This window comes from Seriola dumerili, unplaced genomic scaffold, assembly GCF_002260705.1.
Source record: "Seriola dumerili isolate Sdu_G_001 unplaced genomic scaffold, Sdu_1.0 BDQW01000800.1, whole genome shotgun sequence".
Classification (NCBI taxonomy): domain Eukaryota; kingdom Metazoa; phylum Chordata; class Actinopteri; order Carangiformes; family Carangidae; genus Seriola; species Seriola dumerili.
The window spans coordinates 201079-342364 of record NW_019175055.1 but is presented as its reverse complement, the minus strand read 5'-3'; the positions used below and the strand labels follow the sequence as shown (position 1 = coordinate 342364).

The 141286-nt window shown below is 41.5% G+C and overlaps 11 protein-coding genes across 22 annotated transcripts; 9 read left to right on the top strand and 2 right to left on the bottom strand.

The window, feature by feature from the left end:
* The first annotated feature begins 40012 nt into the window (after positions 1–40012).
* On the top strand, positions 40013–51959 carry LOC111237018 (TBC1 domain family member 22B-like). Of its 3 annotated transcripts, XM_022765961.1 has the most exons (14): positions 40013–40313; positions 43969–44025; positions 44343–44532; positions 44631–44808; positions 45659–45826; positions 46108–46178; positions 46458–46586; positions 46727–46792; positions 47564–47678; positions 47865–47971; positions 48055–48130; positions 48219–48346; positions 48467–48562; positions 49355–51959. In XM_022765961.1, the coding sequence occupies exons 1-14, from the start codon at positions 40258–40260 to the stop codon at positions 49481–49483; spliced, it is 1566 nt and encodes a 521-aa protein (XP_022621682.1). In that variant the 5' UTR covers positions 40013–40257; the 3' UTR covers positions 49484–51959. The 3 variants fall into 3 exon arrangements, with proteins under 3 accessions (XP_022621682.1, XP_022621681.1, XP_022621680.1); XM_022765960.1 differs by lacking the exon at positions 43969–44025 and having other exon boundaries at positions 44634–44808; XM_022765959.1 differs by lacking the exon at positions 43969–44025.
* Positions 51960–54488: 2529 nt separating this feature from the next.
* Positions 54489–58870, top strand: LOC111237025 (zinc finger protein 616-like). 4 transcript variants are annotated; one of them, XM_022765972.1, is made up of 2 exons: positions 54489–54656; positions 55074–58870. In XM_022765972.1, exon 2 carries the CDS (start codon positions 55099–55101, stop codon positions 56692–56694), a length of 1596 nt encoding a protein of 531 aa, XP_022621693.1. In that variant the 5' UTR covers positions 54489–54656; positions 55074–55098; the 3' UTR covers positions 56695–58870. The 4 variants fall into 4 exon arrangements, with proteins under 4 accessions (XP_022621693.1, XP_022621691.1, XP_022621692.1 ...); XM_022765970.1 differs by having other exon boundaries at positions 55071–58870; XM_022765971.1 differs by lacking the exon at positions 54489–54656 and adding an exon at positions 54662–54750 and having other exon boundaries at positions 55040–58870.
* Positions 58871–59261: 391 nt separating this feature from the next.
* Positions 59262–61497, top strand: snrpg (small nuclear ribonucleoprotein polypeptide G). The gene is made up of 4 exons (XM_022765937.1): positions 59262–59396; positions 59591–59613; positions 60605–60729; positions 61243–61497. Exons 1-4 carry the CDS (start codon positions 59365–59367, stop codon positions 61291–61293), a joined length of 231 nt encoding a protein of 76 aa, XP_022621658.1. The 5' UTR covers positions 59262–59364; the 3' UTR covers positions 61294–61497.
* Positions 61498–62640: 1143 nt separating this feature from the next.
* plpbp (pyridoxal phosphate binding protein) lies at positions 62641–66561 on the top strand. Its single transcript, XM_022765927.1, has 8 exons — positions 62641–62780; positions 63470–63577; positions 63669–63704; positions 63788–63863; positions 63940–64080; positions 64195–64337; positions 64812–64910; positions 65379–66561. The coding sequence occupies exons 1-8, from the start codon at positions 62691–62693 to the stop codon at positions 65568–65570; spliced, it is 885 nt and encodes a 294-aa protein (XP_022621648.1). The 5' UTR covers positions 62641–62690; the 3' UTR covers positions 65571–66561.
* Positions 66562–67180: 619 nt separating this feature from the next.
* On the bottom strand, positions 67181–71918 carry LOC111236984 (transmembrane emp24 domain-containing protein 4-like). Its single transcript, XM_022765912.1, has 5 exons — positions 71725–71918; positions 70151–70251; positions 69940–70065; positions 69392–69538; positions 67181–69281 (listed from the first exon to the last, which is right to left on the bottom strand). The coding sequence occupies exons 1-5, from the start codon at positions 71858–71860 to the stop codon at positions 69132–69134; spliced, it is 660 nt and encodes a 219-aa protein (XP_022621633.1). The 5' UTR covers positions 71861–71918; the 3' UTR covers positions 67181–69131.
* A 679-nt stretch (positions 71919–72597) lies between these two features.
* On the top strand, positions 72598–84390 carry ikbkg (inhibitor of nuclear factor kappa B kinase subunit gamma). 4 transcript variants are annotated; one of them, XM_022765908.1, is made up of 16 exons: positions 72598–72942; positions 73533–73673; positions 75029–75294; positions 76373–76447; positions 76531–76632; positions 77177–77362; positions 78311–78372; positions 78617–78664; positions 79986–80088; positions 80218–80333; positions 80442–80594; positions 80925–80997; positions 81100–81234; positions 82121–82257; positions 82689–82765; positions 83153–84390. In XM_022765908.1, exons 1-16 carry the CDS (start codon positions 72891–72893, stop codon positions 83341–83343), a joined length of 1917 nt encoding a protein of 638 aa, XP_022621629.1. In that variant the 5' UTR covers positions 72598–72890; the 3' UTR covers positions 83344–84390. The 4 variants fall into 4 exon arrangements, with proteins under 4 accessions (XP_022621629.1, XP_022621631.1, XP_022621630.1 ...); XM_022765910.1 differs by lacking the exon at positions 76531–76632; XM_022765909.1 differs by lacking the exon at positions 78617–78664.
* A 529-nt stretch (positions 84391–84919) lies between these two features.
* LOC111236978 (selenide, water dikinase 1-like) lies at positions 84920–91188 on the top strand. Of its 2 annotated transcripts, XM_022765901.1 has the most exons (9): positions 84920–85312; positions 86045–86148; positions 87828–87935; positions 88095–88249; positions 88710–88800; positions 88920–89019; positions 89206–89418; positions 90010–90287; positions 90326–91188. In XM_022765901.1, the coding sequence occupies exons 1-8, from the start codon at positions 85036–85038 to the stop codon at positions 90258–90260; spliced, it is 1299 nt and encodes a 432-aa protein (XP_022621622.1). In that variant the 5' UTR covers positions 84920–85035; the 3' UTR covers positions 90261–90287; positions 90326–91188. The 2 variants fall into 2 exon arrangements, with proteins under 2 accessions (XP_022621622.1, XP_022621621.1); XM_022765900.1 differs by having other exon boundaries at positions 84921–85312; positions 90010–91188.
* Positions 91189–91284: 96 nt separating this feature from the next.
* ap4b1 (adaptor related protein complex 4 beta 1 subunit) lies at positions 91285–110543 on the top strand. The gene is made up of 14 exons (XM_022765899.1): positions 91285–92306; positions 92985–93120; positions 94029–94253; positions 94395–94525; positions 94673–94820; positions 96084–96369; positions 97384–97482; positions 98073–98184; positions 98620–98703; positions 99143–99246; positions 104220–104427; positions 104512–104826; positions 108263–108415; positions 109475–110543. The coding sequence occupies exons 2-14, from the start codon at positions 93008–93010 to the stop codon at positions 109960–109962; spliced, it is 2466 nt and encodes an 821-aa protein (XP_022621620.1). The 5' UTR covers positions 91285–92306; positions 92985–93007; the 3' UTR covers positions 109963–110543.
* Positions 110544–110712: 169 nt separating this feature from the next.
* LOC111237016 (alpha-1,3-mannosyl-glycoprotein 4-beta-N-acetylglucosaminyltransferase C-like) lies at positions 110713–118187 on the top strand. Of its 2 annotated transcripts, none has more exons than XM_022765954.1 (5): positions 110713–110930; positions 113096–113191; positions 113362–113512; positions 115604–115858; positions 115964–118187. In XM_022765954.1, exons 2-5 carry the CDS (start codon positions 113096–113098, stop codon positions 116866–116868), a joined length of 1407 nt encoding a protein of 468 aa, XP_022621675.1. In that variant the 5' UTR covers positions 110713–110930; the 3' UTR covers positions 116869–118187. The 2 variants fall into 2 exon arrangements, with proteins under 2 accessions (XP_022621675.1, XP_022621674.1); XM_022765953.1 differs by having other exon boundaries at positions 113093–113191.
* Positions 118188–118204: 17 nt separating this feature from the next.
* Positions 118205–120770, bottom strand: cfap126 (cilia and flagella associated protein 126). 2 transcript variants are annotated; one of them, XM_022765955.1, is made up of 5 exons: positions 120700–120770; positions 120530–120592; positions 120082–120156; positions 119778–119978; positions 118224–118701 (listed from the first exon to the last, which is right to left on the bottom strand). In XM_022765955.1, exons 1-5 carry the CDS (start codon positions 120751–120753, stop codon positions 118336–118338), a joined length of 759 nt encoding a protein of 252 aa, XP_022621676.1. In that variant the 5' UTR covers positions 120754–120770; the 3' UTR covers positions 118224–118335. The 2 variants fall into 2 exon arrangements, with proteins under 2 accessions (XP_022621677.1, XP_022621676.1); XM_022765956.1 differs by lacking the exon at positions 119778–119978 and having other exon boundaries at positions 118205–118701.
* A 934-nt stretch (positions 120771–121704) lies between these two features.
* ccnq (cyclin Q) lies at positions 121705–129798 on the top strand. Its single transcript, XM_022765938.1, has 5 exons — positions 121705–122077; positions 123380–123563; positions 124016–124148; positions 124547–124765; positions 128360–129798. The coding sequence occupies exons 1-5, from the start codon at positions 121933–121935 to the stop codon at positions 128447–128449; spliced, it is 771 nt and encodes a 256-aa protein (XP_022621659.1). The 5' UTR covers positions 121705–121932; the 3' UTR covers positions 128450–129798.
* Positions 129799–141286: the final 11488 nt, after the last annotated feature.

The following is a 141286-nucleotide window of genomic DNA, read 5'->3' as shown; positions in this document are numbered from 1 at the left end:
AAGCTCTGTAACTCCTATTTAGCCAGAGTCCATGAATAACATTCTCCTTTCTCCAGCATAGAGTGGACAATACATCATGACATGTTTCACAGATTCAAGGACTGCAAAGTTTTCACAGTTGCCGTCTCTCTGCTTTCCCACTAGCACCAAACCACTCAGTCTTGTCAACTTAACTTCATCTTTCCGTAGGCATTCTCACTCTGTTGCCAGGTTTTACTGACGGCTGTATAGTTTCCTTCCTCTACTCCCTGCGTCCCACTCTTGCTGCCATAGATGATTAAGTTTTTCACTGATGATGCTACGGCACTCCATCCTGCCAAATTGTACGTGGACATCTACACTATCTCTGCCTAAACTAGCCCTGGCTACCCTATCCACCACTTCATTACCCTCAACAAACTAACTTTATTTATAACACATGGAGGATAAATACTCCTTTCCTAACCACAAAAACAAAGCAAACAGGATTGAAATGTTGAAATAAGATAACATGAAAGGAGTATACAAATAGAAAAAGCTATGTCGGTAAAGTGATAATTAAATAGAAATAAGGAACTGAGCAAGAGATCAGAATAAATCCTACTAAGGCATACAGTAAGTACATAGTTTCTTGTCGTAGGCGCTTTTGACATTTCTATACAATTGTTAACTAGAGAAAATTCATTTTTAGTGCTTTACACAATGGGAGGGGATTTAGCGCAACAACATTTATGTATCGGCTACAGAAATTCAACATGCTTGTTCTTCATGATGACTCCTAACTGGACAGACTTAAAAGAGAATAAAGGCTTCAGTCAATCAGACAAGGATTTCTATAAGTTCTGGATCCATGTCTATTTATCTAGATTTATTCATTTATTTATTTATTTAACTAATGTATATGAAATTAATTAATCAATGATTGCAATAGGCCTTTGTCATGGAAGACATTTTCACATGCTTAGTAGGAAACGTACAGGTGTCTATATACAAACGAATGATGGCTGAATTCCATTTATTGTCAGGGTCCTTGTATTGTTCATGCTGTGTCAAGTCAAAATTAGCTTAGCTTAGCATAAAGACTGAAAGCTGTCCAAAGTTCCTCTTAAGCTCACTTAATAATGTTACATCTTTTTTTAATATCTAGTTGTTTATGCATATTCTATAAACTTTAGAAAGAGCCAGGCTACCTGTCTTCTTCCACTTTCAGTCTTTATGCTAGATTTAGCTAATTGTCTTACTTAACACTCAGGCACGAGACTGGTCTCTATCTTCCTATCTCATTGTCTTTTGTATAATGCAAGGCAGATTTTCTGCTGTGGGTTAATTGTTAACCAGTTTTTTAAATGTTCAGTAACTGTTTCTGATTTATACAGGTACTTGCCAATGATGTCACTGACTGTAGACGGCCACCAGGTGATATATGTATATTTATGGCTGTGTCTGAACATTGTGTTGAACTTGCCTTGATAAAGACCAAGTGTGGCTGAAACATCAGTAACACAGTAAAAATCACTGGCAATTCTCTTCAAGTTTATTATGATAACCACCATATAAACTTATATAAAGGATAAGTAACTGTTAAAAACTTAAGACACTTTCAGGAAGGCAGTAAGTGATACATAATTGTTTTTCCAGACATTTTGGGTCAAACTGAAGAAAATGAGTAGTTAGAAGTCACAATCTCCACTGGTGAGCAGACAGAGAACAGAGAAGTACAATGACATCATATTGCTTATGACGCTGCTTGAGAAATGATTTCTGGGAAGATCTGCAGTATTAAGTGCTTCGCGGCAAAGATGTCACCACAGTAAAAAAAAACAAAAAAACCCCAAAAAAACCAAAACAAATAAAAGTAATGACCACATCAAGACAAAGTGGTCCTCTCACTGGTGAGTAAGCAGCACCCTGCTGGGAATCTGATGGTAAGCGTGTGTCTGTAGTATCTTCCTCTATTTTAAAGGAAATGTGAAACATGTATGAGCTTTTAGAGTAGCTCGTCCCTGCCGGTGTCACATACTGTTGGATATAGACTGGTGTGTGGTGATAATGTGTCACAGCAGTATATCATACTACCTTAAAGCTTCTTTGTCCCCCAAGCCTCCTCCACTCACGCCCACACTCCCCCATGTCCAGGCCCATTATCCCAGGCAGCTGGTTTTGGGGCCGGCTGGCTGGAGAGGAAGCTGAAAGTAGAGTCTAATTCACTTATTGATTTCTGTCCTGTGTTGCAGGATACTTCACAGCTTTAATCAGTGGGTTGTTTGGGGCTGAGGACGGGGGTGAAAATAAGGGTATGGGGCCGCCAGATGCAGTGTTTGCAGGTGGGTCAAAACGAGTTTGCATTGTTTTCTCTGAGCCCTGTGCTGTAAGTACTCACTTTTTGTGTTTCATGCTGCAGTGTTTCAAAGACGTTACTAAACTGGATCAGCTGCTTATGTATTTTATTAAATCAAGAGGTAGTAATTATATGTGGGTGAAGAGAAAAAAATGCTCAGGGTTAGAAAATGAGAAAATGTTGCAAGATGTTTCAGAGTAAAGGGATAGCTCAGTGCAAGTGATGTAACAAATTTCAAGAAAAGTTAAAAGGACAAGTCTGGTGTTTTTCTTTTTTTCAACCATGTGTTTAGGTATCGGTCACACCAGCATTTAACACAAAAAAAGATGTGGCAAAATGTATTCATTGATTAATAGATCAATGGATTCTCCAGCTAGCTGAAGAAGTAGCGCTGCTCAGAGAGCGTATCATAACCTCTTGCCTTGTAAAAGCAACAGTGGCTGAAGCTCTTGGGAAGACAGGTAAATAAACAGCTGTTAATGCTAACGTTGGCTATGTAGCAATAGCAGAACTTATTTAATTAATATCTCCTTTAAACAGGAGGAAATAGTGCATTAGCAGGGGACTATTTTCAACCACAGATTTATACACACCAGTGACTAATTACAGCGGCAGGATGGTGTGTGAGGGGCTGAATCAAAATAAACTACAGTGTATGTCTGTTCATGTTAATGAAGGAACATGTCAGTGTTCAACAGTGAGGCTCAATGATGTGTTTTTAATAGTGTTTGGACAACGATGGAGCTCTATGGCACAGAGGGACAAGATACATCACTAATAATAAAAACAACAGCATATCACCAGATGTATTCACATCAGGCCCAGGTTACAGTCCACTGATGTGGATGGTAGACTGAGACCAGTGTCAGAGATTACAAGTCAGTGCTGAATAACCTAGCTAAGCTATTTACTATTCACTCGGTGCAGGACTCGTGGTTCTATTAATCTTCAATTACAATGCTGAGAGGATGACAGAGAAAAAGAAGAGCAGGAAACAGAGAGGAACAAGCTGTGCAGCTACTGGATGAGAGGCACAGCTGGGGAAATCACCTGGGAACATCGACACGACACTGCCGTATGATTTTTCACCATGTCACACTCCAGATTCAAAGGCTAAGTGATGTGCTCTCTAATCGCAGCGCTGAGATCAGAGAGGAGCCAAAACCTAGATCTCTACTTTTTTTTTTTTTTTATTCATATTTGATCCAACTTTACCCACAGGTTTCTGACTATATAATGCTGCTTTAAAATGAGCAGGTTAGGGTGTTGGGTTAGGTTATTAACACCAGTGAAAATAAACACACAAATCCACATTCATCAGAAGAGGAAGAAGGAAAAACAAACTCCCTGCTCACACACCCTCCCCGGCTTCTCTTCACTGACTTCAGTCTATTCCCACTTGGAGTGTTTCACCCTTACTGTGTTTAACATGCAGAATACATATATGTTCTCTGTTCTTCTGTGCACCATGTCACGTTTCCATGTTTGTAGACAGGTTTTCGTGGTTGGGATTCTCTCATTTATATTGTGCAGTAAAATAAATGTTCCTCTAGGGATCTATAAAGTTTTCAACTGTGGCAAGAAGTACATTGATGGAACTGTGACGACTCCAAGAACTGAAATTTAAAAAAAACGACAAACGAAATTCTACACACAGAGAGGCATAAGAGCCAAAACGCTATTTGTCTAGACTGGGAACAAATGAGATTTACTCCTACTTAGTAACATGATCTCAGATTAGGTGACCCCACACCACACACCCACTATTTGATGACTGTAATGATACTGTCTGTCTGTGTGGAGGCTTTAAATAAAGGTAGGTCGGCTTCACAGCAGGACGAGGTCACGGCCTGGACACTCAGCACTCACACATACACACACACCTCGTGACCTCTGAACCTTGTGATCTCTCACCCCCAGAGTCCAACCTTTCAACAGTCACTAGGTTATTGATCAAACATGTGGCGAAAAGTCAGATTAACAGGAAGAGAATGGAAAAGGATTGATTAGAATAGAAATTGTATTTGTTGCTGCTGTGTTTAATTCTGTTTTGTGTGTTTGATGTCTTCTGGACAGAAGAGAAGAGAAGAGAAGAGAAGAGAAGAGAAGAGAAGAGAAGAGAAGAGAAGAGAAGAGAAGAGAAGAGAAGAGAAGAGAAGAGAAGAGAAAATTAACACTGAAGTTGTGTCTGCACATCTGCACAAACACACACAGAGGAAAGTGGCACAACATATTCATATACATGAAAATCATGATGCAGATCCTCCCCAGCAACACAACAATGTCCCGTGCCCCATGCCCCCGCTCCCCTCCCCTCCCCTCCCTCTTTAGTTTTTTTGCATTGTAAACTATTTTGACTGCAGCTCAATCTTCACACCACTCCAACTGGCTCTCATTGATTTCCATGGTGTGTGAGATGGAGCGGCAGGGCCTGTGTGGGCCAATGAGAAGAAGGTGCGCATGTGAAAGACTCGTTATGGCAAAGATTATCTCCCCGTGACACGCAGACACACACCGTCCAACACAGCTGGAGAGAAGCTCCGGCAATAACGGCACCTGAATCCATATGTGGATATACACACATTAAGACGGCAAATGTACACCTGTGTGTCTCTGTAATAATTCCACTTCTCACAAGCTCCACCCATCAACACACACACTCTCTCACACACACACACACACACACACACACACAAACAAGTATGCAATCAGGGAAATGCAAATCTGATCATGTGAAAGCTAACAGCTATATGCAGGTGCACAAATACCATCATATACTTGACAAACAGTGACTCGCACACTCACACTGGAGTACAGCTCTACACACACTCACAACACACACTCACAACACACACTCACAACACACACCAGCTACTAAACTAGGTTATAGCTTGCCCCGTGCATCTCAGTAAGAGTGTTATTTTATCGCCTCTTTTCATCCTCTCCCCTCCCATTCTGCTCGGTGACAGGGGGGATATGTGCACCCTACTTTGTTGCCATGGATACCACAAACACCCCACATAGAAAATTCTACACAGAATAATAAGTGGCCAATTGCGTCTGTTTGCTCTCCAACAAACCTCAGGATTAGAGGCATTTTCTTGTCAGAGGCATAAACTATTTTTATGTTTGCAGGGGAAAAAGAAGGAGGGGGAGGAAAGGAGAGGAAAAAGAGGAAAAGGGGGGGGGGGCAAAGATATGAAAAGAGCATACTAATGCTGTGGTGACAGGTTTCTCCCTGCTCGGTGAGATGAGAGAGCTCGAGAACAGAGGAAGGAGAAAAAAGGAGGAGAAAAGAGATGCTCTTAAAAAGAAACTCGGGTGCTCAGGGCACCCTTAACAAATGAAGGAGAACATGACAGAGAGAGACAGAAAAAGAGGGGGGGGCAGATCATTTCAAGTCCAGTTAACTGGGAGCGCTGACATTTGTAACAGCCGAGCGGGCGAGGTGAAAAGCAGGTTGGCGTTCAGTAGGGCAAACTGGAGCTAAATGTTTTGAAAATCTCTCTGGGTTTTTTCTCTTTTTGTGTCTCTTTCAGATTAATTGACAAACACTCATCTGATGCCTCCTCCTAATTTCTTCCTCCTGCTCCGAGCCTCAGAGAACATAACCCCAGTGTGCAATGATGTCATTATGATACCATCTGTTTGCTGCAATGGCAGATGCAACGTACACACACGTTTGCACACACGCCCACACACACACACACACACACATATGCACAAGATAGCCGTGGATCAGATAACACGTAGAGGGAGAGAACCTATGACATTTGCACAGTGCACTGTATATTCGCCGTACACACGTCCGATTCCTGCTGCATGTTTAATGTGGGCTTATTGTAAAGAGGAAAGGTGACTGTTGACACACTACAGGCAGCTTTGTATCTCAGATCCAAGTGGAGGATGAGTCCAGACTCCTGCTGTCTGTGTCTGTGCAGTCAGAGGACAGAGCAGCTTCCTTTGACTACAGGCTGTAACTACCATACCATAATACCACGCCTGTCAAGGTCACAAGGGGAGATGCTTGATGCGGATGTCTGTCAATCCCATCCCCCATCCAGACAAGGACACTGCCTCCCCCCTACTACAATTTTTACACCTTTATCATTTATTGTTGAGGCCAGCTTGGGATTGATCCAATATATGACGGAGGGGAATGAAAGCTAAAACCAGTCAGCTAAGATTAGTGGACGTGGCCTGTGCTCAGTTTACAGCAACACAATACAGTTTCACACAAGGCCACAGGTTTGGTTTAAACACTGGTAAGACATTTGTCTTTCCATGCCATAAGCACAAAGGTGCAGACACACAAAACAGCTGCTTCATATGTTTGTGCTTATATGCAGTGGTGGAAGAAGTATTCAGATCTTTTACATATGTAAAAGTAATAATAATAATAATAAACTTTATTTGTAAAGCACCTTTCATACAAGAAATGCAGCTCAAAGTGCTTTACAACAAATAAATTACATGCACCAACAAGTGTGAAAAAGACATAAAAACAGGTCTCATATTTTACACTTTTGCTGTGTTTTATTTGAAGTGAGGATATAAGAAGTTGTTTTAAGAACAAAAAACCATCTCAGTGTAGTTTTACATCTCCTCTCTCAGGCTTCGCTCGCTCTGAAGCTCTAGTGACAGCAGGTCGGTGCACCATCAAATAAAATATGGCAGATTTCTGATAAAAACTCAGAGAAACCAAATCCTGCAAGGTTGCATAGTGGGTCCGGGTGGGGTGGGCCTGGGGCATGGCTTAGGGCTTTCTTGTGACATCACAAAGTTACAGAGGTCCTGACAGCTTGTTTTAAGGCTGAGTGTCTGAATACAGGCTGTGTGCATTTCTCTGTGGACTGAGGCTCTGATACTTTCACAGTATTAATATAAAACCAAGACCTGCTTTATGATCAAAAAAGAGATGGAAATCTCATTTGATACAATATGGGACTTTTAATGTAAAATAAAACCTACTTGACAACAGCATAAGACAAAGATAAGAAATTGAATAATAATTAAATAAAGATTAAAATAAGAAATAAATTAGAAAAACTTAAAATGGAATACGTAGGATACATAAAATATGTATGTAAGTATGAAACCTTTTTTTTTTTTTACATAAAAAACTTTAGCTTTTTCGCCCTAGTGTAAACTCTTCTGCTAAATGGCGCCTCGGCTCTGAGGCAAACAGCACAACACAACCTGTTTTCCAGATAGACACAAATACACCACAGGATTTCAGCCTCTTTCTGCTGCCCCAGAACATTTTCCCTACAGGTACCATCTCTGTCTTTCTCTGTCTGGGGGGAACGTCTGCTTAAAGTAAAAGCTAAGTATTTTGGGAATTTTTTTTTTCTTGCCAAGAGTTAGATGCAGAGCTTTATACCACTCTCATGTGGTATGTACGCTAAATATGAAGATCCAGCAGCCTGCTAATTTAGCTTAGCACAAAGACTGGAAACAGGGGGAAACAGTTAGCCTGGCTCTGTCCTGGTTCATTAATTAACACACTGTATCAGATTTGTTAAATCTGTACAAGAAAACAAGTGTCAATTCATGGGGTGTTACGTAGTGGGCTATTTCTTGGTCAATAACTTCCTGTTGTCTCTGTTGGTTGCTGAACAACTGGTCAGGACCAAGAAATAGTCCTGTACATAATGTAAGTCTTCACAATAATAGCCCACTTTTTTACTGGGAAACAACTCTGCATTAACCCCATGTAATGGGACAGTAATATTGGTATATTCCTACTGCCTGTACACAAAGCATTACTATGGAAACCACAAAACAAACAAACAAAAATCTATGTGCAAGTAACATATATGAACTGTACATACAGGCCAAACACAAGTAATCCAGTTGCTGGTTTAAATAATGCTCAACCTTATAAGCTTATAAGTGTAATTTTACGCGTATTTCTGTTGCTACCCGTGTCAAACTAACCGTTTTGGCTTATGCATTGGATGTTGACTAACAGCAGGTACAAGTAAAGCCACATGGGCAGAGTGGTGTGCGGTGCATGCATGAGCAGGCAGAACCGACGTAGCAAATGAATTTGGAGGGGCGTAATGAGAGACGGCGCTGGGCTCCGGCCCGATTTCACAGCCACATCATTAGGGTGAGGCGGCCCCAGTCCCTGAATGAACACACACTCATACACACACCGCTCAGCGGCCTCAGGAAAGACAAACAAGGTCAGTCGCCATGCCGCAGTCTAATGAGAGGTGACAGGTGAGAAGAGACACTCCAGACTTTACCCATTAAACTTACATTTTTAGGGAGAGTTTGTGTGTTTCTGTGTGTGTACACACGTGTTTCTGAATCATAACCAAATACAAACATAACAGATACTGTATGGACACACACACACACACACACTCTCTCTCTCTCTCTCTCTCTCTCTCTCTCTCTCTCTCTCTCTCTCACACACACACACACACACACACACACACACACACACACACAAAATACCCTCCCTGTGACCTTCATGTACTTCCTGGCAGGCAGGTGTTAAGGCTGTAGGGGCTGAGTTGAGTGGCCAACAGGAGATGGTGCTGCGTTATTTATCAGCATGTCCAGGCGTGATGAATGACTCTGTTCACTGCAGGTAACTGAGCACACACACTGTTGCAGCTTTTGCTGTGTTTCCAGAACGGCTCGTTGGAGTATGTGCCATGTGTTCGGATCAGTCATTCAATCAAGTCCAACTGTGTCTAAATGTATTAATAGTCTTACATTATTGAATGGAAGGAACAATGATTTGTGGGGAAATATCAGAGATGTTTGTTTTCTACTTTCTAGCTGTACATGGATGTAGTGACGTGGTGTGTGTTTGACTGACAGCTGACAGGTTGACCCCATGGTGAGAGAATGGAGAAACAAAGTAGCTTGCAAGCTGACATTAACAGCTCACTTTATCCTGGTAAATGTTTCTTTTGGTGACTCATTGAACAAGCTAAGGCGCCGGCCGCGACGTGTGTTCGTGTTTGTAAGTCAGATAAGAAGGAGACTTCAGCAGGAAAGCTAATGCGCCTGGCTGATCGTCAGTGTGACAGAATGCTGGTGAAAGATGGTCAATGGTCGATGGTTGAAGCCGAGTCGTTGTAAGGCCAAAAAGGACTTCAATAATGTGCGTTCGATTCATGTGCAGGTAGTGGGTTGGCTCCAATGCACAATGTGCTATGCGTCAAAAACGCAGACTCTCTCTCGAAGAAGCTTTTCAGCGTTTGCAGCCAGTGAGAAGCTGTCACTGAAGAGAATGAGGTTCCATCTTGGAACATAACACTCTGTTCTCCAGTTCATCCAGTTCTCTTACTCTACCCACTCATTAACTAGGTAAAAACGGCAGATTTCCACCTGATGTTAAAGATGTTATGGATTTCAAAATTCTTGGACCCAAAACGAGTCGCAGTGCATTTATGGTGGGCTAGGATGAGAGGCAAGGCGAGAGACCTCAGATACTTCAATGAGCTTCAAGTGATTATTTTTTTCTTTGGCTTCCCAGCTGAATATGTTTAAGGATCCCTGGGTGGATGAACAGGACTTTGAGCAGATGCTTTTGGAAGTTAATACAGTAGCTGATATCTGAATGTTGGTCTTCTGTCAGCTGAGTCGGTTGATCTCATCTCTGGTTGATGATGGCGAGTCGTCCGACACTCACGCTGGTGCAGGAGCAGGCGCAGCGACTCGGTCTCTGTCCAGATGGCTAACCTTAAAGACAGCCCTCCACAGCTGGCTCTCCGCCGTAACTCTCTTGATGACTAGTAACACAGGACGCGTCTGACATTTCTGGTGACAGCCTGGAGCTTGACGAAGACGCGGAGACGCTTGATAATCGCCACGGTGACACCATTAAGGCGACGTTTAGGGACCTCCCTCAGACGTATATCTGGAGATGAAAGCGATGAGTGAAAACCCACACCATCGTTTCATCTCGGCAGCTAACTGTCATCGTAAAGCCGTCTTCCTCGCGGTCACTGACAGCGCGCTGGTAACAGTAACAGCACTGTCTTCCCAAACATAACACTGAGTAACACTTGTGATTGTCATTGTGAGCCATCTCTTTTCTCTGCACAGCATTCTTGAGTGACTTCATCCTCTCCTTTACTCATATCTTTACTCACTTCAGATGTTTCCCTTCACCCACAAAGCATCATCCCTGAATAGACTTATTGTGGATGCATGCTTCATAAGTCTCTCAAGAGCTGTTGTTATGTGACATACTCACTTTCAAAACTCTAAAAAAAACACAATCCCAGAATAATGATACAGTATGCAATGTCCTTGAGGCTCCATCAGCTATGTGAGCTGAAATCTTGCACAAAAAATTTTTTTTTCTCCCTCCATCATTCTTACCTTCCTCTTTTATAGGCAGTCTAGTAAAGCAGGAATGCCATAAAAATAATCTTTTAAAAAATAATGAGAAATCATATGGAGGCTTTTTAAAAAAGGAAAGAGCGAGGCAATAATATAACTCATTTTTTACCAGAGGTGCCCCTGAGTGACTTTCTTATCCTGTTAGTCACTGTTGTAACATCATGTTCCCTTACTAAATGAAATTAAATCAATCACAACATGATCATCGGTTGCCTTAGTGTTTTCAGCCGTCCACTTTTCTATTTCCAACTGAGACCCAAACTATATTAATAACTTATTAAATCGGATAATTACATTACGGGCATGCGTGCATTTATATATGTGAGCACATCATCTTCTCTCCGATGCATTTGCCCTGCAAATCAAGTTAATCACAGCATTGAAAGCAATAATGAGTGTGGCATGCTACTCAACAAACTAACAAACCCATTAGCTAGTCTGCCTGTCTCCAAATCCAAAACCTTACATTCATTAGACAGTAATTCAGAGCAGAAAATGAGATTGAGATCCTTGATGCTACAGAAAAACACATCCCCACCCACCCACCCCCCAAAAAAAAACACAACAACGCTGCGATCGCCGAGACAAGATTGAAAAACAAATTTCTAATTTTGTCCATGAAGTGAAAGAGGAGATGTTACAGACGCACGGAGCAGAATCATTTTTTAATCCATTCCTCCACCCGTCCAATTTAACGCGGCTGCCGGGGCCTATAGTGCTGAGCGGTACTGTATGTGCTTATGTAACTCCAGGAAGCACGGGTGTGAAAAATGGTGTCGTGAATCCATTTTGCAGGTTTCTACACTTTGCTTTGGGGATTTAGGGCACTGCTCCACAGTGTAGTACATCATGACGATCCAGTTCATCCAGGTTCCTCCAGGTGCGTGTGACAAAGGACGCCATCTTAGAGTCACAACCGGTGTCAGGAGTCTCTATAAATCTGTCCTTCTATAAATGTTGTTCGGAAGGACGCCTATACTCGCGCTGTGACATGTGCTCCGATAGCCTTTCCTCCTCTCCCTCCTCACAAACGTTGACAACCGGTGGCGCTCCAGACGTCCATGGAAATCAACAACCACCATCTCATCTCGCCACTCCATCACTGACTCCATGGCCGACCCTCCCCAGCCCCACCCCACCCCCTCTCCAATATCTCCTCTATCTCTCACTCTATCATTTTAACTGTCAATCCTTCTCTCCATCAACCCACCTCTCTCTATCTCCATCAGTCTGTATCTCCATCAGAGAACCTTTCAAGCCATCTTGAGCCCCCCTCAGTTGTCCCTCTGCTGCGGTCAGCAGGGGCAGTTATAGAAGCTGGAGGAGGAGATGGTTGGGGTTGAGAAAAGGGTAAGAGGGCTCAAAGAGGAAATGGCGTGGTGTCACGGTGGCGGTAGAGGAGGTTTAACATCCCCAAACCTCTCCGAGTGCCATTTCACCAAACTGTAATAACTGTAAATGGCCGTGGGTTATGGTAATTTTTCAATTAATCCAAATGAAATGTGGGTAATGTTATAGGAGCTGTGTGGGCTTATATGGCGAGGAGCTCACTGGACTTATAAAGGGGAATGAATCGGATAGATAAATCAGATATAAATAACAGTAATGGTGATAATCATCAGCTTTAATTTCAGCGTAATCAGTATCATCCTCACTGCCATCCAATTATCTCCAGTTATTAGGTATTTTGATGGAAAGCTGGAATGTAATTTTAACATATTTAACCATTATTGCAGGCACCGCACACCTTTCAATCTAACATTTTTGTCTTTTCAGTGTGAATGAAACTAAGCAGAGCCGCGGCACCTCCAGTTCCCACCTCTCTCTTACTGAAGCAAAGAAATGCCTTAATAATTCTGAAATCTAACCACTGAATTTATAGCTTCGAAAAACATTCAGTGGCCACTTAAGAGGTTTATATTGTTCAGCTTTTCTTGATATTGTTGGAAAATATTTATCGCTCAGGTCAGTTAGTGGACTACATTATCAGTACTACATCTCAGTCATTTATTTGTGGCAGCCCGCCACAATATCGACAGCCACATATTGATTTTCTATTTCTGTTTTACTATTCAAAATGGGCAAAATCTTTTTTCATTGAGTTCGTTCAGCCCCTCCTTGCCCCACTCTCTCTCTCTCTCTCTGTCTCTCTCTCTCCCACAAACACACTAGCCAGCCGAAAAGTCAACAACATTTCAATTTTGTGAAATATATCTTTGTTGAACAGTCTGAAAAACCACCTCATGCGAGAGTATAAATACGCTTGGGGAAATTTGAGAGTTTTTTTGAGATTTGCGTGTTTCCATTATTCGTTTTTTAAGTTTGCAATTTCAAATTGCGTATTAAGCAGCTTAACAGAAACGCACATGTCAGTCATAGAAACATGCAAAACTATGTAAAAAAAAATACTCTGCTATGGTTATTTTGTTTAACATGGTTTTGCCGTGTAAAAAAAGAAAAAAAGAAAAAGGTAAAACGTTTACTTCCTCATTGAGAAAGCGGAAAGCAGGTTGTGCTAATGCAAACTCTCGGACTCTCTGATTTTCATCGAACAGGGTCTTTGAAAAAGCCCCCTATAGTGTCAGTTAGGGATTACTCAGTAGTATTTAATTTCTAACATTAAGTAGACAGTGATAGTAGGCACACAGTTGCTTATAAGAATCCTAATCATTGTGGCCTTTCTGTGCTTCCATTTACTTTTCCCTTCCTCCAGTGCGCTCTTCGGTCAGAAGAAGCTCCATCTTTATTGTACATTCACACTCTGCCATCACTCTGACATTCTGTTTGACATTCAGGTAGCATAGCAACATGACAACATGCCCCTACAGCCTAGTGTGAGAATATAGATGCTTTTTGAAAAGGTTGACAAGAGAGAGAGAGAGAGAGAGAGAGCGAGAGAGAGAGAGAGAAAGGGAGAGTGAGAGAGAGAGAGAGATGAAGAAGAGAGGAGGAGGAGGAGGGGTGGAGAGTGGAGCGAAGCCCTCCACAGATTTGCTTCTTCTCCTTTTCAACCCCACTCTAGAATCCCATTTGAAATTTAAAGCACCTTTTTTGTGTCTGAAAATACCTTTACACGCGCTGCCATAAATACTGCCCAGAGGTAGAGGGCCCCCCCAGTTCCCCCCGCCGACTTGCATGATTCAACAGGGATGAGCAACTATAATGTTAGACATACATGTGCATACATAGTGTATGTGTGCACACTCAGTATATAACAACGCATACAAATTATATAGAGGAAATTCCATTCACAGCCCATATATATAAATGTATAAATCAATCATACAGGCAAGTTTTTGCATTCACTGTACCGTATATATGAATGCATATATATAACAGTCATCGTGCACACCTTTATGCATTGTATTGATTCTCTATGCATAAGGAGAGAAATTTAAATGAACGCTTGAAAAATGATTTCTGTTGTAAAATGTAGTGAAGACAGGGATTTTAAAAATAATAATAAAAAAAAGCACACATAAAACATGAAATACTGGTCAGAGGGGTTATGTAAATGCATTGCTTTTTTTCGACCACAGAATTCAATTCATAATTCATAAAGATTAAAGATGAATTTCATATGAGGCTGCGCTTCATTCGATTGGCCCTTCTCCCCATTAGAAATGCTATAGCCCAAAGAGCTCTCCTTTCTCAATGATTAGAGGGAGACCAGATCCTCTCCCTCCTGACCAAATCAATACATCTCCTGATCTGATCCTGCCTCTTAGCCTCCAGTTGCTCAGAGGAGAGTCAGCAAAGGATGGAATATCACCATCTTCAACGCCACTCATCTTCACTATTCATTTGTAAGGGCCCCCACCCCCCCCCCACCAACAATTACTATTTCATTTTCAGAAGATAGAGGATACTTTACATCAAGTATTCATCATCATTTTTATAATACTGTATATCACAGTAGCTATGTGATATCCTGTGGTAACACAGATTGTTGCTCTCATTGGTTTCAGAAAAGTGTGTTCCCAAGCTACATTTAATGTTGAAATGTTATCTACTGCTGTATACTGTATTTATGTTTTGTAAAAAAAAAAATCATGTTAATTGATATCCCCTTAGTGTTGATCCATAAGAAGATATATTTGTGGTTTTAAGAACCAAAAACCATCTCATGTAGTTTTACATCTCCTCTCTCAGGCTTCGCTCTGGAGCTCTGGTAACAACAGGTCGGTGACTGACTGTTTTCTGACTGATTGAATAAAAATAAAGCAGATTTCAGGTAAACACTCAGAGAAACCAAATCCTGCAGGGTTGGATGGTGGGTGCAGGTGTGCAGGGCTTGGGGCATGGCTGAGAGCGGTGACTGCTTTGTTGTGACATCACAAAATTACAGAAGTCCTGACGGCTGGTTTTAAGGCTCAGTTTCTGAATCCACGCTGTGTGCGTTTCTCTGTGGACTGAGGCTTTGATACTTTCACAGTATTAATATAGAACCTAGACCTGCTTTATAATCAAAAAAGACTTGGAAATTTCACTTTATACGATATAGGACCTTTAAGATTTTACATGCAAAACATATGATGAGCTTATAACATATGTTGTATTAGATTACACTAACCAACAGTATATAAACTGGTTATAATTAGCCCCTCCTCCATCATCTACAGCAGTAATGCTGCCTTCACACCAGTGCATCAGTAATAATGCAGCAGAGCCGACTCGCTGCCTGTAAGGACGACACATGTTGGCCATGGTTGCATCATCGCAAAAGATCTGTGTGCTCGTGCAGAAAACTATAAGATGAAAAATACATCTTATACAATACTTCTACAACAGTCTCTGACTGACATTACGGAGACATTTGTATTCAGTGTACAGTGTGAAACCCATGAATGCAGATTTTCTGTTGAAACATACATTTGTATGACGAAAGTTTTGATGAACACAACTCAGCTGGATGTGGACGATTTTTGACTTCGCTGTCTGGTGACCAATGAAATACAGAAATACTATTTCAGACTGTTTTGTCATCTTGACACAGTTGGTGTCAGGTAATTTGACTGTCTTGACCTGAGCAGTGATAAAGGGAAAGGTCATTTTGGTGGCAGTCACAGATTTGTTTATTAATTCCATTATTGTTGGTTATTGAATTAATCTAGAGTCAAAGGTGTCGTCTTCAAAAGTCTTGTTTTGTTTGACTAACAGCCCTAAACCCAAAGATATTCACTTTACTATTGTGTACTACAGAGGAAAACTTCCTCACATTTAAGAAGTTGTAACTGCCCATGTCTTCCTTGGGCTGGTGGCTCATGTCTGGTTTTCTCAAGACAGTTCGGTCTTAGTTTCATGAGACCGGAGAATTTTGTTTCTCACAGTCTCAGAGTCCTTTAGCTTCTTTTCTGCAAACTTTCACTGAGGAGAGGCTTCATCCCGTCTCCACACAGGCTCCCTGGAGCTCAGTCAGAGTGACCATCAGGTTCTTGGTCACCTCTCTTACCGAGGCCCTTCTCCCCTGATTAGTCAGTTCCTCCGGGACGTCAGCTCAAGGAAGAGGATTGTTTTTACAGCCTTCCCCAGATCTGAGCTTCTTTGCAATCCTGTCTCTGAGCTCTGCAGGCAATTCTTTCTTCCTCATGGTTTTTGCTCTGATATACATTGTCAGCTGTGAGACCTTATATACACAGTTGTGCGTCTTTCCACTTCATGTCCAATCAGCTGATTTACTACCTGTGGACTCCAACAAAGGTGTAGAAACACCTCAAAGATGAGGAACCTGAGCTCAATCTGAACACAGCACAGTGTCTGAAAACTTATGTTAATGTCATATTTCAGTTTTGGAAAAAATGAAATTAAACAATTTTAGCATGAGGCTGCAACATAACAAAATATGATAAACTGCAAGGGACTGAATTCTTTATGAGCCCACTGCACATATTGACAGTAAACCCATCACTGGGTTTCCTGCCAAACTCTAAGACGAAAAAAAAAAAAAAAACTAAAAAAGCCACAAAAAGTGCCTCATCTTCCCAGAAAGAAACAGCAGGCCACTCCAGACTTTATCACTGACTCCATGATGCAATTAGCCATCATGGTGGTGCAGCTGTGGTCCTGCTGATTGTATTAGAGAATCAGTGATGTCTTTCTGGACAAAACCCCAGAGATTGAGAGTGGGACACTCACACAGCCCTAAAACACAATAAAGACAAGTGGCGAAGCCCACAACTCTCTGTGGGTCTGCTCTTGTTAGGGCTAGCCCTGAAAAATGAGAAGCAAAGTTTTTTTTGTTGTTGTTGTGGGTAGTTTTGTGTGTGTGTGTGATTTTTTTCTCTTGCTGTGGTTTTATGGCCCAGGGGTCGTTATCTCAGAAACACAGGGAGAAACCAAGAGTCGACTTCAAACAATGCACATACGCACGCACCGCCGCACACGCAGAACTTCCAGAAGGGACGCAGGGGGGTTGCTGTGAGGAAGCCCCCCGGGGGTGAGGTGACTTTTGACATGGACAGCAACATATCATACCCCCCAAACACACACAAAGCTCGAGCGTCACTCTCACCCTCCTCACCCACCCCTGGGGGACAGAGAAAGAGGCAGGCAGGAGAGATAAGCGCTGACACCCCTGCCTTTACCCCCACCCCCACCCCCCACCACCCCCCACCACCATCAACCTTTTCTCCTCTTTTCATTCAATTCAACACCCACCCACCCCTCCACTTCCCCTTGTTCCCTGTATGTCTGCCCTGTGTAGAGAGCCTCTGCCAAGTAGTGTGTTGTCTGATCAATCTGTGACACATACACACACACACACACACACACACGCACACACGCACACACGCACACACACACACACACACACACACAGAGAGAGAGAGGTAAAAGCCATTACGGCCCCTGAAAGCCACTCTGTCCAGGGACAACAGACCCCCCTCAGAGTGGCTGCTGCTAAAGTTTACAACAATAGGTTCAGAGTAATTAGAAAGGCACTTCCCTTCTGGAAGAAATACTGGGAAGAAAAGGAGGAGGGTGAGGGGCGAGCAGAGAGTACAGGACAGAGGGGGAGAGGAGGGGGGGGCAGATGTAAAAAGAGTGACAAAGAGTGGCAGCAGAGTTGAGCTGTAAGATAGTCGGAGAGAGAGAAGGGGCGCCCAGAGTACAGCTATAACCCTATCTATTCTCTGCAGAGGTTGTAAAGATGGAGGAACAATCAAGGTGGAGAGAGAATGAAAAGATGGCTGGAGGGCAGGGAGGGATCACTCCGCGGTCATGACATGTGAGAGGAAAGGTTTACTGCTGCTGAGCAGTTAGGCATTAGAATATTGGATCTGAGTGAGAGCTGTTGAGGCTCAACAATGGGCCTCATCCATCAATACCCGCTCACAAGTGAAGCTTTAAGAGATGCTGCTGAAACAAAAGGACCAATTTGACAGTGTCTTCAAATTTCACTCAAAGCTGCAACACGCTAAATTGAAAACACGCTTAATTCAGACACACTGGCTTTTTGCTTTTGCCAATTATCCTAAAATGCTCCTTTGACTGAGATGTGTTTTTAATGCACCTCCAGCCCAATTTGCTCTCAGTCAATGTGACCAGTAGCCCGAGATCAGATCTAATTACAGAAGTCAACCTCAGTGCTATCAGCAGGATGAGGCTCAGATTAGGACCAGACCATATGGCTTGTTGGGGCAACTGTGGCTTACCCATAGCACTGTGGGGTGAAGTTAAAGGCACACACACACACACACACACACACACACACACACACACATACATACAAGAACTTGGGCTTACTCATACCACATGTGGGGACCTGATTTATCCCATGCTATCAGTCCAATATGTCCATGCGATGGTGCTACCAGGAGGCATTTTAACCTGACATACTTTTAAATTAGACTTTATGTTCATGAAGCATCAGACGTGAGTCCTTTTAATGGGTTCGACATTAATAATCCTTAAAACTTCATTTGGTAATTGACAAAGAATTAGATACTGTTCAGACTACTACGTTTTCATTTTAACACAGTGCTTTAAAATGACAATGATCTCTCCATAATCTGAATCTGAATACGTACATCACATGATCATTCATGACAGTTGTTGTATTAAAATGCAGAATTTAAACATACATATACATATATACAAGCTCAGTTTCTGAGCTTAAAAACGAGCCGTCAGGACTTCCGTAACTTTGTGATGTTACAACCAAGCTTTCAATGCAATTATTAAAAATCCTGTGTTGTTTACATCTGCGTTTGCTTGATAGCGGCCGTCTTCATTACCACCAACTGTTGATCAGCAGAACAGCGTGAAACCAGTCCCTGTGCCTGCACACGATTCAAACAAAATGGAGACCCACTAGTAAAAACTTTGCCCCGCAGTGCTCCACAGAGTACCTTTAACATCTCGCCATTATGTGACTGTGAACTGTTGGGCATTAATGAGAAAATTAATTAAGCCTTCAATCCCCAAAATAAGTTTTAAAATCCATCACTGATTCAGAGAGAGAAATGAAAAACACTCTTCTTCCTTCATGTCATTACTTTTTGCTCCAGGTGCCGAATGTCACACGAGCATCGCATCTCTTTCTGTCCTAAAATGACTGAACAGAAACCCTCCCCTGAATGACAAAAAGCCAGAACTGTAACAGTTGAATGACCCAAGCAATGTTACGTATTCTGTGTCTGAAAAGACAGAGGGTCGAATCACTCAAGCTGCTGTTGATTGTGTTTACCTGCACTAGTACAGAACGAGAGTTTGCTCATTTGAAACCGCAGTCCAACTGATTAATCATCTCCTTTGGCAAAAAGATATGGCAAGGCAGAAACATTGTTTTGCAGGAAAAGTTAGTGGCATAAATAATGAGTAAACCCTGGCTATGCCTGTTCAGCCCTGCAGTTGCAACGAGGCTAATTAGTCCTTAAGGGAGAAAAACACATTTTTAGAAGAAAATGAATGATCCTGCACTAATACAATGCTGTCATGGTTCTCAGAGAAGGGACCCAAGAGCACGACTCAGGAGGCAGATGTAAAAGTAAAGAGTCTTTACTGAGAAAAAAAAAACAAGGATACAAAAATCCAAGTGGGCAAACAAAGTACAAAGAGGTCGAGCTGAAGCAAAATCCAAAAGGAAAAAAAAAGAAAAAAAGCAAGGTCCAATACACTCAAAACAAGCAGACTGGAAATCTAAGGCACATGGCACAAAGACAATCTGGCAGAGAGCAAGTGGAAAAGGGCCGGTGTTTGTACTGGAAACTAATGAGTGGATGGGGAACAGGTGAGCAGGTGAGTGGGGAGGAGGAGCAGGCCAGGTGATTCTACTGGAGGGAAAGGCAGGGTCTGAAATGACTGCAGAAGAAGAACATTAACGCAAGAAACCGCTGGACTGAATGAATGAAAGGATGAATGAGCAGACTGAAACTGAAAACCACGACACAACGCAGTGACAAGGCAGGGAAAAAACCTAAAGTGACATGATGGACACAACAAGACTGATGCAACAGTAGCTAATGCACTTCAGAGCAAAAACAAAAGAATCCAGTCATTTACAGTAAATGGCAAAGTCCTCTTCATTTGCTAGATGTGTGCTATTGACGAGCAAAGAGAAACAGACGCAGAGAGACAAGACAGGGAATCCAGATCAATAATGGGAGAGGGGTCACTGAATCCAACACACACACACACACACACACACACACACACACACACACACACACATTAATAATGTCTGCGAAAAGAAAGACTAACTCGCACTGTGAACTTCTGGTGACAGCACAAGCAGCGCAAACTGTCACACAAACATATACAGATTTAATATTTAAAGCACAGGAGCTGCCAGCATGCTGCGAACACAACACTCCTGTGTAAGTGAACGCATCACTGTCCATACCGTTTTAAGTTTAGTCGTATATTGAGTCTGTTGCTGGTTCAAGCTGTCACATTTAGCTCAGTATAAAACAAGCCCATTCAAGCCCTGTAAGGTTCAGTACGGTGGCCCTGAGAGCTCAATGCGCTGCAGCTGTAAGAAAACATGTTTATCAGTTTGACAACACACGTGCTGCAAATACTCACAACACAACCAAGTACAGAAACACGCTGCAATTAGCGCAGACGACAACGAAAGTGTTTCCAGGGGACACAAAAAAAGTGATGAACTTGACTCGGGCGCACGTGTTGCTCAGTGCTTTGTTGCTTTTGAAGGAGCCTTCGAAATGGGACCGCCTCCTTCAAATGCAACCTCAGAAGGATTCAGCCCCTGAACTGGCACACAGCTTGTGTCTCACTGTCGAGCTGACAAGGCCGCTCTCAGTCACCGGCGAGGGGAGCGTCAGTGTTGAAAGGTCAACAGTGACTCAGTGAGGTCAGATCAGTTTGAAAACTCATTCATGTACCGAACACTTCTGCTCACAGGAGTTCATATATGTGACTGTGTTTGTGTGTGAGAAGACTTTTAAGACATGGGATCAGTTTGGAGACGAAGCCAGGGGCTGGATGCGCACACACACACACACACACACACACACACACACACACACACACACACACACACACACACACACTCAGTGCGACACACCTTGCACAGATTAACATGTAAACAAATGGTCGCAACACAAAAGAAACTTTTTACTACCAAATAAAAGCTTTTTAAATGCCTTTGTAGGGTTGACAGCCTGATCCGAGTTGGTTTATTTGGCTTATTGAAGCCTCATGCATTGAGCTTGCGCTCTAAGCCTTTTCGATATACGCGATAATGGGATTCATTGCTTCCCCCTCCCCTGTCCCCTCTTTTTTTTCCTCCTGTTCCTGTCCTGCACGCCATCCATTTGAAAAGGAAGGCACTGCATTTAAATTACGCAGGCAGTTTACTGTAAGAGTCCACCAGGGAAATCGAAGAAGAGACAGAAAGAGAAAAGGGGGGGTGGGGGGGTGAAGAAGCGAGTTATGGGAAATAGCAGAGGATGGAAGGCAAAGTATGTACAAAGATGGGGAAGATAGAGACGGTGGGATGGTGGGAAGACGAGAGGTGGGGGGAGCCAGGGGGCGAGTGAATGATTGAAGGAGTGAGTGCAAGGGAGGGAGGGGGCAGCAGAGTGAGGGAGTGAGTGAGTGAGGGAGTGAGGGAGTGAGTGAGTGAGGGAGTGAGGGATATGGAGCAATAACAGAGGGAGTCAAGAAGGGCAAAGGGTCAAGGGAAGAATTAAAATTTGAATTAAGAGGTGAGAAAGACAGAGAGAGAGAGCGAGAGAGAGCGAGAGAGAGAGAGAGAGCGAGAGAGAGAGAGGGGCTTATAAACAGGAAGTATCCTTGATTTGTGTTTTGTTCTTGACGATGGAGAGAATCCATTTGCCAACTCTCTGTCTCTCCTTCTCTCGTCTCCTCTCTCTCTCTCTCTCTCTCTCTCTCTCTCTCTCTCTCTCATGTGTGTGTCTGTTGACCACGCTGACCGCCGTCCTCTCCTCCTCTCCACTGATGGATGACAAACAAGCCCAGGCAATCCCAGAATGCTCTTTGTCATCCCCGCAGCGGAGGACTGGTGCGTTTAGCTATTTACATGCAAATAGAGGCTCACCCCCCTCTATCCCATGCACACACACACACACACACACACACACACACACACACATACATACACCTTCCATCAGCCCCCTCTCCTCTCTTATTCATTTTGTCCTGCATTGTGTTCACTTTATTTCAGAGGTGTACTTACTGGAGTGTGTGTGTGTGTGTGTGTGTGTGTGTGTGTGTGTGTGCGTGTCGGTGGGGGGGGTATTAAGGCGTTCCCTCTGACTGCAGCCACACATTATACTGCACACACTCTCCACATTTTAACATGTGTATTATTATACTTACAGTGAGTTCAGAAAGTATTCAGACCCCGGCACTATCTGCACACTTTGTTTTGTTGTAGATTTAATTTTAAATGGATTAAATTTACTTTTTGGCCAATCAGTAATAATGGTCTCAGAAATGCAAATGCATCAAAAAGAAAATATGAATATTCAGACCTTGAATTTTTTGTACTTTTAGAGGTTTTCACAGGAAAAATGAATCTGATCTGATTTGAAGGCGACCTGAGCTCAGTCACACCTGATCCAACAAGACTCACATTCAACAGGCCTGAGTAAAGACAGAAGACCAGCACCTGCAGCAGCATGATGTGCTATCAATACACAAGCAGCAGCAACACAACAATAAAAACATTCACCTCCAGCAGCAACATTAAAACCATCTGTAGCCAACTAAGCGATGAATAGATTAATAATATCTCTGAATTAAATACCAAAAAGTATTTAGTAGTTTTCTTTAATAACATAAAATAAACACAAACAAAGCCAGCTGATGTCCTTGGATATTTTCAAGCACGGAGCTGGAACCACTGAGACATGAAACACGATACAGGAAGTCCAGAAACAGATCAATGAGTCTGAAGGTTCAGTTCATCAGCAGTTTATATTTCATACACATAATGTAGTTGCATGCGAGAGTAAAGATGTTTTTAAGTGTTTATTAGTGTATTTATTAACAACTATAATTCCTATATAACTATAATTTGCCCTATGAAGCAGCTGTAAGTGAATTAATGATTGACAATATTATACGTAACCTGATGCTACCAGACTATTTCATTTCTTATATGAATATTAACTATTTAGTTATTTATAAATATATTTAAAAAATATAAAATAAATATTTTCTTTGCTCCATGACAAAGCAAACTCAATCTGCTGAAGAAGACCATGAGATGCAGCAGAAAGCTACATATGATTCGTACAATGATTTGTGATGATATTTAATAAATGCTTTATAACACACAGTCACAGTCAACAGTTGGCAAAGGGGGGCAGAGGAGAGGAAAACCAGTCAAATGCTTGGGGCCCACAATGGGGAAAGGGGCCCCCGATGGACTCTCATATTGGCACATTTTGGCATGACAATGAAACCTCCATAAAAACACTACACAGTGCAATGCTGTTGCCCCTGATGATGAGTGCTGTGTCTAGTGTCTACCAATTACCTGTATGTGAGATGTTTAGGGAACATCTGTAAATTGTTGTGTCTGCTAATAGTCTGCATGTGTTGGCACCCCAACTTTTGCACAAAACTCTACTTAACAGGTCCTAAAAAAGCCATAAGAGACCCTCAGTGACCCCACACATGCCCTCTGTGACCACTTTAAGCTAATGCTAATGCTGATGCTAATCAGTTGTTTGTGTGTATTTGTGTTTTTAAACTCACTTTCCTCAAATTGCCCCTTGAAGGCCAAATTATGCATTTTGATTTGAACTGAAGAGAAGATTTGCAATGCAACTAGAGAACTTCAACAGGTCATGATGTGGAAACAAGATGTAAAAATGTGGCCAAGAATTTGTTGTTGAGTTGCTGAAAAATTATTCAGATGCAAATCATGTTTTCCAGGCACAGATATTTGCCTGCAGTGTCCCACATATTTTTAGTTGTTGGACAAAATACAAATGAGCAGGACAACAACAATTAAAGTGTGAAGCACTTTGAGCTACATCTCTGATATGAAATAAAGTTAATTATTATTATCATTATTATTATTACAATACAATATTTTTGATTATTGATGAATCAGTTGATTGAGTTGTTTTTTCTATTTAATAAATTAAACAAAAATGCCAATCATATCATTTTCAGAACCTGATCTTTGGCCAAAACTAAAACATATTAAACTTACAAGGACATAAAACTAATCCTCTTGGCAGAAAAGCTGGAACCAGTAAATGTTTGTAATATTTGCTTGATGAATTACTCAAACAAGTGATTTATTATCAATATTCTGGCGGTTTAATTTTCTGTTGATTGATTAATTGCTTCCGAACTATAGCTGAACTGTTACTAGGTAACCAAAAGAGAAAGAGAGTGAAGGCGAATAGAGAAGAAGAAGCACATGTTTTTGCACTAGCACATGTATTTTCAATTTAAAAGGACAGACGGACCAAGACTAGCTGCTCTCAAACTATGTTCGGATTGACTTGTTCGCTCACTCACTCACTATATAGTGTTTGCTACATAGCAGACTCACTAGGGGATAAGTGCAGACAGCAGGTGACACATTTCGGACACTACTTGGATGTGAAATTGGTACGTAATTATGCGCCACATATTCACAATCATTATCTTTGTTACTTCAACGCCAGAGCATCTGCATCACATGAGGCAAAATACATTCAAATACATGCTATCTTACAAGACGAGCAATTTCTACGCATCTTTCATGTATTATGTTTTAATTTGTGTCTTTCACGAAACAGGCTGCAATGCATGATGGTCTTGCTGGATCGATACAGTGTACAGCTTCTGTACACTACAGTTTTGTAGTACGCTATATAGTGGACAAAATTTACAGCTGAAAATTCAGAGAGCTCTACAAAGTGACTGATTCACTCTGTAGTGGACTGTGGAGTGGGTCAGTGGATGTTCTGAATGGGGCCTCAGTCTTTAAGGAAAGCTAAGCTAACCAGCCGCTGGCTTCAGCCTCACACTGAATGTTCAAACATGAGCGTGTCACTCTTTTATCTAATTCTCAGTCAGAAAGTGAATAAGTCTATTTCCCAGAATGTCAAATCGTTCCATTGAAATTGTTGAAAAAATGAAAACATGCAGATACAAAAACAGGTAGGTGAGAGGTTTTTCTTGACTTAGGACCTCTGTTGCTCCTTCCCTGCCTCCTCTCCTCCTTCTCCTCCTTCCCTCAAACCGGCACTCGGGTACAAACAGGCCATTATGCCAGACAGGCAGACATGATTTCTCTCTATCTGTCTCTCCCTCCCATACAAACACACAGCACACAGCTCCGCCGCTTCCTCTGCCTGTGAATGAAAGAGGAAGTGCAGAGGAGACTGAAGTGTAAAGAGTCCTCTGTCTCCTCCGTCTCTCGCAGACAGGAGTGACACCACAGCCGACAACAACAACAACAACAACGACAGTGACAAGCGGTGCTGCCGAATTATTCATGAGGGCTGGAGAACGCAACAGCAAAGAGCTCAGTGTCTGAAAAACTCACTCGCTCAGCAGCCTGTGTGTTTTCAAAGCGGTCCCGTTCATGAGTTACAACCCCAAACTTACACCCTCCAAAAAGAGATTTCCCTCTCAATGGCGCCCACCTGGTCTGAGAAAGGAAGGCGCCAAACTAAAGACTCAAGTATCAAAGTGCCTATTCTCTAACTTGGTTGAAAAGTTTGCAGTTTGTCACAAGTGGCGCTCTGTTGCAAAACGAGACAACTTTGTGTGACACCTGAGCTCAAACAAAGCGGCTGTTAAAACACAGTGTGCTGGTGGGAGATACATTCCACATCCGTAATGAGGAGATAAACAAACTTTGTCTCAAGTCACTTTCGACTCAGTGAGACTTTGGGAAACATCGGAAACGATACTTTTCCCCAGAAACAGCATTTCATAAAGACCAGACTGTGCTTCGACGAAAAACACCTATTATCACTCATCTTTAAAAGACAGCTGTGACTCCCTTACTGTAAAACTGCATTTAAATGACTTGTTATTGTTCTCATTATGCTGCAGTGGTTTATTTGTTTTGCTGACTGGGCTTTAAAAAGCTACAGGCCTCAGCGGAGTCAGTAGGGCAGGCTCTTCATTGCTGACACGTTAAGAAAATTAGTTTGTTTTGTTCTTTTATTTCACAGATAGTCAATGGTGAGAAAACTCATATCAAATCCACTTAACACACTTCACTGTAAACTGTCTAACGAAGGTGAAAACTACACCCCAGAATATCCATCCATCCTCTTTCTGCTGCTTATCCATGGCTGGGTCGTGGTGGCAGCAGGTCAAGCAAAGCGTTCCAGACATCTCTCTCCCTAGCAGCGGTTTCCAGCTCCTCCAGGGGGATCCTGAGGCGTTCCCAGGCCAGATGAGATATATAATCTCTCCAGCGTGTTCTGGGTCTACCTCAGGGCCTCTTACTGGAATATCTCCGATGGAAGGTTCCCAGGAGGCATCCTAACCAGATGCACGAACCAACTCAACTGGATCCTGTCAGCAACTCTACTCCGAGCTCCCTCCGGATGTCACAGCTCCTCACTCTATCTCTAAGGCTCTGAGGCCTGTCAGTCTCCCGCTCCGTCCTACCCTCACTTGTGAACAACACCCTGAGATACTTCAACTCCTGCACTTGGGGCAGAAACTCCATCCAAACCAAGAAGAGAGCAATCCACAGTTTTCTGGCAGAGAACTACAGCCTCAGACTTGGAGGTGCTGACCCTCATCACAACCGCTTCAAACTCGGCTGCAAACCGCCCCAGTGCATGCTGAAGGTCACGGTCTGATGAGGCCGACAGAACCACATCACATATTCATTCGTTCAATGAAGACACGCTGAACATCATTAAAGGGTAAGTTCACATTTTTTCAAACATTTCGGCCCTTTCAGACAATGTTTATATTTCTAGGTGTTCCTGAACTAATCTCATCCAGAGTATGTGTGTGATTTTAAACCCCTCCATGTCAGGATGAATTGTATTAACTTTGGTGACTACCTGACTTTTCACTTAGCAACATCATCGGGTCAAAATTGAAATTTACAAGCAAATACCTGCAAAATTAGAGACATTCCCATCAGCCTCAGCTTAACTTTCTGTTTAGTGCTAATTAGCTAAATCTTATCATGTGAATGCACTAGGATGGTGCCAGGGGTAAACATTATACCTACTCAACATCAGCACTGTCATGGTGGGCATGTTAGCATCCAGACGACCACACATGATCTCAGGAGGGAATTTTGTAATAAAAAGTCAGTTTGATATGTCTTAATCACTCACAGCAGGAATGCAGTAGGAGGACATATCTTAATAGCCAGCATGTCCAGGAGGAACAGATGCAATGATCATGGACGTTGTAAATATTCTAATCTATAATCTATAAAAATAGAATATGTTAAAGGTCCCATATGGTATAAAGTGAGATTTCCAATTCCAAAAAAAGTTTCATACTTGATTTTATGTATCCTACGTATTCCATTTTTAACTTATAGGTTCTACGTTCTATATTCATACTGTGAAAGTATCAACGCACTCAATCCACAGAGAAATGGGCACAGTCAGTATTCAGAAACTGAGCCTTAAAGTGAGCCGTCAGGACTTCTGTAACTTTGTGATGTCACAACAAAGCAGTCACCTCTCTCAGCCATGCCCCAAGCCCCGCCCACCTGGACCCACCATCCAACCTTGCAGGATTTGGTTTCTGTGTTTACCTGAAATCTGCCATATTCTTATTCAACCACTCAGAAAGCAGTCAGCCAATCAGGAGAGAGGCTCAGAGCCTCCTCTCTTCTGATTGGCTCACTGACCTGTTGTTACTAGAGCTCCAGAGAGAAGCCTGAGAGAGGAGATGTAAAACTACACTGAGATGGTTTTTAGTTCTTAAAACCACAAATGTATCTTCTTATGAATAAAGACTTCAAATAAAACACAGAAGTGTAAAATATGGGACCTTTAAAATAATAATCTTCTGCAAACAAGGACTAAAAATTATGATTGTGATAAAAATTCAAATTAACAAACAGAAATAAAAATCTTTATGATTAAATAATTTTTTATGTGTATAATGTCCTGATCATATTGTACTTTTTCTTTAAAAAATCTGCAATTCATTTTTACAGTTCCTCTGACAGAAAACAGGCACAAGGTGTTTGCGTTCAAATCACTGTGGCCCTGATGCAGGTCTGCTGGTGTCAACCAACCATGCCACTCTCTAATCTCATCGTCTCAATGGCAAACTCCCTCAAAGGTGGAGCTGTGACAGTGGAAACAGGCAGCATTGATAACTACAGTCCCCCTGGACAGGATGGAAGGTCCCAGGTTCAGGGGCTACATATCTCAGAGTCAAGGCCCTGCCACGGTGCACCCTGCTGGGGGCACAACTCCCCTGAAGCTCCCTGGAGGCCCTATAGGGTTGGATCTGATGAATGTGGGTCACAGGGAGCTCCCTCTGTACACGCGAGTCTGTGTGTGTGTGTTTGAGACGGTCCACACCCAGACAGCCTTTGGGGTAATAATGAGGAATGGACCTATTTCTCAAAGCAGGCAGTGAAGCGTAAAGAGGGCACATACAAACACATGAAACATGAACACCCGACCACACACGTGCATGAAACAGGCAGTCACACAAACACACACAGATGCACATGTGTGCATGGTATATAGAGACATACTCATCAAAAAAGGAGAAAGAATTAATTCTCAAATATCAAAACAGTTTACACTTTGGGAAAAGAAGCAGTTCCACTTCATAGATCATGCAGCAAATACAAAAACACACACGGCAGATCTACGGTGCGTATTGTGTAACAGTAGCAGTGCCCTGCTGAGCTGCTTGCAGCACACTTCCACAGTGTTTGCTGTTTCTACCATCATGCCTCACGGAGCCCCGTGACTGAGCCATGAATACTGCATGGCTTTCCTGAAAGCACAGGGTCCTGTGGAAGTAGCAGGCAAAGTGTATGGGTTCCTCTGCAGGTCACTGTGCCACAGTGTCTCCGCTCTATATTTACTCTACATGAACCTGACTGTGGGTGCTATATATCTGTGTGTGTGTGTGTGTGTGTGTGTGTGTGTGTGTGTGTGTGTGTGTGGACTGGAATAAGAGAGAAATGGTGAAAGAGTGTTTATGTTTGAAAGCAGGAAGGTGATGTTTGTGTGTATGCGCATATTTATGTGTTAATATGAGAATCTGAGTGTGTGTGTGTGTGTGTGTGTGTGTGTGTGTGTGTGTGTGTGCGTGTGTATTGGGGGTGGAGGCACACACACATGCATACAGAATGTCTGTGTGCGTCCATGACCTGATGGGTGTATTTGTGGTTGTTTCATGAACCTGGGGATTCAAGTGTGTGTGTGTGTGTGTGTGTCTGTGTGTGTGTGTGTGTGTGTGTGTGTTGTGACTCCACATGCATTCTAGCCATTCACATATTTGTGTGTGTGTGTGTGTGTTGTGTGTGTGCGTGTGTATTGGGGTGGAGGCACACACACATGCATACAGAATGTCTGTGTGCGTCCATGACCTGATGGGTGTATTTGTGGTTGTTTCATGAACCTGGGGATTCAAGTGTGTGTGTGTGTGTGTGTGTGTGTGTGTGTGTGTGTGTGTGTGTGTGTGTGTGTGTGTGTGTGTGTCTGTGTGTTTGAAATGAAATAATACTCCTGGTAATGTCACATGTTTGCCTGCATGGACCAATGCTCAGACTGCATGGAGAATTTATTCAGTGTACCAGAAGAATCATGATGTCTCACAGTGGGCAGGGGTGGGGGAAGGGTGTGTGTGTGTGTGTGTGTGTGTGTGTGTGTGTGTACATGTAAGAGAGACAAAGATGACCAAACACTAGCTACAGACAATATGTGCGCCACATTTCCCATTTCCTTGTTGTTAAGTGGGACAGCAGCTCTTTTGGTGATAACAGCAGGGAATATAGACAATGGCGAAGGTGATTCAATAAACAACCCAGATGCTTCATTTTGAAACGGAAAACACACACGCATATTCATGTACACACACACAGACACACACACACAGACACACACACACACACACACACACACACACACACACACACACACACACAGTATAGGTGCACAATGAAAACCTCCTTTGCAGAACTTGACATATGGCACACACAATTTCCCTCTCAATTTCAGATCCAACTCCCACAGACGTCCTCGCACGTCGGCAAATTGCCACACACACACACCCCCCTCCCTCCTCCCTCCCTCTGCTCCTCTTTCCTCATCTCCCCATCTCTTCATCCCTCCCTCCCAATTCACTCTTCTTTCTGAAAGTCATCTGCTCGCTAAGCAGTAAGCAACATCACGGGCCGCTTGCAGAAATGAGAGTATACAAATGATTTGTGGCACAGGCGTCCCACTGGCGCCAGCCTAGATGGCTGTGCAGAGGAGGAGGAGGAGGGGGGCGGGTGGTCCAGGGTGGGGGGATAATGTCACTTTCACCTTGTGTTTCTCTAGCAGGCCCATGATGATCATTTTTCCCCATTTTCATCGCAAATTTGTTTCAGGCAAGGGCTAGCGAGGGAAGAGAGCGAGTAAGAGAGCATGAGGGAGAGATGGCGGGTGAGAGCAAGTCCCCTATGCTTTGTAAAGTGGAAGCAGAGAGAGAGAGAGAGTGGGAGAGAGGGGGGTAAGCGAGAGAGAAAGGGGAGGAGGGTATATATAAGGGGGATGGAGCAAAGAGGAGAGAGGTGGGGGGCGCATCTGCACAGTGACCTTTTTCTGATCCAATCTCACTGATGAATCCTAATGAAGGATTTAATAAAATCACAGTTTACAATCTGTCTCTGCATCAAAGCGTGCAATCCAATTCAAAACACAGGCCCATCTACATTTCCAATATTGTTGCAAACCCATCAACCCCACCAAGCCCTTCCCCGAAAATAAGTGCGCACATGTTTGTGGAGAGAGAGAGAGAGAGAAAGAGAGAGAGAAATATTGGCCAGGCTGGAGAGAGTGAGCGGCTGGCGCATTTGTTCCAGCTGTAGCCTAATGTCACAACTCGTCATATTCATTTGGCCTTCTAATGAGGGTAAAGTCAACAAGGTGCAGCATACATGAGTGGAACTGCTGCTGCGGCTGAGCACTAAATGAACAGAGAGAAGTAGACAAGAGAGTAAAAGACACAAAGGACGTGATACTGAGAGAGGGCAAGACACGGGAAATCATTTCAAACTTGATAATGTACAGGGACTGCCATGAGTTCACTCAAACACACACACACTTTTCATACACACCGGCATAAGATTGCGCTGACATTTCCCTGAAATCAAAAGGGCACACCTGTTACTCTGTCAGTACGCTCGGAGTCTGCAGCGTAAACAAGACGGACGGGTAGATCAATGCAACCGTTTAAATGTCTCTAAGTTGATGCAGTGGAGTGAAGAGGAGAGGACCAACTGCTGTAACGCAAAGCAATGAAAAGACTGGACCCCAAACCTGTGACGCTCAGTAAATACTCTGCAACAGTGACATCTGCTGGTAATAAGTTACAATAACAAGACTCTATCACAACCTTCGCCGGACACCAGACTAACAATTCTACCAAACACGCAAACAACTGGACAGAGGTTTGAGAACACCTCAGTGTCTCCAGCTGTTATTTGAATTTATATAATTCAATATCTCTGTGTTTTTTAAATTAAAGCAGAGAACAAAAAAAACAAATGAAAAACAAAAAGGAATCATTGAATCTTTTCGTTGATTTTTGATTCATTCAGCAGCTGAAAACACTCATGATGGTTTTTCTACAATGGTATTTAATTATTGTTCAGAAAGTTGGTCCCAACACTGTTTCAAAAGTTCCCACAGATGTGTTTCTTTGCTTTCACCTGGAGTCTGTGCAGGTCTTCATCATATGAAACCTCCGTCTGGTTCTGTTCTTAGTATTTTGGCTCATTATTTTTTTCTGTAGGATGAACCTCTGACCAACCAGTCTGTCTTCCTTAGTTACTTCCCTTTTTCTCACCATTCTGATATCAGTATACAGTCCTACTTCTTGTAGTGCGATATTGTCCTAATAATGTATCAGAGAACAATTTTACACATGAAGTTTAGTTTAGGAACACTACTAAAATAAGAATGAATTTGATCTCCGTTTTACACATATAATTTCTAACAGAAATGCAGTGTAACAAAGCCGGTACTTTAAGGCAGCATTATGGGAAATGGGAAAAAGAGCTTGACCTAAACTTCTACCTAAAAGTCAGGATCATTTGGCATCTGCTGCCTCCATGTTGACCTTTCTTTCACAAAACATTAACACAGGTAGCTAAATCTAGATGTAATTGTGAAACTGCCAACAGCTAATAACAAGAAAGTACAAACTGGAAAGTTAACACTCGTTAATTGTGTGTTTTTAAAAGTTCTCTAAAGCCACCACAAAGTCAGCTGGCTGGGTTTGATCTCGTCAACCAGATAAGAAGCTCGGTAACCCTCCGTAACTCTACTAATATTTGAATATTCTACCAGGCTGGACTACCCTCCCTTTTTAAAGCCTTGGCAGTCCAGGGTGAAGAATTAAGCTTAAAATTCTTGATGTTATCTCACATATCAGTACTGTCAGTTCTAATTTTCCTTTCAGCACTTAAAAAATACTCTTTTTTTAAACGCTCTTCATAAGCCAAGCACTTCCTGTTTTGGATAGGAAACTAGACTTGCACCCACACAAAGATGAGATTACCAAGCTTACATTACTTGACTGCTGTAATGTGTTATTGATCCCCATAGTCAAATAGTTTTTTCATTTTCGCCCGGCAACAGGAAGAGAGCAGGTTCAACTACAGAGCAGATGCCTTGGAGGATATCGCTGCAGGGTGGATGTTTGGAAAAGTGGAGGTTGGTTCTTTGGTTGAAGAGCAACTCACTGCACCACCCTGCTGCCCCAGCCGAAAGCCTCCCTGCTACATCTGCACAGTGTGTTAATGCATAACATAACTCCATCTGCACTGTAGCTACAAAAATGGGATCAAAGCCACAAAACCAATACCACGTAATGGATCAGTGGTATCTCTGAGGAATAGGTGCATTGATTGGATATGAGATCTAATGTCTGACTGCTGCCTGCATCTGAACAGCTGTAATTCCTCTCTGATTAGACTTCAGATTGCAATTACTTTCTGTATCGACAACACACGTTAATGAGACTGTTTGTGCCAGAATCCCAATCTACATGGACTGGGCTGTGAGCATGTACGGTTTAATACGGATGTTTAGGTGAGGGGTACACGCTGAATATTTGCTAATTCCCCTCCTGTGTATGTGTGTATGTGTGTGTGTGTGTGTGTGTGTGTGTGTGTGTCTCCAGAAGGCCTGAGTTGATCAGAGTGTGGAGCGACAGCTGTGCTACAAATCAGAGCCCATTTACTGGTGACAGAGTCATTAAAGCCTGCTCATCTCATAAAACACAATGCACATGGTCAAATACCATTCACTCCATTCACGCTCATAACTCAGTCTACTGGGCACACACACATACACTCAGGCACACACGCTATCACACACAGAGGCATGTGCACGTGCACACACACTCACACACTAACAGATGCACATACAAACACACAATCTCTCGCAAAGCTAAACCGAGTGTGTCGATTGGAATGAGTGAAGGGGGCGGTTTCCTGTGTGTGTGTGTGTGTGTGTGTGTGTGTGTGTGTGTGAGTGAATCCATAATAAGCAGGGTGATAATGACAGAGGTAAAGGATATTTGCTAAAAGCACAGCAGCAGTAAACACTGTCACACTTTGTCTATGAGTTGTTTTACGATAAGTGCAGAACACAACATACACACGACATCCTCTCTTCTTCTTCTCTCGCTCAGTGTAGCACAAATACACAAAATATACCCAATATTTGTAGATTCATGCAAATCAACTAGGATATATGTGAACTCTTGTTTTGTTCCTTTCATAGACAACCCTCAGTTTCTTCATAGCTGTACTATGACTTCTCCTGCCACTGCTTCTACAACAGCCTCTCTCCTCTATTTCACAGTCAGACCTCATCAGTTTATTATTATTATGACAATCATAGAGATGTAGAGATGAATAATATAATATAATGTACTTCATGGCAAAAGTTTCTGTTTTTAAATTGAAGCAAGGAGCAAAAGTAAAATCCTTATTGACTAATATTCACCCAGGGCATGCGATGCAAAATATATTTATATTAATGAATTACTTAATCCAGTGGCTTCAGAAAGTATTCAGACCCCTTCACTTTATTGAAGTGGTTTGGAGCCAGGACTCTTCTAGAGTTGGCCATCCGGTCAAACTAAGTAATCAGGCAAGAAGGGCCTTAGTCAGGGAGGAGACCAAATACCCAACAGTCGTCTACAGAGCTTCAGGAGTCCTCTGCAGAGATGGAAGAAACTGCCTGAAGGATGACAATCTCAGCAGCACTCCATTAACCAGGCCTTTATGGTAGAGAGGCTGGATTGAGGCCTCTTTGAGTAAAAGACATATGACAGCCAGCTGGAGTTTGTCAAACAGTATTTAAAGGACTCTGAGAGCAGGAGGGAAAAGACTGTCTGGTCTGATGAGACAAAAATTGAACGCTTTGGGCAGAACTCCAAACACTACATCTGATGAACACCAGTCACTGCTCATCACATGGATAATACCGTCTCTACAGAGAACCATGGTGGTAGCAGCATAAGGGCAGGGGGGTGGGGTGCGGGTGGGTGATGGGGCTTCTCACCAGCAGGGACAGGGAGACTGGTCTGAACTGAGGGAAGGACGAACGCAGCCAAATACAGGGAGGTGTTTGAAGAAAAGATGCTCCAGAGTGCAGTAGACCTGAGACTGTGGCGACAGTTCACCTTTCAACACAACAGTGACCTGAAGCCAAGACAACACTGTCAGCCTTTGACTGTCCTTGAGTGGCCCAGTCAAAATCCAGACTTAAACTCAATCTGTGGAGAGACCTGAAGATAGCAGTTCCCAGACATTTCCCATTCAATCTGACGGCTCTTGGAAAGATCTGCGAGGAAGAATTGGATAAACTATTTAAATCCAGCTGTGATAAGCTTGTAGATTACTTGACTTACCGAAGAAGACTTGAGGGTGTAACTGCTGTCAAAGTTGTTTTCACATAGAACTGAATTAAGGTTGTGAATACTTTAGCAATCATTATACATTTCTCGTGTTTGTCATGGTGGCTTAGTTGCAAAAATATCAATTTTATCCATTTATTAAATCTACAACACAATAAAGTGTTCAGAAAGTGAAGGGGCTCTCTGTATATCAAAGCTTCTACAAAGTCAACATTCAACAACCATCTCAAAGCCCGAGCACAAAACATGTTCTTTAGTTTTTTCATCACTACAGTAACACCTAGCGTGGGTCAGCCTTCCCCTTCACATATTTATGCACCATGTTAGAAAGTCCTATCAGAGGATTAATGTGCCATAAGCAGGCGCTGGGGTGTAAAATGTCGCTAACCTCAATCTGATCTGGGGTCAGCTGCTGCACACTCAGAAGGTCATCAGCCATGTGTGAGCTCCCGGGTCATGCTGTGTGCGTCACTATGAAAACGCAGCTGGGATGTATTCACAAATTTTCATCCAATTTTGTAAAGTCCCGGTCACATCAACATCCAAAGCTGTTTAAATTCAGTCTGAAATCAATTAATTACAACTCGGGGAGCCAAGGTAAATCCACACAAATCCTTCACATCGAGTCCCACTTTGCTGAAATTTGACATGAGAATGCACACTGCTGACCAACAGAGACCAGACGTCACGGTTTGTCTGGGATTGTCCCTGTTTTAAGCTGGGTGTCCCGACTCCTGACAATTATCTGTAAAAAAGTAAAATGTCCCGGTTTTCTTCATTCACTACCAAATTGTCCCTCTCATTATTACCAAAGCCAATATAAAAACATAAACAACGCAGCACATCTGAATTCCACACTGATTGTATGTGTGTCAATCAATCAATGTATTGATGTTAAGGCTGTTGCTAGCTGTCATGCTGAAGAGACAGTTGGTCTAAAGAGCTCCAGGAGACTTACTCCGTCCTTCGGAAGACACCCTGCAACGAAAATGCTGCATTCATAGTGTTCTTGGTAAATGCATATTTGTGCATACACATGAACGTGCAGCACACTTCACAGTTTGGTGGTTTGAAAATATGGTCATTGTACGGCTTCTTGACGTCTTCTTCCGTCTCTATTGAGTATTAACTGCTCCACAAAAAAAGAGCAAGGTTGGAAGACAGCTACGAGAAAAGAATCAGTGGCATATGTGTGAACTTACTGTGAGCAATAGCAAATGGACTGAATTTATACAGTACTTTTCTAGTCTTAACAACCACTCAAAGCGCTTTAAACTACTATTCATACAGCACTTTTCCCTACACATATAGAAAGAGTTTATTCTTCCACCTTCAGTAACTCATATTGAATTAAATTATGTATAATCCTGAGAACGAGCAGTAGTAAAAACCCAGAGCTGTAAAAATAGAAAGAAGCTCAGGGAGCTTATGTGTAGCACTAAAATGTATATTGTGAGCAGCAAGCTTGCAGCTACAGCAGTTCACCAGCTAGCCCTGCAGGTAGTTACTACATCAGCAAACGCCTAAGACCAAATATTTCACAAAGATGTGCAGATGAATTTCAGTGTTCCACCATATGGTGTGACACGGCCTCGAAGCCGGTCTTCATTTGTTGATCATGAAACAAGCATTTGGAGCTGCTACTGACTCTAATTTCTCTCACATGTATGATCACATGTAATTCCCATGTGGAAAGTGCACAAACACAAAACCCCTCACACACACACACACACACACACACACACACACGCACACACAGTGTCAGTCTTACCTTTCTCAGAGAATGCACAATCCCTCATGGCCTGGTCACAGTCAGAGCACGTGAGAACAGCCGTCGATGACCCGGTGACCTTGAGATGAAGAACTCGGCTGTACATCACCATGCGCCTGAAGAGGAAGAGGAGTTTCTTTTATTGTTCACCACAGTGCAGTTCTGTTCTTGACCAATTAAATTACATTTCTCCATGAGTTATGTCATCATTCAAAGTCCCTAATGTGCTAAAAATGGCCAAACAAATGTATAAGATCATTTTTAATCCCATGAAGAAAAAAAACTTACCTCCTTTCTTCTTCTTTTTTTTTCAAATACTTTCAGCTATAATTCCCCAAAAGTTCTCTAAACTTTGAAAGCAACTGTAGAGCTGAACGCTCGCCACGATGACGGGACAACAGAGAAAAAAAGTTCCTCTTTTCTTAAAGAATGCTGTCGGAGTGGTTTTGTTGCCACTAAAGCATCCAGGAAGAGAAGAAGTCACAATGCTCTCCATTCAGGGGTGAGAGAGAGAGAGCAAAACAAGGGGGTCACACAAACCAAAATATGGCTGGGGGCTTAAACTCCACTGAGCATGTGCCATGGAAAAGCACGCTATACATTTATTTTGAAAAAAAAACAAACATTTATCTTAAGTGAGAATTCTGAAACAGACGTAATATTAAAATGATCTTTTTTAGTTAAAATTCATACTTGTATTTACAGCAGAGACTTAGTTCAAACTTAGAGAAGAAATTAAATAAGTGGCCATGGTGGTCTGGCAGGAATAAGTTCAAAGTAAATGTAGAGTGTCATTCAGCAAACTGTTATGCCCCAGGCAACTCCAGCAGTCCTACACACAGTTGTCCATTGTCCCGCCTTGTGACTCTAAGTGTATCTCCTCTCAGCCTGCTCCTTTCACACCACTGTTTTCCTCAGAGAGCCGTCCACACCAGAAGCACCGCGGTGGCAAAAAGTCACAAGACTTGCTCGAAGCAAAGTTCAAAATCTCTTTAAAAAAAAAAAAAAAGTCATAACAAATGGATAATCCCAAAAAATGCGTGAATGGAGCTGAAATCCACAACACACATTTGTTCCCAGGGTGTAAAACTATTAGTAGTAGTACAGCAAGGAAGCCAGATATAAACACTCACCTGGATTTTGTCAGTTGAAGTTCGTTGGATGCTGGAGGAGGTGAGGACAGGTGGGGGAGCTGCAGTGATTTCCCTAAACAAACAGACACGGGAGAGCACCTGCAATTCAAATGGAGACTGGCACTGAAAACAAAACTAAGGCAAGTCTCCAAAACCTGCATTTCCCTGCATTTGAATAGAACACAAGGACTTTAAAACGCTCCCATGAAAGTCACTGGGGTCCTGGAGCTAAATGACTAATGGTGAAAATAAAATGACTTAGATCATTAAAGAATGAAAAGTTAGTCAGTTTCATTTCACTGCCAACACATCTGTGCTATCAGCTGTCTGTTGGTGATGCAGTAAAAACTCTCTTTTCAAACATTTACAGTAAATAAGAGGTGGTTGAACTGGTCTCATTTTGACTTAAGCTCTCTTTCTGAAACAGAAAACGCCTGCCCTCATGTGGACAAACGCTCAACATGCAGCAGCTGGGGTAAAAAGAGAAGTATTACTCAGCATCAAATAAGATGCAAGAATCAGAAAGTGGAGGAAGTATTTTGATTTGTGTGCAGGTTTGTGATTTGGATGGTTTATATTTAAAGTAATAAATGTAGTAGACTTTTTCTTTTCTTTAAACTGATTACCATGGTGAATGCAACTGTCTCTCGTTCATGAAATACATGATTTTAAGTTTTTTAACCTCTATAGTGGTGTTCTTTTACTTGCATCCTCCAATGAGGTCAGAGGTCAAGTAGACAAGAGGACAGGTTATTGTTGCAATAAAATCAAGGACCTCTCAGATTCTATGAGGATCAACTCTAACTGTACTGACTGTGTACGCTACAGTTCTGCTATCACAGCTGTCAAAATCTGTGACCCACTGCAAATATCATGGGATCAGAATTTTTGCTTAACAGCTATGAAAATGTCTGACCCTCTATAAATACTATGCTGGAACATTTTTGTAGCAGCTGTGAGAATACAGCAGGGCTGCAGCTAATAATTGTTATGATTAACAATTAATTTGGTCTATGTAATTTGATTAATCATGTGTTATAAATTTCTAGCACTAAAGTAGGATATCAACTATGACGGGCGGTCTTGACTCTGGTGGACTCTGTGTCAAAGTCTCTTTTTATGACCTTAACTGTTTTAGTTAATATTGAGCTCCTTTGTTTTAGAGTTGTATTTGATCAAATAGCTTCATTGTTTTCTATGTGTCAAGTAATGAACACACAGAAAACCTTGGGCAAGGCAGAAGATTTTCTTAATCAATTGATTGTTCAGTAAAATGTAATAAAACAGTGAAAAGGGCCATTATTGATCCCTGAAGCCCAAGTTTACATATTGAAATTGTACAAACATGTTGAGTTTACAAAAACTTGGAAACTAGAAAATACTCACATGTGAGAAGCAGGTGGGCTACCAGTTTTAGTATTTTTGGCGCATAGTCCACATCTAAAAGTGACTGTCAGTCCGTCTCTAATCAATTAATCAACTTACTAATTTCAGCCTTTCAGCATTGGTTGGTTTCCGGGTGTATGGGGAAATAATAACATCGCCAGTGCCCAACAACAAGGGCCCAAAGCCCTTCTGTTGAGGGAAGACCTCTGCAGCCATTTCACCACCCGCCTGGTGAAGTCAAACATATAAACAATATGCAGGCATCAACATGGCTGCACCGACACCTTTACCACAGAACAACAAACTGTCCCCTATGAGTGTTAGGTTTCAACCGTCTCCCGCGCGTGTGTGTGTGTGTGTGTGTGTGTGTGTGTGTGTGTGTGTGTGTGTGTGTGTGTGAGAGAGAGAGTGAGCGTGTGAGCGAGCATCCCTGACCGTCACTTCACTAGCTTACCCTATTGGCCGACCACACTGCACCTGTTCGAGCCTCCCGCCAATCGCACACTTCGGCCGCTGTGCTCCAAGATGGCGGCTTCCAGTGTTCCGTACAACACATCATCGCATTTGAAAGCTAAATATCTTTATCTCTCGACCGTTTAAACCCATGAGGGGGCAGACCAGAAGGAGCCGAGCCGGCCTGAGTTGTCGCCGTTGAAACACGGAAACGGTTTCCCCCTGTGGTTTGTTCATGCGAGGACCCGGTGTCGGTGTCGGTCTGAAGGGGGTTGTGTTATCCGAGTATGGCCACCGAGAACAGGATCAATTTTTGGAGGAGAAACGCAAAGGTTCCCGGAAGGTGGGTTTTCGTAACTCTCTCTTTCTTATCGAAACAGCACCGAGTTATGTTCCTTTAGTAAGTTTCAGAGGGATCCTCGTAAAATAACGTATTAAATATCACCAACGGTTACAGCTTATTTTAGCCTGAATCAACTCATAATTAAGTGTATAGGGATATTAGCTTAAAGCTGAGCTGATAAACTGACGTTAACGTTTAAAACATCACTGCAAATACCTAATGAATAGTCATTACTTGACCGTATTGTAGTTGTGTGTTTTATTACATTCGCTCCTGGACCTCACAGACCTCTCTACCGTTTTGTTTGAGTGTGTGTCAGCTGAGAGAGACAGACCTCCATCTCTCTCCTCTCGGGGTGGAGGTGTCAGCTGTCACAGTCCGTGCACCGCTCGCCATATGCTCTCTGTCTGAGCTGACACACAATATGAGCTAGCTACAGAGAAGGAGACTGGGTCACTGCAGTAATCTCAGATCTCTCTCTCTTTTTTTTTTGTAATCTCATAATGGGGTTTTGTTAGTTGAGTCATCAGAAGTTTAATGAAACACATCCTCTTTTTGTGGCAGTTTTATTGTCGACTAAGATGACCAGCAGCTCATCCTCAAAAGCAGTTAGTCATGTCATTGTTCATCTTTGGTTCACAAGGGAAACAAGTATTACAAAGTGGAGATTATATGATGTGTTATGGAAAATGGTATTATGTTATTTATGGGAGACAGCACATAGACCAATGTTTGTAATTTAGGCCTAAATTAGTTCAAGCCCCAGTTGGTGGCTCTCATGTGTAACCGGGTCATTTAACCTTGTTATACATAATAATAAGGTCATTCAACAAGACTTACAGGTGATCTGAAGGCATCCCCAAATCCTCAAAGGCTCTTCTAAATATCTGGATGAAAATATCCCATCTTCTACACCACAAAAAATATTTTTAACCCATTTCTCTGTTTCCTAATCCAAGTAGCTAGAAATGGTGTATGTCTTTAATGTTTTTGTACAACACACAAAACATTTTATTGCATTATTTTGTATGAAAATATAAAATTATACATTATAATACCAATATAGACAAATATTACTCATAAAATACATGTATTTTTGTTTTGGTTCACATTCATCTCTCATTTCTGGCAGCCATCTTTGTTTGGATTATGCCAGAGAGTCACGATTTGGTAAACAAAAATCTCTTCTTGTGCAGCTAATGACTGTTTTTTCATCAAGAAGGTAAAAGGGTCTGTGAAGATTACATAAGTGTTTTGTCAGAGAAATGTATGGTTACCACTGTGAATTGAATGTAATCGTAATAGATGAGAGGCATAAACAGGCCAGTCCCAGCCTGTACTGTTTGCTCAATTGGCATCATGGTAGTAGGTTATAATTGTCTTTGAGTATCTGCAGGTATTCCCATACTCTCTTTTTTTATTCTACTCAACCTGCACACTAAACTCATCATAACACATAACTTATTCCTGCATATGTGCTTTTGTTTATATCTTTATTGACTTGTGTGACTTCATGTCTATGAAGACTGAGTGGCTGTCCTGCCCTGGCTCCATGCATCTGCCAGGCAGAGAAGGTGGAGTGGGTGGGTGGGAGGGAGGGCAGTGCGTTTGGGAAATCTGAGAGGAGAGGATCTCCAAGGAGAGGGCGTTGTTGCCTTTGTCACACACACTGATCTTTCTCAAACTGTGGTGGGCGGAAGGCTGGAAACCCAAACACAAACATGTGTTTGAACAAGAAAGCGAGCAGCTAGTCTCACTGCCTGTCCTTGGGCCGCTCCTGATAAAACAAGTCTGAGGCTGGTAAACAAGAGACTCTGGCACTGCCAGATAATCAGCAGGCCCAGTTCTCAGCCACCAGGCTTACTGTCAGTTTATTCATGCAAATGACATGAATTAGGTTGATATCTCTCAGCCTCAGGTGTGAGAAACCACGAAGTCCACGTACTAGTAGTGATATTTATTGCTAAAGAAACATTTTGGATAATCGGTGATGTTATATTTAGAGAATAGTCATAGAAAATTCCATTATCCCCCAATCTGTAAACGTAATCCTCACCAGAAGGAAAAGTGTTCTTCAACAGGCAACAATCAGTCTCCCAGTAACTTTGACCAAAAGCTGCCACTCAGTTTCACAAAGTCAGTCTGAAAAGTGAATGGATGATTTATAAGTAAATTATTTGATTACAAGACTGTAACCAATATCTGATTTGTGCTGTTGACACAGACACAGATATGCACACGCACCTCAATTCCCACGCTGTGTAACCACAGCTCTAACTGAAGTTTTACTAGTGGGCATGAAGCAACTGAATCCGGTGATTTCTGATTTGTTGAAAAAATATCTAAAAGTGTGAATGTGATGGAGAAGGCTGCAAGGAAAGGAGATGAGGAAAGGAGTGTTTGTTGGTAATTGTGGGTCTGGCCCGGATCCCGTCCTGCGACTCTTCAATGTGCTTTGTGTCGCCAGAGAGTTGGAAAGAAGCTGAGCATTAAGATTCTCACATCCGCTGAACATAATGCCCAGCACAGGGTGGTGATGAACATGGGGGCTCTGCAAGCTGTCCCCTAGTTCTTTTCAATACTCACTAAAAACAGCACAGTCTAAATAAGACAGGGTTAGGGCTCTTTAACTAGAGGGAAGAACTGAGCTGTCATCCTGGTCATGGAAGGCAGAATATGAGGCTGTATATGCTCATGTCTGTGGCTCATAAAATTCCCCCCACTGTGTTTCAAGCTTTGCAAAATCATGCAGAAACACACAAATCTCAAATTAATCCCAAACTGCAATTTTGAGTTCGGAGACAACCGTTGCTTTCCTTTGTATGGTTTGCTTTTGTTGGTGGAAATTCACACTATCCATCTCCTTCCTTGTAATAACACTGGACACAGTGTGTATGGTAGCCAAGTGTCATTTCCATCTGTGATGCTACTGATTTTCAAGGTCCCATATTGTATAAAATGAGATTTCCATGTCTTTTGATTATAAAGCAGGTCTAGGTTCTATATTAATACTGTGAAAGTATCAAAGCGCTCAGTCCACAGGGAAATGCACACAGCCTGTATTCAGAAACTGAACCTTAAAACAAGCTGTCAGGAATTCTGTTATTTTGTGATGTCACATCAAAGCAGTCACTGCCCTCAGCCATGCCCCAAGCCCCGCCCACCTGGACCCACTATCCAACCTTGCAGGATTTGCAGGATGTTTTTTTTTTTCTTCATTTTAAATCTACTATATTTTTATTCAGTCACTCAGAAAACAGTCAGCCAATCAATACAGAGACTCAGAGCCTCTCTTCTGATTGGCTCACTGACATATTAGTGCTTGAGCTTCAGAGAGAAGCCTCAGAGAGAAGATGTAAAAGTACATTGAGACTGTTTTTGGTTAAAACCACAGATATATCTTCTTATGGATCAACACTTCAAATAAAACACTGGAAAAGTGTAAAATATGGGACCTTTAAAGTAATCATCAAATTACTGACTGCAGTTTATAAACAAGGGGAAATGTGTCAGCCAACGTTTTTCTGAACAATAATTACTAATAGATCTTCTGAAAGGTTAATCTTTGACTATTAGCACTAGCCTGGTCAAAGACTTGGAAGCTGCATGTGTTTTTCTGCACAGAGGTGACAGCATTTTACGTCATCTTCTACAGTGTACAACCAGTTTATGGAGCACAGCACCCACCCCTCGACCCGCGATTGCGACGCACGTGAGTGCTCAACGTAGCTGGACTGCATGGCGTCATGTTATCCACATGGATGCATTTTATTTGTGTCGCCCCCATTTTCAGCCTTGTTTTGCAGCTGTTTGCTTCAAGGACTTGAACATGTGTGGATTGCATGCACTAGTTCTGTGCCTGTGTTGAGAATTGCAGTGTTTTATTGCCCTTTTTTGTTGGATTTGCAGTTTTCGTTTATTTTTGTTTTGGTGATCTCATCTCCTAAAGTTCATTGTATAATAAGCTACTAGTGCTGCCATGAGTGAGACTGTTCAACTCTCTTGATCTCTGGATCGGTCCCCCTGCAGGTATCCCAAAGACACAAAGCCCAAGTTCAACAATCTCAAGTCTAAAAAGGCCTCAAGCTTCCACGAGTTCGCCCGCAGCACCAACGATGCTTGGGACATTGACGATGAGGAAGATGAGGATTTCCTCGGGTCCCCTGCCCCAGCTTCATCCCTGCCATCAGGCCTGCACTCTACATCCACACAGAACCAGGTGGCTACAAGACATAGTTTTTTCACTAAGCAGCTGCAGGCATTGAGCTGGTCTGAAGCGAAAGGAGATGTTCTGATGTGTTTCCTTTGTATTCACAGCAGCAGCAGCAGCAGAATCAGGTGGGTGACACAGAGAGCAGGACCTCACACAGACTGGCCTCTCCTGGCTCAGACGCTCAAAACCTCCATGATGTTCAGGAGGAAGATGCAGACTGCGAGCACGTCAATGGCAAGGTCGTCAAGTCTAACAGTGAGGCCCACCTCAACTCGTCCTCAGGTACGTGGCTCATGTGCTGCAGCATTAAGACCTACTGAGCAGCTTATCAAGTGATTCATAGTGAAGATAATAACAGACAAGAGGGACGTCACACTGCTGACTGCTGAGGCTCTTATCCCCATGTGCACTAATGTGTTTTCAGACTCTGGTCAAACTACCAGTGAGTTTATTACCATGAACACAGTAGTGCTGTGTATTAACAGTGTATCTTAAACTGTAAATTAAGAGTAATTAAAGCCCACATGAATCACACATGAATAATACCATATGTCCTGAGCGTCAGGCTATTCATCAGTCCAGCAGATTGCTGTGAATAGTCAGCATGTTCACGGGTCACCTGGACCTCTGTTGACAAGTCTCCCACTGAGTCTGTGCAAGCAGGACCCGGAGGCTACAGCCAGACTGTTCAGCGTGACTCATAAACAATAACACCTCTTAGATCACTTCTTAATGTGCAGATGCCATTTCGTGTGCTGTTTTCTTGTTTTATGGAGTTTTTGTTCATTTGTTTTATTTTATGTGGTTGTTAAGTTTCACAGGGACAACATAAATTTCAAAATTCACAGAAAAAGATTGCATTCACACTTTATAAACAAGAAGACAACATTTTTTAAATTATAAAAGAGCTACAGGATGGTCTGTGAAGATAAATAGATTAGTGCATATATTTCTATTGGGGTTTAATGGTCAATGCTTTTTGTGTAACCATTTAAAAACATGGAGAATCTGTTGATTTTCCAGTTTAAACATGTATATCATGCCCCACTTTAATGGCTTTAATATTATTTATTAAAACACTTTGTAACATAAAGTTTTTATTTGCTACTTTGTCTTGCATGGCCCTCTACAGTTCGCTCCACGCTGCAGAAGCAGCAGTCACTCCCAGTTCGTCCCATCATCCCGCTGGTGGCTCGCATCTCAGACCAGAACGCGTCAGGGGCTCCACCCATGACAGTGCGGGAGAAGAGTCGGCTGGACAAGTTCAAGCATCTGCTTGCTAGTCCCAACACTGATCTAGGTACAGCATGAGAACAAACATCACAGCCACACACTTTCACACTGTAGGTATGGAGCAGGACCGACACACTGAAGTGGGTTAAACCCATGTCAGAGGTCTGTCTGAATGCATTAACCTGCATCAGTGAGTCATTTTAGAGAAAGGAGAAGGTCTGCCTTCTGACAGTGGTATAACATGCTAACGCTTGTTTATAGCCGGCTGAACATAACATTTGTTTCAGTGATCTGTGCTGTGGTTTGTGTTGATAATGTGTGTTTATATGTTGCTCGGTGCTGTTACAGAGGAACTCCGGAAGCACAGCTGGTCAGGAATTCCAAGAGAAGTCAGGCCGATCACATGGAGACTTCTCTCTGTAAGTCTCCTGACTTTCTTCTTCTCTGCATCTTTGCTGGTTACCAAGCCTCATCTCAATAGTCCAAGTTAGATTTTCTAGCCTCTGTGCAGCCAGTTGCATGCCTTTTAGAAAATGCTCACATGATGTCAAATGGCTTATCCCTCCAGGCAACCTTATCTCGCTTTTCTCTTATCTCAAATGGTCAGCCTGTTCTGTTCCTCTGAAACTGTTCACGTCATCAAAAAATAAAGTTTCATTCTCATCTGTGTTTTCTCTTCTGTCTCTGGTTTCTGACAGGGCTACCTGCCGGCCAACAAGGAGCGCAGAGAGCTGGTGCTGAAAAGGAAGCGAGAAGAATACTTTGGTTTTATAGAGCAGTATTACCACTCCAGAACAGATGAGCACTATAAAGACACATACAGACAGGTAATACCACAGTTTGAGTTAACAGGCCTTTAGACTGCTGCTATTTATCTGTCTAACGATATGTCAACACCATTATTATGATTTTAAAGGAAACGGTTATCTGCTTTGAGTAACATCCCCATAATCTTTCTTCCTGTTAGATCCACATCGACATTCCAAGAACCAACCCCCTGATCCCCCTGTTCCAGCAGCCTGTTGTCCAAGAGGTAAGATTACAATTACAAACAGTGTGTGAGCACTTCATAATGGTTTATGGCTACTGGGTCATTTGTTGCAGAGAGATTTACCACTGGTAAAGGCATTTTCTCATGGTGTCTTCTTCGAGGTACCAGGAACCCAGACTTTGTTGCTTTTTTGTGTTTGAGTTTGTTTTGGTTCATCTGTCAAATAAAGATTGAAGCAGAATCCTGGATCATTAGTGGGCTACCCAGATATCTTTGGGCCCAAGGACCGTGATGAACTGATAAGATTTTAGTGGTCAAAGATCGAGGTCAATGTGACCTCATAAAACACCATAACTCAAGAATTAATTTGCTAATTATGACAATGGTCAAACGTCAACTTCACTGTGATGTCATAATGTTCAGCAAAAACACTTTGCTGGCCAAAATACACTCAAGACCTTTTATTAAATTCCTTCAAAGTCTTAACTACATATAAATGAGTCTGGACAGACATTAACTTTAAACTTTATGGAGGTGCAACATTAAACACTCACTCATAGTACTTTGACAGTAATCAGATGCTCATCAGGGTGATGTTGAAATCAGGAGAAACTGCTGTTACATTGATTCAGTGATCTGTACTCAGTTTGTCTGTTCATTTAGAGTTTTACACATTGAAACTGTTGTAAAAACTGGACCAAAGAAACACTGTAATTCAAAATAACTGGAAGTGAAAGTTACAAATCTGATATGATCCCAGTGTCATAGTAAATGAGGTAATCTAATATTTTGTTGTTGTCTTTTTTCCCTCAGGTGTTTGAGCGAATCCTCTTTATCTGGGCCATCCGTCACCCAGCCAGTGGCTACGTCCAGGGAATCAATGATCTGGTCACACCCTTCTTTGTTGTTTTCCTGTCTGAGTTTGTCAGTAAGTTGCTGGAGAGAAAATTCCTGCATAGACTTATGTCAGCTTGGTGCTGATCTGTTTTATGTGCCTATATTATACACTGTTGTTACCAACCTCAGTAGACAGGCGCTTTCAGCATCTTGTGCAGATTTTCCTCTATGTGAGTCGGGCGATTTCTGTATCATTCAGTGTTGTGTGTTGTTGCAGCGGAGGACGTGGAGAACTTTGAGGTGGCAGCGCTGCCTCTGGACACCCAGAGAAACATCGAAGCTGATAGCTTCTGGTGCATGAGCAAGCTGCTGGATGGAATACAGGTCTGTTCATACACACAAACACCTCAGTGAACATAAAACAATAAAAATGTGCCCGGTCACTGATGAATGATTTTACCGTTCAGGACAACTACACCTTCGCTCAGCCAGGAATCCAGAACAAAGTGAAAGCTTTGGAGGAGCTGGTCAGCAGGATAGATGGTAAGTGGATCTTTTTCTGTGACATGCTTTCAGTTCATACGTACAGAATGTGATAGAGGGCTGTGTCTGTGTGTTTGCCTGTCTCCAGAGGACATTCACAATCATTTCAAGAAGTATGAGGTGGAGTACCTGCAGTTTGCTTTCCGGTGGATGAACAATCTTCTGATGAGGGAACTGCCCCTTCGTTGCACTATCCGTCTCTGGGACACCTACCAGGTAGAGCAGAGAGCACATTCCCACTGCTGCAAATATGCTCCATCACACAGTGTTTGTTCAGTTTACTGGGTTCAAGTGTTGTGTTCCTGTTGATGGTCATAGTTGTTCTGTTTTCCACAGGCTGAAGCAGAGGGTTTCTCCCATTTCCACCTCTACGTCTGTGCTGCTTTCCTCATTGAGTGGCGCAAAGAAATTCTCTCCATGGTTGACTTTCAGGTACCACTGTCTCTGTCGTTACTCACACAGGCGCAGATTTATTGTAAAGACAGGTTTATTGAAGCAAAGACAGACTGAAACCTTTTGATAAGCAACTTGAATTGATAGTGTTTAAAGATTTTATTTTGAAATGCATCTGTCTGAATTGATGTGGTTTGAATTGCCCTCTTTTAAACAACAGAGGTCAGTTTCAGGTTTTACATGACTGAATTGGATGTGAACACTTGGATTTTCTATGTTGCTCATTTGAACTTCCCTTTCTCAAAACACATGACTGACAGAAAATAACCTGATAGGACAGCTGATCAGTTCCACTGAGGCTTGATTGCTCGTCCTTCGTTTACTACATGTTTTTTGTTCAGTCTTGAATTTTCTGTGTCTCAATTTCACCCACTTCCACTTGAAAAGTTGGGAAACACATGTCCATGTTTTTAGGAGGTCATATGATCTGACACAACCACATCCTCCGCAGTTATCAGGTTAAAGGGACAATGTTTGGATCAGTTACCTACTGTGTTAACTAGCTCACAGCTAGCTTAACTAGTATACTTTGTGTTGCAGCAGTAGCTCAATGTTTCTCTGATGAAAGATTTAGCTGATGCTTAAATCATCGTTACAAGGTATGCGTTGTGTACATGAACACCTGATTCCATTATCTCGAAACTAGATTTTACAAACTAATCCACATACGTTATGTATTCCTGAAATGTTATGTAAACTCTACTCTAATGCTATGTAAACTATTATTAACTGCTACCTTGTAGAAGTCTTGAAATAATTTTCTGTTTTCAGGGCCTTCTCATGCTACTGCAGAACGTTCCCACAATCCACTGGGGGAACGAGGAAGTGGGTCTCCTCCTGGCTGAAGCTTACAGACTGAAGTACATGTTTGCAGATGCACCGAGCCACTACAAGAGATAGACCCGGGGCGTCCACATCACAGCAGACACAGTACTTTTAAACTCCAGATGGAACCAGACTGTGACTGGATGGACTCACACTGTCTGAGATGCTCTGGCCAGAAAGTGTTGTCTCTGCGGTGACCTGGAAGAGACTGATGTATTCAAGTGCAGCTCCAGGAGACCTGCAGGGTGTTATCTCAGAGCCACTAAACTTATCCTGTGAAAATGAAGTCCGCCGAGTATCACACACTGGATTTGGGTTTATGGTGCAGCCGTAGAGCTCAGTAATTATGAGACTATTTGCAGTCGACGCACTGCACCGTATCAGTGGACTGTTACAGTATGAATAACCACAGCTATGCCATTTTGGTTTACTTGTACTGTTTTTGGTCATGCAACATTGATTGTCTCTCAAGTGGAGTGTACACTCAGAGGTACATGCTGTGATACAAAGGGATGATGAATGTTTGTGAAATCATCCTCTTAGTGAAAGATGGTATCTACAGATTCTATTTTTTTGCAGATTTGTTTTAGTAGATGTTTTACAAGGAAAGAAATAATTGGTTTAAGCCAGGCAACAACAACCTTGTCTCTTTTCAAACTGATTTAGTCTGACACTGGACTTCGGGTTTCCCCCACTTTTTCAGATAAGAGAGCTTGTTTGTGAGTAGACATACAGTATATTTTGGTTCAGGGTTACCAAATCTGCACTGTACAATCAGCTCATCAAAGTCCCGAGTTTTGGCCTCAATCAGTCAGTTTAATTAGTTGCCAGTTCTGATATTTTGGTTTGTATTTAGGTAAAATACCTAAGAGTAGCATATAGTAGGTACTGTTTTGGTTGAAGGTGGAGAAACTGGTCTGGTATCAGTTTGCCTACCTGGTCCTGAAGAGTTTTTGGGATTGGGAAAGATTGTTTGGAAAAACTCTGAGGCTCTTAGGTTCAGTTCATATGTCAACAATGGTAAAAGTAATATTTTTACTGCCCCTGAATAGATCAGGAAAATGTGAGAACTTCTGGATTAATGTCCCTGTTCATATGTCAGTTGAAAGAGATATAATTTCATGTTGGAACTGACTTAGATGAATCTAACTTTTATTATATTTTAGACAATTGAAATACAGTTTTAGTTAGAGATTGTGGCACAAGATGAGATCAGTAGCAACTGTGTTGATTTTCCCAAAACTCAGTTTTTATGCATAACAAAGAGAATAGATGTCTTACAAATGATCTTATGATAGTCTGTGAAGTATCTAATTAGAAACCTGTGGCCACTGTAAAAACTACATATTATAACAAGTAATAAAAATGTTCCATTTCCTCAGTTTAGCATAATTGTTAAATAATAATTGAGATATTTTTTAAAATTGAGGAAGTGCCCCTGTCAATGTTTGTTGGAAGACATTTAGTCACACCATCCTACCTGTGGACACAGTGCAGCTCAGAATACATGATGATGCCTTTGTTATGAGCATTTGTAATGTACTCCATCCTTTTAATGTAACATGGATCAATGCTTTGTCATTAATGCTTGTGTTTTATATTTGTTTCAGGTTCAGGTTAGGGTGCTCTCATATCTCCTGTGTTTATTTGTAACTGCATTTGTTGTGTGTGCGTGCTACTATGACTCATCTACCTTCATTACCAGTGATAATTATGACACAATGTATGTTTGAAGAATCACAAACATTAGCCTTTGGTACACTCAGTCATTCCTACCATTAGCTGTGTATAAGGGGTTTTGCTTCAGTCATTTGCTTCATGTGAAAATCAGGATTTAAAATCACTGTGGACCAGATGCCTGGCTGTTATCCTGGTTATTGTCAACTACAAGAAATTTATCTTTCATGAAAAGTCTTAAATCACGTCCAGAAATTATCCAGTCCCTCTGAAATGCGCTGTTTCAACCATAGATTGAAGTCTGAGTTACTTCATGGCATTATATTGAGTGAAATGCTACTAAAGACACTGTGGTACTGAAGTAGACCTTTTTTTATTTTTGGAAAAGTCTTACTTTCATTTACCTTTTATATCTTATATCTATGTTTATAGCTCATTCATTGTCGGTTTTTGCATTATTGAGCCACCTGTACTCCTTGTTTTGCTCACCTGAAACATGTCATGTTGTGAGTGTTAGAGTTACAGTATACCCTTAGCCTTGTGGTAGTTTTTCTTCATTCAGGTGCAATGACTGATTGTTTCCCTGCCACGATGGTGTTGTTCACTCCATGCTGTGTTCATGTAAAGGTCGCGTGTCCTCAGACATGATGTTGATAACTAAAGGTTGACAAAATGAAAATGTGTTGATTTGTTCCAGAAGTGTTCCTGCTGTTTTTTCAACAATAACATGCCAATCGTTATCTGGCTAATACAACCTGTGCTTCAATAGTCAGTGCTGGCTTCAGGCTTTTAAAGGAATAATTATTCAATTATTACAGTACCTGCTGTATGTTAACTTTCTGTTTATATTAAACGATTGTTATACAAGTGCCAAGATGAATTTATGTTTTGATATGTGTACAGACTGTTTTTTTTCTCCTTTATTTCAGAAAATCCAAGTAATCAACGAGAGAAATAAACACAACAGCAGCTCAATTAAAAAAAAGCTCAATTAAAAAAATTACAGAGGAAAAATTACCTCTTGGAAATGAGATAATACTAATTCCTGGAGATATTTTGAATGTGCCTGCTGCTTGGTGCGTGTACTTCACTCCTCACGTTTCAATCTGCAAAAAGGACGTTACTTTCAGTTCCTTTCATGTTGTAGAGACTCATCCTGACACTGACCTCAGTCACTGCAGGTGTCCCTCAAAAAGCCTTTTGACTGGCCAAAATAACACACACACACACACACACACGCCCTAACAGAAGTTGATACCAAAGATATACCACTATATCCCCATATAGATGATAACTTCTAAGATGGAACTTTTATGACCTACCTTACCTCTTACCTTCTTGAGACTCTTATTTTGAAAGTGTGAACTGTAGGGTGCAGTCACCGGAGGAGAGCTTGGCTCATGTGTGCATCGTATTGAATCAGTTGTGTTAAATTTGTATTATTTCTCAATATTTGTCGGTGGAGTGGGAATTTTGCATTGACAGTTTTGCTGTTAGTTTTAATGAGTTTTCGGTTCACAGTAATTATGGCTCATTCTTCGGCGCTAACAGTCTGGAGAGACGCTGATATACAGTTTTTTTTCGGTAAGTAAATGTTTATTTTCTGAACGTCCTACAGTTTTAATGTGTATGATGCTCCCTAAAAGCTAGTGTGTTTTCTAATCTTGCTTTGACCGGAGAAAGGGAGACAGTTAACATCCAAATTAATATTAGAGTTAATGTGAATCACGGATGCACTTTGCTAACCTAGCTAGCTAGCGGATAACTTAGTGTTTGTTATGCTAACCATACCTGGTCCCAAACACGCAAACATTTGCAGGACAAGGATAAATATAGTTTAACAATTAACTCACTCTCGTGTTATTAGAAAAAATCAGTCGGTGACAGAATTTTCCTACATACAGCAAAACATTCAATATTTATCTCATTAACTTATTTTCTGTCTCCTCTTCTCGCTGGTATCTTATTGTATTTAGTACAATACACAATGTATACTAGAACATTATCTTGTAGGGGTTTGTCATTTAATACTGTAAATTCATACACTGGAGTCCTCAACTGAAGCAGATATTCATGCACCTGTCCTGACAGCTGGTATGTGATTAACTGTGATCCACCATGTCTGAACTAAAGTGTTTGTCTTTTACTTTCATTCAAAGGTATCCACACTGAAAACTGAATGACTGGTGCCAACAGACGGGGACCTCATTTATGGACAAAGGAGACTGCATGGACATCCTTAGTTTTCAAATGAGCTGTGATGATGATGATGATGATGATGATGATAATGATAATGCTAGAAAACCACTTCCTGTTCAGCTTCCTCTGATGAGAGGACAGACCAGCTGTTCAAAATAGAAAGTCTTGTGATTAATTACAAATTCAGGAAAAACTTCGGTGTATTGTGTAATTTCTATACCGTGCTGCTACTGTTAAAATTCATACCAGACACGCTCCATAAAAACCATCAACAAAGCAAAGCTTCATAAAAAACTTTATTTCACATTAAAACTGCATTAATTTCAACAATTTACACCACTGGAGAGATGTACAAAATAAAGTAATACATGGATGAATTAAATAATGTGTGCTATTTACAATCAACTGTAACTGACAAATTAAAAATAAAATACAGTTGTGAATGAAGGAACAGGTGAACTTCACCATCACAAGACAAGTTTACATAATAAAGAGAGGTGGATAAATCTTATTTAGTAACAAGTATAAATTATAGTAGACATTTAAAATTAATACTTCATAGCTAAGTAAGGATAGTGCAACAGTCTATTGACAGGACTGTAAGCTATTGCAGCTGTCCATGAGTGATGGAGGTAAGGTGCAAAAAGTCCAGGAGCCGTTACTCATCATCAGTCTTAGTGTGTGACACAGTTTACCTGTAGCAGACTCACGGTTTGAGGGAGAAACTGTTCTGAAGTCTGTTCATGTTCTGCAGAACCAATTTAAAACACAAGAGTAGAATACGTTTTACACTATGGTTTTACAGTTTAACGTTAGCACACATGCTAACTTCAACTACTATAACATCAGTTAAGTTACTCCTCACATATATGATATTTGCCAAATGGATGTTGGATGTATGCAATTAGCCTATAAGACTAATTTAACAGTTAGTTTACCTCGATTTGTGAAAACTAACCGTGTTAGCAGCATCTTCGCACGTCTCAGTCAGGAGCCTGTTGCCGTCAGTTTGCCGATGCGGGTGGGCGTACTTGGTGTCCTCGAGGACACGGGTCAGATCCACCCCTCACTCCTCCCCAGCTCCACCTTTTCATCCAAATATGGTTTCTTCTGGCTCCAAAAAACCAAGATGGCGACGTCCATTAAGCCAAACTTGACGCTTCAAAACGGCAGCTCACAAACCAATGGGTGACGTAAGGTCAGTTTGCGACTTGGAAGTACCCCCCACCAACCCCACACAAACTTCGGTTTCACTTTTGCAGCCATGTCATTTTGTTTTGTGGTAATGAAGCTAAACGTAAACACGACGCGCCGCCCGGGTTGCAGCCTGTTTGGGATGAAATAGCCGCACCGCCTCTGTCCGAGCGCCGAGGTAAAGCTGCTTTAGCGAAGGGAAGTGAGCGTTTCTAACCTGTTAGCGCAGCTAGCTACGAGCTACCGTTAGCCAAACACGAAGCCAGTCTGTGGTGCGTAACGTTTGTGAGCTCATGTAGCTCAGATTTCTCACTAAAAGGATTGCTGGCTGTTTAGCTGTTATTTAACTGATTATTTTGCCGATAATTGATAATACGTTTGTAAGAAAAAGGAACAAGCTAACAAGAAGGCACGCTTCTCGTTTCCATTTCAAACTTGATTAGCAGCTGACTGCACTTCTCTGTCAGGCAACAGTAGCTCCGTACCTTTCAGTTTAAATACAATAAACTGCTGAATGTTTTAACCTCTTATTTTGGTTCTTGTAATTTTGTATTTTCCAAGCTCATGACCTAAACCTCTGTCTCCACTGAAGCAGGAGAGGAGCTTGGTGAAAGAGGAGGATGGATGGAGTCAGCTGGAGCACCACAAGGGCCCCGGAGTCGTTCAGCCGCTCCAGGACGACAGCTGACACCCTGTCCAGGCTTGCCAGCTTCATCGCACGGGCTGACACCAAACAGCAAACACGGAACCAGAGGCCGAGACCTTCCCACCTGCCCACAAATGTTTGTCCAGAATGTGGTAAGGGCTTCCCTTATGCAGCAGATCTGTTGCATCACCAGGAACTAAAACACACATTACCCAAACCTCACCGGTGTCCCTCTTGTGGGCAGGAGTTCTCCCTGAAGTCGTCCCTACAGCTACATCAGTGCGATCGTGATTCCTCCCAGTGTGAACTTTGTCATGGAGACTCACGGCTCAGCTCTCCCTGCCCTGCATGTACAACTCACACCTTAGACCCTAGCAGGCCGCAGGACAAGTCACTTCACCGCCAGCCTCACCTCCTGGACAGTAGCCCTTATGCTTGTGCCCCGTGCGGGAGAGGCTTTAGCCAGAAGCAGGCTCTGCTGCACCATCAGCAGGCTGGTTGTAGTGAACCACCATCCCCATCAGATATAGCTGATGCCAGCAGCCTTCCAGATGATTCTCCTCCAGTTTCTGAGGGAGACTCAACCCGCTCTGATTGTTCAGACACCCCAGGGCCCAGCAGCAGAGCTGTCAGCGTGTGCCAATTCTGTCCAAGGACCTTCCGCACTGAGGCTGGACTGCAACGCCATGAACAGACTAACCACACCGAGGAGCGGCTGATGGATCCACAGAGACAAAAGACCAAAGGAGAATGTACTGGTGGAGAAACAAGGAAAGGAGAGAATACCAGTGTGAATGGAGATCCAAATATAAGGCCAAAATCCAAGAAGAAGTTTCTGAGCTGTCGCTCTTGCGACATGGTTTTCAGAAGCACCTCTAAGCTCTATGTGCACAGAAAAGAGAAGCACAGCAGAGAGAAAAACATTAGGAGAGAACCAAGACCAGTCATGAGCAAGCGCAGAAGAAGAGACTCATATCCATGTCAGTTCTGTGGCAAAGTTTTCTTCCATCATTTGTCCCTAAGGGCACATTACAGACAGCACACAGCCTCAAGCTTCACCACAATCAAAAACAAAAGTCAGTCTGTAGGATGTACCACCAAAGACTACAACTTATCAGAAAATAGACCAAATAAATCAAAAACCAGCCTAGCAGATAATAAGACTGTTAGGGCTGGTCCAGGGAGGCCCAGGAAAGTGGCCAGATTAGAGACCAAGGTCAGTGATCCTGGGAGATGCAAGGAAGTGCCTGAAGTACAGGAGGAGGAGGAGGAGAGAGAGTTCCCATGCCCCTCCTGTGCAGAGGTTTTCTCTCTGCAGTCGCAGCTGAGGGAACACATGGAGCTTCACCAGTCCTCCATCAAGAGGAGGCAGTGCAGTGTGTGCACACACGAGATGGACACCTGTAAATGGCCCAGCTCAAAGAGGCAGAGGCTGTACCACTGTGTGCCCTGTCAGCAGGGCTTCTCAGCACTGGACTCTTTCCTAGAACACTGTCAGGAACACCTGCGAGTCAGGGTGGAGGAGGACAGCATCACAGAGGGCTACACACAGCAGGCCAGCAAAGCCTGAGGTTCACTTTGAATGTCATCAGCAATTGCCTTTTTTTGTTTGCCTTGAAGGGTTAGAGAGCGGACCGTTTTGAAGTATCTCAAGTTCTTGTTGATTAACTAGTTAATTCACTCAGCATTTAGAACATCTTGTTGTTATATCTACGCTGTTTGTTTAATTGGTTTAATGATTTCATTTATCCGCATCAACATCAAGGGTTAAAGGAAAATAGTTTTTAAAGGACCATACCAGAGTTTTTGCATGTTTTATTTAGCCTTTTCACTATAAATCACATACTTTACTGCCAACCATTAACTTAAGCAAATTATAGCTCCTTTCAGATTTTCAAATGTCTGCTATATTCTAGATCAGTGTTTCTCAAAGTGGGGTCCGGGGACTTCCAGAGGTCCATGAAAAGGTACCCGGGGTCCCCAGCAAGAAGGGAATAATTTATTTTCACTATAATTCCATTCATAAGTAACACAATGACAGAATGTATGCCTATTTTCTCTCTAATTAGACCTCTAAAAATTTCATCAGATGGAGGACCCTGAGACAAAATCTTATCAAACTGGGGTCCCTGCCCTAATTTGTGTCAGTTTAGGGGTCCTTCACATCAAAAAGTTTGAGAAACCACTGTTCTCGAAACTCACTCAATTTGTTTTCCATACAGTATATAAATAATTTTTGTGTGAGATCCATTAGAGACCATTTAGGGAGTTAATGTGTAATGTTATCACTGAATTGTAATGTATTTGAAAACTGATCATTTTAGTGTGTTAAAGTGCTGCTTATGGGACAGTCCACCAAGAAGCTAATGTAGACATTGCAAAAAGGATTGTGTGTGTGTTGTTTGGCAGCCTACTCTAAGACAAAGTAGAGCATCCCACAAGCACTTGTGTGCACCTCTGATGAACAGTTTTCAAATTAATTAATCAGTCTCAGCTTTATTACAGCAAGAAAATAACACAACTTTGACTAATCATAATGTTTACTGGGATGGATTACCTCGGTCTAGGCAGTTTTTCAGTCTTTAGTGAAATACACTGAAAAGAAAACATGCAAAAACTCCAGTATGCTGCTTTAATTGAGTCTTGCATATCCCTTCATATTTTTGTGTTACTGACAAGCTGATATGTATTACAGATCAGGACCTTGTTTCCTTACAGTGGGACTAAGAACATCTGGAAAACAATGCCATCTGCATTAGCATGGTACGTTCCAGCCAAAGCACTGCCAGATATCCTTTTTGCTAGAGTTTATTTTTACGACACACAACTGGAGTGCTTCGGCTAAGGAAGCTCTTGTGTCTTCTGCTGTATTTTACTTATTTGTCTTACAGTTTTGGCAATAATAAGTCGCAGTTTGGTGGGAACTCTGGTGTGTCACTGGCTGGATTGTCACTGTTGTCTGCTGGACCTGAGTATTTGCATTTGCACTGTATTTGTAGCACTGGTTACAATACTGGATGGAGGTTCAGTTCTTTGGTCAAGACTGCTAAGTATTTGCTAAGTATTTGCTAAGTGCTTCACCAAGGTTGGACAGATGGACTGAGCCTTTTTATATGCTGTTTGAGATTCCAACATGTGGTAGTTATTGAACAACGTGGTTGTTATGGATGATTATACCCAATACAATGCCTTTCATCATGGCCTGTCTTTTTAGCTGGCTTGAACTCGGGTGGTATTACCTAGCTATGCAAATAGATAGACTGATGGCAGCCACAGCCCTTTGGTGTGTCTGTGATGTGTGATAAGTGCTTTGATCAATGAACAAGGATCAATGTGAGTTTTGTTTTGTTTGTTCTTTCTAAATGATTTTCAGCTACTGTTTAAAAGTGCAACTGTGAAAATATAGAACATGAGTTAATAGGTTTTGAATCTTCTACTTTTTCAAGGTCTTTTGTAAATGAGTCTATGGCTCTTTATAGATAACATTATTAAAACTTCACAGTTTTCAAGGGATGTTTTGTTTGTTTTCTTCCTACTGATTTTGTGAAGTTTTCCATGCTGATAAACTGGGTTGTCAGTAAGTTCCTGTGTACATTATATGAAAGTCTAATTGCACTCTTAAAATTGGGTTGATTGCAGAATGACAATGATGACTGATTGTGGTACTTGAAGTAGTAATACAACATGAAACCTTTTATGTAAAGATATTCCCTCCATATTTAAAAAAATAAATACATTTAGCTGTTTGTGGGTGTGATGCAAATTTCAGTTTCAGAAGCTGTGAGCAGGTCTCATCAGCACTTGTTTTGGATTAAAGAGGAAGTCTTGTCATCTCCCTGGCTGCCTAAAATATCTACAAAAAAAAGGTCATACATCTCCACTTTATAGAAAATGTCTGGTCAGTTAATTATGGAAATCAAAAATGAAGGTGAAACATAATTTATTACTGTATCCATGTTTATCGTTATTAAGCTTTTTCTTCCTTCCATTTCCACCTTTTATGCTCAGATACCTGAAATATGTCAACAAGAAATTAGTTATATTTTTGCACAAACACAAAAAATCCTAACCGGCCCTACCTCCTCCTGACCTCATGGCGGCGCTGTGGAGGATTAACAACATACGTCCGGGAGGAAGTCCGCTGGTGAGCTTCCTGTTCCTCGGTGCACGCTTTCCTTCCGCGGGTTTGTGAAACGAAAATCATACGAGTAACTGTCGGTTTATAGTAAATAAAGAGAAAATGAGTAAAGCGCATCCCCCCGAGCTCAAGAAGTAAGTTGTTTATTTACATATGTACTCTTTGCTCTGAACATGCTTTGTATCGTAAATGAAAGCCCCACAGCGGCCGGGTGCATTGTTTGCAATGGAACCAAGCTAACATTAGCTAGCTAACAAGCTAGCCTCCGACACTATTATGTATCATATTAGTGCCTTCGACGAAAGTTAATGTTATTTTTCTTTTTCAGGTTCATGGACAAGAAGCTTTCATGTGAGTATGGCTGGAAGCTGATACACAAACCAATTACTTTAAGGGAAACCGGAGCCCGTTCTATGAAGTTAAAAGGGTTTCACATGGGTTGTTGGTCGAAAACTTTTGTTTCATCGTCTCTGTTGCTTTGTTTAACTGGTTCTTAAGCTGCCTCTTAACATTACACATGGGAAATTAGAGCTGCAACTAACAGTTATGTTCATTATTGAATAATCGTTTTGTCTCTGAAGTGTCAAAAAATAGTGAAGATTCCCTGTTGTAATCCACCACAGACCAAGGAGCTGTTTATTATACGTGTCTTGTTTTGTACACACGAGTCCAAAACTCAGAGATTCAGTTTACAATCATAAATGTCAAAGAAAAGCATCAAATCCTCACATTTTAGAATATGGAACCAGGTAGTGCTTTACACTTTTATTTGAAAAAGTACTAAAATAAATAGTTGGTTATCAAATCATTTGATGATTAATTGACCAATTGTTGCATCTCTAATAGAAATCGTGATTGTTCAGCAATTTCAGTGTCAAGGATCCTACATCCTTAGGTTCACCACAAAGTCCAATACCCTTGTTTTTTATTAATCCCTCTGCCACACATCTGTGTAATATCACAATTTGTGACAGTTGCTTGATCCCTCAGACCAGATGAGTTAGGCAAACAAGAATATGAACACAGTGGTCCTAAATAAGCATCTGATGACACTTTTGTTTCATGGTGCAATACACGCCAACTGTTACTGGCTAACTGACTCCTACTGCATTTCCTCCTCTCACAGTTGGCTTGTATTGCAGTATGATTACAAAGATGGAAAAAGAAATTGGAGTTATACTTTATAAAAAATAAGACACAATCACAGTTAGATTCATCCCAGATATTTTTTACTAACTTAACTAAAAACAACACAAGTAAATTCTTTGAAAGCAAAGTGGACCTTTGAACTGAAACAGTGACTAAGCTTAACAGGGATTTGATTCCTTTTTCTGTTTTCCAGTGAAGTTGAATGGAGGCAGACACGTGCAGGGCATCCTGCGAGGGTTCGACCCATTTATGAATCTGGTGGTGGACGACTGTCTGGAGATGGGCCCAGGAGGACAACAGAATACCATTGGCATGGTGGTCAGTATCTGTCGTGGTGCCAGTGACACTGCATTTTGCAGATCGCTGTGTCAGAACTCACTGATCCACTAAACTCCAGTGCTAATCCATCTGTCATCTCTTCTCTCTTTCTCATGAGCAAAATATCAGTGTATAAAACAGTCAAATAGCAGCTTCTGATCGTCACTGGTCAGAATGACAAACATCACCGGTGGCAAATCATAGCTGGGGCTAATAAATGTTTATTCAGTAAGTAACTTGAGAATAGGCCAAAATGAAACCTAGTTGCTTTTAGATTTGGATTTTCTCTGCAAGCCAGTGTCTGCTCGTCAAAAAAGCCCCATGGTATAACATTACTGCACAATTGCTTTTTCACAGCAGACATTTAACATCAATGTTGGCTCTTATTACATATTCAAGATTTTAAAGATTGGACAGTTCTGTTATTACTAACTTGAAATTTCATCAGTTTTACTCAGAAACCTTTAGGAAGTTTGTGTAAATGTATTAACTCTGTGGTCTCGTACCTCACAGGTCATCAGGGGAAACAGCATTATCATGTTGGAAGCTTTGGAGAGAGTATGAGAGAGGAGGAGGCTACAGACGGAGAGGAGAATGATCCACACCTTTTTTACATTCTTTATCCCTTTTAGTTGTTTGTCTGTTTTGAAAGAGGCAATGTCAATTTGTGTCAGAATTGTAAGATGTCCGATTTCTATTTACAGGGATGTTTGTTTCTTTTCATTTTGAAATTGTGTGATCTTGTGAATAAATCATTTTTTCCTTGTATTTTGTGTTTGTGCATTCAGTTTATGACAATATGTATTTCCACCACACTACAGGTTATTGCCTGAACGTGTTGATAGATGTCTACAGACTTTAAAGGTCTGGGTCGTCTCCAGAACAGCACAGGTGCAGCTGACAGGAAGTACATTAACTTGTGATGTCTTATGTATGATGTTTATATAAAATGCTGTCATCTAAATATATTATTCTTCATACATATCTTAGTTTTAATGCCTGGATGATTTAGAGGGACAACATGAAAATTAGCAAAGAGTAAAACTGAAAACAATGGGGCTGTTATTGGAACTTGTATTGCCCGTAAGACACACAATGATTTAGCTATTTATTAGTCCAGGAATTCTTAAGAGAACACCATCAGAACCAGATTTATTGCCAAGTGTGTTTTCACATACATAGGATTTGTCTTTTACACTTTTCTGGTGTTTTACTTTAAGTGTTGATCCATAAGATATATTGGTGGTTTTAAGAACTCCCTCTGTGTAGTTTTACATCTCATCTTTTGGGATTTTCTCTGGAGCACACGTAACAGCAGGTTGTAGAGCCAATCAGAAGAGAGGTTCTGAACCTGACATGGCTGAGAGCAGTTACTGCTTTTTTGGGACATCATAAAGTTACAGAAGTTCTGACAGCTCATTTTAAGGCTCAGTTTCTGAATCCAAGCTGGGTAATTTCTCTGTGGACTAAGCACTTTGATACTTTCACAGTATTAATATAGAACCTAGACCTGCTTTATAATTTAAAAAAAGACATTGAAATCTCACTTAATACAATATGGAACCTTTAAATAGAAATATAATCTTTTTTTCAATAAAATATTTACAATAAAATTGTGAATAAATATTGAAAAAATATTAAGAATACAAATATACAAAACTAATACAAATATTAAAAACTGGACGTCATAACGTTCATGAAGGACGATTAATTATAGGACTGTTGTATTGAACTACATTAGTTTTAAAAGGGTGTTCCTAATAAACTGCCGACTGAGTGTGCATTTCAGTCTAGAGTAGTGGACATCCTCACTTTATTAAGACTGAAGTGCTGAAGCAGGATCAGTAGAGGGCGCTGTCTCAACGACGCACTTCCTCCTCAGGTGGACTTTTATTTTGAAAGGCGATTGTCGTCATAGCAGACACGTTTCTCTACGTCGCGTGTCGTAGCCGTTTGACGGTATGTGGAAAGTAGCAATGTCGGAGGAGGTTGGGAAGGCGCTACAGTCTGTAGTGGATCGGGTGAAACAGGCGGCGGCACGGCGGCCCAAGGTAACGACAGGCCCGGGGAGGCTCCGTTAGCAGCACCGCTGCCGTCTGCTCCACAGTCGGGGTCCAAAAAAAGTGGTGCTGCGGCAGCACGACTCGTTATGTAAAGCTGCCAAACACCTCAACCTTTGGATGGGAGACAGTCGGGCTAGTGGGAGCACTTTCATAACACCATGCATGGTCTGTTAGTGGCAACACAATATGCGTGGGAGCGGAAGGATAAATCTTTCATACCGTATCCGCATGCACGCTGATGTGCCTGTGAGCTACTTTTAGCACGATTTCATGATTGGCGTTTGGCATGTTTGTAGGCTTAATTTACACGACCACGCTTTTGAGCAGCCTCTCCTCACAACACTCTGTGTGTAGGATGTCCACCAGTGAAGATGTCAGCGTGAAGCGTCCCTTTATAGAAATAGCACCAATGTTGATATCTAGGTCAGAGCATGCACAGCATCTTCCTAGCATCATTCAGATTTCCCTCACTGGCTTGTTGTTAAGTCATGAGTAGAGATCACTGTATGATATGAACATTACAGCAGCTCAGTTTCATAATTTTTTTTTGCAGGATCCTAACAAGGCTGACTCACTGTTCTGCAAGAGCCAAAGGGCCTCCGCTAACTCACTGATCTCCTCCACTGATACATTTCACTGATACAGATGAGAAATGAGCCTGTTCTGTCCTTCCTCAGACACTGCCAGCTGTGCCGCCCCGCCTCGTAGCTGTCAGCAAGACAAAACCACCAGAGATGGTTGTGGAGGCCTACAGACAAGGGCAGCGCAACTTTGGAGAAAATTACGTGAGCATGAAACACTTAAACTACATAAACACAAAATTCTGAGAGGAGTAAAGGTGAGAAATAATGAACCTCGTCCTTTATCTCCCACCAGGTTAATGAACTTGTGGACAAAGCTTCAGATCCTCTGGTGGGTTTCTATATTTTGTAAGTGATTTTTTTCCAATCTGCTCTCTTCTATATTTTTACAGTGTCTCTTTTTCCCTCGTCCAGATTTTAGAATCATGTCCCGAAATCAAGTGGCACTTCATCGGCCACCTACAGAAGAATAATGTCAACAAACTTCTGGGTGAGTGCCTGTCAGCTCTGAGGCCGAAGCTTCGTGTTAAAAAGCCTCACACTGAGTCCTGTCTCTCTGCTCCCAGGCGTGCCAAACCTGTTCCTCGTTGAGACGGTTGACTCGGCGAAACTGGCCGACAAGGTCAACAGCTCATGGCAGCGGCTCAGGGGAGCCAGCATGCAGAGGTTAAAGGTCATGGTGCAGATCAACACCAGCGGAGAACAGAGTAAGTGTTGATATCCATTTTTTTTTGTTCTCATTCTGTAGGCTGATCACAAACACACATACCGCACGCACAGCGTCAGCTGATCACAAACAGTATGTCTCATGTTTGTTGTAGGTAAACATGGCCTGCCCCCGGAGGAGACGGTGAACACAGTGAAACACATCGTGTCCCAGTGTTCTGCCCTTCACTTCTCAGGACTCATGACCATCGGGCGCTATGGCTACAACCTCACCCTGGGTCCCAACCCGGACTTTCAAGTACAAAAGACTAATATGAAAACACCCACATGTACTAACCCTACCTTAATACACACATCTCTTCTTCCAGACCTGACCTCAGCTCACACTAGATTATTCTTACACATGACAGTCAAAACAGCTGAAACTAGTGATGGGCAGATGAAGCCTGACAAGGTTTTGTTTCTTCTTTGCGCCAAAAAAAGACTTGAAGCTTCAGGGCTTTGAATGCAGCAAGCACATGGGGCCCTTATGGGGCCAAACTGCAGCAGCTCGCTGATTTAAATAGCTTTAGTTTCATATCTGTGTGTTATTATTAAATCTGTCATCTCTTTTGTTCAGAAGTGCTGCACTAAATGTAGATGTTACTGTGTCAATTCAAATACAATAATGTAATTTTATTTAAAAACATGACTGTTAGCTGATATATAATTTTTTAAATATCTACATCAGTATCGATCAGGTTATAACCTGAACATCGTGTCCCTCCTGTAGATGCTGCTGAGTCGGAGGCAGGAGGTGTGTGACAGTCTGAAGCTGCCTCTGGAGGAGGTGGAGCTCAGCATGGGTATGTCCACAGACTTTGAACATGCGGTGAGTATCACTTCTTATCATTTATAAACTACGCTCAAACACTGACGCAAATATCAGCCGGCATAATTGGAATCTTATAATCAACTGAAGAGTTGTTTGTGAACTGTAACCAGTATTTAACACTATGTCAGATGAATAAAATATAGTTAGAATTTTTCATCTTGAATTTTCTGAATTTCAACAATCCAACTTTCTACCTTAACTAAAATTTAACTCAAACTTCTATCGTATCAAACCAATTCAATCGGTTTGATACAGTTTTGGTTCAAAACCGTTTGTGGCTCCAGACAGAGCTGTGTCAACTCTGCTACGATCTGCTGCAACCATTCTGTAAATTTTGCTGTAGATGAATTGGTATTTAAATTTCAACCAAATATTCAGTAGTCATTAAATTTCACAATTCACGACAAGGTCTTCAGTTGCGTAAGCTACAGTTTGCTTACACATTCATTGTCCCATTTGTCGAAGATCGAGGTTGGCGCCACCAACGTGCGAGTGGGCAGCATCATATTCGGCAACAGGGAGTATCCTAACAGCGCGGCAAACACTCCAAATCCCAGTCCAGCTCCCAGTCCAGCTCCCAGCCCAGAGAAAACATCCAAGGTGGTGTCTGAAGAGGCTGCCAAGAAGATGACACATCTCACTGTGTCCGAACACTAAGAAGAAGCTTCTCCTCCTCTGAAATACCTTTAAGAAAATTTAATGAACAGATCAGTGAAGCAGATCATTTCCACAGAGCCACGTGGCATTAGGATTGCAAAAATTCTTGCATAATTTTAAAGTGTATTTGCCTAATTCTCTTCACTTTTTGGTGTGCCCTTCTTGCTCTTTTAAGCACTAAAAAGTGGCGTTCGCTACAGAAATAGTTCAACCGTTTTTTAAAAAGTAATGTGTTACTAACCTGTAGTGCTCCGACTTCCTCTTTGTGGAAATCTCTCCTACAAGATTACTGGATACACCACAAATGTACAACCACATGAAAACATGACGACAAATGGAAAATGATTTCTCTCGAGTTATGAGGTAGTGAAGATTTGTTGTGCTGATGTGATATTTTCTACCTTTCCAACCCAACGTGCTGAAATGTGCTTGACTGTGTACAGTGTCCCGGAGGTCAGGAACTCCAGACTACAATGTACCGTTTTTGTTGTACAGATGAAACAAAGACTTGATTTAATAAATCATTTATCCCTTTATAATGACACATAGTATTGTGCGTTTGATATTGTTTCGTACGGTGTGCCAGACGTGTCAAAACTTTATTATTGATATTAACAAATTAACAAAAGAGTAAACCTGGAGAAAATGTTTTGTTTCTGTGTACTAGTGTTGTGTCTGTGCCATGGTACATTATTGGAGATGAAAGAGTCGACCTATGCAAAGTGGTGATCTTGTTTCAGCGTATGTTTTCAACTAGATTTTTTACACTGCAGCTATGATGGTGTCGCAGTGTTTCTTCAAAGATGTCACAAGGTCAGTATGTTTTTGTCTCCATGAAAAGTGCGATCAATGTCAGTGATATAAAAGAAAAAAAAGCTCAATCAACTTGTGGTTAGACGTGGTTGCTGTCTGAACGAGGCGTCTGAGCGTTGTTCAGTTTGGAATCTGGCTCTGAGCAAAGCCGAAGCAATAAATTTTACTGTGGAAAATATCTGCAATTTACTGTGTATTTCTTCTAGTTAAAGGTCCCATATTGTTTAAAGTGAGATTTCCATGTCTTTTGATTATAAAGCAGGTCTAGATTCTATATTAATACTGTGTGAGAGTGTCAAAGCGCTCGGTACACAGAGAAATGCACACAGCCTGAATTCAGAAACTTAGCCTTAAACCAAGCCATCAGGACTTCTGTAACTTTGTGATGTCACAACAAAGCAGAATCTGCTTTCATCCATGCTCGAATCCTGCCCACCTGGACCCACCATCCAACATTTAAGAATTTAGTTTCTCTGAGTGTTGACCTGCAATCTGCTACATTTTTATTTGATCAATCAGAAAACAGAGCTAGGGCCAGAGCTCTGAGCCAATCGGAAGAAAGGCCAGATCCTCTCTTCTGATTGGCTCATCCACCTGTTGTTACTAGAGCTCCAGAGAGAAGTCTGAGGGAGGAGATGTAAAACTACATTGAGATGGTTTTTGTTCTAAAAACCACAAATATATGTTCTTATGGATCAAAATAATATGGAGTAAAAATGGATTCAAATAAAACACTGCAAAAGTGTAAAATATGGGACCTTTACAGCAAAGATAATATGATCAGACAGATGTTTGGCCAAAGTTTCTTTATTAAGCTCATGGAGGTGACATCTGGACCACAGTAAAAACTGGAATACTTTAATAAGTGTTACTTTAACCATTTTAAAAAGAATTTAGTTCCCAAACATATTGCATCTCAAGAATTGGACCTAAGTCTAAACTTTGAATGTAAAAAAATTACTTTGTTCCTCTCCAATGATATGAAGTTCTTCCTCTAAATTAACAGGACTTGTAAAAGTATTAAAACGCTGAAAATTACAGTAAATGTTGCTAAAGCTCAGCAATAAAACACAGGTTACGACAGCTCAATAAATAAGTTCTGGTGAAACAAAAAAATTTGGTGACACAAATAAAACAAATGTAAAGACTCATTCAATCCATGTAAAAGGCATTAGAAAATGAACAGGACAGTCAATAGGCTTTACCTGTTATTTACAACATACAGTAGACTCCTGTTATTCATAGATGAGTATCACAAACTGTATCTACAGACCAAGCTCGGGTAAAATATACAGGACACTGGACTCAAGCTAGAAACTATATACAGTCGGTAGAAGGATGGATGTAACAGTTCAGTTTGACCCCGTTTCACATTTCTAAGCACAAAATAAATGGTTTATAACGAACTAATGTAGTTGTAATCAGATATTAAGACATTTAAAGTGGTTATCAATGTATTTGTGCTGTGAAACATCAGGAACTGGTGCATAAACAGATAATAATGAATGATTGAATTGAATTAATTAATTCATGTATGTGTGGTTTATTTACAGATACTCCTTTACCCTCCATCACAACTGAACAAACCCTATTATCTGATGAAGGCCACAAGATGTGGCTGAAAGCCCCAGGTAATATCTAGTAACTGAACTTTGAGTTAAAGGTCCCATATTGTATAAAGTGAGATTTCAATGTCTTTTTTGCTGATAAATCAGGTCTAGGTTCAGAGGAGAGACTGTGTTTCCATGGTAACTCTAGGTGCTTTATGAAACAGAATTTACTAAAGTAAGCCTGATTTAATTTGGTTTCTTTGCGTGTTCAACTGAACTCTGCTATATTTTTATTCGATCACTCAGAAAACAGTCAATTGGCTCAACGACATCAAGCTGGATTTTGATTCTTAAAACTGCAAAAATATCTTCTTATGGATATCAACACATCAAGTAAAAAACTGTAAAAGTGTAAAATATGGGACCTTTAAAATTAAGATCAACACAATCATAAACAGTTAATACATTTTGTAACACACTGAGGACTTGTTAGTGTGTGTTATTGTGTGTCATTAATATGATCACAGCTATGTTATACTGTTATTAAAGATAATTAACTGTTTATTTACCATTTGCAGAAGCTTCATAGGAGGTTAAAACTGTTCACAAATACATTAATCAACACTTAAAACTTCCTCCATTAAACTTCCATCTATATTTCAGAGTGTTATGAACCATTTATTATTATGTACTACTTATAAATGTTAAACGCAGGGGTTTGAGTATAGTGTTATAAAGCGCACATATGAGGAATCATTGCCTGTATAATATTTGCATAAGTGTGACCACTTGGTGAACATAGAAACAGCTGTAACATTCTCATTGTTATGTTTCTACTGCTGCAGTCATTCACTCCTGTACGATCTTAAAAACACAACCTCAGGTCGCTAATGTTGTCTCTGCTTCTTCTTGCACAGGAAGACAGGAAAATGACATGTCCAGTGAAAACATAATGAACACAACAAGAAAGGAATTAGCAATGGGTAAGCCATTCTGTTGTTGCTAACGGAAAAATAACAATATCTTGAAACAAGAAAAAAAAAACACATTGCTGAGAATCGTGAATTTGCTCGTACCATTTATGGCTGATATTAAGACCACGTGTCTCCTCCTGGGTGTTTCTGTGGGCGTCTCTCTGTTCCTGTCAGTCAAGTCTGTCTGCTTGTGTTTACGTCGTTCCAGATGCACACATAGGTTATTACACCAGCTTCTTGGCCTCAAAGAAGCTTTTGAGGTGCTTCATCTGCCAAATCCCAGTGACGATGAGGATGAGCGTCTGAGCGATGGACCACCAGAGGACGCGCTGGTTGGTGCTCTCGCTCGTCATGCGAAAACGCTCCTCACGATACTGTGAAAGACGACACAGAGTGAAGTCATAGTATAAACAGCAACTGTAACCTACTAAACTTAGCAGTAAACCCGTGATCTCGACATGGTCCACATGTGTTTTTTACTGACCCTCTGGTAGTTTTGCTCCTTCTGGATCTGCTCGACCTGGTCCAGAAGCTGTCGGACTCGTAGCTGCAGCTCAGTGAGTTTGTCCTTAGCTGCAATTTCAGGGTAGTTGTTGGTATGTTCACCGACCTGAATATCCAGGTGCACTCTCTACATCAGGAAACAGATAGTTTGAAATCTACATGCCTGTTTTCTGTGGTCATTTAAACAAATAATAATTGTCAGATAGGGCTCAGAAAAAACTGCCATGAATTAGTTTCATAAAGTTTCATACAGCTTACAAGATGTTTTGTTTGAGATCAGACCTAAACAACAAAGCAGTCACTGCCCTCAGCCATCCCCCAAGCCCCGCCCACCTGCACCCACTATCCAACCTTGCAGGATTTGATTTTTCTCAGTGTCTCTCACTGAAATCTACTATATATTTATTCAGTCAGCCAATCAGAAGATTACTTGGCTCAGAGCCAGAGTAATCACTATTTGTGTGAAACATGTTGGAGGGAAGTAACAGGTCAACCAGTTAAAAATCACAGCAGTGACTATGTTCATACCAGCTTTCCACCTGCAAACAGAGCCATCTTGGTGGAGTTGGAGTGCAGACAGATCTGATGTTCTCCAGGAGTGTGGGAGGTGAAGGTGAACCGGCCGTCTGAACCGTACTGACGAGAGAGGATAATCTGGGAGAATTGTAAGAGAGAAATCTTTAGATTCTGTTTCTATGCATGTGGGTGGGTTTTATGTTACGACCTCCTCTGTCCTTACCTTTGTATCTGGATCCTTGATCTCGACATGCATCCCAAGGCCGGGGGTGGATGGGAGAAAAGAATTGGTCTGCTTGTCCCACAGCTGAGTCCTGTACTTCCCTGTCAAACAGACACACCAACACAGACACACGCAATCAGATCATCCAGGAATCACTCAGTAACATAGTGGCAGAATTATTATTAGTTGAAATATTAAACGTAGCATATGAAGGTATTCAACACAATGTAACTACAGTACCAGAGATATAAAAACACATGTGATAAAGTGATAAAGGATGAAAAGTAAATCAAATACAGTTAAACATACAAAGATGAAAAAAATGACTGGAAAAATACAATGTGAGAATATTAACTGCAGTTTAAGTTTTCAAAATGTGTGCAACCTCAACTTGATGCAAAGTTTATGTAAATGGAAAGTTTCCGCTTTGATAATGTCAGAACTAACTCTTTGGAGACTTTACCAAGCCTTCATGTGTGAAGCTCGTCAGAATCAGCTCAATATTTTTACTTGTTGAATTACAGATGTGTAGGCCAGGTAACAAACTGTAGTACAGAAATGCCAGTGGCAGGTTACATATTACACATTTTGACTGCCAATGACAAAATATGTAATATGTAACTGTAAAATGACCCACTCAGTCTATATCTTGGAGTAACATGTAAACAAGCACACACAGCTGCTTATTTACGCATCCAGCAGACACAGAGCTACATTAGCATTCATTTAAAGTTGTGCTTCTGTCCAGCTGATGAATGTAAGTGTGAGATTGACTCTTCTATTAGCTCTATTTTGGTCTCCACTATTGTTAACCAGCGCAGCCTGTCAGTCCAGTACAGTGGATTTACCAGAGCTTTTGTATTGAAAACTGCCGCTTGCTGCAGCTAATGACAGCAGTGAGAGTAAATCTTAAAATATATAATATAGAAATAAATAAAAACCTTTTCATTGGGAACAGTTTGTGTGATACACCATCAACCCTAAATGCAACACCATCTTTCCATTTAGACACGTTCTCATCCAGTGTTTCAATATATAAACACAGGGTTTATATTTAACTTGGGTGTGAAGGTTAAAGACAAACAGAATGTGGGCGGTGCAGGTTCTTAGGAATGATGGTAAGTTTCTGTTAGAAATTGTTACTCATCACAATATTAGTCTTGTAAAAACAATGTCAGCTTTGGTTTCAGGTGGAAAATACTGGATTTACTGTGAGGTTTGGACCTGGAGCTGAACAGCTGTTGTGAGGAAAGGGTAACTTTTAACATTTAGTTGCACTTTTGATCTCTGTTTCTTAAAACACGATGACATAAATCAACCATTGAATTTTGTGCCTTGGGGCATTAACTACAATTATCATTCTGAATGTAAAACACACACTCAGGTGTTTGTGATGCTGTCGCTCACTGAGAAAATCTATGCTAGTGTTAAGAGGTTCACCAGCAGCTACAGAAACATCCAGTGTTTTCCACTTTGGGGCTTGTAAGCAACCAGTGCAGCATCTTTCCTGCAGCCAGCTGTTAGCGTGCACTGCTAGTTAGCTGCGTCCAGCTAACGACCCCGTAGCATCTTACCAATAACCATGGTCTCGTCCGGAATTTCCTCAATGAAGCATTTTTTCTCCGTCTCTCCTATGTGGAAGTAGAGAGCGTAACTTGGATAAATCCAAGCTAATATGAAAAGAAGTCCAGCAGCGGGGGTAGAGAGCATTGTGCAGCCTCTTTCGCTTTGCGCACATCAGCACAGGAAGCTCTGCTGCTGCAGCCGGCTGACGTCATCCCCCACTGCGGAAGAAGGAAGGGGGATTTCCTGAAGAGGTGGGATTTTTCTCGCCTCAGTTCAGCTTTTCAGGCAGCACTCACTCAGAATATGGACACCCTCCACACTAACAGAGGAGACAGTTTTATTTTATAATTTGAATAAACAACAGGGACCAGTTTATGACAGCATTCATAGTTTTAAAACAAGATCACAATGTAATGCTTCTATCAAAACAATTTTGAGTGTGTATAAAAATGTATGGAGCAGAAAACCAATAAAGCATCCGCAGAAAATAGTAATTTAACTGCATTGTTTTACATATAATCATCATCATGCTTGATGAAGGCAGTGAAATGTAGCCGAACAGCCCGGAAAAAGATATGAAGGGGACTATGAGTCAAGACTGATATGTCACAGAATTTATATACATTTAAAATATTCCTTAACAAACATGTTGTTCAGTTAAGCCTTACAATATGGCCTGGAATAATAAATTGTTTGTTGAATTCAATCAGACCAATAGAAAAAGAGAGTTTCATGCTACATGCTAGGGTATGTCTTTATCCTTGGTGAAGTGATTTGTAAGAATTGTGAGGTTTAACAAAGTGGGTTGTGTTTGCAGCCTGAGAGGAAGTGCTACCTAACAGGCTAAACTCAGGGAAAATTAACTCTATGCATTTCCTGAGCTAACAACAGTCGCCTCGGCTAGGACAGATAACCTCAATCCATCCTAAAATCACACAGAGTATTGAGATAACGTTATGAGATTTAGCTAAATGAATTTAGGGAGATATACAATTCGTTAATGTAGATCGGAGTTTATGTCAGTCAACGAGTGCCTGAGATTACTCAGCTGTTGGTTTGCTAAATCTTCCTAGCTAGCTAGCTCATAAGCTAAATCGCTAGCTATCTAGCATCAACCAGGTTTCTAACGTTGCCTAAATAACGTTAGGTACACTCACTAACAGGCTGTATGTAAATGACAGCCTGGGTGCCTGTTATTCCGGACAACACAACTGAAAAAGGACTGGGTAAGTGGAGTTTCGTACCTGTGTTGTCCTAACGTTAGCTGTCAAATTAATTTGTAATGTGTAGTGAGGACAGGTTTGATCCTGTGTTACTGCGGGGGAGAAAACAACACGATGTAACGTTAGCTTTATTAAATGTGAGTTGGTCATGTGCTTTTGATCATATGACACTAATGAAGCTGACGAGTAGTGTTTTACTTTTGTTTATGTTGTAAACTAATTTATAAAACAAGCTTTGTGTCTCAGTTGAGCTGCGTGCCTCATGTTACTGGGGATGACGTAATGTTTTCCTCCCGCCCGGTACACCGGTACCTGTGCGAAGGTTTACAGCACAAAGAAGAGTATTGCCACTAAACCGGTGAGTCATTAGACTAAGCCCATCAATCAGGCCAGGTGGCCTCAGACAGAAGAGGGACCAGGATTTTGACGAAGGATTAAATTGAAAGTAAAAGTTACTGTCTCCGGCCGCCTACGAGGCGCGCTACACGATTTGTCTGCAGGCATGGATGCAGGCACGCTGCGGCGATGCTTTGTGTTAGTAACAGTTCAATATCTGTATGTATATCGATATCACTGTGCATGTGTTTCTCTAGGGATGGTGCAGCCCCAACCTGATGGCCCAATGCAGTGGGACATGTCAGGAGAGGAGAGTGGAGGGGCCCTCAGGGTCCCACCAGAGCTTGCTGCCAATGAAGTGGTGACCAGGCTGCTGGGTGATAACCAGCAGCTTAGAGGTAAGACCTAGTCCCATATTTTAAAGATTAAGAAATATTTACTTAACTTTAAGCACAGCATTTTCTCAGCATTTGATATGTCCAGGCATTATTGGAATGGAATCAAAACAGCATTTTAGCAGTGGTGGTGCAGGATGGTGTTAACGGTGGAACAATAAATAGTGAGTTCAAAGTATTATTTCAAGAGAGGATAATAACAAAGTAGTGTGTATGTGTGAGCCATACAAAATTAGAGACATTCAATGTTTATTAACACAAGGCCAATCGTCAACAGCAACTTAGGATCAGTGTCTTGGTTATGGACAATTCAAAATGTGGACTCAAGAAACTTCTAAACTTACTGGACCAATTGCTGTCCCCCCTGCGGCTGAGGCTTATAAGCCTTTGTAACTCTTGCCAAACAGTCGCCACTGGGGCAGTAAGTGGACATTACTAAAATGTAGTGCAACAGTAGCACAGTTGGAAATGAATCATAAAGTCAGCAAACTGATTCAGTAATGAAAGTTACTCAGCAATATCTCTCTAAAATGTATCTTTAGTCACACTGGTTATACCAGTAAGACCTACACCAGTTATACCAGTAAAATTTATACCAGTAAAACTGAGGCTGGAAAAATCCCTGGGTGTATCAGATTGAGAAATGTCTTTGACTAATTACTGACTTCAACATTTAATTTAAATTGTAAAGAAAAGTCATACAGTCAGGAAACTGACTCAGTGTTAGTTAAACAACAATATCTATCTGAGGTTTGCTAAGATTATCTTAGATATGCTATTGGTCATACCAGACCAAGGAAGGTTGTAGTAACAAAAACCCTGAGTGATGGGCTAAACTGTGTTTTATTGCTGATTAGTTCACCATTTCAGTGTGTGGCAATTATCTAATAATAATAATAATAATAATGCTGATACTTACAGTAACAATAAATAAGAGTCACAAAACCTGTACTGTGACTCAGTAACACAGCAATGTTTATGTAATGTTTGCTAACATTAGCTACCATAAGCTACTGGTTGTACCCATAGACTGTATTGTCCCAGACCAAGTTAGTCTGTTGCAGAAAAACACTGTGTATTCAAATTAACACAAATTCAATGTTTCATTTGTAAGAGGAACAATGTTTTATTTCATCGTTCAATATTTACATAGTGTCTCCTGGAAATCCCAACATTACAGATCCACCACAAAATTAGAATAACTGCCTACTTCTAGTTTCTCATCATAATATTGGTTTAATCTGTGGCCGCCTTGTATTTGACTTTACCTGTCAAAGCAAGAAACAAGTTCTTGCATATCAAGTTCTGACATATCAGTCTCCTATTTCTCCTTTTACCTTCACCCTTCTGTCCTCCAGAGGCCTTGCGGCGGAGCAACCTGGCCTTGCGTCAGCGCTGTGAGGAGATGGAGGGATGGCAGCGAAGGACAAGAGAGGAAAGAGAATTTCTCAGCTCTCGTTTCCAGGAGGCCAGGGCCCTGGTGGAGAGGCTGGCCCAGGAGAACCACTCCTTACAGAGCCTGGTCAGTGGTCCGACCTCCTCTTCTAACCACTGCTGCAGCTCCAGCCAAACCGAAGACCTGCAAGGACGCCCAGCCAGGAACGGTCCACTCGAAGGACCACAGGTTAGAGATTCACACTTCAGCTTCCTTTTATTTACACATTGTCAGGTGTTTTTACATTTTAACTTGTAAGTTGCACCATTTCATAGCTTCCACTCTTTTATTGTATAATCCTGTATTGGCGTGTGTATGCAGAGGTCACAGCATATATTATTTCAACTTTTTTTTTTTTATTAGTTATTTGTTTTAGTTGCGTGCTCATATTTTATTTACACATTGAGTCCTATTGCATCGGTAATAGTTACTGTAATTTGGCCACATTTATAAGCACATATCTGATGTGTGGTGATATGCAAATGTAACTCACAAGACAGACATTTTGAAATTTTCAGCTGGAGATAACATGTGGACAGAAATGAGTCTAACATCATGGCTGCAGGATCCACTGCCAATGTCCACCAGGCCCGCGAGCAGAGTGCATTGGCCATTTGACTTCAGTTAATATTTAATGATGCATTTCTCATGTGTTACTGGCTTTATCTTTTCTTGTTTGTAATTAATGAGTTTTATTTACCAATGTAATTCAAGAGGGAGAGAAAAAGAGAATGAAGCGGAAAGAGAAGAAAAAAATCAAGTGACTTAAGGGAAGCAGATGGTTTTCCTGTGACTACATCTTGTCTCCTTCATCCTCTTTTCAGTTGGCAAACAACAGAACTGCGCATGACGTAGACTAGTTACTCTGCTGTGATTCAGCCAGTTAAATGTTTGTTCTGTCCCTTCTTTCTTTTATAGCCAAACTAACAACAAGGTTGTTCTCATTTACCGGCAGTCATTCTGAAGCTGCTGCACTGATGCTCAAATCATCTGACGAAATAAACATAGATACAGGTTAATGAGAGCAGAGGAGTTGTGGCACTGCACTTACTGACATTTAAAATGATCACACAGAAAGCTGATCAGGTTGTCATGAAGGTACAGCCACAAGGCATCTGTTACTACATCTAAATGAGCAAACATGTATGTAATAAGCTTATATGTGGGAAAAAACAGCTCCAAACTACATCTGCTGAAGAATAGATGTTCTACTTCTAACATATTTCCAGTGGACATTGGACCCACGTGTTTCCGTTGTGTCTTTCAGACTCTAGATCAGCGGGAGAAGAAGAGAGTTGAAGAGACGGATCAACACACACAGACCACGCCACCTCGCAGCCTGGTAAGATGTGTGAGGATGTTTTTGGTTTTTAGTTTGGATGTGTTTGTTTATTTTCCATCTAACGGGTTTGTCCGTGTGTCTAGGGCGGTGCGAGTGTGCATAGCTCCTTGAGTAGCCCCCTCCCCACTCCCCCCGCCTCATTTTCAGAGGTACTGGGGGAGGTGATGGGCAGGGAAAGTGGCCAGGTGAGATTGCTCACTGCATCCCGATGTAATTAGTTTTAGATGTCACCCCTACTTATCTGTCATCACATTCAGGAAGGTCATAAAGCCGGACTTCCTACTCGGAAAAATGCGACTGGACAACCTGTGACTGATCACTGTGCAGCATTTAAAAATGTTCTAATAACAAACTTGACACCAGCTGCATTATGGGAAACTGTGTTTTACAATTGGCAGTCTAAATCTTGAGGTCGTCCAGGTTTCATCCTCTGACTTCTGAGCAGGAATGCTGGATTGAATGGATGTTGCACACCAAAAATTAATTTTCTTCCTACTTGATTAATACACAGATGCCAGCACTGTTAATAATCACTGATTAATCTTTCTTTATAATCCATCTCTGCTCCTGTAAACCTTTTGTTTCTGTTATCTTACGACTTGGTGTATTTCTACCTTCCTTCCAGCCCAGGGTGAATGTGGTTTGTCTCTGTCCACTTCCCTCCCATCATCATGTCTCTCTGCATCCATTCATCTCTGGTTCTTTCACTTTTCACGTCTTTCTCCGCAGCCTGTGGAAGGTGCAAACGAGTTCCTGCAGCTGCTGAAGAGCCATAAAGAAAAACTGGAGGAAGGGATGAGAGAGCTGAGGAGGAAGAACGAAGAGCTGGAGAGAGACAGAGACGAGGGAGAGAAAGAGAGAGAACGGATGCGGCGTTGCATTGACCAACTACGAGCCAAACTGGCGCAGGCACAGGTGACACCGTGATATGAGCATGTAGAAACTCTCCCCTTGTAACCACTGCAGTAATGTAGTATTACTTGTAGTATGACTTGTGAAAAAAGCTTTTAAATAAACAAAAATTTTATTATAGGTCATGAAAACCTAATGAATAATTAAACATGAGGTCACCCAGACAAGAACACTTTTCTTTTGTAACGCTAAAGCTCTGTTACTTTTCTCTGTGAACTTTACTCTTAAGTTGGAGTTGTGGCTGTAAATTGGATTCTCTGAAGTAAACACAGAAAGTCCCCCTCTGGATTAGCTGTTGTTGATCACTGTATATCTAAATTTCACTGTATCTACTTCTCAGAAAGTTTCCAGCTAACCCATCTCCCTGTCTGTTTTGATTGAAAGTGAACTGTATTAGTTAATTGTAAATTAATCAATTACTACAAACAAAGCCATGAAGTGCACACACAAAAAGCTTTTAAAATTGAAGCAGCAAAGGCTGAGATATCCTGACTTTCTCTGCCTTGTATGAGTCAAGCTCCAAAATCACTGGATCCTACACTTCCCATAATTACACACATTGTAGTTGATTTTGGACACAAATTTAAACTGTAAAATATACAAACATTACACAATATGAAATGAAAGGCTAAATGCTTCGGGAAATACCAGTTGTAGTGAGACTAACTTATCTGCATAATGGATTTAAAATCAGCACAAGCAAAATTTTCCCCAGTTCGTGTGTCTAACACTAGATTGTGTTTTAAAGTATGATCAAGCAATGTTAATTTGGATAAGATAAGATTTAGAGAACTAAGTCTCGCTCCTGTTGCTTGTCATGGCTTTTGTTTCTTCTTTGTCTGTAACTTATAGACATTTTCTGTGATCAATAGAGATGTTATGATAATTGATAGACCTAAGAATCAGCTGCTTTATCTGGGATCTAAAAAACTTGTATGACTGTTTTCAAAGGTGAGCAACGTTACTGAGGAGAATGTTCCACATCGCTCTGAGGCGCAGCACTCCTCTGACTGGTATGACTCAGTTTCCCCTCTAACACAGAATACTGAAACTACCAGCACTGAACTAACTTTCTGTCATTTACAGCTCTTGGACTGATTAATCTTACATGAATGGTATATCTGCAGACAAGTCTTCTCTGTGGCATAAGGACACCTGCATGCTTTTTAATTTCTGCGTTTCTGCTGCTTAATAAAAGCCTGACTTCTGAGATGTCTTCTACCTCCTCCCTCCCTCTCTTTCTGTTTCCTCTTCCAGCTCTAGCCTGGCTAAACTCACAGAGCAGCTTCAGGCCACACAGGGCAGGTGAGCCCGAAGCTCTGTGTGGCTTTCTCTCTCTCACTGTGTGCATGTCTGCCGCCTACACTGTCTCCTCCTCTTACTTTGTAACTCATTGTGATTTTTTATTTTATTTTGTTGTTGTTGTTTACTTGTTAATGTGACATATTTTAGATTTTTTTCAAGTACTATTTTTCTGTTAGGCCAGTGTCATGTATGGCAAACAAATCAATCAATAATAGGAGTGTAGGATTTTAACTGTTTAACTTTAACTTCAAAGCTGCAGCTGCAGTCTCTAGATGAAAGAATTAAAAGTTTTCCCAAAATATTTTACTTGGAAAGATAAGTATATAAAGGAAATTATTTCAATTTTGAATTGTAACTTTACTATATGGCTGAATAATTTTAGGAAAATACTTAATTGTGTTTTTGCTACATGTTAGGTCTTCCATTATTTTCTAAAATTAAACTAGATGCCTGTATTTGTTGCGTAACAAAACAACATTTCTACCAAGCATAACTGGAAACTCATCTTGTTTTTAGGGGCATCGTTTCAGGTGAAATAATGCAGTTTTTAATTTTTGATGTGTTTTTTAATTAGAGAAAAGTCAACTTAGCAAGTTTCTTGCTAGTTTATTTCACATTAAGATATTATATTACTGGTTCACTTGACATTTCTCAATAATATTTAATGCTAATGTTGACGGCTCTGAAATGTAGCTACATAAGCTAACTTTAGCATCTCAGACTAATGCTACTGTTGACAGCTTTGAACTGTAACTGCTGTAAGCTGATTTGATAAAGAATCTAAGTACTTCTTCCTCAACTACACAGAATGAATGTTAATTAGCTACAGCTATGTGAATTTGCCAACAACAGTTACAAACTTTCACTTGCTTGTAATTTGTGAGTAAACATATCTGCAGCTCTTACAAATCAAGAATTGCACACTTTCAAATTGCAATTTTGATATGAAAATGATAAATGATTCAGCCAAGGGGGTGATTCAGATAACTTATTGTAGTGAAACATATACAGTGAATTCAGAAAGTATTCAGACCCTTCACTATTTTCACATTTTGTTATGTTGTATGCTAAAATCATTTAAGTTCATTTTTAACCTCATCAATCTAAACTCAGTATCCCGTAATGAGGAAGCCAAAACATAATTTGATACATTTTTGCTAATTTATTAAAAAGTAAAAAATGTGAGATATCACACTGACATAAGTATTTGCCACAGGCGGACTCTAATCAAGGTGTAGAAACATCTCAAAGATGATCAAGAAAAATGTGAGGGACCGGAGCTAAAGTGTCTGAATACTTATGAGTCTGTTTTTTCCTGCAGGTATCGGGAGCTGGAGGAGAAGCTTGATTACCTGCAGAAGAGTTCGGCTCAGCGAGACAGAACTGAAGCTCTGCTCAAACAGAAGGACAAAGACTGTGCTCAGGTATGAACTATTAAAATCCAAAATCTTCCAACAAAGGAAGTTACAGAGTTACATGTGGTGGCGCTGTAGTAAGCGGTCTTTAAAATATTAAAAGTTAGTCCAATGCCTTAAAATGTTTTGTTTTTGCAGCTGGCCAAAGACTGTGAGGCTCTGAAAGCTCAGGCAACTTCCCTGTTAGGAGAACTGAATGAGAGACAGAGCTGCCTGGAGAAAAGCGAGCATGAACGCAAAATGTTGGAAGAAAAGTAAGTTGTTACATCATAAATATATACGGTACATAGAGTCTCCTCTGTGTTCATCTGTAGGTGTGCCTGTGTGCTGATGTGAACCTCTCTCTCTTAACCCGTGTGTAGACTGTGCAGTAAGCTGAAGGCACTGCAGGTGGCAGAGCGGGAGCTGGAGCAGCAGAGGAAGCAGCATCATGTGGCCATGGACAAGCTGCTGCTGCAGACCCAGAGCCTGGAGCAGGCCCTGAAGACAGAGAGACATGTCGTCACGGAGGAGAAGTGAGTTCAGCACACACATACAAACACTGACAGCAGTGTACTGACTGGTTATTAATTGCTCCACTAAACCGACACCTGGCAAACTGCACCTGAGATTTAGGTGTTGTTCAGCAGATTTTCTCTAAACAAGAGAAATAAGACACAATTTTATCTAATTTAAGGGTCCATAATAAAGAAGTACACTTGTAATTCAGTTTTTGTATTAGTATTATGATGTCAACTGTTTCTGCTCCTGGGTTTAGTTCAAAATTCTTCACCACTGTTACCGGCACAATACCTGTGATTTGTTGTTTTATTCTGAAAGGTAAAATTCTGTTCCTTTGTTCTCAGAAAAAAACTGACACAGCTGCAACACGCCTACACATGTCTCTTTAGAGACTACGACTCTAAACTGAAGAGTGAGGTAAAAACACACATTAACATCTTTTGCCCTCCTTAGCCTTGCTTCCTACCTTATGGACACATGTCTTAACACTGATGTGTGTGTTGTGTGTTCGTCTTCCAGGGAGGAGATCTGTGCAGCCGACTAGAGGAGGCAGAGCGAGCGCTGGCTCTGAAGCAGGATCTGATCGATAAACTGAAGGAGGAGGTGGAGCAACAGAAAGGCTCCCTGGAGACTGTTCCTGTCCTCGCTGCACAGGTACATTTTTTACACACCTGTTCAACATCTGGAAACATCAGTGGCTCATTTGACAGGTTGGGTGTATATATAGAGGAAAATTACACATTCAAATCATTGTGTTCAGTTCACTTCAAACAGCCATAGTCAGTAACTTTGTAGTTAATTAGTTGCTTTCTAAGCATTACATCACTCTTCAAACACACATCAGGACACACACGATGTGTTCACATCACTGTTCGAAACTCAGTGAAGCTAGGCTGTGTCTGACTTATTCATTTCTGTTGTAAGTCTGCTGCAGGTTTGACCTGCTACATTCAGTTCAGTGCAACAGTGGACCTGTGTAAGAACTATTTATAAGGTTAATAGCTCCCATTTCTGCTGTCTGGGTTATCACATTTTAAATTGTAAATGGACTGCCCTTATATCTCCTAGTCTTCTCAACCATTCAAAGCACTTTATAATGTGGAAGTCACATTCACACAGTGCTTTTCCCAACACATAATAGCACTTTTCTACCATACACGCACATCCACACACCAACCATACATTGGAGGCACACAATAATGATCGGAGATGACCAAGTCATATAGCAGCAGCTTCTAGGCCTATATCCTTTGATAAAAGTCGAGGGTGTGGCCATGTGTGTGTAATGCTTTCTTAGCATGTTGAATAAAATTGGAAAGTCGATAAGATTTAAAAACTGTAGGGCAATGGTTCCCAACCCATAGAATAGTTTAATTAGAACTTCAGAGTGATACAGCTACATATTCAAAGGAGGAAAAATGACCAAGGTCAACCTTGGAGCAAAGGAAATGATTTGAAAGAATAGTAGCAACACCACCCCCTTGCTTACTTGGCCTTCGAGAGTGAATAAAACCTCCCCTCTCTCACTGTGTTTGCTCAGGCTGAGATCTACAAGGCAGATTTCCTGGCAGAGCGAGAAGCAAGAGAGAAGTTGAACCAGAAGAAGGAGGAGCTGCAAGATCAACTGAATCAGGCCCAGGCTGAGATTGAAAGGCTCAAACAGGATGCTGCATCACGGTAAACAAGGGGAAAAAACTGCATAACACATGGACATTTCAGTACTTCTATTACGATAATTATTTGTTCCCTGTATGTGAGTATGGGAGGTCAGACACATCAGTCCGTCTTGCTGTGTGCTCCAGTTTGCTTTTTGGAGTGAAGTTTAGATAAAGATCATTTCTGATTACATGATTTCTGAGTTACATAGACCAGTGATTACTGAATTTCTCTCCCTGCTGAGGATGCTAAAGAGACAGATCTCAACTGCTGATTAGATGCTGCATTAGTATGTTGATGTGACTTCAGTTTTATTACAGCTGCAGAGCTCAGATGCAGGGCTGTTGGCACCGATATGTCATATCAGAAGTCATATATTTTAAATACTGATGTTTCTAGGCATTTGTTGAACTGTGATTAACCATGAAAGTTGTCTGTGTTCACCTCTGTAGCGCACGTATGGAGCAAATGAAGATGAGGCACATGGAGGACTTTCCACCACGGGCCCCGCTCATTCCTCCTCCACAAGGTACATTACAACCAACACACACAAATGTACATATTCAAAATAACATACAAATAGATTTGAAGTAATACAATTTTTTTTTGTTTAAATAAAGTCTTTAATGAATTAAAGTCAGTTATTGATGTGTCCACTCTGGGGGACAAAATACATTTTATTTTATACATTTGATTTCATTCATTCATATATTAATAGACTTGTGATATGTTTTGTAAATAAATGTAGTGGAGTAGAAGTATGAAGTAACAGAAAATTGAAACACAAATAAAGTACAAATACCTAAAAATTGTACTTTAGTACAGCATTTAAATGTAATCACTTTCATTTTGAATGTATTTATAAATGTATTCTTTCCATTTTTTTTCTCATCTTTTCTTTCTCTTTTGCCTTTAGGTGTGTTCCCCGGGCCAGCTTTTAACACAGTGCCCCCTGCCCCCTCATTCCGCAATCAGGGTTTGGTACCAGTCGGTGATCAAGGAGCAGCTGGAGCTGAGGAGCTGCCAGATTTATGTTGTCCAAAGTGCCAGTACCAGGCTCCAGATATGGACACACTGCAGATACATGTCATGGACTGTATACAGTAACATGAGCATAGTTCAGCACACCATGACGCCAACACACACATGCAGACATATACACAGTATATTTACGTTTTTGAAATTCAGCGTGTCTGCTGCCAGCTCCGGGCACAGCCTAGAAAAACGTATTTGGTTGTTGCACCTTACTCTCTCACACACACACAAAGATAAATACATTCACCATTTTAAAAGTTGAATATGTTGGAATCAAAACAAGTGGCAATCAGATAACAGTATAAACAAGTGCAAGACGAGAACAACAGCAAGATAATCAGCACGGTATTTTCCTAGAACTGCTCCATGGATTTGGTTTCTGCTGTAGCTTTTCCATTCCGCAAACCAATCCTCTTCTCGTCATCCTTTTTGTCTCCCAGCCCCCGTTTCTTTCATTTCCCCTCTTCCCGTGCCTTACCTCTGGCACACTGATGCACCTCCACCAGTATTTGTACATGAGCCCCTGTTTTCTTGCCTCAGTCCCATTTCTAGTCTCTCTTCACTCCAGTGGCATGCTGGCAGCTGAGGAGGTGACTACATACTGGGGACTAAGCATCATCCATGTTGTACACATCGGTAATCATTGGTCCTAAAGTGATGACATGTCAAAAACGGGGTACTTCTCTTACTTAAAACACATGACAATGTGAATAACCTAGTGAGCTTTAAATAATAAATTATATTTAAATATGTTTTGGTCATAAATGTTGCTTGTCTACATTACCTCAAAACATGTATTATTACGTATTAGAGATGGATTTACTCTTGTTGAAAAAGTAGCCATTCTCTGTGTTCTGTGCCTGTGTACACCTTTGACTGCACCACTGCTTTATTATCTCTGATGATAGACCTGACCCATAACCCAACACAGCCCCCCCTGTGGCCCTGATTCTGTCTGATCTTTACCTGTGGCTCCTAGCTATTTATCTTTCTGAATGTAAGCACATTGAAGTTAGTTCACAGTTTGTGTGAATATCGTCTGTAATTGGAGATCATTCGGTGCAAAGAATATGGTTTGAAATTGTTAATGATTTATGAAATAAATCAGTTACTCATTTGCCCTTTATGTGTGTTCTGTCATGTGTGTCCTGAGAGTAGTACATGTGGAGAGAACAATATTTAATGTAGTTACAAAGACTTTATTATTCAGAACATTTTGCATTTAATGTTATTAAAACATTGAAAATGGAAGAAACAATCAATCAAAACTTCCGGATTAAGATTTATAATAGAGATATGGACAAAATATATAAAATAAAATGAAATAAAAAATACAGCAGTGATTACACCTTACAATGAGAGTACATAGTGACGTACAACTGTCCTGTGCTGCGTCAAGTTGAACAACGAGAGGGAGAGACCAAATTAATCAATTACGCCTTCAAAATAAGACGTTTGCTACCACACCTCTGGCGTATATGCCTTCGCTTTGGGTTAAAATTACATTTTTCCAATACAGTAGTAAACCAATGTGAATGTCCAAGTCATTTGGTGTAAGTGTGTAGTTGAGGATATGTGCATCTCGTGCACTATGAATTTTTGCGCTGAAAGTTCCGACAGGAAGTCGAACTCGTTTTATTTTGGTTACCTTGACAGCAATCTCGTTACGTAGCGCTCGCGGACACACGCTCCATTCATCCTTGCGTCTTTATTTACCGGTGTACGCGACTGGCGTCGTGTTGTTGAAGTGGTCTACAGGCAGGCATGTCAGGCTCAACTTCCCCGCCTCCTACGGCGGAGGCAGTGCGAACCGAGGGGTGTTTTCCCCCTGGATACAAACCTTTCAAACCCGAGGAGCACGGCCTGGAGCGCGGGTTCCGTCTCACAGCGTTCTCGGACCTGAAGGGATGAGGCTGCAAGGTCCCGCAGGAGGCTCTGCTCAAACTCCTGGCGGGACTGGAGCCGGACCGGGCCGACGGGACAGGGAAGGCCGGAGACCAAACATCGGAGTTCGGCCAACAGTTGCCCGGCCCCCGACTCGGTAAGGAACAAACTCGGAGTTAGCAGAGCTAACCGTCATGCCCCAAACATGTCAGAGATCCCGCTGGTTAGCGTTGGTTAGCTAGCGAAACTGTTGCTAACCATGCTAGCTTGTGTTAAGTGATATTGCAGCTCATTTGACAGATGGACAGGTATAAGGGAATAAAAACAACTTGTTTTTTTCACCAGCTCTCGAAATTGTTAACATACAAACTACATACATGTTTAAGTTCTAACTATGCCACATCCTAAATGTGTATAATAGATTATAGCTAGCTCAGGAAGAGAGCACAAGTTCCGTGAGTTGTCGGATTACCAAAGTGTAGGTATGATTCAGCAGAAATAATTCGGATGCTTTGAGAGCAAAGTTCACCTTCGTGATTAAATATTTCTTCTAGTAAAGCTGTTTCGCAACCTTGAGTGGAAACACTGCTCTTCGTTTTATCTCTTTAGGGATGTAGCAATCTGTACTGTGCGGAAAGTGAAGTATGTAGTAATACTGTGTGACAAACCTCTGTACTGCTCGTGCGATAATGCAATCCCATGTAACAGTCCTGTAAGAAATACTAACTATTAAGCAACATAAGTACACACACAAACTGCTAAAGTTATATTCTTACTCTCAACAAGAATTGAACACTTTAAACAAGTTTATATTTATTGCAAGACTACTGTATCCCATAGCCAAATATTGCGCACATGTCCTTCGCTCCTCATTATGGTGTGTCTGTAGGTGTGGGGATGGACTGCTGTGTGATTCCCCTGAGACATGGAGGACTCTCACTGGTCCAGACCACAGACTTCTTCTACCCTCTTGTAGAGGACCCCTACATGATGGTAAGTTACTGGCAGGTGTTTTCGGTCTGTGAAGCTCTCACATACTTGGGCATCCTGCCACTGTTCATTGGGAAACTATCCAGGAAGTAAGGCTGACCAAACCCAGAAATATTTGTGGAATTGTGGGGATGTACTCATCCAGTTAAGTGTGAGGGAAAATACAAAAACACCACAACAGACACATGGTTACACTTGGGTACTTGTGTAACTTAAACAATCACTTCTTCTGGGGATGTGCAAGTGGCCGTCATGCTGCATACTTGACACGGTTTACATTAGTGTAATATTGTGCCTGGTCACTCTTACATTCATAAAACAGTGTACAGTCAGTCTGTCATCACTGAAGAACCTGACAGTGAAGGTTTGATCTGTTATTGATGTAGCTGTTGCTTAGAAGTTTTTCAAATTGAGTTCTAAATTTCTCTTTGAGTTTTCATGCTCCCTCAAGGGTGCATGCACTTTTCATTTAATCACTGCACAGACACACCCTGACAAAAGTCCAAAATCCACAAAACAGAAATAAGGCTTGTGTTTTTGTGTTGTTATTCCTCTGCACAGCAGACAGCCAGGGCTGGAGGCTTGATGTTTTCAGGTTGACCATGTAGTTCTTGTGTATGCGATATCTCAGTAACATCTTGAGGGAATTTCTTCAAATTTGGCACAACCATTAACTCAGACTCAAGGACGAACTGACTTGATTTTGGTGGTCAAGGTCACCGTGACTTCACAATGTTCTGCAAAAACACCTCAGTTCATTATTCAACGCTCTAACTCAGGAAGAGGAGGTTATGACCACATTTCCTGACACTTGGCGGTGGTGGTATACAACCATGAGATGGCAATTCTAGTTGTTTATTAGATAGATTCTTTTTGTCATTGCATATTAAAACACAGCAAAATTCAGTTTGGCAGTAATCCATTATGCTTAGCTGCTTATAAAAATCAAATAAATAGTAAAAGGAGAATAAAATAATAAATGTTATGCATAAAATGTATTTGTTAACTAAAAATAGGTTATATTGTACAGTTAGTAATCGCACTTCTCTTATGAGTTCAGCAGCTCTTCCATAGCTCTAGGGAAGATGATGTTTTTCAGTCAGTTGGTCACTGCCCTGATAACCTTAAGCCTGTCAGAGGGGAGGGTGGTGAACAGGCAGTGACCAGGGTGTGAAGGGTCTCTTCTGATGTTGTCTGATACTGTGAATATGGTCTGAGTGTATGGCACTTAGGTTTGGAAGTGGGGAGCTGACAGCCCACTAAGCCGTCTTCACCACTCTCTGTAGGTCTTTCCTCTCTTCTGCAGTGCAGCTAGAGTACCGGACTGTGCAGCAGTATGTCAGGACACTTTCTATTGTGAGGCGGCAGAAATTGAGTAGGAGTTTCTGGGGGAGTTTGTTGTGCCTCACATTAACCACCTCAGGAGAAAAACAGGAAAAAATACAGTCACTTTCCTGTTTTCAATTAAATCAAAAAACAAACGCCTGATCCTGTGTCAAAGCTACAAAGACAATAGTTGAAAGGGAGAAAAAGCCATTTTGAAGCTGAATGTTATCCAGGAGCTGATGCAGTGAAATTAAGTTCCAACCTAAATCTACTTTGTTAAAAATAATCATGTTTGAGATACGTTTGTAAGTGACTTATATCCCTGACTTCTCTGTGTTTCTCTGTCCGTCTCTCAGGGCAGGATAGCATGTGCTAACGTCCTCAGTGATCTCTACGCCATGGGCATCACAGAGTGTGACAACATGCTGATGCTGCTGAGTGTCAGCCAGAAGATGAATGACAAGGTAGCATGATGTGTGTTCACAGGTGGACGCCAAGATGTTGACTTTACTGTTATCTATTGACGTATATCCTCCACTTGTCTTACATGTCTATATATTGATCTCTCTGAGGTGAACTAATGTCTCATGCCATTCCTGTCTGTATGTGTGTGTATGACACAGGACCGTGAGCGGGTCATGCCGCTGATCATTCAAGGGTTTCGAGACGCAGCAGAGGAGGGAGGGACTTCAGTGACAGGCGGCCAGACTGTGATCAACCCCTGGATCATCGTAGGAGGAGTGGCATCAGTGGTCTGCCAGCCCAACGAGTTCATCATGTGAGTCCGTCAAAACTGTACGGCTCTTTGTCAGGTGCACTTTTACATTGTGGATTAGATAATATTCATGGAAAGGACATACCCACATCATGCAATCCAACTTCAGTTAGAAACCTCTGAGATTTCCCAGAGTGCATTTCATCAGCCCCTTCCAGAATATACTGGACCATGATAATTTCAGCCAGCATGGGTTGTGTAGAAGTATTTATAGCATTCTGGTTTGTTGATTGTGTTGTTGACAGCTGCCACAGCCTCAACACAAAGCTCAGCTCATCTTGTGGCTGCATGTCTGTCTGATCTCATGTAGCAAAAAACTCACAGGTACCAAAAATATTTATAACGAGTGCATTGCTTGAAATGAATGTGTCCGAGTTAAGGGGCCGCATTCTTCAAAAGGACGTGGTCTACAAAGTTGGGGTGTGTGGTGACATATTTTTGTTCTGTGTTTGTGTTTTTTCAGGCCGGATGGAGCTGTACCAGGCGACGTCTTGGTTCTCACTAAACCTCTGGGGACGCAGGTGGCTGTGAACGCTCACCAGTGGCTCGATCAGGTCAGCCGCTCAACTCTGCTCACACTGAATGTTACATGAGTGTTGTCATTGTATACTGACATGTTCCTCCCCTGTCATGTGCACTTCCCTATCTTTGTTTCTTTTATTCGTCTTTCCAGCCTGAAAGGTGGAACAAGATCAAGCTAGTTGTCACCAAAGAGGAAGTTAAAGAGGCCTATCAGGAAGCCATGTTCTCCATGGCAACACTAAACCGCACAGGTACATTGTGTCATTATGGTCATTATGTCTTTGACCTCTGCAGTCATCACTGATGTATTTACCATTTCAATTACAATCTTTAAAATCTCTTGAATTGAACATGAATTGGCCTGTGTCTACTGTATAGATTTGTTCCCCCTCAAAATGTTCTGTGATCATAAAGTTAGTCCATGTTGTTGTCTCCAGCGGCAGGCCTAATGCACAAGTTCCAGGCCCACGCTGCAACAGATGTGACAGGTTTCGGGTTGCTGGGGCACGCCAACAACCTGGCAGCACAGCAACGGAACGAGGTGGCCTTTGTCATCCACAACCTACCAATCATCGCCAAGATGACTGCCATCAGTAAAGCCTGTGGAAACGTGTTCAACCTGGTTCAGGGCACATCAGCAGAGACTTCTGGTATGAGCGCTGAGATTAACACCCAATCAAGATTGAGCACACAGTGTTGATATGAGTGGTTGAAGCCAGTGTCATGATTTAAGGATTAAAGGGCCCATATTGTATAAAGTGAGATTTCCATGTCTTTTTTGATTATAAAGCAGGTCTAGGTTTTATATTAATACTGTTAAAGTATCAAAGCGCTCCACAGAGACACAGAAACGCACACAACCTGTATTCAAAAACTGAGCCTTAAAATGAGCCGTCAGGACTTCTGTAACTTTGTGATGTCACAACAAAGCAGGCACCGCTCTCAACCATGTCCCAAGCCCGGCCCACCTGGACCCATTGATCAACTTGCAGGATTTGGTTTCTTGTGGAATCTGCTATATTTTTATTTGTTCACTCAGAAAACAGTCACCGAAATGTTGTTACTAGAGCTCCAGAGAGAAGCCTGAGAAAGTAGATGTAAAACATTGAGATGGTTTGTGGTACTTAAAACCACAAATATATCTTCTTATGGATTAACACTTCAAATAAAACACAGGAACAGTGTAAAATATTGGACCTTTAATAGTGATACTCCATCGCTCTTCCTCTCCTCTACTTCAGGTGGGCTGCTGGTGTGTCTGCCCAGAGAGCAGGCGGCCAAGTTTTGCTCGGAGATGAAGAGCCAGAGCTCCACAGCTGGAGGTCAGGGGGCGGCGGGCGGAGCGTGGATAATCGGAATCGTGGAGAAAGGCGACCGCCGCGCTCGCATCATCGACAAGCCCCGCATCATTGAGGTCCCACCACGAGGAAGCCAGGCGGCAAATCAGGACAACATCTCCACCAGCCCTGCTCCCAGCCCCAATTTGTCATAGACACTGCCGCTCCTCTGACACTGGTCCAGTGTGTGTGTGTGTGTGTGTGTGTGTGTGTGTGTGTGTGTGTGTGTGTGTGTGTGTGTGTGTGTGTGTGTGTGTGTGTGTGTGAGAGAGAGTTAGTGTGAGTGCTGATGTTGCTGTCCATCTCATCCCCCTTTTCAGTCAAAATGCTGAGGGCACACCGACCAAAATCACTGTCATCGTTTCCAGTGGGGGAGGGAATGGACAGCATCCACTTTATTTATCCATCTTTGAAAGGAGCTGCTGAAAAAGGCCTTTCACCATTTTGGAATGAAATGTAAATTCAGGGTAGTATGGTTTACTAACCCCCACCCCCCTTTATTAGATCTGCACTCCTTGCCTTTGTAATCCATTTATTTTATTGACTTTAATTTATCTGAATGCAAAAAAAAAAAAAAAGTTTCTTGAAAAGATTCTTGAGAAAACATTCCATGTTAGTTTTGCCAAATTCAGCAAATAATGAAAATTGAGTACAAGTAAATGTGTATGTGTGTGTGTGGGCTTTGAGTATTTTATCATTTGACTGGAGTGCTTTGCTGTGGGGAAGTGGGGCAAAGTGGATGATGATGTCTCACGTTGGTGAATGTATCATGTGAAAAAGAAACGGTTCATTGGCCCCAGCACCTGGCTCCGCCCATGCAGCCCAGAGGAAGGCTTGAGCAGCTTCCTCTGGACCAGCCGGGTGGTGTTCAGAGTGTCCGTTTGTGTCGGCTGATTGGCTGTCCAGCACCGAGTCCCTCCCACCCTTCCTTTTTATGAAGCTCTGCCTCTTAAACCCCGGCCAATGGGGCCAGGTGGAGTGGATGTTTGCCTTTGGATTGGGGTTGGACTGAGATTGCTGGAGGCCTAAAGCTGTGTTTGTAGATTTCCTTTTCACAATCAATAAAACCATCATCAACTCAGACTGAAACACTGTTTTGGTGTTATGTGAGTATAGTGTGAACAAACTTCAATGTTATGTTGGAGCCTGTATGTAAAATTTCATTAGACCACTTCCATTGTCACCCACCATTTTTTTTTTTTACAGCGGACAGTGTGAATTGTCTCAGTAGAAAAGCTCACGTGAAAAGAGGCGTCATCATCATCAACCTCAACCTTTATTTTCTCAGGGATACATTCAGGGGTGACCTTCGTTTTCAGTGATGGAGAGATTACACAAGCAGAAAGAAAACAAACCAAACAATCAGAATTACAAAAATCGATTCCTAATAAAAACTTTTTCATTAAAAAACATTAAGATTTAAAAGCTTATTTCTTAACTGTCCCAATGTTATGAGGGAATCGATATTTGAAGGGTGTTTATAGGTTCTTCCATTAGTCTGAAAAGAGTCTGCAGGAAATGGTTTGTTTTCTTAAACTAAGTTTAAATAAAGTCAAAGTAAAACTTTCCAGCTTGCTAATCACTCTACAGAGCAGGTTTCCAAAAAATAAAATAAGTGTTTAAAATGCACACGTCATTTCAAATAACAGTGCGCCCCAACACTGTTAGCAGCACCCTGGACAGCTCCTCAATCCTCAACACTGCCAAGACAAGGGTCAGTTGGTGCCTACATTTTATTTTTCTCCCCAGAGGCCTTTAGTGAGATAATTTGGCCCTGCTGTTGGATAGTTTAATCTTTAAAACTGATTTATATTTTATAAACTGACCCTAACTGTTTTCGTCATATCATTCAATGTTATTTAAATGTGCAAAGTAACCAATAACTATCACTGTCAGGTGAAATAATGGAGTAATAGTAAAGTACAATATTTCTTCCTGAAATATAATGGAGTTTAAACAAACAAGAAAAAAACATTTTTTCAAGTACCTCAGGTACCAAACTAGGAACAACTTGAGTTGAAGAAACGCCTGTTGTGCTGCTAAACGGTCGCGTGCTATTCCTCTTCCGACCAGCAGAGAGCAGCATGTGACTAAACATAAGATAAAAGCAGAAGAAGAAGAAAGGCGGAAGTGTGTACGGTGTAAACAATCGAGTCATCCAGGGACTGCTGCGGATGAAATCCATTATTTGAAGTTAAACGGTTGGTAACAAATCGAAGAAATGTGTTAAGAAATGTGAAATGTAGCGAGTGATATTGTTTACGAGGTTGACAAGTTTGTGTGTCAGTGGATAAAAGCTTTCAGCAATGACTCGGGTCACTTGGCCGATAAAAACCTGACTTACTCTCCTCCTGTAATAACAGCTAAAAACCTGACTTACTCTCCTAATGTCTGTAATGATTCAAATAAAAGCCTGACTTACTCTCTTAACGTCTGTAATAATTCAGATAAAAGCCTGACTTACTCCCTTAATGTCTGTAATAATTCAGATAACAGTCTGACTTATTCTCTTAACGTCTGTAATAATTCAAATAAAAGCCTGACTTACTCCCTTAATGTCTGTAATAATTCAGATAACAGTCTGACTTATTCTCTTAACGTCTGTAATAATTCAAATAAAAGCCTGACTTACTCTCCTAATGTCTGTAATAATTCAGATAAAAACATAACATACTCTCCTAATGTCTGTAATAATTCAGATAAAAGCCTTACTTACTTTCCTCTGGTCTGTAATAATTTTGTACAAACCATTTTATACATATCTTGTCTTTGTTTCAGTCAAACGTCAGCAGGCCCTATAGTTGCTTTTTGTAAGCAAGCTAATGTTTAACATCGTGTGTGTTGTGAGAATCATCATTGTGTGTTTTCTGGTGTATCAGTGTGCCAGGTGCCTGCGGCCACCATGCCTTACCTGGGCAGCGAGGACACGGTGCGGGAGCTGAGGAGAGCTCTGTCCAACCCCAACGTCCAGTCTGACCAGCTGCGCTACAGGAACACCATCCTCAAAGTCATCAGGTAGGTCACAGACACACAGTCACCCTCTGCTCATCCATCAGGCACAAGGCACAAGAAAAAGTGAGCCTTTCCCTTCCCTAAAAGTCTGGTCATCTAAGTTACAACAATGAACAAAGAATATCTATTTGAAACACACACAAACCATTGTAGTCTCTTGTCAATATAGAAATCATCATTCAGACATTCACAGTGTAGGATGGAAACCAGTCAGTGGATTAGATCGGAGGTGTGAGTTAGAGCTACTTTGATTTATGATTTAAGTATTTTGGGTTTGCTACTCACAAGAAACATCTGCTGATGTGAACCATGTCTCTGTTTGGGAAGAACATGCAGCTCCTGAACATTGAAGTCTGATCAGCAGCTACTGGATGAGCTGGTTTGAGGTTATTGGTCCCAAGCGAGGTTCAACCAATTAAATCCAAGGGTTCACTTACTTTTCCCACCAGCACTGTGAATGTTTAATGAGTGTCGTCAATAAAGACATGAATGATCCTATCTGTTTGTGTGTTATAAACTTAAGCACATTGTGTTTGTATGTAAATTAAACTTTGAGGTGACTGTGTCTGATGTCTGTGTGGAGGCCAGTCCTACTCTGTTTCAGAAAATAATCCCTTAAATCCAAGTGTCTAAAATTGTCTGGACTTCCACATCATATTTCACCTTAAAGCCCTGAGAGCTCAGCTGCAGGCTGAACAGTCTCTGGAACAGAACAGTCTGGTTTTCTGCTTCCTGGCGCCCTACACTGTTTAACCTAAGGCCGGGTCTGGACTACGTCATGGTGATAAAGTGGAATTGTTCATGTTTTGTTCACTGTGTCACATTTTCTTTTTTTTCCTCTCATTCCTCTTGCCTTTCTTTTCTCTTCTATCCCCAACATTTTCCCCTCGCCACCTCTTTCTCTGTCTCAGGGCAATGTCACAGGGTGTGGATGTATCAGGCCTGTTCAGTGAAATGGTAAAAGCGTGTGCCACAGTAGATATAGTCCAGAAGAAACTGGTCTATGTCTTCCTGTGTTCCTACGCCACTTTAAACCCAGAGCTGTCTCTGCTGGTCATCAACACGCTGAGGAAAGACTGTCAGGATCCAAACCCCATGGTCCGCAGCCTGGCCCTGAGGAACATGACCAACCTCAGGTGAGGTGCTACACACACACACACACACACACACACACACACACACACACACACACACACACCGACCTCGGTACAAGACGTCACATCAGCCGGAGATCGTTGGAATAATTAGACCTCTGACTGTGTGTCTGTGTGTCCCAGGTTACCCAGTCTGGTGGAGTATGTGGAGCAGCCTCTGACAGCAGGACTGAGGGACAGAGCAGCTTGTGTGCGACGAGTTGCTGTACTTGGCTGGGCCAAACTACGCAATCTCCAAACCAGCTCAGAGATAGGTAGAGTGGATGGATGACTTTACTCTCTGACACAACCTGATTGTAAGGTGCAATGAAAAGGGAGGCAGGCTTGAAGTATTAAAGCTCCTGCAGGATTTTATATCTTTGTTTATTCATCCACAAACCTCTTGTTCACGGTTCTTCCAGACGCTACAGTGGTGAACGAGCTGTACAGCCTGCTGAGGGACCCGGACCCGGTGGTGATGGTGAACTGCCTCCGCGCCCTGGAGGAGATCCTGAAGGAGGAGGGAGGAGTTGCCATCAACAAACCCATCACCCACCACCTGCTCAACAGGTTGGGGCCCATAGTCAGAACGTCAGAGTCATGATGTGAAATGAAGGAAGTTTATACATGTGTTTGAGAAATGCTTAAAGATAATGTTGCAGGGGAACTTGGGGGCTGCCACAGTGCAGCAGTTATAATCTTGTACCTACTAGTGGCTGTATTTCATCCTCTGATCTGAGGAGTAGATACTATGTTCAAATATGGAGAAAATAACCTATTACATATATTATATATAACATATTAGATCCCTGCTCAATATTAAGTGTGTAACGTACTAAGTGCTGTGGTGAATGTTTTTTTACATGTCCTTGTTTCTCTGCTCTTTAGTAAATGCAAACAGGAGCCTGAATCTGCAGGGTCTGTCTCTCTGTATAAAACCACCAACCACTCATCTACAGTTAATCAAATCAGAACAGTCAAATTGCTTCCTGACAGATTTCTCTCTGAGCCTTTGTTTCCAGTGAAGCACTCCAGGAGTTTTCTAAAGATGCTTCACTTCAGTTAAAAGGCTGTAAATTTCCAGGAAGTTGCTGTTTTCATTTGGGACGTTTTGTCTCCCAGAGGAATGTCCTTCTAGTTTTTGAGTCAAGTCAGGATTTACATAAAAACAAAGTTTGTTGATGGCAGACAGATAGTGTTGGCAAGTACATTTACTCACACACTGTACTAGAAGGAACAGTTTGACATTTTTGGAAATATACTAATTTGCTTTTTTACAGCGAGTGCGATGAATAAATCTATAACACTGTTGTGTTTGTATGATAAATATAAACAGCCGGCTCTGTCCAAAGGTAAAAAACAAATACCGACCAGAAGTAAGGATGGGAATTGAACTTTAATACTTCTATGCATGGACAGAAGTGGTTTGATGCTATTAAGCATCTTGTCATTGATACCAAATTTCAATACCTAAGGAGTAAGTAGTAACTGGCACCTCTACATTTTTCTGCTTAACTCTTGTTTGATTCATCTGTAAAAAAAAAACAAAAAACAAAACAACAAACAGTGTAAAAACTACACCACAAGTGTTTGTAATTGGGTTATGTGCTGGACTGTTTCTTGGCAGAGATGAAATGTGCAGGAGGAGTCACGGTGCTACAGCTTAGCTTTTCATTACATGAAGATTTAACATCCGACTGAACAACAATAATATTTTTTACCAACATCCGTAGTCAGAGTTTCAATTGATTGATTGTTACTGGTGTGGTCAGTATCCTGCCCGAAGACACTTCATCAGCATACACTGCCCATGTTGTGTGTCTGTCCTCCCAGGCTGAAGGAGTGTGACATCTGGGGTCAGTGCGAGGTGCTGAGAGTCCTTCAGCGCTACCGGCCGCAGTCCGAGGACGAGCTCTTTGACATCCTGTCCCTTCTGGACGCATCCCTCGTCAGCCCCCACCCCCCAGTCATGGCTGCCACCCTCAGCCTCTTCCTCAGCCTCTGCTCCGGCCTTCCCGCCATCAGTTTGGCGGCCCTGGAGCGGGTACGTGGACCCCTGCTGGCCGCCTGTGGGAGCGCATCCAGAGAGACGAGGTTCACCGCCCTCTGCCACATACAGGTCAGTGTGAATAATTCAAGTTGACAGGGAGAAGGTTTGGAGGTAGTCTTCTACTGACTTCCGTCTCACCGTGATCACTGCAAGAAAATCTGTGTAATCTACAGCTAATTAACAAAGCCATGTCTACTACATGTAGAGTTGGGTTTTGACTGAGAATGTCTTTGCATATGATCTTCCAGTTATGTGTGAACTTTTGATTCTCAGCCTGTTTTAATGTCAGCACCTGAAACACACTTTTATCTTAAAGTTCCTCTCCAGACATGTTTCAAACTATGTAAAAATACTCTGCTATGATAAATATTTAGTGTGTATATTATAAGCATGTCACGTTTTAACATAGGGCTGGACCCAAATGCAGCCAGCACAAGGGAGTAAGAGCAAAATATTTTAATAACAAGAAAGTGACTTCTTACAAAACTCAAAATCCACACAAGGTAAAACAGGATGAAGTGAACAGGAAGCCAAAGCGCAAGGAAACACAGGGGACTTCAAAGGATAGCAGAGGGGAGGATAACAGCAACCACAGCACGAGGAAGAGGAGGACTTCACTTGTAGACAGGAGATAACAACCGCAGATAAACCGACACAAACAAAGGGGAACACAGAGACTAAATAGACAAAAGGGAAGCAATGGTGAGTGATCACAGGTGAAACACATTAGGGCGGGGCAGACAATTACCAAACAGGGAACCAGGACAAAGACAGGAAGTACCAACATCAAAAGACACAAGGAAACTGACTACAAAATAAAACAGGAAGTATACAAATTTCCAAACAATCTCAAACATAAAATGTCCGCCATGGCAAACCATGACAAAGTTAATATTTAGTGTGTAGAAGAAATGGTAGCAGAGAATGTAATGCTGCTTAACAAAATGTAAACTGAGCACATCCTTGTAGATCAGTAACTAACTCTACATTAACCTTGATAACGCAGACCTCAAGACTCAGAGTTTTAAAGTCTAACTTGTGTATTTATTATTGACACTATCCACTGTTTTGTCCTTTTTCCAGTTGCTGTTGCGTTCTCTCCCTGGCCTGATGGGTGCACACTACAAGCGTTTCTTCTGTGGCTATGCTGAACCGGCCTACATCAAGCAAAGGAAGATGCAGGTGATGCCTGTTTGACTCACTGTTGACCTCTCTATGTTTTCCTCTGTATTCTGTTGTTCTTTCTAATCTCAAGTACAGTTATGCTGCAATTTCCTGTTTTAATTAATAAAGTTGTACTACTAAAACTATAGTTGAAATAAATGATGCCATAAACTTAACTGCCATAAGCTTTGTGATGTCATAACAAATCACATACATCAAAATATCAAATAAATTAAATCAAATAAAAGTGTAAAAGATGGGACCTTTAATCACTTATACTTATACAGAGTTTGCTCTCTGAAATGTATAGAAATGATAGAAATTGTATAGAAATGAGTGTGACCACATGCCTGGATAGTAAAGTGGAAGCACAGCAGGTCTGTACTTCACTCGAGCTTAAAAAGGTTCATAAAGTGTTTGACAGACGATCCTGATCTGTACTAGAGACTCCAAGTCTGCTTCAATTTTGACCCTCTATGTTGACCTCCAGCTTTATGGAAGTGCAGCACTAAATCACTGGAGTATCCACAGTTACTGCCCACGAACAGTATCAGCAGCAGCGCTCCAGTGCTTTAATAATAGCTAAGCTGGTGCTCTTGTGGTTGCAGGTGCTGGTGGAGCTGGTAAATGACGAGAATGTAGCAATGTTACTGGATGAGCTGAGAGGATACTGCACCGATGTCAACACTGACACTGCCCACGCGGCAATCTCAGCCATAGGTAAACACACACACACACACACACACACACAAACACACACACACACACCCATGCACACTCCTATTATTGTTATCAGTATAATGCATGACCGTGCAGGCGCTCTATTGTTCACTATGCCTTTTTTACAAGACAGACATGTCCAGACAGTTGCTGTATTCTTCTAGCTCACAGTAACACTCTTATACTTCTGGTGCATCCTCGGTTTAGACGCAAAGTCTGGTATTTTCAGCAGAGTCGTTCCTAAAGGATTCTAAACACAGGAAAGATCTGAATATACGTTGCATTTAGAGAACTGAGGAAATTTAGTTTTTAAAATCTAATCTCCTGTGTTTATAATCCCACTCTCTGATTTGGCATCTCTGTGTTTGATCAGCCTCACTTATGCCCTGTGTTATCCTGTGTTATCCTGTGTCATCCTGTCTTCACCTGGTGTAGGTCGTATTGGACGGAGCTACAGCGACAAATGTCTAGAGATCCTCACTGGACTCCTTGGGCTCAAACAGGAGCACATCACCTCTGGTAAAACTCATTTCCCCTGACGACACACATTGCATATAGACTTGGGCTGATATTCGATATCGATATTTATCAATATTCAATAATATGGAATATCATGATATTTCCCTCCATATGCGATATTTGTCATAATTTTGCACAGTCTGCTCTGCTGCTGAGTCCGACCCTCACTGCTTCTCTTACCTTAGCATGTGACAAATAAAACTTTGAACTGCTGTTTAGCAGCAGCATTGGTTAGACCTGACAATAATATTGTGCGCGGTGGTGCAGTGGTTAGCCCTGTCGCCTCATAGCGAGAAGCATTTTCCTGGGCTCGAACCTGCCGGCCAGCCGGGACCTTTCTGTGTGGGACTCCATCTTCCTCCCACAGTCCAGACACGTGCAGCTTAACTGGTTAACTCTCACTCTCTCTCTCTCTCTCTCTCTCTCTCTCGTTAGTCAGCCGTGGTGCAGACAATGCGTGACCTGGTCTGGGTGTGTCCTCAGTGCAGCGACACAGTGTGTTTGGCTGTCGAGGGCTGTGAGGAGTTGCTTCAGGACAGCCAGGTCAGACACACTCTGCAAACATACACGTCCATGTGCACAAAGGACATAGTATATCATAGTCATTATTGTCATTTAGCATGATAACTCACAGGAATGCTGTAGTTTTTGGCTTCAACCTGAGAGGCTTTGACCCGAGAGGCCGGACTAGAGACGGTGGAGAAAGATATGATGATGATATGATCTTGTACTGGATTGATCAGATATTAAAAATCAGCTGGCCTGGAGCACTTCCATTGTGTGGTTTGAATGTGTAGCGCTTTTTTCTGTTGCATTTGTTCTTGGGGTTTGTTTGTTTTTGTTGTTGCATTGTTTCTGTATTTGCAGCGTGTTTGCTGTTAATGTCTTTGTATTGGCTTCCTGCGACACGTTTTTTTCATTTTCAGCACGTTGCTGTTGTTGTATTTGTTTTGTATTTTCGTATATGTCTTTGAATCTGCATCGTTTAGGAATTTGCAGCTTGTTTCTCCTGTTGAAAGTGTTTTCGGCCGTTGCAGCACGTTTGCCCTTGTCAGCCACCACAGGAAAGTAACTATAACTTTCAAACAGATAAAGTAAAAAGGATAATAATCACCTTTGAAATGTCGTGGAGTAGAAGTATAAAGTAGCATAACTTGGAAATTCACTAGTACTTAAACATTGTGTTTACATGGAGTGTACGGTTGTTCGAGAGGTTTCGTGAACAGGACAGTCCAGGGTTAAAATGCCTCCACCCTGCTGAGACGTCCTTGAGAAATATACGGAGCTAATGCCAGCGCCACAGCTCCTGCTCTGTCGCAGGTCACTTTATAATGATGTAAAGTTTGCACCACTTCTGATGTTTTTTTTTGTCTCTGATCTCCATCTTTGTTGCCTGTTCTCTTTATTGAAAGTAATTTTCATCCTTTTGTTGTAATTTCAGCGTCGCTTACTAAGTATACAACATGATTACTGCACATAAACAAATCAATGCCATTGTTGAATTATACTATTAGTATTGTGTTGTATACATGGGCAGATTGTGAGAGAATTTATCCTGGGGCACAGGCGCATAAAAGGCCCTGCGTCACTTGCAGTCATTTTTCTTGTCTTTCAGTGACATTTTTCAGGTTCACCTCCTGTTTATTGGCTGAACTTCATCATGTTTTCATACTGCAGGTGAACACAGGCTCTGATCCACACTGACACTCATACCCACAAATATTATACAAAATACCACAGGGTTAGGGTAGATATGTAAAATATTGAAGAAAACAGCAGTGGAAAAAGTATTTTTTATTTTAGTATTATTATTTCAGTTAAAGTTGGAATACCACAATGTAGAAATACTCTGTCACAAATACAAAATACAAAAGTATTAGCATCAAAATATGCAGAAAGGTCCTTGTATAAAGTGAGATTTCCATATCTTTTTTGATTATAGGTTCTATATTACAGTTTTTCTCAATTGCTTTGGTGCAATTCTCACTTCAGAAACATCATTCTCACCACTCTCAATGCAGTTCTCAAAACAGTTCGTCATTTCCCCACACACATTAGCATTTGTCATCCTGTCCACACATAGCTCATCCCACTCATGCAAATGTACGTATTGTACGTTTGTCAGAGAGAATAACCGACCTCTCACTCATTTTGATACAGTCCTGCATTGCATTAGGGTTAGCAATTATATTGTGTGAATTTACAAATTAAAATTAAAAAATTGCACACACAAAATGCAAAGTGGCACATATCTGCTGCAAAATGAAGCACTGCATGGAAAATATTATAGACACATCTCTAAATTAGGTATTTGCATCAAATGATGTGATGATGTAAATTTTTGGATAAACAGTGTACACACTGCTCTTCTGTCTTCCAGGTTTGTGTATATATTTGTTTAGTATTCTAAAATGACATTACAGTTCAGTAATCTGCTGAGAGGGGTTGAATTGCACACAGTACATTAAACATCAATGCAGTGTTCAAACAGAATATAGTTATTTTTTCCAAAATGGTACTGTTGTAACTCTAGTACAAACAAAACTATCTACTATATATAGGAATTTGTACAAAACCATACACATGTAAAAAAAAAACCTCCTGTTCCTCAGTAAACATGTGACCTCGTCCTCCATGATATCTCTGCCTTTCCCCTCTGTAGAAGATCACAGTAACAGTGTGGGTGCATGCAGTAGAGTACACAAATGTTTTTCCAGGTGGTTGTATTGTAGTACAGTTTGATAACCGCCCGTTCCTACAGTGCAGTGCAGTAAATGGTGGCTACAGTAAGACAATGCAGTAATATGTATTTTACAGTGATGCTGAAGTCACCATTAGACAGTTGCACACCTGTTCTCATTTCTGATGGATGCCACTGCAAACCGACTCACATTGGGTTGGACACTCAGCCTCTCTTAACATCACATCGTTGACATTTCATTGTTGTGTCTGCACATTTTTTTACTCTTTATTTTATGCATTTCTCTTCTTCTAAAGTCAGTCAGGTTTTTATCAACGTATCAAAACATTGTCTGGTGTCTAAGTTTTGAAGCACTGGTGAAAAGGTTTAATTCATTGGTGACAATGTTCAAGTGATTGACTGACTTTGCATGTTTTGACGCATGTGAACAAGGTTTTGATCGTTTTAGAGGCTTTTGCACAGGTGATTTAGTGTTTCGAGACCTGCATTAAGAGTTGTGACTGTTTTTCATGAGTTGTTCGAGTCAGATGAACTATGTGTGGACACGATGGAGGTTGCACAACCACAGTGACAAATGCTAATGTGTTTTTGACAAATGACGGACCGTTTTGAGAACCGCATTAAAAGGTGTGAGAATGATGTTTCTGAGGTGTGAATAGCATCAAGGCGATTGAGAAAAACTACTGTGAAAGTATCAAATCACTCAGTCACTCATGACTCAGTGTAAAAAAAATTGTACCTTTTAAAGTCCTGAGAGTAAAAGTGCTCCTGATACAGAATGTCCCATTTCAGAATAATGTATAGTATATTTATTAGTGGATGTTAATAATTTAAGCATTAATATGCGCATCACTTTACTGTTGCAGCTGGTAAAAGTGGCGCTACTTCTAGTTACTTTATATACTGCATATTGAATTTACCCCCAATAATCATAATAATAAAGTCTTAACCTTCAATAGTACATCATATTTATCTTTATTTGTTAATGATATATATTTTTATTATTACTCAAATATGCAAATTAACTGATAACTAAAGTCATCATATAAATGTAGTTGAGTAAAACTGCTCTCTAGAATCTGGACCTGTGCTCACTAGATTATATGCATATTACTCTTTAAACTAGTGTCTGGTTAATTGCTAAATAATTTGCATGTTTGGTCAGCCTGCAGGTTCATTGTGAAGTATGGTTGTACCAGAAAAAAAAAACAGAGGGGTAGTTTCACTTCTTTATGTTCTGTAATGAACAGATGAGCATAAGTGTATATAAGTGTGAGCGGTGACAGGAAGCCCTGCCTCTGTTTGAATATGAAAATAATACTTTGTATGTGGTTAACAGCAGGACCAAAATTCAGAGAGAAACCAGACCAGCTTGTCTAAGCTTTCATGTATCTTTGTGTCTTTCAGTAAGGTTATTCTATCTCTGTGATATTAAGACAACTCAGTTAAGATGTCCACATGTGAACACTGCCTCAACCTGGATCTAATGTAATAATGAGTACCTGTACAGATGTGCATACTCCACTACAAGTAGAAGTCCTGCTTTGAAATGTTGCTTTATTAAAAGCAAAAAGTACTGTCAGTGTTATATCACTATACACTATGTTATTGGATCATTATTATTACAGAATCTAAATGTTAAGTAACTATGATGTTAAATAACTCCCACTACAGTGGTACTCAGGAAAAACAAACGAGAGAAAATTCTTTTTCATTTACAATGAACGCAAACAAAGTAATTTACATATAAGTTTGCTTATCCGACTGTCATGGCAAAATTAATTCAAACATAGATGGTCCCTTATTGTATAAAGTGAGATTCCCATGTCTTTTTTGATTATAAAGCAGGTCTAGGTTAAATATTAATACTGTCAAAGTATCAAAGCCTCAGTCCACAGAGAAACGCACACAGCCTGGATTCAGAAACTGAGCCTTAAAACCAGCCGTCAGGACTTCTGCAACTTTTTAGTATTTACCTGAAATCTGCCATATTTTTATTTGATCACTCAGAAAGCAGTCAGCCACTCAGAAGAGAGGCTCAGAGGCAGCCAGTGAGCCTCTCTTCTGATTGGCTCAGAGACACTGAACATCATCTGAGACCCTCCTATGAGGGCTCAAATATGGTTCAATAAGATTTCCAGTTTGTGAAATGATTGGTTTAATTTAATAAATAATAATAACAATAATTTTATTCAAAGATTCTCAGTTTTTTACTACAACCACAAATCTTTTCTTCACATTCACAAAGTTGAATTTCTCCTGCAGAGTTATGTCACAGGTTTACAGAGGCTGATGATTTACAACCACAGGCTCTGGGATTATTTGTGAAGATCATTTCACAAGCTCAAAATCCTTTTTAACATCTGAACTGGTGGGGGTGCGTCTGATGATTTTCGTAAGTTTCCAAAACTGACAATCCAACAACTACGCCGTGTGTAAGTTCTCTTTTTTAGTTCTTCATTCAAGGATCCAGCACAGAGGTCCACCCATGCTGAACTTGACTACGACTGTGGTTGTTTAACAGGTTTCGGTTGACATTAAATATATGACTGATCTCAGGCGTGGTTGGTTTCTATTCAGAAGGAATTCGTAGCTTTTGGAGATTTGGGTGCATCATGTATGTCATATATGTTGTGAGTTTTTTTTTTTTTTCTTTTTTGTGAACTCACTCAAGTTATGTTTTTACTCTGTGTGTATCCTTGACGCCTGATAAACATTATGAATGCATTTCTGTCATAAAACAGTGGAGATGGGTGTTCATCTCTGTGGGTGCTCAGGGCCTTTAAATTCAGTCGTTCTCCTCATCCTCTATTAGGGCAGGCAGGCCTTGCTGTGGTTGCTGGGTGTGTACGGGGAACGAGTCTCCAGCGCCCCCTACACACTGGAGGTGTTCATCGATGGAGTGAGGAGCGAGGCCTCTCTGGGAGTCAAGATGGAGCTGCTGACGGCCACCATGAGGCTGTTTTTGTGCCGGCCCGCTGAAACACAGGACATGCTTGGAAGACTGCTGCACTACTGCATAGGTAGGTGTGTGTGTGTATGTGTGTGTGTGTGTGTGTGTGTGTGTGACAGAGAGAGAGAGTTGTTAACATTCTTGTGTTTTCCAGAGGAGGAAACAGACATGTGTGTACGTGACCAGGCACTTCTCTACTACCGCCTGTTGCATTGTGGGATAGAAGAGACACGAAAGGTCCTACAGGGTCGAAGGTCAGACCCTTCCCTAGGTGTTCTCATCGGCCGCCCCGCAGAGCCCATCAGCCAGTGGGCGTGCAGCTTTAACACTCTGGAGCCTCTCAGGCAGGGCGCCATAGAGACAGAGCCAGCCAGCAGAGGAAGCCCTGAGCATGTGACCTTTGACCCCAAGCCTAACACTGACCTCTCAGACACACTGAACTGTAGTCACGGCAAGACGGGTCATTCAGGTGAGTGAGGACATTAGTATTGTTCTGTCCTGTTATCTAAGACACTGATGGTATAAATTAAGATTGATAAGCTACACAGCCAATAGGATTCTGAGGCCAATAGGTGGGACGTGTGTGGAGCAAACATACACTCACCCACCTGTCACTCAAAGCGGCCATGCTCTCAATTATGCATAACTTTAAGTCTTAATAAAATTTAAACAGTTGAGTTATATAAAAATTCTCCTCCCATACAGTTGTCATGAAGGGAAATTAGCTATTGAGACCAAAAACGGTTTTTGGTACCAGGCTGTAAACATGTTTATTTCTGCTGTAAAATTGGGCATTTTAACATGGGAGTCTATTGGGATTGACTCACTGTTGCAGCCTCAAGTGGTCATTTGAGGAACTGCAGTTTTTGGCTCTTGAGTGCTGATTTAATTTTTTTGCCCTGGAGGCTGCTGCTTGCAAAAGAAACACAGTGTCTACTCGGCTTACAGCTGGTCTCTGTTATGGTAGATGAATTTACTGACATCACTGATTTAGCACAACTGCCTCATGGTGAACTTTGAGTTTATTTTTTTTACTTTCAGCATTTTATGGCATTCTTTCTCATGCAGATGTTCGTTAGTGAGTTCTGCAGAACAAAGCACTTGCTGTGCACTTCTGTCTTGCTAGAGTGTGTGAGTTAAGTCAAATTATTGAGTGGGAGAGGGTCCAGTTTGGTGCCATCTGTGGTGCACCAAACAAAAACAGGGCAAACGGCACAAGGGGACAATTGCTCAGCCTAGCAGAAACCGCACAGCAACAGTCTCGACAATATTCTTTCACTAATAAGGGACGCATTCAAAGACCAGGATAATCATGTGTTTCCCTTCTGAACCCATAGCTGAGCCACAGGACCCTCTTTGATCTGAGGAAAGCAGAGCTCCAACTGTATCCATGGCCACTGGCTGTAACCTAAGCCTGAGTGGGGCGTGGCCTTCGCTGTTGCTATGGCTATCTCTGTGGTGGGGCTGCAGCTATGATTATTTCTGTGGTTGTGGCTAATGTCTTTTGCTATAGCTGTAACTTTACCTGTGGTAAGATGGTATCATTGGCCAGGCTCCTGCTGTGGTGTTAGTAGTACACATCAGCAGGTCAGGAAACGCTTCCCCACAATGCAAACTGCATCTGTAGCCTAATCACAGCTAGGACTAGGGCTAGCTATGGCAGCAGCCAATCATAACATGTTCTGCAAGTTCTGCAACCATTGTTGGTCCAGAAAAAAACACCAGGTATACGAAGCTTCCAGCACTGGCACAAAAGAGAGATTCTTGCATTTTAAATCCACGCTCTCTGGTTTAAAAGCCAAGAGTCTCTGTTTGATCGTGTCATTACCTGCTTCATTCAGAAGAAGAACGGATTTTGTTTGCAAGTAAACAACTGTAGTGTGTTTCTTATATGTAATTAGTTGATATTGCTGTTGGTTGTTTGATTAAATGAGTGTGTTTGTGTTGGTGTTTAGGCGTGTTGGTCCAACGCTGAGGTGGGTTCTGAGTTGTTCATTGGCTGTAACTGACTGTATGGTTTTAGCCACTGTGTTTGGGGTGTCCTTTGATAGCATGATGGTTGATTTTCTGAACATACTGCTTGGGTGTGAATGATACAGCCTGCTGTTTATCACATACACTCAGTGGCCATGTTATAATTTAAGCTGTAGAGTCTAATGCAATCGTTGTTCCATAAAGTCTACTTTTATGACGCCTATAATGTTTCGGTTTCTTTAATCTTCATTCCACCGATTCACTGGCTCCTTATCAATCTGATGTTTCTGTTTTTCATAAATAGTTTTTTTGTCCTGCACTTTCTCTGCGGCAACAGAAGTCCTCACCTAATGTCAGTGCTGATGAGTGTGTGACCAGAATGAAAAGGAGAAGCTTTGTGCTCAAGCCAAAAATGATAGTGGCGTTACTGTAAGTGTACATGTTGAGTACTTTAAAATTCTGGTATCATGTGTCAGTATGCAGTACATACAACCTTGACACACAGTAACCCAAAATTACGAAGCAAAACATGCTTTTAGAAGAAGTAAGTATTAAATATGCTGTGGCATTCCCATCGGAGCTCAGGTCCATCCTGTTTAACTTGATTATCCTTGAAAAATCTCTAAAACACAATTGGTATTCTCATGCAGCAAAATATATTTATTGGACATGATACAGTTTTACTTGGTTTGGTATAACCAGTAGCTAATGGTGGCTAATGGTAGATATTTCTGTGTAACTGATGTTACCAGAGACAGTTGAGAAAGGAGATAGTGCACTTACAATCATTTGTGTCTGTGTCTTTGTCTGTGGCGTCCTCACCCCAATGGGAGAAGTTAACATGATCACAGATTATGACCAATTCTTTTGCCCCATTGTCACCAAAGTAAACATTTTTCACAAGCCACATATCTTCCAAACATTCTGACACTATAATTACATTTTTCATACAGAGAAATCAGGAGAAAATTAACTGGTAACACAGATAACGCTTCTCACTGTTGGTTCTCGTCTCACTGCTGGAATGCTGCCAATGTCACTTTGCAACCGGATAAACTGGCTAGTGTTGTATTGTTTTGACATGGACAAGCAATCGCAACCTGCTGGAGGTGTCTGACAAGACTGGAGCCTTTAGAATTGTAAAAATGTGTTAATGTTTTCTTACATACAGAGTCTCTTATTTGCAAAAATCTGAAGAAGCACAGGCAAGAAACACTTATATACTCTAGAATTAATACATTTATTAAAAGGACCATTTTAATGGGTCGTTGACATAGTGACTTTATTAAGATCTTATATTATCTGAAGTGTATTGCCTTATCTGTCTATCTCTGGAATATGCCCTGTGTATTGTAACCTGCGCAACACAGATAAGAAAATTACTTATCTTGATTATACAATACATATCACAGCCAAGTTTTGGGAATCAGTTGATAGAGCATGTCCACAGCTCTAGCTTGATGGTTTATTGCACTTTCTGATTAAAGGAAACATCTTTAAGAAGATGTGGGGGCCTTTTAGAGCTTTTAGAGGACAAAACTGTAGAAGCCCTATCAAATTATATTATAAGAATTATATTTAGAGATGTCTTTCTGAAGCCACTGTAATTCCCTCGTCTCCACTGTGGTACTACTGAGAAAGGTCACTCAGAGTCAGTCCACTGTAAGTAGGTCAAACTAAGACTGAGAAAATTTTGGTTTTCCAAGATTAGGGTCCATTTCTGGGATTGCAGCACCATTTTTCAATCACTAATCTCTTCTTCTGGCACTCATCCTACCTGTCTGTCTCCCTCCCCACCCTCTCTCTCCCTTCCACCTTATCCTCACTCTCTGTCCTTCTGTTGCATCCTTCCCCTCCCTCTCTTCCTTCCCCTTCTTCCCTCCCTGTGTCCTCCCCATCTTGCTCTCCTTGTCCTCCCATGTCCTCCCCAGGCTCAGACAGTGCCATTCAGTGTACAGACTCCTCCACTGATGTCCTGGCTTCCAGCGTCACAGCCCCCATCAGTTTGTCCCTCTCCCCGGCTCTCAGCCCAGAGGAGTTTGAGCGCCTGTGGCTGCGGCGACACGTTCTGCATGCTGAGCAAGGTAATTAAATGGAAAGAGGTTATAGTGTAAACAATCACTGCATATCTCAGAAATACTTTCAGGCTGAAAGCTTCCTCTTATTGAGCCAGGAGTTTTGTTTGGCAGAAGCAAACAGGCTGAAGAATCTATAAAACTGTATGAAATCTCCAGAGTGGAATCTATTTAAGTACATTTACTCAACAACTGTACTTAAGTATAAATTTGAGGTACTTGTATTTTACATGAGTATTTTCTGTTACTGCCTCTTTACACTGAAGAGTGTAATTTTGTACGATTACTCCACTACATTGATCGGACAGCTTTAGATATGACTTTTTGTACACAAAATAGATGAATGGCTCATAAAATATGATGCTTTAATAGAGATTAAACTACCCAACAGTCTAGAGAAATACAGCCGCCTTAACCAGCTGTTACTGTAAAATACTGCTTACACATTTACGCATGAGTAATAATGATATACTGATATGATATACAATAGTATAACAGCCACACATGCCATTTTTCCATGTGATCTACTTTTATTCTCTTCTTTTATTCCTTTTACTACATTCTCCTGATTATATTTATATATTCAAATGACATTTTCAATATAGGAGTATTACTTGTATTTCTACAGTGTGGTATTTTTGCATAAGTAAAGGGTCAGAATTCTTCCTCCATCACTAGAAATCTTAAAACCAGTGTTAAATATCAGCCGAAGGGGATAAATGTCAAGTGTGTCCTGTTTGTTTTGCTACACCTGAACCGTGAATCTGTCAATCTTTAGTGAAAGAGATTCTCGTTTTGTTTCATGACCAAGAACCCTGAGCACACACAGACTTCCTGTAGGAGGAAAAAATGTAATATTGTTTATTATTTATTTACTTAATATTGAACACTTTGGAGCTCTATATATATTAGGGGATTAGGGTTAAATGTGTCTCATCTAGTGAATAAGAGGTAGTTCCCATTTCTGTAGGCCCCTGTTTCATGAAGTAGAGAAACACTGGACGTTCCCAGTGTTTCTTGACTTTTAAAAGCCTCTGGTAATGACTTTGCTTGTTTTGTTGTGGCTAGGTCCTGAGAAGATTCAAGAGGAGGAGGATTATATGTGCATGCAAGAACATATCCAGTGCCCCGCAATACCTCACTGTTCCCCACAAAGCCTTCAGGCAGCGATGCAGCTGGTCAATATCCAGACACTGGCCTTCACGCCGCCGCACACACTCCCCTGGAGGGTTTACTTGTACACACACACCCAGCACACACACTCGGCCGACACGCCCCACAGCACACTCATACTGGGGGAGCTGCTTTACACTGGAGAGGCGAATCAGAAAGCAGGAGCAAAGAAAGGTACAGGTGACGAAGAAGACAAGCAAATGAAACAGGGAGAAGAAGCCGCCGCTGAGGAGCTGAGCGGGAGAGAGACGACGGGAAAAGACAGAGAAGAAAAGGGAGTAAAAGTAACTCTGAAGCAGCAACCAAGAGATGAAAAAGCTCTGAGGGGGTTTCTCTCCATCCTTACCACTGTACTGCACACACTGTCCTCAGAGTCAGCTTAGATATACCCACACACACACATCACTGCTCTTGCTATACATCCTTCCAAAGATACTCATTGACCACACTCATTCCCTAAATATAACTGTAATATAGCCTCTGATAGGAGACAGCACTGGCACACGGAGAGAGTTGAATCTTTAAAGGAGTAAAAAGGTGAGTTAAAAAGAGAGTATTTAGTAGAGAGAAAATTTCAGCTGAAGGCCATTAATCTCCTGTTTGCTGTTTATTTTTTTCTCACAGTCAAGCCATAATAAGTGGATTAAAAAATAATTCAGGTTAGGTCAGGTTTGGCCTGGTGGGGGCACTATCGAGCACTAGTCTCACTATGGTCTGTCTCACTGCAGCAAAATCAACAGTCTTTCCTCTTGGGACTGAGAGATAATGTTGTTTATCTACAAACACATGTAGTGATGGGGGTGTCCCGTAACTTACTCATTCACAGCGTGCAGAGCTGAAGGGCCCTGAAAAAGAGCTACTATGGATATAGTTTTTATTTTTGTGGGTAGTTATTTTTTTCTGTACATTCATGATAATAACGAACTGAAAGTAATGCGAACATGACCTGACTCAAAATAATAAAACGTGTCAACTGTATTGTTGTGAGTTTGTGTGTGTTTTAAAATGAGTCAGTTTGGTTTCTACACTGTGAATGCAATGACTCTGTTGGTTGGAGATCACCCAACAGTGACGACACACCTGGTTCATGTAAAACCACGGCCACCTACGGGCTTGCACTCACGCCCTTACAGCGTGCATCGTCGGTCGCAGAACCGGGGGAGTTAGCACTTCGGGGATGTGGTAGCTCCTTCTCTCGTATGCAGCACTGTCACGGGGAGAGTGTCTCTTTTTTCCTCTCATTGACGTCCTCTTTAATTTTTCCGTGCCTTATAAGTACAAAATAAAGGAGTGTACCCCGCTGTATGTGACTGTCAGCCGCCGTGCCTCTGAGGCGAACCGGCGGAGGGAGGTGAGTGCACATGAGTTTCATTTTTATCTGTATCACAACAGCTACTTTTCTGTACTGACTTTATTAGCCTATGTATGTTTACATAACTTTGCTTTTTCTGTCTTGATACTTATTTTTGATGAAAAGCATACGTAGTGTATCAGTAACGATTAATTTTGAAATTGCAAATTAAGCTACCATGTACTTCTGGCTAACAAGGCTGTATCTGCTGTTGCCGTTAAATACAGTTAATTAACGGTTACGAGTTAGCCGTTATTAACTTAAACTCTCGGGAACCAAGCTTAACAAACCCACTAACTTTACTGTCAGTACGACTCTATAATCCTTATGTTATTTTACTTGCATTTTTATATATCTTGATAACTTTATGGGACCTTGTCTTCCACGACAGTAGCTATATTGACGTTACTTTTATTGAAACATCGTTATCTGTAACGTTACTGTGGAGCAGCTACAGTTTTCATGTGGTAGATATTTCAAACGGTTAGAAGGAAAACTAAAATATTTCGCCTTGGTCCAGCCCTTCACTACAGAGAGTCACACCTGTCCTGTCAATCAAATCTCCACAGTTCGATTTAACTGTATATCCACGTCGTTATGCGCGGTAAACTTTTCATTTGTGAGTTTTAAGTAGAGGAGAATAGACTAAGGTGTGTGTGTATATATATATATATATATATGTGTGTGTGTGTGTGTGTGTATGAGAGGCCTGATCTATAAATAGAGCCAGCAATGGAGGCTCAGTTTACTTGATGACAAAACAAAGGCAGTGTACTTTGAAAATGTTATAAAGCCTGTATAGCAGATGAGGATCTTCTCTCATCGTAACACGATTCCTGGACTATAATGAATTCTGTACTTGTCAGTGCACGTTGACAAAGTGCACCGTCTTAACTAAATATTGATGTAAAGGTGACTCTCCATTAACTTTATTTGTTTAGTGTTCACAGGTACTTCGCCCTGTCTCGTTCACTCTAAGCTCACCACCTGTTGTTAGAAAAACAGACCACCAGCTAACACAGGCTGCACTCCATAATGGCGACAGTATTATTTTATATTCAGTTTGATTTGATCGCAGTAATTTAGCAGTTACCTAATTCTGTGTTTAAATCAGTAATCTAATTATGTGCAATTAAGTTTAGCTATAAGCCTGTAAACGTTAAAAAAAAAGAAAAAGTAGTAATTATAATAGGGCCGAACAATTATATTATATTATAATATTAATCTAAATCGTAATATCCAAATTGCAGGAGACGTAGTTTTTTCATTTTTTTTTTTCATTTTTTTTTTCCTTTTTTTTTTTTTTTTTTTTTTTTTTTTGTATTTTTTTGATAAAGGTAAAATGTGTCACAACATGCCATGAATGAAGCATTGTGGTGCTACAGAGATGCTCTGGTGTACAAATCCTATTTTCCAGACATAAAGGATTAGGCTTTTTTGGTACATGACCCAACAAGAATCACATCATCATCATCATCATCATCATCAACTCAGATCCTCCTTCAGCCCTACTAATTTCTCAGTGACACAATTGTCTGTTTAAATCGGTAATATAATTATGTGCAGCAGCTGTCTGAATGAGCTGGTGTGGTAAAAGGCTACCATTGGATAGATACCACTGGATCAGGAGAACTTTGGGAAATGATAAAGACATGATTCATTTACTACAAGTCTCAGCAGGATAAAAGTAATTTTCCATTTCTACAGAATCTGATCGATGTTCTTGACTATTAATTTTGATCAAATGATGACATCCAGCAGAATAATTTCAGGATACAATGTTGAGGGACTTGGTGGCTCAGAATGTCACAGAGGTTAATTCAACAGCACAATAGTGAAATGTCCTTCACTAAACTTTACTTTCATCTTTATTCGACATATGTCAAGTATGAGCTTGTAAATATGTGTATTAAATTCTAAGCAACACAGAAAGCAGCTTGTTTAATTAGTTCCCTCAACACACACAGTCCGTCTAACCTGTCACTGTCTGAGCCCTCTGAAACATTCATTAACTATTTGCTGAATTATTTACTATTGTGTTGACTAAGTTACATACCAGTATAATGGATGTGTGTGTGTGTGTGTGTGTGTGTGTGTGTGTGTGTGTGTGTGTGTGTGCGTGTGCGTGTGCATGTGCGTGCATGTGGCTGGGTTTCTGATAGGAGATGCGACGTTATTCAAGGAAGAAGAATGTTGTTTTGGCAGTGCTCCTTCTTGTCACGGGATTGTACTTCATTAGCCAGTCAGACTTGCTCATCGCTGTAAGTATTCATCGACCCATTACATGCTTGCAGAAAACAAAGTGTATACCCCACTTCAAACAAACTTGAAAGTGCAGTTTTTTCAAGAAGGCCTTGAAGGCAAAGCAATATTCAGAACAAAACATTTTCATGCACATGCACTACAGTAAATATGTTTGTTTGTTTTGTAGGGTCTGACAAGGTCACATGAACAGATTCCAAATGACTTATATTGGCAAGCAGAGAGGCTGGTCAGTAAGGAGTCCTGGGTTGAACAGGGAAATTACCTGCCTCTCAATGTGTCCTATCAGCTGCTTGCTGGAGCACCATCGACTGAACAGAGTAAGTGACACGCTTTGTCTTTTTTTGCTATAGCAAGGTGAAAACTGAATTAATGTGATGATTATTTTTGTGCAAAAGTTATTTCCAAGCTGTTGTCTTGTCACAGGATCACAGTGGTTACACGGGAAAATATGGAACATAATGTCTGTGCACCACCCTTAAAATTTGCATATTTGTACATGAGAGCAGTATGGCTGTGAACATAGCAGAGTAATATACATTTTAGGTTATATTTCTGTGAATAAATGCTACAACTCAAGACCCAAGCCTCTCCCCAGTGCTTCTCAACTACAGTCTTGGTGATGAGCCAAGAATTAACAACACTGTCAGTTCAAAGGAAAAATCTTAATATATCTTCAGCCATTAAGGTGAGAGGTAGCGATGCAAGATGCAGGAGAGAGACTTTCAGCTCAGCAAAGACACGCAGTACAAAATCATAAGATGGTACAGGTCCTGAATTTAAGACGGATTAGCTACTGTTACTGTCATGAAGAAGATGTGGTGTGATGGTGAGAGGTGGGTGGGTGTGTATGTGTGTAGAATGAGGGAGTTTTTGGGAAGTGAGAACATTTTGGCCAGTTCTCACAGAGGGCCGTTTGACAGTTGAGACTTGGTTTTCAGGTTAGAATCTACATTGATCCTTGTTCTTTGTCCTGGTTTTAGGTATGCCATCCTGCTTGTCAATCCACATATTTGAGCATGTGACAAGAGGATATGTGACTCTGTAGTCTGACTCCATAACTTGACTATCAAGGAGCACCTGATAGCATTTTCAGATAGGTTAAAACGTAGCAGACCATTCACTTATTGATGTTTCCCACTCTCAAGCTTCTGAGCAGGAAATGACAATAAACCCACAACTTTCCTAAGACTGCTGCTCTGTTGCTGATGATGACCTCTGACCTCACTGTGGAGTGGGACATAAAAAAAGGGGATTTCAAATGGCAAGACAAAAACAAAAAAACAAATCTTAATTTAGTGGTGATAACCATGCTATGTAATTGTCTTAACTTCATCCAGGGGGCTAGTCAGTTTTGTACATTACATTTTTATGCCTCCGCACCAGCGACAGCTGGCGAATCTGTCTGTCCCATTCTCGTGGACGCAGTATCTCAGTAACCCCTTTCTGGGAATTTCTTCAAATTTGGCACAAATGTCCACTTGGACTCCAGGGTGAACTGATTAGATTTTGGTGGTCAAAGGTCAAGGTCACAGTGACCCCACAGAACAACGTTTTGGCCTCCTTCATGCAATATCTCAAGACCACCCTGAGGGAATTTCATTACATCTGGCATTCACTTGGACTCAATGATGAACTGATTAGAATTTGGTGGACCTCACAAAACACATTTTCAGCCATAACTCACAAATTCACACTAATTGTGACACAATTTAACTCAAATGTGTCTGTAAGGATAAAGTGAAATGACATTTTATATCCAAATGGTCAAAGGTTGACTTCACTGTGACATAATGTTCTGCCAAAATACCTCTGGCTATTATTCAGTGCTGTAACTCAGGAAAGGGACTTTGTGACCATATTTCCTGCAATTTGGCTGGTTGGAGGTGGGATAAAACCAAGAGGTGGTAATTCTAGTTGTCCATGTTAACTGAACTGACTGGGCGCCCCTGTAGCTCAGGGATTAAAGAGCCATCCGTGAATCATAACATGTTTTTCACTAGTTGTTAGCTGGTGATCTTAAAGACAGTAAGCTTTGTTTGTATGCTTTGTTGCTTGCTGAGATGAGGCACTTGAGGAATTTTGTTGGTTTGTTGTTTGGTGGGTTGATTAGCATGCTAGCAGTGATGGCAACATGCTACTTGTTTGTTGGTGGTGGTTGTTGTTGTTATGTTAGATGTTTTTATTTCAAGGAATGTAAACAGCCATTCAGCCTTTTAGAGGAACAGGAGCTAGATGTCACAGATTTTTAAGTTCATCCATCCCAAACAACAAAGAGCATAATTAGTGCTGCACAACAAATGCCTAGAGTTGGTATTGTTTAAACCTTATAACGGTACAGATGTAGATTGGTGGTTATAAAAGATGCATTTTTTTCTCACTCTTCACGTTTCTGTCCGGACATTTTTCAGAGTATTTATCTGTTGGATTATCATCGATAAAGAGGAAGAAGGGCAGCTATCTAATTCCCACCTTGCAGTCCCTCTTCTCCCAGTCATCACCTGAGGAACGCTCCTCCATGGTGGTGGTAGTGCTGCTAGCAGATTTCGATGTCAGCTGGAGAGTCACTACAGTGAGGGAGATCAAAACTGCCTTTGCCTCAGAGCTGGAACAAGGCCAGCTGGTGGTCCTCCATGTTCCTCAGGATTTGTACCCTCCTCTTACAGGTGCAGTGCATGTGTGATCCTACTAGTGTACAAATATATTCCCGTCATGTCATGACTGTTTGTTGATACTGTGATACTGATGATGTCTTTATGATACTCCTGCAGGTCTAAAGAGGAACTATAATGATGCTCCAGAAAGGGTATCATTCCGCTCCAAACAGAACTTGGATTACTCTTTCCTAATCCACTACTCTGCCAGCCTTGGCCAGTACTACCTCCAGCTAGAGGATGACGTCTCCTCTGCCAAAAACTTTCTTACTTCCATCAAGAGGCATGTTGAGGAGCAAGAGGCGAAGAAGACCACTTGGGCAATGCTGGAATTTTCAGCCCTCGGCTATATTGGGAAACTCTACAGGTCAGCCCACCTTCCTCTCCTGGCCCGCTTCCTCTTCATCTTCTACCAGGAAATGCCCTGTGACTGGTTGATGTCTCACTTTCGAGAGCTGCTGACTCAGAAAACGCCAATCCTCTTTAAACCCTCGCTGTTCCAGCACATGGGCACTTTCTCCTCATTCCAAGGGACATACAACAAGCTAAAGGACAAGGACTTTGAGGAGGGATTCTACACCAATCCTGCAGCTGAAGTTTACTCTGATATGTCCACCTACCAGAAACACTTCCCCAAATTGGCATGGGATGCTGGGGAGGGATTCTTCTGGGGACGCTCCCCAGAGAAGGGAAATTACCTGACAGTGGTGTTCACCGACCCCACAGTGGTGAAGGGGATATTTATAGAGACGGGGTCGGGGGGTAAAGACCTCCTGGAGTCAGCTCAGGTGGAGACAGGCCATGATGTAGTTACCCTCAAGAGAGGGGAGAAGAGTTGTAAAGAGTTCCAGTCAGTGGGGACGTTTGAGAATGGGAGGTTTGAAATGCAGGAGATGGACAAAAAGTATAGCTCTGCCTCTTCCTGTCTCAGGATACAAGTCACAGGTGGGCAGAAGGATTGGCTGATCATTAAGAAAATCAGGATTACAACAAAACTGAGTACACCTCCACGCCAAGCATAGGTGTGAATTTTTCTTCCTGCCAGATTAATAATTTGTTTATCTGCCACACCTTGTATGCAGACTGATCATTTGACTTTTGTGCCTTGTTAAACAGTTTCACTGATGAAACAATTCAGTGCTTAATAAAACTGTAAAGCTACTGTCAGTATGAAGAAAATATTTGACCAAGCTCTGTGATCTGTCTCTTCAACATAATGAAGAGATATGCAATGATATGTTATTATCTGCAATAAAAAACAGTAGTTCCATGTGTTTATACATTTTATGCATTTAAGTAAATACATGACTCAGATTGACACATGCACACTAGAGGTGGCCTTTGTGTTGTCCATTGTTTCTAAATGCTGAGGTGTGAAGGAGGGAATAACTCACTGAAATTCATGTGGTTTTATAATGGTGAGTCATGGGAACAGGGACATTTTGTGTTGCAGGCGAGTGTGCTATGTGTGTTTGTCATGGCTGACAGGGTTAGGCTGTAACACAATGTCCCTTATCAGAACACACAAAGTTTACCTAGAATTTGAGAGTACACTTAATCAAACCACTGACTGACACAAATACGCGCTTTCCACAGAGGACAAAACAATAATTTAATCTTTGTGATGTTTAACGTCATTGCAACTCATATTGTTGCTCTGGTCAGCTCACAGAACAATACGACAACTGATAAAATACTAACCACAGCAGAGGTAGAACCCACAGAGAAAGAGGAGGGAGGAACTGGTTGTATATAGGCATTGTCAAAGTGGTTTTGGGGCTTGGGGGACTTTTACAGTAATCATTATGAGTAATCAGTGGTTGGCTAAATTAAGTATTTTATTGTGGTCGTATTTGCTACCAAAAAGTGCCAGCTAGCATAGCATTAGCACCAGCAAATGCCAGTTAAACAATAACCAAGTAGGTTTAACATTGCCTCTTTTATGCTTTGTTAGCTGTACTATTAGATATTTTCACTTTATAAATGTGATATTTAAGTATAATATGATAAATATTCCAAGGTAAAATTAATCATTTTGTTAGTTAATATTATGTAAATTTAAATTGTGCTGTCATTTACTTTTTGGAAATGTTTGAGTTTAATTTTGAAAATGAATTTTATTTTGATTGATTTTGAAAAATGAATGTTGTGAACCAAATTATGTTAAAAATTAAAGGGTCTAGTTTCTGGTCCTTAATTATTGTAACATTATTTCAATATATCAAAATCAACTAAATTTCTATTCTTGGCACCCTTTTGGTTCAGTGTCAGTAGCACACTGAGCTTGACAATGTTGATTCAATCTTTATTTACTATCTGCATTAAAAAATATTTTAAGACATCTTTTCCCCTAATGACCATATATTGACTTTTCATGATTCACGTTTTCGAAATAATTTTAATCAGCCATGCTAAAGTAAGTCAAAACTAGTACAGTTAAAATGCATTTACTTTTGATGGCATTGTTTTCATCCACTACAGAAATGAGTTCACTGGTCTTCCTGTGCGTTTCTGTGTCTCTGCATGGAGGATGATGCTGCTGCTTTCTCTGACACACTGCTCACTGGTCTCCCTTTGTCGGTTTCAGGGCTGCTGCTGTTTCCCCCTGCAGCAGCTTGGCTCAAAGCTGGTTTCTCTTCAGCCGCAGAGCATTGGCCCGATGGTCTGTCTTTCCCAGTAGCCTGAGTAGCTTGTTTGTCCTCAGCAGACTGAGTGACGGATCCAACCACAGCTGCCTGCAAGTCCTGGTTTTGGCTGGCAGTTCCCTCACCTCCAGTGACGGGGCTGTTCTGAGATGCTGGTCGGGCCACAGCTGTGGATGGGGCAGCACAGTCCTGATGTATGTCCCCACTGGTCTGAAAGATGTGGGAACAGAGATTGGGCAGAATTTGATGATGAGATGATTGAGCATACTAGTTTGATCACTTTGACTTATTTCAACCAAATGACCTTTTAAAAAACGATATACATTTGTGAGACTGATTTAGACCTTAAGTTGGTTAATTCTATAGTCTCCAACTTTGTCTTCAGGATAGTAGCATTAGTAGAATATATAACCAGCATGATACAGTAACTTAAATAGAAAGCAGTAGCACTGTGGAGAGGCAGATATGCACCACAGATACTTTGCATACTATTTCATGCAGAGCAATCAGAGAGAGCTTTTATTCTAAGTAATCTCCTGAGGCAACACAGAGAACTTAGCTAATTTATCTACCCCAACTTCAGATCATATATTCAGGTGGTCCATCTCATCTCATCCATTAGAACAAAGCTCCACATTATGGCGGACTGGGTTTCAGCTCAGGTGACCCAACCTCTGAGGGGCCTGCCATCTTAAGGCACCACTGACTTTTTGTTTTTTCAAAATCAAGCCTGTAAACCTCTTTGTTCAGGAAAGCATTGTCCTGACGTGTGTCAGGAATTGCTTAACATCTTGCCCCTCCCTTGCCCACAGCTACTCTGTTGGATAACATTTGTTTGATTTCTCTTTTTCTCTCTCTAAAAAATTCAAATGACATTTTTATAAATATATTACTTTTAATATTAGTTGCTGATGTAAGTAACCAGAGCAATTTGTTTAATCTCTGCTGTAACATGCTGTATTTGTCCTGAAGCTAGTAACCTTACTCTGTCTTTGAGTAGAGATTATTGGAGTCTTTGCTCTGTGGGGTGTTGATCACTGCCAAGGTTTACCTCAAAGGTCACATCTGCCAAGCTTCACCTTGAAACTGGAAAAACTTGAAAGGAAAATCTAGGTCTGCCTGATCATTACACAGTACAGTTACTATAATGACCTCAAAAACAATACAGATACAGTCGGGGCTTTTTAAATAGATCTTATTAAAAGATGAAGCAAGGCCAAAAAAGGTTGGAGGAGTTCATGGAGAAACATTCTGAACATGTTTCTGTCAGCAGACTGTAGCCTAACCTGCTTGCCAACATCCTGCAGCCTTTCTGAGTTTTTTCTGCAGCTGTGTGGCTGAGATAATCCAGTGCACTGTGGGTCAACGCCCCAGGACTTCAGCCTGTTGAGACCCTCCACTGAGCGGCCTGTAGGGTTGATGCGGTGGACTGGGATACGAGCCGGTAGATCCCAGGTCCCCTTAAAGTCTGGCCATGCACTGCCACTCTGTATCATCAGAGCCACACAAGAGGGAGTGGAGTCATAGATTTACAAGGACAGAAAGACCATTTTTAATAAAGAGAGAAGGCGAAGTTTGATATGCTCTCACCTTAGCCACTCCTGGGAGCAGATGTCCTCTATCGTTGGCAATGAATGTGGTGTGACCCTCCTGTGCATTGGGTCTCTGCATGCACACACATAAACACATGGAGCAATACACACACACACACACACACACACACACACACACACACACACACACACCCACACACACACACACACACACACACACACACAGTGAGTTTAACTCATGTCACTTGTCAAATTGTCAGATGACAATGCTATTATGGAAGCCTATAACCTTAACCTGCTATGCCTACACTGCACAATACTCAAATGCAATAAGCGAAACAGCACCGTCTATTACATTACACTTACATGTAATGAAAATGCAGGGTAAGGGGGTAAAGGTCTAGGCCTCCATACTGCTCTTGAAACTACCAAGCAATGTGAAATAAAACTGTAATACAACGTGACAGGACTGCTGCTGTCTCTACCTCTTTGAAGCGCTTAGTCTCACACCAGTTCTGTAGCCTCTGCGACCTGAAGGCGCTGTCATACTGAGGATGGACAATAGAAACTAAGTTATGACAGAATGTATGAGCAAAACATCAAAATATTGAATGATTCCCATTGTTATTAGTCAGGGAGCAGACATATATCGCACCTGATTTGCTGAGTAACTGGACGACATGTCTGCATCTGCCTGCAGCCTCCGCATCTGTTTTTGTTGACTCGTTGCATAGCAACACAATCAAACTGACTGTCCTAGGCAGAAATGGCAACACTGAGTAACGACTCGTGGGGAATAGAACACACTGCACAGTGGGAATAACAGTTAAATAGACCTGAAGACTGGTGAATGAGTTTGTTGACTTTGTTTGTAGATAATGTTCAAATTGCAAGTTGAATGTGTCTTTTTATCAATCCTGTGTCTTGCTGCTGTCCTCCAAGACTTTTACTTTGGAAGATGTAACCGGAAGTTTTTGGGGGTAGATCAATTTGATAGGCACCGACTTTGCTGAGGAAAGTATATCGTGTTTAGATATCGAGTTTAAGATGTCTTTCATTTTTTCTTACACGTTGCTTCCATTTAAACCGGCTTTTGCATAACAGAACCTCAATGAGCCTCTGTTCTTGAAACGTATTCACGAACGACATTTATTTTGAAGTCATTGACCGGAAAACCAATTATTTTCCTTCCGGTTATTCACGTCCCTCGCAGCTGTGGATGTCAGGGTTGCCAGGTGCGCGGGTTTCCCGTGGAATTGAGCTACTTTTGAAGTGCTGCCACGGGTTAATTTTTTTTTGTCCGCTAGTTTTGTAGACCTATTTTGCATCAAAATTACATGAATATCTATATCTATCTATGAATAACAATCCAAAATTCAAATGTAGCAATTTGTTTACACCGAAATCCTAGCAAACTGACTCAAAGTCAGCACGTTACACAGAAACACGCCACCTACAACTCTGCAAGTTACTGTTGAAAGATACTTGCTTTAATTGATGGTACACTAAACATTTATGATGATACTTTGTAGGTATTACAATACAACTGGTAATGACGGTAATGATCGGGGAATTTACAAGCCGTGTATGTGGTTTGGCAGAGGCATATCTTGAGTTGTGGTATTGTGTAGGTTTTGTCACAAATCTGGCAACCCTGATGGATACATGCTAGCAACAAAATGGACTGGCGGTAGTTAGGACGTCCAGTTAACATAACCATTCCTCTATCTTTGTGTTCTGTTTGTTTTCAAAAGTACTTTGTACTTAGTCCCAGTTAAACTCTCCTGCAGTCAGTCTTATCACTCAGTAGTTGCCTTCGTGGCGAGTATCGTAGCCAGTCTCTTTGTACTCGACAACGTTTGATTCTCCCGCTGATGGTCCGTTAGCCATGGAGGGTTCATCCTCTCGTCTATCTACCCACGATGGACCCCTGTGGCAGGCGGGCAGGAGAGACTCCGGCGGGGATGCAGAGTCTGACTCTGCCCGGGACGTGAAAACACACTTTCGCGTCTGTCGCTTCATCATGGAAACAGGTAACTCACAGGAGGCTGTGCGTCAACAGTTCATCTCATCAGGAGGAGACATGGTGATCTTGGGTAGCCCATTTCTGCTAGGAAAAGGGATATAAAGATTAAAAGTTAACCATGATGAAAAAAAATAATAATCGTGGTTAAATTCTACGGTTTTTAATTACAAAGAATTACAAAATAATTACAAGTCCAGAGTTTTACTTTTGACTTATGGCAAAACTATGAGTAACTGTTTAGTGCTAAGTTAAACTTTTGACTTTTTATATCAATCTTGACCTAACTGGTCAAATGGATCTAGTATCTTTTGACATATATTTGACTAATTAAGTGTATTTTTCTTTTTATTTATCATGTCTAATTTCTAAATCTTTTTTTTCATTTCCAAATGGGCTTCTAAAGTAGTGAAATATCTGGTGCGCTGCTAGAAATGTAGAAATAGTTTTCCTTTGTGTTGCATAAAGAAAATACAAATACAGTTACAAATACAAAATACAGTTTAATGTTTGATGACTTTTCCGAATCATTTACTTCTACTCTTATAGATTATTGTTAATTTCACCACACATCTGATCCACCAAGCAAGGGTGCCACCAGGGATTTTGGGCTCGACTAAATGATATCACATTGGGCCCCATGACAGGACACATCAACCCTGAAAACTGTGTGCAGACGTGCATGCAACACTCTGCACACAGTGGAATTCACTGCTTAATGAAAGACTGATTCCCTCCAAAAGAAATGTGCTACAGTCCATTTCTTACAGTGTAAATGTAATTTTAATGGTAAAATTCTTGATTGGAAACATTAATGAATAATTTAAAAACAAATATAACTTAAATACACATTAACCTATTCAATTAGAATAAATTAACATTTTTATCTATAAAATGATATTAACACACAAAGATCAGCAGCAAAGTTTTGTACTTACACACACCAACTAGCAAATAAGCAGCTGTTTTTGTTTCATATAGATCATTATGTGGAAAAATAATTAGTATTTAAATTCTTACCATTAAAAAGGACTTAACCATCTTATTTTTTTCACGATAGCAGAAAATTCCCATGGACACCCTGCATTTATGTCCATGACATGTGATCCAACACAGTGCTGCTCATCTTCCCTCAGTTTGGAGTAGGGCTGGTTCGTTGGGTGACTGAAATGAATAATGAAGTGAAATCGAATGTCATTTCAGAGTGATTATCAGGCCATAGTCACACTTACTAAATAAATAGGTCCACAGTATACGAATATGTTGAGTGTACTCTTAATTAAAGCATTGACTAGTGCTCCCTCCGTCTCAGGGGTGAAGCTGGGTATGCGCTCGGTGCCTGTGGCCACAGCGTGTGTGTTATACCACCGTTTCTTTGAACGTGTCAGCATGCGTGCGTATGAACCGTACTTGGTGGCCATGAGCTGTGTGTACCTAGCCGGCAAAGTGGAGGAGCAGCACATCAGGACCCGTGACATCATCAACGTAAGCCACAGGTAATATGCTTCGTTAAGAGTGGGTACTACCTGCAACACATACTGCTGTAAGAAAACAAGTGCAGGTTTAGTGTCATATGAGCAAATGTGTTTTAAAGTAAGTAAATGCTTGGTATAATTCTGCCAGAGTGTAGTGACTATGTTAGTTTATGTATTTGATACATAACACATGACAAGTAATATAACATATCTGTCATCCAATGTGTCTATAATGGTTCATTTACCTCATAATAAGTCAAAGTTAAATGCTGTTCACTTTAACTGAAGTGGTTCAGCTTTATGAACAGAGAGTTTTACTGCAGGATATTTTGAAAAGAGCAAAACTTTTCTTTTTTTTTTTGCTCATCACTGTTTGTTTGTCGTGTTACGTCTTCTTAGAGCGGTCACCTCGAATGCTCTCCGCCTCCTCCTCCCTCACGCTCTCTGTCTCTCCTTCCGTTCCTCCCTCGCAGGTATTTCAACAGTGGCAGCGCCCCTCTAGAATGTGACAAGGAGTTCTGGGACCTGAGGGACAGCGTGGTGCAGTGTGAGCTCCTCATCCTCCGACAGGTCAACTTCCACGTCTCCTTTGAACACCCTCACAAGGTATGGTGTGTTTGTGCACATGTGCGTATCCCTGTCCCCCCTGTTTAGAGTTGAGCCTCCTTGTCTGCCTCTGTTACTGCTGATGTTGTCATGGTTGTCCCTGTGTGTTTGTGTACAGCTGCTGTAAAATCGATTGAAGAGGTTTTTTCAGATATTAGCTGAAAATTCTGTATCATGATCTTTTAGCTTTTCTCATTTCTTTGTTTTATTTCATCCTTGCATTCATTGATCCAGAAACTGTAAGTCTCTAGTGCAGGTGACTTTTACTCACCTGTGATTGGCTGATCGCCATTGTGCACATTATTAACTTTCTGCTTAAACTAAGACAAAGAGATAGAATCACTCAGATATAGACTGAATACAGTATTACAGCATTTTCTCTGTCTCTCTTTCTTCAGTATTTACTTCACTACCTGTTGTCTGTGAAGTCGCTGGTGAACCGCCACGCCTGGTCCCGAACCCCTGTGGCTGAGACTTCCTGGGCATTGCTTAGAGACTGTTACCATGGAGCCATGTGTATCCGCCACAAACCTCAACACATTGCCATTGCGACGCTGTACCTGGCTTTGAACAGCTACGGAGTGGAGCTTCCTGTCGGGGAGAGAGAGTGGTGGCAGGTGTGTTTTTGTGTTCATGTTTACAGACTGAAGAGTCAAAAATGTGTGAGTGCATGTCAACAATCAAGAAGAAGCAGCTGTGACTTTATTAATTGGACAATAAAACGTTATGTAAAGTTAAAAGTTTGGCAAATGCGTTAGCAAACAGACACAGGCTAATATTAGCATTTAGCTTGAATCATGTCTGTGGCTCCTGATTAACATAAAACATAACAATATAATATTATTACAGCGTCTCTCTTTACATAACATTACATGATCTGCAACACTCACTACTCGCCAACGTACAGTCAGAACAAATAGAAACAAGCAGAAGCTAAAACAGAAAGCCATTTTTCACCACAAGGACTAGATACTATACTGTCAAAAAATGTAAATGATCAAAGCAATTTTATATATTTTTTTTTGTACAGTAACTAGTTAACAGTACAAAGACTAGAATAAGTGCCAGTTAATGTGCAGAGGCTGAAACTACAGTGGCCCTGAGAGCTCAACGCACAGCAATGCAAGAAAGCACAGGCAAATTCAGAAAACATCTTCATCAACACACATGCTGCAAATACTTACAACACAATGGAAGTGTTTGCAGGGGACACTAAAAAGTGATGAAGCTGGCTGCGTTGCACTTGCACACATGTTCAATTCTTTTAACTTCAAAAGTCACAAACCATTGAACAAAAAGTGCATCGCATCACTTTTTAATGTCCCCTGGAAACACTTCCAGTGTCTTCTGTGCTTGCAGTGTGTATGTGTATCTGGTTGTGTTGTGAGTATTTGCAGCACATGTTTTGTCAAATTCATGAAGAATTTGTTTGTGTTGTGTCTATTTGTATGTGTTCTCTTAAGCCGCAGTGCGTTTAGAGCCAGAGCTCTCAGGACCACCGTATGAAAAGCATTAAACCTGTGCAGTAAAGAGCAGGAAGTGACAGCAGTTAAAGTGTGGCACTGAAAGCAACTGAAATGTCAGTTGAATTGTAAACAATTTAAAGCAATTAAACATTCAGGGAAAGCTGAAGCACCACAGATAGTAACAGAGTGAGCTAAAAATAGTTGAATTGCTAAAATCTCAGTAGAAATAGTTGAACTACTTTGAACTACAGGCTGCGGCAATCCACCTGATATAATTTCATCTTCCAGCTAAACAGAGACGCTAAACAGGTTATAGCCTCAAATAGAGGAAATGATGAGCAGTGTGTTTCTATAAGTGAATGTTAAAAAGTGTGCTGGTTGGCCAGTTGTTGCTTCCTTGCTTCTCTCATTCTCAAGGGAAGAGAAGTCCAGGCCACAACAACTGAGTAGCATCACTTACTCACTAACAACAGTTAGTATTCAGGTGCTTGGCTACAGCTCAGGCTGGTCCAACGAGAAGAAGAAGTTGCTGCTAAAAATGTTTTAAATTTACGTAAAGGCATCATCAGCTCAGTGTGACTCTGGAGATGCATCTCCACAAACTGTTTGTCTGCTGAATCAGTCCACAGCTTCGTATCCTTCCTTTCAAACGGTTAAATAACAAGTAAACATTGTCGGTGCAGAAGTCGTGGCTCCCTCTGATTTACATTTTAGCTTGTTTTCTCTGAAAGTTGCTTGAAAAATATTGTTGCCAGTTAGCTTTTCTTTTTTTTTTTTTTTTTTTGGTAGAATTTTTGAAACACTTGTGTGTTTTAAATCAGCTGCAGGCCCCATCTTTATTTCTTTAAAGGAACTCAATTCTTATTGAAACAAGATGTTGGGGTGGGACAGTGACCAGTCATTTTGAAGGAGGTCCAGAGGATCAGATGGCTTTGTGTAATGTGCCATGTGTTGCTCATATTGATGAACAAACAGATTTAACGCCTGACTCTGCTCTTCTGCTCAGCTCTACGCAGATTGTTGGTGTCTCTGAGCTTATTGTGTTGCTTGTACGGTCGGCGACTTTGCTGTTTTGAGTCACTCTCACTGCTGTCGTCAGTGTGGTTTTCATCAGTCGCAGCAAGCAGCAGCAAAAACCTCTGATAAACCCACTGTCCACAACCTGCTCAGCAGCAAACAGCAGACAGAGTTAGAGAGCAGCTGCTAAGCATAGTGGAGCATTTAGCAGCTGAAGATCAGGGACTTTCCTCTGTAGCAGAGATAAACAGAGTGAATACTGGACTTAGATTCTCAAGGACTCCAAACTGTGTGTCAGCAACTGTGTGCTAACAAGTTAGCATGTCAACTTAAAAAGTGATGACAGAGAGAGACTAAATGAAACTATAACCTACAGGTTCTGTTCCAGAAGTAAGAAAACATCATACAAATTTCCATTAACAACACTAATAGTTAGTTAGTTAGTTAGTTAGTTAGTTAGTTAGTTAGGTAGTTAGGTAGTTAGGTAGTTAGGTAGTTAGTTAGTTAGTTTATTGTCCCCAAGGGGAAATTCATTTCCACAGATCTGTACAGAGAAAGCCAACACGTGCACATTCCACATCATCACACAACAGTAAAACTTAACTCATCATCTCATATGTTGAGACAGTGCCCTCAGTGGTTAGCTTTATTTTGGGCTTTTACTAAGTCAGGCCCTGTTGCACCTCAGGGTTCTGTGCCTCCGTCAGGAGGGCAGCGCAGTGAAGTGGTAGTTGAGTGGGTGAGTGGTGTCTTGTGATATTGCATTTGCATTTTCAATGTCAGAGCGGAGCCTCTCTCAACAGTATGTTGTATGGTGTGACTAGATCTACAGAACTGGAAAAACTACTTCATATTAGAGTAAGTACTCGTGCCACCACATTAATGGGAGTTGTAGTTTCTTTTGTAGTGCTCACAAAGGAATCATTGGTTACCTTTGTTAAAGATCACAAAGGTTTCAGTTTCTAATAACAGCTGCTGTGGTGGAGGGTGTTCGGAGCACGCTTCTTTTTTTTCCGGATGATATTGAATGAGATATGAGTTATAAAAGTTGGTTGAACAGAGGCTAACAAGAATGTAACATTACGACTCCGGCTCACTTGCTGTGCTAATATCTTTTTTCTGTTTTCCCCCAAGTGGCCAAAAAAATCAGTTAATGCAGGTTTTAAAATTCTCAAAGGCCTTTTTCTTTATGCCCATCTGATGCAGAGTGTGTCATTGTTGGAGTCACATTCAGTGGAATCTAAAGCATCTACATTATTCAAATTGGTCCATGAGGGAACTGTTACAGTCTGATGGACACAGACAGCAGTTGTAGCTTTGCACAGATGTTCCCTGGTTTTTAGGGTCATGCCAGCAGCAGCCAAAACCAAAGTGACATCCTTGCCCGACCGTCCAGCTGCAGCCAGTCTTCAAAGCAGACGTGCCTCTTGTAAGCGTTAAGTATTAATTGAAGGGTGGTGGCAATTATAGTTTCCCATTGTCAACCAGTTTTATAAATTAGGTCTCTTTTGTTAGAGCTTTGATTTTATAAGTTACTACGTCCAAATGCAAATGGAAAAAAGTCTGGATTTGTTCTGGTTTTCTGCTTCTGTTCTCAGGGCAATAAAATCTAGGTCATTTGTAATGGTGTGTGGACCTTTGATGTCCACTGTTTATTGAGGCCAGGTGTGTAGCTGAAGTCTGTGTGTGTGTGTGTGTGTGTGTGTGTGTGTGTGTGTGTGTGTGTAGGTGCTGTGTGAGGACGTGACCAAAGCAGACATCGATGCTGTGATTTCAGACCTTCTTCAGCTCTACGACATGGAGGCCAAGTGTATCTAAAGGACTCGCCTACAGACCTGCACTGAGGAGACACATGGGAGCTGATCTGTCTGTGTGTGTTTACTTGACTTTGTTTAATCGTAGCATGAATGTGTGTGTCTGTATGTGTGTTGTTCTCTGCATGTAATGGTTCAGGTGAGTTTGTGTATATGTGTGTGTGTGTGTGAGAGACAGAGACAGAGAGAGAGAGAGAGAGAGAGAAGAGCACGTTGTATTGCCCCAGTTAGTCTGTGAGCTGTGACAAAAACACACCTGCACTACCGACTCCTGCCACCATGGGGAGACATTTCTTGCTTTGTGCTCTCTGATCCCTCAGCCCTGCAGAATACTGATGTGCTGTGGACTAAATCATCAGTACCAGGCTTTTCAAAAACACCTCAGCCCTCAGCACCAGCAACACCGTCACACTCCACACCTAACATGTTTTAACTACAAATGCCTCTTTATGGATTTGAGCTCAAGTTCATCATCCATTGTTATAAATGATTCACCAATAACTCCAACAAAGCACTGCAAATTCAGGGGAATAGTGACATTAGTTTGATATCTATTATTAAATGATATTTTCTTTACACATCCGTTCATTCAGATAAAGCTAGACAATAATAAAAATGTAGCTGAGGTGAAGTTTTGAATGTCTGAGCATCCAGAGAACCTCACTGCATAAATCTACATATTAACAAGGACAATTAGATTTTCTCTACTAATAATACATGTCCTCAATTTTTAAGATACACATTGTAACTCATGTTGACATTGCATATTATTGTATAAAAGTAGCTATATTTAAAATATGAATGAATTAATTGACTTAACCTCTTCATCATAAGTGATATATATCAAGCTGATTATAGTGGAATATTGCAGTGCTGCCATTTCCATAGATCTTTTAGTTAAAACACAGTTGGTAATTTTTGGCAGATTTAAAATATGTGGGGACGTGATTTGCTGTATGATTTAGGCGAATGTTTCTGCTGTTAAAATTACAGATAATGTGTCAATGTGTGTTGTTCAAAATTCAAATCAAGAAGCTTTATTTGTCCTCATGGGGCAATTTAAAGGCCATTAGAAGTAGACATTAAAACACAAAACAGACAACCACTGCAAGGCAAACTACACATGAAGAAAGACAAAAAGAAAAACAATGACATGAATAAAACATCAGTGCAAAAAACAAAACAAAAAAACAATAACACTGCAAAACAAAACCTGTAATATTATAATGATGATTGTAGTATCACAACTTGGCAGACCCTGTCCTGCCTTGTTGATATTCCATGTTTTTTTTTGTATGTGTTACTGTCCATGAAGTGACTAAAACCAACAATGAATTGACAGTATTACAAGTATTGTCTGTGTATCAAAGGCAGTTGTATCGTATTCCTCTGAGCCATAGAGCGTTGTTTTCTAAAAACCATTAAAAATACATCAGTGAGCCTCACTGTTGCTTTGTGTGAAGTGTTCCTTCATCACCACGAACACACACACTGTAGTTTATTTTGACTCAGTGCTACACACACCGTCCTGCTGCCCCAATTACTCACTACAGCACCAAATGTGGATTAATCCGCCGCTGAAAATAGTCACTAATCTATGCACTATTTCCTCCTGTTTGACTTATGTTTGTTAAAAAAAAGAAGAAAGAAGTAGAATTACTGCCTTGCGGTTGAGTAATGGTCAGAAGTGTTTTTGCAGACCATTATGATGTCACAGTGAAGTTGACCTTTGACCTTTTGGATATGTGTCATAACTTCGTCATTTTGTCCTATTAGACATCTTGGCCTTGGCCATCAGTGGCCTTGACCTTTGACTGACAAATTTTAATCAGTTCATCCTTGAGTCCAAGTGAATGTTTGTGCCAAATTTAAAGAAATTCCCTCAAGCTGTTACTGAGATAGTGCATTCACAAGAATGTGATGGAGGGACAGACGGCCCTGACACGATGTGATAGTTCATGTCCTGATATTTCTTTTTTTTTAGAAAAAGCGTTTGACTATGATCTACTGTGATGTCCTAAATTACATTTACTTGGTATATTTAGTATTGTATATAAGATGGTTTATTCTGTTTGCACCAAATATACATTGCAACTGCTGTGTAGAAAACCCCACTAAAACCCTCAGCCAATGCTGTACATATATATATATATATATATATATATATCAAAATGAACATCTGCAATAACATGAAAACTCAAGGACTTTGAAAAGATGTGGGCATCTTTTATAGACTTCCTGATAAATAATAGCACAGAGAATCCTTCAATAGAAGAGCTTTTTGTTCTGAAGTACAAGCTACATAGATTTTTTTTAAATGAATTCATTTAGCATATTTGTATGTATGTACAGTGGAGTTTAAAAGTCTAACGTCACTTGGTATATGTTTTTTCTCTTCTCTTTCACTCAGTGTTTGTTATGTCCAACAAAGATACAAAACCAAATAAATACACTGAGCAATAATGTAAATGCAACACTTGTTTACTCCCATATTTCATGAGTTGAAATAACAGATCTAAGATTTTAGACACACACACACACACACACACACACACAGGGGGTTTTATTTTTCTTAAATTTTCCTCACAAATGTGTTTAAACCCATGCTCATGAGCACTTCTCCTTTGTCAAGATAATCTATCTTCCTGACAGGTGTGGCAAATCAAGATGCTGATTACACAGCATCGTTACTGCACAGGTGTGTCTTGGGCTGTTCACGGTTTTATCACACAATTCCACAGATGTTTTGTTTTGATAAAAGCCATTTATTAGGCACTGAACAACGGGTCCCACATGGGGGGGGGGGCAGTATCAAGTGTGATCATTTGCCTCATGCAGTGCAACACATCTCCTTTGCACAGAGTGTTGATCAGGTTGTTGATTGTTGGCCCACTCCTGTTCAATGGCTCTCAAGTTGCTGAAGTGGATGATGCTGTTGTGCATGCAGATCCAGAGCTTTCCAAATGCGCTCAGTGAACAGCTCTGGTGGACATTCAGCACGCCAAATGCACACAACCTCAAAATGTGCAACATCTGTGGAATTGTTTTGTGTGATAAAACCGCACGTTTTTGAGTGGTCTTTTACTGTGACGAGAACAAGACCCACCTGTGCAATAATCATGCTGTGTGCTCAGCATCTTGATCAGCCACACCTGTCAGGTGGGTGGATGATCCTGGCAGAGGAGAAGTAATCACTGACACGGATTTAAACACATTGGTGAAAACAATTTAAGAGAAATGAACCCTCGCTGTGTGTGCAGAAAAAATATGAGATCTTTTATCTAAACTCATGAAAAATGGGAGTAAAAAATAAAAGTGTTGCGTTTATATTTTTCTTCAGTATACAATGGTTAAAAACACTGTTGGTTGTGCTCTTTTATTGAGATTTATTTACAATAAGAAAAACAGAGAACATCTTCAGCCTTATCCTTTCAGACTGAGCTTCACTTGTGGACAAATTCATAATTAGCCCGTCTGTGAATACACCAGAGTGAAACAGTGTGGCAGCCCAGGGCTGAAAGCCCAGGTAGCCCGGAGGTAGCCCCGGCTCAGTGACGTGATTGGCCTGAGTGGAGTGTTGGGGTGATGTGAGGACACATCATCCTGATTGTTTTGATTTTTTTATTCTAACAGTGAGAATGTTTTAGGGGAATGTAAAGAAACATAGTTGTGACAGTGGCAGCCGTATGAGTCGTGAAGACTCAGCCTTCACTGCTGTTTATCATCAGAACATGTGTGACTTGTCGCGTCTGTGAATACTGTCTTTACTGTACAAAGCTTCTCAGACCTGGTATTTTTTAGAAGAGGAGTGTTTTGGTTTATTTACTTCTATATTTTTTGCAATTATCTTGTAAAATCAGGTCTGCCTGTCTAAAGTGTGTGTGTGTGTGTGTGTGTGTGTGTGTCCAGGATAAAGGAGTCACATGATCAACGCTGACACATCTGAGTCTCTCTTTCTGTCTTTTCCTCTCTCCTTGTGCGTTCTGCCTCTCTTCACAGGACATGAGACATTGCGTGCATCCTAATAGCATCACATGTTGTACAATATTCTTCCTGACACATTCTCTCCCTTCTCATCTGTCACTCTCCTCCAACTCGTCCAACGTTTTTTTTTCCCTCCCTCTTGTAGCTGCTGGGGAAAAATCTGGCTGTCTCTTCATATGCTCCATCCCTGTCATCTTCTCTCCACCTTTTTTCTCTGCCCTCCATCCTCCCTGTCTCCCTCTCTCACCCTCTCCCTAATTCCTCATCCTCCTTCCACCTCTTTCCTCTCTCCTCCTCCTCCTCTGTGTCTCCCTTTCTCTCCTCCTTCCTCTGTCTCCCTAATGTTATATTAATAATGGAGAGGGTGCGTGTTCAGCCAGACTCCATGAATTAACCATCAGATGGGAAGGAGTACTGAGGGAAGGAGTTGGAGGAGTAGGGAAAAAAAGAGTGACATGGATGGATGAGAGGTGGAGGGATTAAGGAGAGGGGAATGTAAGGGGTAGAGGGAGGGATGAGGAGGAGAAAAAAGGAGGTAAAGGGGGAAAATGGCAAGTGAGAGAGGAGCTTATCTTTGTATCACACTTCAGCGCTCTCCAGCCTGTTGTGATCGCCTCTCCTCTGCACTTCGGGCTTCTGATCTGCTTACACATCACTTCAGCCTTCACTGTGGGCTTGAGGGGAAGTCAGAAGGTCACACACACACACACACGACCAGCTGTGCGTGTACGTCTCAGTGTACATGTGTGTTTGCATCGAAATGACAGTTTGGGATGTTAATGTTGTGTTAGGCCCTGCAGTCCAGGAGCTGAGTGCCCTTGAACTGATAAAAGCTCTGTAGCCATCAGCCTCAGACCTATTAGACATCAACCCAGCGCTCCTAAACACTCTAACTGCCTAATGCATAGACAATAGATTTAAGAGAGCAAGTGTGTGTGTGTGTGTGAGTGTGCATCGAAGGGTGGAGCAAAAAGAGCAGTCTGCATCAAACCATCAGTCAAAACTCTATCAAGACCTCTCTGGATGCAACCTTTCTGACCAGTAACATTAATGCAAAGCAACAGAGATTGACAGGTGGAGCTGACGTTGGAAGTTTTAAAGCCCCTGAAAACTTGGTTTCAGATTTCAAGTATTTCGAGTAAGGTCCCATGTTGTATAAAGTTAGATTGTTATTAATGTGAAAGTATCAAAGCATTCAATCCACAGAGGAACACACGGGGCCCATATTCGGAAACTGACTCTTAAAATAAGCTGTCAGGATTTCTGTAACCTTGTGATGTCACAACAAAGCAGTATCCGCCCTCAGCCACACACCACGCCCAGCCCACCTGGACCCACCATCCAATTTTGCAGGATTTGGTTGGTGACTGTTTTGTTGTGACATCACAAAGTTACAGATGTCCTGGCGGCTCGTTTAAAGTCTCAGTTTCTGAATACAGGCTGTGTGCGTTTCTCTGTGGACTGAGGCTTTGATACTTTCACAGTATTGATACAGAACCTAGAACTGCTTTATAATCAAAAAAGACATGGAAATATCACTTTAGACAATATGGGGCCTGTAAAGGATCAAAGTGATCAAAGTTCATCTTGAGGAACCTGAATGTCTATTTCAAATGTAATGACAATCCATCACATAGTTGAGAAATTTCACCCAAAACCATAGATTTCAACCTCATGGAGGCACTAGAGGAAAAGTCACCAAAGTCCATATAATTCACCCTCCTGAGATCATCAGTGTCTTTACCAAACTTCATGACCATCCATCCGTTAGTTGTGGAGATACGGTATTTGAACATCAAAGAGCCGTGCTGCTAGCCTGTTTAAAAACTCACTACAAAGTAAGTTTACAGGGAGTAAGTGTTGGCTAACTCAAAACAGTTTAACCAAAACAGGTTAAAACATTTGAATCTTACCACACCCAGCAGTGATGTCATGGTGCACTGACAAACTCTGGATCACATTGCATTACATGATATCACTGCAGCAAGGTGAGGAAAAACAAGACTTCCAGCAGCTGTAAAGTCACTCTTTAACATGAAAGCTGTTGTAGAGGAGTCTGGTACAGTAACATGACAGACTCATTGTACCAAAATCAACTTTTGCCATCTTTACATCACCCAGCATTTCTCTCCACCCTCAACACTGCAGTGATGGCTGCTCGAGTGAGTTCAATAGTGATGTAATTAGGGTGTTGGTAGCAGGACTGGCACCGTGAGCAAAGTTTCACTCTTCACTTCTTCAGAGAGAACATTCAATACAGTGAAATCCACCAACCTTTCAGGTCTTTTAGGTTGTTGTGGAGTGACTGTATCGCAGCTGAGATGGAAATAACACAGTGGCCGTGCTGATGTCTAAATTAAGCATGTAGTTTATCTACATTAAATCTTCCATGTCCTACACACCATTACCTGGAAAACAACCCCGTCACCTCAGGGGAAAACACTCAGTGCAGCTATGTAGTTAAATATTTGATAGGCTACATATACAGTATGTGATATTGAAGGATGCAAATAAACAAAATAGATATCTACTATCTACAACATGTGACTGAATCTAATGAACATTCTTCAGGTCAACTAAACAAACATGATAATAATGTAAGCTCAGATCTTTAAAGTTTCTTATAATTAATAAAAAAAAACACCTCATTGAAATTTCTCCACTGTATCTATTTTTAAATGCATTGCATTGTTGTGTAAAATAGCTTCATACAGAAGATTTAGTCCTTCAACAAGGCCTTTTTCTTTGCTAGTTGGAGTTATATTGGTGACAATGTCAGATCTGAGACGTATGTATATTGGCCTTGATCTGGTGGCATTGTTCATCATCTTTGAATAGACTGATGATCCTAAGAAACTAATCTCTAGTTTCTGGTGGAGATCATGGATTATTTACAGAGCAGAAGGCAACACAAGGTGTGGTTATTATGTCCAGTTACATGAGGTCTTATCCCACTTTAAGCCATGCTAGCAGCATGAAAGTTGCTACAGACATTTATTGTTCCCAGACGATGTATCCTACTGGTGTTGGTGATCCCCTGGTTTTCCTACTAGCACCACAACACTGTAAGGGTGACATTTTTGGCTTTTAGTGTAATATCTCAACAACTACTTGATGGATTGTCAGACATTTTTTGATCTCCTGACATTTCATCTTGTGCCATCATCACATCTTTCATTTGTCCATATGACCAGATAATGACTCAAACTAATGGCCTCAGCTGTTCTTTGTGTTACAGTTCTTTGAGGGTTGGGGGTTTCTACTGGATTCAGATCTGGAGACTTGGAGGTCACTGAAGTTCACTGAACTCACTGTTGTGTTCATGAAACCAGCTGGAGACGACTTTTGTTTCGTGACATGGAGCATTATCATGATGGAAGTAGCCATTAGAAGATGGTTAACTGTGGCCATGAAGTCATGCACATGGTCAGCAACAATACTCGGATGTGGCATTCAATCAATGATTGATTGGTATTAAGAACGACTTGGCCACTAATTGGGCAAAACTCCTTTTCTAAGAAGATTTCACGTATTTACAGACTGGGTGTTTGAAAGGAGAGAGGACGTTTCTGTGTTTATTCCTGGAAATAATAAAACAGATTAATGCTCATCTACAAAGAAGGTATGTCTAATTTTTTTGCGGGTGCCTCTGGGAGATGGTGTGGAACAGTTAAAGATAAGAGGAGGGAACGATAAAATCAGCAACAAAGCTTTTCATCAAGATGTGTGTGTCTGAGTGTGTGTGTGTGTGTGTATGTGCGCGGCTGCATTGGCAGACAAGTCTGTGGTCCATCTCCCTGCAGTGTAGAGGATATCTATTAATAAGTTCATCTGATTCATCTATAAATATATTTCTCCTCTTTCTCCTTACACTGGCTCGCTGCATAACAAGCTTTGACAGTAGCCAGTTGGGTATAGCCATGTGTGTGGATGGCGGGATGTGGGCGTGGAGGGCTGGTGTGTATATATGTGTGTGTTGGCAGAAGTGGGGTGGGGGGGGTGGGGGGGCTGCGTTGGACGTAGGAGTCTTTGTTCTTCGGCACTAGGGTGTGCTAGCTTTTAGCACAGCGGACAGCGCCTCAGGCCTCTGTTTTGTTTGATTGCACAGAGCAGAGGAGGAAGGTTCTGCTGCTTCTAACCACATCAGTCGACACTGGGTTTATTTCCCCCCAGTCCCAGGAGCTGTGGACCAGCCAAGTGCTTCCCACAGGGTGGGGGGGGACCCCATCCTCCAATGCTCTTCCAGAGGGCTCCGCTGCGTCCCAAGGTATAGGCTAGTAAATGCTGTGTTTTTTGCGCGTGAGTACAGCAAGTTTTTCCACATACAGACGACGTGCCCCAGACGACCATCCCCAGAACCACACACTGAATGTTTAAAACAGCAAATGGAAAAGTTTCAGATACATGTTGAATCACAAGAAGGGCCCCTCTTCACATTTCAGATGTCTATGAACCAAACAGACATACATACTGTACCCTCTAACTCTCTCTCAAACTTTTTCACATCAAGGACCCCTAAACTGACACAAATTAGACCATGGACCCTCATCTGATAAGATTTTTCCTTTATTAGTTTTATTACAGAATGTGTTTGAAACCCATGACCAAAACAGTCACACATTCTCTCATTGTGTTGCTTATGGATGAAATTATAGTGAAAATAAATGATTCCCTTTTTGTCTGGAGACCCCCAGACCCCACTTTGAGAACCACGGCTCTAAACTTTGGTTTCATTTAAATAAGTGTCTGAGCTCCAAGGAGGTCAAATTATCCAAGATCACAGAGTCTAAACAAATTAAAACAAATTAATGTAGCAGTTTTTTCCCCATTAATCATCTCATGACCCCTCAGATTTATGTTGTGACCCTTTGGAGGGGACCTGACCCACAGGCTGGGAACCACTGGACTAAGCTTTATAAAGTAATTAACCTGCAGCTTACACACTGATGTGTCAGTATTAACAACACAACCATGTAATATATAATATATCAGTTACAGGGGCCATTATTCTGCAGAGTCAGTAATTTAACTTTTCTGTACTTTTGCTTAAGTATGGATTTTGAATGAGGGACTTTTACTTGTTCTGCGTTTTGACATTGAAGTAAAGGTTCTGAGTTCTTCCATCACGTCTATCAGGATGACTCATTTTAATCAGTCTTCCTTGTACAGTCTTTTGCTGTAGGCTACAGTATGCAGTCGTTTCAAGACTTTTCCGATGCATTTTTTTTCTTTCATTTTATATGTAAATTCCAGTTTTGGTTGAATGTGACCAGTTTTTCGTCATCAAAATGTGAGCTGCAGGTTTTCCCTCTGTGCAGTCAAAAAACTGTAAATCCTGTTCCATGTCCTTTTTTGGGGGGGGATATTTTATAAAACTGTGTTTCCATCTGCATATAATATAACCTCCATCTTTTCTTTTCATCTCCTTTTAACATCTACTTCTTCTTTCAGGCTGAAGAAAACAGAGCTGCTCTCTCAGAGGACGTGTTGCAATGCTTAGCCCACACGGCCCTATAGGGGTTAGACGTTAATGTGCAATTCACTTGAAAATATAAACTTCTGAGGAAAATTACTGTTTTATTCATGCACAAATTGTTAGTTTTTTTTTTTGTTTTGTTTTTTGGAGATTATTTGTTTCATATTGCATAAGGTTGTATTATTTTATGTTGGAAGATGTTTGTTGTTTTCTGGGTCTTTTGAATTAATTTTATTTAAATGTTAAAATGAATAACTGTTGTAATTGTGTTTGGTTATGATTTGGATTTTGTTGTGAAGTCTGTGTTTCTAGAGAAAATAAAGTTTTGAATGTTCTCTAATAGTTGATGTTTATAACCTTAATATGATATAACATGATTCAGCTCACTGTGTGCATGTTAACTCTGAACTTAACACCATTAATGTTGAATTAAATTAGCCTGTGAATATTTAACAAGCAGCCATGTTTCTGATCATCTGCATGTGTTAGTATTTTTACAGATCTTAATATCAACTGATAATACCCTACACAGAGAGCGTACGCCTGCGGTGTGTGGTGTCGTCATCACGCAGCCGAGTAGGTGGGGGGTGACGTGTAGAGCAGCCCTCCAGCACCCCTCCCTCGCCTGACTCCTCTCGCGGATGCTGCGACCAAGCTCCTGTGCGCGCGGGCTCTCTCAGCGGCTCAACCCCTCCTCCTCCTCCTCCTCCTCCTCCTCCTCCTCCTCCAAAGATGTCGCATGAGCTTCTCCTCTCTCCGCGGCGTTTCTTTTCTTTTTTCTTTTCTTTTTCTTTCAGCGCCCTGAACAGTTAACCGAATTCAGACAGATTAGGAGCTCGCACTGGCCGCGAGCAGCTTCCCTCGTCCAGGCGCACGGACTGGCCCCCCTCCCCACAACGGAGGTGTTTAAACCCTCAACCCGGCGCATCCTCTCTCTCTCTCTCTCTCTCTCTCTCTCTCTCTCTCTCTCTCTCTCCCTCTCTCTCTCTATCTCTCGCTCTCTGTCTCTCTCTCTCTCTCTCCTCAACCGCCGCAGAACTCCGCCGACCAACCGTCAGGTGACCGCGCGGAGCGGAATATTCATCAGCACCGTCGTCGTCTTTCATCCCTTCACTCCTCTGGACTCCAGGCAACCGGAGCTGCCGCAGACCCGGTCCCCGCTGTATCCTCGCATCTGGTTTGGGACATTCTCCGCTTCACGCACACGCAGATTAACGGGGATTCTGTCTCCCCGCCCGCGCACTGATGCTGATGTCCTTGAGCTCGGCCTGCACGGTGAGTCGGTGAGTCCGTGCGTGCCCGCGTGCGTGACTGTTATTTACCCCGGGCACTCGAGCGCCGTTTTTATTAGGGAAGATGTGTTGCCGGCGCTGAGATTCATTAATACATTGTAGGAGGGTTTTTAAGGGACCTGCAGATGTGAAACAGGCCTGATGTGGCATCTCTCATCACAGGCCTTACACTGTTATAATAGCCTAACAGCCCATACAGTATGACATACAATAATACCCTGGCAAACAGCGTTATGACATTTTGAGGGAGTATGTGTGTATGCGTGTGCGCGCATGTACGCGTGAATATGCTTGTGCGCGCGTGTGTAGAGCTAATGATACATATCCATCCATCCCTCCATCCATCCGTCCATCCATCCCTTCGTGTCCTGTGTCAGTTGATGAAGGACTGCAATCCAACATTTTCACCGAGCAGCATGCGCTTTTCCTCCGCTCGCCTCTTGGTTTTCCCGGGCCCCAGTATATACCAGGCTGTAGGCTATTGTGTATCAATTGCGTTGTTTGTCGCACCTGCAGCGCGGAGCTGCGGGGGTGTCGGTTTGATCCGGTAATGATCTCTGGCCGGACGGACCTTCACAACTCGCCCGGCGCAGGGTGGGTATGAGTTGGGCAGAGCGGGCCGGCGGTGGCCAGGCCGGTAACCTTGCGGAGGGACGTAGGGTAGGCAAGTGGCGCAACATAGGCTGCACTCTCTCTCTCTCTCCTTGCATTTTTAGCAGGCCTACAGTGTAGTCCCTCAGCTTTAATCAGAACCTACTCCTGTTGCCATATATGTGCAGAGGATGAGCAGAGGGATGAAGCTTAGGCTCGTCTGAAGGTGACCAGGAAAGGTCGTTTTGTGTGGGAAACACTGTTGCACGGGGCCATTCCAGCACACAAGTGCACAGTCTGGCTGACAATTGCCAGCTGAATTAAGTGTGTGTGTGTGTGTGTGTGTGTGTGTGTGTGTGTGTGTGTGTGTGTGTGTGTGTGTGTGTGTGTGTGTGTGTGTGTGTGTGTGGGGCTTTGGGTGGAGGTGGATAGCGGCTCATGTGGGAGGGACATGGGACACTGAGTGGGAGAGTGTGTGTGTCTGGACATGTGTGTTAGTTGTAATAGAGATACACACATCAGAGTGAACATCTTTCTTTCTTTCTTTTTTCTTTCTTTCTTTCTTTTTCCTTTCTTTCTTTCTTTTTTCTTTACATACCCCTCCTCCCCTCCACTCTTGCTCTGTCAAACTTTCACCATCATCATCTTCATCAGCATCATCATCATCCAGTGGCTTTAATGAGCTCTACAGCGATGCAGATGTCTGTGCCTTGTTGGCGGCCCACCTTTAATGGCTCCAGCCACTGACTGTGTCGAATTCTAAGTGTGCTGTTCCCACTGGGCATTACAGAAGTGTGTGACTGGCACCGAGCCAGCGACGACAGGCAGCAGCCCAGATACAAGGGCCCCGCCAGAGGTGACCCTTCAGTTGCCTGTCAGAAAGTAGGACTGCAGCTGCACAGGTGGACCGCAGGCTGGCCATTGTAGGCGGGGAGATGAAATACTGACAAGTACACACACACACACACACACACACACACACATCCTTGTACTTGTATTTTTGTGAGGACACTCTTGGACATAATGCATTCCCTAGACTCATACCCTAACCTCAGCCATAACAACTAAATGCCTAACCCTTAACTTAAAACCAAGTCGTAACCCTCAAAAAGCCCTTCGAATATGTGTCAATATCCTCTCTCTGTAAGGTCTGTAAGTGAAACTGGTCCTCATAAAGATAGAAGTACAAATACACACACACACACACACACACACACACACATCAGTAATGTGAACACACTCACCTAGCATGACAATTATGTGAAGAAGAAGTACTGACAGGAACATGAGTGCACACATGCTTGTGTTGTCACATGTGCTCAGGTTTGTGCATATGTAGCCTGGGTTGCCCCATCCAACATGCACACACACGCTCACACACACACACTCACACACACACACACACACACACACACATGTGCACACACAGTGAGAGTCACAAAGCATACGCAGCCCTGCTGGCCTAGAATCAAATCCCGTGAGGACCATCTCTCCTGTG

Bases quoted from the DNA above. Each gene is read 5' to 3' on its own strand.
- LOC111237018 (XM_022765961.1), top strand. From the start codon at position 40,258: ATGGCCACCGAGAACAGGATCAATTTTTGGAGGAGAAACGCAAAGGTT. The intron at 44,809-45,658 runs GTACGTGGCTCA...GGCCCTCTACAG, and splicing joins CCACCTCAACTCGTCCTCAG to TTCGCTCCACGCTGCAGAAG. The intron at 48,563-49,354 runs GTACCACTGTCT...TTCTGTTTTCAG, and splicing joins TCTCCATGGTTGACTTTCAG to GGCCTTCTCATGCTACTGCA.
- ap4b1 (XM_022765899.1), top strand. From the start codon at position 93,008: ATGCCTTACCTGGGCAGCGAGGACACGGTGCGGGAGCTGAGGAGAGCT. The intron at 104,827-108,262 runs GTGAGTGAGGAC...TGTCCTCCCCAG, and splicing joins CGGCAAGACGGGTCATTCAG to GCTCAGACAGTGCCATTCAG. The intron at 108,416-109,474 runs GTAATTAAATGG...TGTTGTGGCTAG, and splicing joins CGTTCTGCATGCTGAGCAAG to GTCCTGAGAAGATTCAAGAG.
- LOC111237016 (XM_022765954.1), top strand. From the start codon at position 113,096: ATGCGACGTTATTCAAGGAAGAAGAATGTTGTTTTGGCAGTGCTCCTT. The intron at 113,192-113,361 runs GTAAGTATTCAT...TTTGTTTTGTAG, and splicing joins AGTCAGACTTGCTCATCGCT to GGTCTGACAAGGTCACATGA. The intron at 115,859-115,963 runs GTGCAGTGCATG...ATACTCCTGCAG, and splicing joins TTTGTACCCTCCTCTTACAG to GTCTAAAGAGGAACTATAAT.
- plpbp (XM_022765927.1), top strand. From the start codon at position 62,691: ATGTGGAAAGTAGCAATGTCGGAGGAGGTTGGGAAGGCGCTACAGTCT. The intron at 63,705-63,787 runs GTGGGTTTCTAT...TCCCTCGTCCAG, and splicing joins ACAAAGCTTCAGATCCTCTG to ATTTTAGAATCATGTCCCGA. The intron at 64,081-64,194 runs GTAAGTGTTGAT...TGTTTGTTGTAG, and splicing joins CAACACCAGCGGAGAACAGA to GTAAACATGGCCTGCCCCCG.
- ccnq (XM_022765938.1), top strand. From the start codon at position 121,933: ATGGAGGGTTCATCCTCTCGTCTATCTACCCACGATGGACCCCTGTGG. The intron at 122,078-123,379 runs GTAACTCACAGG...CCTCCGTCTCAG, and splicing joins TCGCTTCATCATGGAAACAG to GGGTGAAGCTGGGTATGCGC. The intron at 124,149-124,546 runs GTATGGTGTGTT...CTCTTTCTTCAG, and splicing joins CCTTTGAACACCCTCACAAG to TATTTACTTCACTACCTGTT.
- snrpg (XM_022765937.1), top strand. From the start codon at position 59,365: ATGAGTAAAGCGCATCCCCCCGAGCTCAAGAA. The intron at 59,614-60,604 runs GTGAGTATGGCT...TCTGTTTTCCAG, and splicing joins CATGGACAAGAAGCTTTCAT to TGAAGTTGAATGGAGGCAGA. The intron at 60,730-61,242 runs GTCAGTATCTGT...CGTACCTCACAG, and splicing joins AGAATACCATTGGCATGGTG to GTCATCAGGGGAAACAGCAT.
- cfap126 (XM_022765955.1), bottom strand. From the start codon at position 120,753: ATGCGGAGGCTGCAGGCAGATGCAGACATGTCGTCCAGTTACTCAGCA. The intron at 120,593-120,699 runs GTGCGATATATG...GTCCATCCTCAG, and splicing joins CCAGTTACTCAGCAAATCAG to TATGACAGCGCCTTCAGGTC. The intron at 118,702-119,777 runs GTTAGGCTACAG...CACATCTTTCAG, and splicing joins TGCAGGATGTTGGCAAGCAG to ACCAGTGGGGACATACATCA.
- LOC111236984 (XM_022765912.1), bottom strand. From the start codon at position 71,860: ATGCTCTCTACCCCCGCTGCTGGACTTCTTTTCATATTAGCTTGGATT. The intron at 70,066-70,150 runs GTAAGGACAGAG...CAATTCTCCCAG, and splicing joins TCAAGGATCCAGATACAAAG to ATTATCCTCTCTCGTCAGTA. The intron at 69,539-69,939 runs GTATGAACATAG...TTCCTGATGTAG, and splicing joins TGTTTGCAGGTGGAAAGCTG to AGAGTGCACCTGGATATTCA.
- LOC111237025 (XM_022765972.1), top strand. From the start codon at position 55,099: ATGGATGGAGTCAGCTGGAGCACCACAAGGGCCCCGGAGTCGTTCAGC.
- ikbkg (XM_022765908.1), top strand. From the start codon at position 72,891: ATGACAGCCTGGGTGCCTGTTATTCCGGACAACACAACTGAAAAAGGA. The intron at 77,363-78,310 runs GTGACACCGTGA...CTGTTTTCAAAG, and splicing joins CCAAACTGGCGCAGGCACAG to GTGAGCAACGTTACTGAGGA. The intron at 78,665-79,985 runs GTGAGCCCGAAG...TTTTTCCTGCAG, and splicing joins CTTCAGGCCACACAGGGCAG to GTATCGGGAGCTGGAGGAGA.